The sequence below is a fragment of the Melanotaenia boesemani genome, chromosome 13 (genome assembly GCF_017639745.1).
Source record: "Melanotaenia boesemani isolate fMelBoe1 chromosome 13, fMelBoe1.pri, whole genome shotgun sequence".
Taxonomy (NCBI): Eukaryota; Metazoa; Chordata; class Actinopteri; order Atheriniformes; family Melanotaeniidae; genus Melanotaenia; species Melanotaenia boesemani.
Genome location: NC_055694.1, coordinates 7,376,451 through 7,514,256, shown reverse-complemented (window position 1 = coordinate 7,514,256; position 137,806 = coordinate 7,376,451). Strand labels below are relative to the sequence as shown.

The following is a 137,806-nucleotide window of genomic DNA, read 5'->3' as shown; positions in this document are numbered from 1 at the left end:
AAAACAAACTCAAAAGCCATCACACTACTTGACCACAGGGGGGGGTTGTCAGGGATAACAGCTTTTCTTCTTTTCACCAAACAAAACCCACATCCCTGAGTCAGAAAAACTCCATCTCATCGGATCACAAGATCGATCATCAAAAGCTTTCTCCTTCTTCCAGTTGAGCTTTTGCTCTGCTCAAGCTTTTGTGTCCTTTTCTGTGCAAATATGAGCCCTCACTGGTAGGTGTCCATGGAAGCCAGCTTCTTGTGTTAAATAAAAAAAACAGGACTGTGTAAAGATTGTGTTAGAAAACATCAGACAGCCCGCAGAAAAAGTTGTCCTTGGACAACATTGGACCCCCCCCCCCCCCCCCCCCCCCCCCAACAAGACAATGATCACAGAAACTGAAAACTTTGCAGAATACCACATTGATGAAGAGGGTGTTTCATAAATTCAAAGAGCTAGAGATCATCACACGTTGCTGGGACAAGACATGCAAAGCTTGTTAGCAGTGCTGCATTACTCAAACAAATATTCGCTGCAAAGCACAACCGGGCATGATTTTGAATTATTTTTGCCTATAAATAAGATGCAGCCGTAGTCTAGATATTTCCGGTGCACGTGCGCCCCCTGCCGCCTTCAATGTTGCACCACCTTAAACTTTCTGCTTCTGTCCAAGGTCCTGAAATATTTTCCAAACTTGGCATCTGTTTTATTCTCCTCGACTCTAACTTCTCAACAGTTTCCCCTTTCCTAAACTATGATATTACCGCAATGTGACTGACAGGCTCCCAGTTTCTCCTCCTCCACCTTCCCCACTTGAAAGATTTCCTCTGTCATCCTTTTAACCGGCTCAACTACTTTAATCCTGACGGCTGACCACCGCGGATATGTGCGCGCGTTTGTTTTAATAAACTCTTTCCCGTTATGTTCAAGCGTAGATAAAAGCATTTTTAGATCTTGTGTTCAGGGGAAGGAGATAGTCTCCCAGAAAGCGGATTTAATTGGATTTCCATGCGGTGAGCAGGATGGCCCGAAGCCTCTCAGCTGCACCGGCGCGCTGCATGTGGACGTGAAATGACCGGCTGCAGATGGTCATTTTTTATTTTTTATTCTAAAACAGTTCTTTTACGGGGGGAGCTGAATTTAAATCTGTGATCCTGTACGCATCACAGATTCTTTGAGGAGTTGATGGTGCTTTTTCTTAGGTGACTTCGTGGTGTCAAACTGCGAAAATGGACGCAAAGAAAGGTAATGTATCCAAGCTTCTGTTAGCACAGTAGTGCAGTAATAATATGCACATGTACATATTATTACTAATGTATAGTACAATACATTTTGACACCGTTGTCGCCTTACCTTAAAAGTAGACAACTGAATGTTTACCACCAAGCTTCAGTCATAATTAAAACATTATTTTTTAGGACAGACTGTTTCTCTTATTTGTGAATTTTTTTGTCCATTCAAAGTTGAGACTATTAAAGTGCCTTCAGGTATGTCTTTGTGCAGGGCCTTGTCAACAGGTGTTCATGGGCCTACTTTGGGATAGTGCTAGGCTAAGTGCCATGCTGCTCCCAATAAAGAACTAGGTCACATCTGGTCCTATAATGTGAGGCCTGCAGGACAGAATACCTGTCTATCCGCTCCTGTGTTGTGTTAGATAATATAATGTGGACTGATACAAGCAGCATGGCTTCAACTTCATGTGATGCAGCATTGAAACAAACAGAACAGGCCACACAGCTGTTTAAAGTTTGACACTGAGGCACACGCAGTTTCCACTGTTTGCACCCTAATCCAGATGAAACAAACACTTTGATTTTACATGGGGAATATCATTGCATGTGTTTTCTTTTTTGGACAGATGCTCCTCCCGGGGGCGATGCAGGCAAATCAGACACCCTCGGTTCAACTGGCTCAGCCAGGAAAAGGGGAGGGGGGGCCAAGAAGGCAATGCAGGCGAACAAGTCTGCCCTCAGGGCCCCCCGAGCACTTTGCTGCCTCACACTGAGCAACCCAATCCGCATGGCAGCGCTGGCTCTGGTGGAGTGGAAATATCCTTTTTTCCCCAGTCAATCATATGTGTTGGGACCTGCAGTGGTATGTTTATGTTACATGAGAAATTCTGCAAAAGCTGCAAACATGTGGCATGTAAATAAGAAACCGATGGTATGAAACTATTTATGCTGTGATGCGACTTTTCCTGAAGTCTGTTAGAGCCTTAACCAACATCTTCACGCCGTTCGATATTTTTATTCTACTTGCCATTTTTGCCAACTGTGTGGCCATGGGCGTCACAAAGCCGTACCCAGATGATGATTCCAACGCCACCAATCACCAACTTGTGAGTTTCACACAGAGGGAGCTTTAGTAGCCTAATTCGTCTCTTTTTCACATTTTGAAAATGGCAAAGCGACACATGATACTCCCATCTTGAAGTTACAGAAGATAACTTGGCTCAAACATAAGTTAAGGACATTTGCATGAAATTCTCAACAATGAACCATTATAAGCTGACAAACGGGAACTTTACACATGTTTTGTTGGCATAAAGTGAGCATAAAGCAACATAAGTTATGACACAGACACGACATAAAATGAAAACTTAAATCCAGGTCTTAAAGCAAATGCGAAGTCCTGATCAGTTTCTGCTTATTCCTTCATTTGTGTGATGGATTTATGAAGTCTTATGCACACTTGGCTTTAACATTATGTAGTCAATATAAAGGGCAAGAAAGAAGAAGAGTTTGCAGGAAGGTTTTACCAGAAGCAACAAGTTCGGAGCACACTGCTTTATATCAAGTGTCTTAATGAGTGCTTTGTCTTTGAGAGCATAAGAAGCTAAACACTTGTGACACCGTCGTCACGTGAAGTACGACTGAGCCTCGTTTATATTTTGTTTTTGCCTTTTGTTTCTAACGCTTGACACACTAAGAACTGGTTAGTCTGAGGCATCACTGAGATACAACATTACTAAATTGTTCTCTAAGCGTAAAAGATTTGGATTTTAATGGTTTGTGAGGAGGAATAACTGAGTGTTTGGGGTATTTTGCTGAGTCCTGGAACAATGAGTGAGATGTAGGTATTCTTGTGCTTGTTAATGGTGTTAGTGGAGAAAGGTTGTGCTGTGACCTCGGCTAGGTGAGCCTGTCAGGGATCATGATTTACTTAAACACCAACCATCTGCCTCATCTCTCTCCACCCTCTCTCTGAGCCTATCCTTGTTTAACTTTTCCCTGATTATTTTTCTCTTTAAATGACTTGATGGTCAAATTGAAATCAAATCATTCAGATAAAAATCAACCAGTCTGACTGATATATTGATAGTTTATTCATAGAAGTCATATTGTGAATGTGTTTAAATTGTTTGAAACAATCTTTTTGTGGTTTGTGTAATGTAAAGGTTGTTAAATATCAGACTGACTTCAAGTGAAAGTGGTCTTAAGGGTAGCAGATCTCTCTCACACACATACACACATGTGCATGCATGCATAGTCTTGCAGCAGGATGGATGTTAGTAGATCCCTTTATTGGATTTCACTGAAGAGGTAAGCTGACAGTCTGTTGCAGGGACTTCATAACTCTCATCATCATTATTGGATCAGGTTTTGACAAATGTTACTGAAATGGAGAAAATTAGTAAATTTGTGTTGAAGCAAATCATTGCCGGATTATTGAGTCAGCCTGAAGGAAAAGTCCAAGTGACAGTGATTAGCAGGATTAAGCAGAAGGTTTGAGAAACAGAATCTGGTGACAGGCTTATATGTTTTAGGCAGTAGGTTAAGAGGTTAGAAAGCCAGCGCCATTGTTATGCAAATGACCTTTTTAAAAAGTTGGATGCTATGTTTGATAAATAGCAATAATACTTTTTAAATGTCAACATTATATTCTAACAATAGCTTGACATTTTCTTTTGTTCTTTTTTTTTTTTTTTTTTTTTTAAGATGAACTCACTGACTGTAAAAAAGTTTATTCCAAAACTACCAAACTCTTCCTACATTAACTTTTCTTTTTTTCTCAGGAACAAGTTGAATATGTCTTCCTCGTCATCTTCACCGTTGAGACCTTCACAAAAATTCTCGCCTACGGTTTAGTCATGCACCCCAGCGCCTACATACGCAGCGGATGGAACTTGCTTGATTTCATTATCGTCATTGTCGGGTATTTTAGTGATTCACAAAGTTCCAATTTCCTTCTACAGATGTTCTGTTCTTGATAAAACATGAAGTGCAACGGCCATTTCTTCTCTGGGCAGGTTGTTCAGTGTGATGGCGGAGGGCGCGACGGATCATAAGCCAGGAGAGGCCCATCATGCTGCAGGGAAACCTGGAGGTCTGGATGTGAAAGCTCTCAGGGCTTTCAGGGTGCTGCGACCTCTTCGTCTTGTATCTGGAGTGCCAAGTGCGTGTTTGACCCTGTTTTTTTACTTCTCCACATGTACTGTAGATCCAGTAAGCGTGAAAAGTGTGTGTTTGCCCTATCAGGTCTGCAGATTGTATTGAACTCCATCATGAAAGCCATGGTCCCCCTTCTCCACATCGGTATGCTCGTCATGTTTGTTATCATAATCTACGCCATCATCGGCTTGGAGCTTTTCATCGGCAGGATGCACAAGACGTGTTACGACATGAGCACAGGTCTGCGCTCTCATCTGCTCACCTTGCATCATGTATTAACAGTCGTGTGGACTCAGTGGGTCTCCTGTTTCCTGCTGCAGGTCTCATGGTAGAGGATGATCCATCACCTTGTGCATTTGCTGGAAGTGGGCGTTTTTGTGTCACCAACGGGACTGAGTGCAGGGGCAAATGGGAGGGCCCCAATGGTGGGATCACAAACTTTGACAACATTTTCTTTGCCATGCTGACAGTTTTTCAGTGCATCACTATGGAGGGTTGGACAGATGTGCTCTACTGGGTACAAAAATGTTTCTGGATTCTCCAAAAATGTCATCACTGTGTTTTTTTGCTGTCTGATAATACTTACCTATCTCTAATTTCTCTCTGACTTTCTGCACAGATGAATGATGCCATTGGTTTTGAGATGCCATGGATTTACTTTGTTTCTTTAGTCATTTTTGGATCATTTTTTATCATCAATCTTGTATTGGGTGTGTTGAGCGGGTGAGTAGTCGCTTCATTTCTTAGATTTACTGACTTATGAAAGCCAAAGAAAACTCTTAAAACTGAATCTATACATATGCTTTAAAGTTTTTGCATGTCTTTATGTGCGCAGAGAGTTCTCTAAAGAAAGAGAAAAGGCTGTGGCACGTGGTGAGCTGCAGAAAGCGCAGGAGAGCAAACAAATGGAGGAGGACATGATCGGCTACATGGACTGGCTCATAGAAGCAGAGGATGTGGACGAAGAAGGAAATAAACGTTAGTTAAATGCATGTCAACAGTCTCACATCCAAACAGGCTGCCTTTGCGTTTATAAGTAACCTGCCTCTGTACATCTTTGAAGGTGCTGCAATCGCAAAGAAAAAGATGATGAAAAAGTTTGGCTGGTACAAGCACAGCGAGGATGGAGGAGGTATTTCAGCTGTCAGAGTCACTGCTGCTATATTTATTTTGTTTACTGCTGTCTTACAACTGGTTGTTATGCATGTGTTTTTAACAGAGTCCGACTCTGATGATGATATTGCATACCTTGATGATGACAATGGCTTCTGTGCTTCCCTCATGTAAGGCAACAGGGAACATTGTTGGCATTATTACCATGCAAGAAGAGTTTGTTTAACTATGTTAAAATATTTCTCTCCCATTTTTTTTTTGTTTCTTTTAGGGCAAAGATGATGGCCAATAGCTTCTGGTGAGATTTGTGACTCAACAGAAATTCTTTTTAAATGTTAAAACATTGGAGAGCATCACTTTTTATGGAACTGGTTTATTAGTTGTATCATCCATAACATGTGATTGCATCAGATGTTTATCACCTTTGACCAACCAGGATGGGTTAAATAATGGGTTAAATGTTATATTATGTTAGATAAATAACAGAATGCCTTCATTTTCTCATAACATATTATATTAATAGAAATTTGTATAGTGTTGACGTATAATGCAGAATTGACTAAAGTCAACATTTTTCAGATGACAGCGCTGAGCTGATTGATGTAATTTTAGGAAAATACTGAGGACTTTTTCTGTTTTATTAATGTACATCAAAACCATTCCTTTTTTCCATAAAAATAGAAAAATTTGCTAATTTAGTCTGTAAAGATTGTAAAACTATGAATGAACACATTTGGGCTCCTTGATTTAAGAGACACCTGAGAAACATCACCAGGCCAAAGTGAGATTTAAAAAGCCATTTTTCCTTTTTCCTAAATTCAAACGGTACAGTACACAGAGTATGACATAGACCCACTACAGTACGGCATATGCACGATAAATAAATAGGATAGAAGTGCATTTAAAATACTTTTAAAACACAGAATGGGACTTTATTGCCAAGTAAGTTTGCACATACAAGGAATGTGTCTTGGGTGGTGGTGCACAAACAACAAAAACAGAACACTGCAAACATATAAATATAAAAAATTTAAAATGATGGGTAATACAGACAATAACTAAAAGAAAGTAGAAATAATGACAAGAGGCAGCTGGGTAATATTGTACATGAACTTTGAAAGGAGATGACTCCATGATTCTCCACTAAAGTGCATTACAGTATGGAATGTAGATATCACAGTTAAATCCTTGAAAACATACTAAGAATGTCTCACTTTTGTTTTATTTCACAAACACATTCAAATGTTAAAGGGTTATGATTCTCATGGGAGTGCTAGAAGCACAGATTAACTCCTCTGGCTTAGAAGGCAGAAACGTGAAGGAGGACCCAGGGTGGGATAAACTCATTATTTAATTTGTTAGAGTAATGGATTAGAAAGAGTTAACAGGGTTGTGCAGAGAGAATCTAGTGTCTAAGAGAGAGGAGAAAGTTTCTAAAAGGGACATTTTAAAGCTGCTGATTGGTTTGGATTTAGCAGCTGATTGTTGGTCAGATCTCCTAATAAACAGCCAGAGAAGCCAACTATCTTAAAATAAATTAAATCTTAAATGAAGTGCATATTTCCAGGCATTCTTTATTTTACACTAATGTTAATTAAACAAATCATGGTGACACTGAAGCATTTTTAATGCTTCAAACCTGTACATTTACCTTTGATTCCAGATTTAAGTCTCTATTTCTGCTTTTCCTTCAGTGACCAGCTCTGCCAGCTCAATCATACTTTAAGAAAGAACTGCCGCATTGCAGTCAAGACAACAAACTTCTACTGGTTGGTGCTGCTGCTGGTGTTCCTCAACACTGTGGCGAGTGCCTCGGAGCATTATGGACAGCCCAAATGGCTCACAGAAATGCAAGGTAATAAATGACCAGCTTTAACCTTTTCTGATGTCCTGATTCTAAAGATCTTTGGATTGGAAGGAATCCAACGACTTCTCTTTCCCTCAGAGCGAGCAAATAAGATCCTACTGCTGCTGTTCACTCTGGAGATGCTGATGAAGATGTACGCCTTCGGTCTTCAGATCTATTTCATGGCGCTGTTCAACCGCTTTGATTGCTTTGTGGTGTGTGGTGGCATTCTGGAGACACTGCTCGTAGAAATGGACTTCATTCCGCCCATCGGCATCTCCGTGCTGCGCTGCATCCGACTGCTCAGGATATTCAAGATGACTCGGTGATTAGCAGCTCTACAAAGAACTCGCTCGCTTTGATCTAATTTCATTTCCTGGTGCGTCTTCATGCCCTCTCTTCATTTCCAGGCACTGGGCCGCCCTCTCTGATCTGGTCACGTCACTGCTCAACTCCATGAAAGCTATCTGCTCCCTTCTGCTCCTGCTTTTCCTCTTCCTCATCATCTTCGCTTTGCTGGGTATGCAGTTGTTCGGGGGCAAATTCAACTTTGATGAGACTCAGATGAAGAGAAGCACCTTTGACTCGTTTCCTCAGGCTCTGCTGACGTGTTTCCAGGTGAAACCGAACTAATGGCCTCACTACTTTTAACTGCCAGCGGTGCAGAGCACAAAGGCTTTGAGTCAAAGTTTGTCTAATTGTGTATTTTGTTCATTTCATTGAAGATCCTCACCGGAGAGGATTGGAACGCCGTCATGTATGATGGCATCATGGCATACGGAGGGCCGATCTTCCCTAACATGGTGGTGTGCATATACTTTGTCATCCTCTTTGTCTGTGGTAACTGTATCCTTTTCAGTGAATTGATCGACACCCATTTCAGCTTATTCCTGATCCACTTACAGTTTGAATATTTTACCCCAAAAGGAGCAAATCTGACTCCTTAATCTTGCAATCAGACATCCTGCTCAATGTCTTCTTGGCTATCGCTGTGGACAACTTGGCGGGGGGTGGTGGAAAGAAAAAAGTCGAGTAAGTTGTAGTGAGCAGCAGTAGCAGCACTTTTACAGCATTTCAAGCTTAAGATTAATGTTCAGATTTTTGTTTATCCAGAGAGAAAAAGGAGGAGGAAGAAGAATGGGATGAGGATGAAGAGAAGGAGGATGAGGATGCAGGGGTAAAGATTCACCAGAGCGTATTTCTGCGCTTTATTTTAAGTGGCATGAGCCTGAACAGATGATCTTTTGTCTGGAGTGTAGAATGAAGAGGATGACTGGCAGGAAAATGAGGAGCTGAGAGCCATCGAGGGACTAGAGGGTGAGTGGTAGACCTCCCGTGCGACAGGAGAAACTTCAGCCGACACATTAAAACTTGTTTGCTCTTTGTTGTAGGAGTTGCTCCGTTAAAGCCAGAATTTTCTGGGCCCAAAGAGAAGATTGTACCAATTCCCGATGGAAGTTCCTTCTTCATCCTCGGAAAGAAAAACTGGTAATTTAGTTTGAAGCATGTTACATATCAACTCAAGAAATGAGGACTTGTTATACTGACGCTCTGCATGTGGCTTCCTTCTCTTCATTTATCAGTTTGCGAGTCGCCTGTCACAACTTCATTCACCACCCCTACTTCACCAACTTCATCCTCATCTTCATCATCCTCAGTAGTATTTCACTGGCTGCTGAGGATCCCATCAAATCCCACTCATTCAGGAATATTGTGAGGCTCTTAAAAACAGACCATATATCGTAATTCTGTCTTCATGATCAGCTTAACTAAAATCTGATCTGACTTCTTCCTCAGGTTCTTGGATACGCAGATTATGTCTTCACTTCAGTTTTCACAGTGGAGATCGTACTGAAGGTAAGAGCTGTGGGAGAAGAAAACTTTGAATTCTGCACTAAAACAAAAGCATTTCTAACTCGTTACTTCACTCTTCCGTTCGCGTCTAGATGACTGTTTACGGAGCTTTTCTGCACACCGGCTCCTTCTGCAGGAACGCCTTCAACCTCCTCGACCTGCTGGTTGTCAGTGTGTCACTCACATCTTTTTTTCTACAGTGAGTAGATGCACAGATTTGATAAAGGAAAACATCATATTTGCTACTTTATTCCTTCTCTCTCCAAATCTTATCCATTTAGTTTTAATTTTAGTTTATTAAACAGGGATCATGTACCGCAGCTTTGTGCCAGATTTTAGCTCTGAGCTAATTTACATTTGAAGTCCTTGAAACACAGAAAAAAATACAGAGCACATATAAAGATTATAGTAAATGTAAAAAAAAATGACATTAGATAGTAAAGATACAGTAAAATAGTTCAGAAAATACAATTTAAGAAAAAAATAGTAGTAATAAAAGTACACTTGAGTTAATCCTGTTTAGCCTCCCAACATATCTCATACACACTTAGATATTTAACACACGTTTTATTTCTTTTTTTCTGGTAAATGGAAACACAACAAATGCTAAAATTAATGCAGACACAGTTTTTTTAACAAATGTTTTTTATTAAGTGTTAGTATATGTTTAGTTTTTTGTTTGCTGTGATATGTTTTAAATGAGAATGCTGATTGCCCTGTTGCTGTTTTTCTTCTGATTATTGTGAATTTTCCACTGGATGTTGATGGTGTTATTCTGCTCATCTAGACAGATATTAATTTAATAAACTTTTTAAGTTTAAGTTTTTAGGTGGTGGAGGTGCCGTATTATTGGTTTTCTTAAGAAAGAATAAGAGAAAAGAAAATGTAAATTTGCATATTTAATGTAACTTTTTAAGGTTAACATATTCTTGTTTGTTTAGTGCCTGTTTGTAGAGCAATTCCAGCCGTTTAATGGTTGTCTAGCTTGCCTGTGAGCAACACGACATACTAAATGATAAATGACAGAATCGTTGCATTCATGCTGATTTTGGCTGCTTCTGTCATCAGTTAGTTTCTTAGACACCTGAAGGTGGAAAAATTTTCATTTTAAACTCTGATAAAGCTTTTTATTATGGTTTTTGAAGCTGAACTTAGAATCTAAAATAACACCGAGGCATCTGAACTCATCTATATCAGTCATTCTTTCTCCCATTACAGCTGCAGTGGTATGGATCTGATAGAAGCGATTATGCCTGCTTGAGAAGAACATTGTTGCTGTTAATGTCAAACAAGAGTCACTGAACTGTTTAGCGGTTTTAAAGTGTAGTTTGTGGGTTTAATTGTTTTCTGAATCCTCTCCATTGCTACTTTCAGTTCAAGCGCGATCTCCGTGGTGAAGATTCTCCGAGTTCTTCGGGTTCTCAGGCCTCTTCGAGCCATTAACAGAGCCAAAGGTCTAAAGGTAAACGGCTCTGCTTCATCTAGATTTTTCATTTCCTGCTGTTTTTACTGTGGGATGGAAATAAAAACAAAATGCATCTATAATAGATTGAAAGTAGCACAAGATAATGAATAAAATGTTTTTTAAAAAAGGTTTGTTTAATCCTTTTTTTCTACATTTTTGCTCGTTTTGAATTTCTTAGCAAGATGTTTCAAAAAGTTCAGAGAAGGAAAAAAAAAAAAAAAAAAAACAGGTCAGAAACCTGATCACCTTCTAAACAGGGTGTTCAAAAGGCTTTTCAGAGGTTAGAATGGGGAGTCCAGACCAGTCCACCTCTGAAAGCATGTAGCGTGTTATAAAATAAAAATCACACTAAGGCTCAGGTTATTACGCAATCGATGTCCAATACAAAACTAGAATAGGAAAGTAATTTCCTTAAAAAACTACAGTGACTGGTGAGGTTATCAATAAATATAATTATTTTCAACATTTTGTATATGTTGTCCTGGTTCTATATGGAAATATCCTTATTTTTATAGAATTTTCTACCATTTTCTAGAATCCGTGCAGCATATCTTTTCTAATGTTATTTAAATCTTTCTGCTTGTGTGTATCCCCACAGAACGTGGTGCAGTGTGTGTTTGTGGCCATTCGCACCATCGGAAACATCTTGATTGTCACAACGCTCCTTCAGTTCATGTTTGCTTGTATCGGAGTGCAGCTTTTCAAGGTGCAGCTTTATGGCTTTCATGTCTTTGCTCTTGTGAAACAGACATTTATCCGGGAGGGTTGTTAATGGGAAAACATCTCCATCTTGGATCTTTTAGGGCCGATTCTTCAGCTGCACAGACGAAGCCAAGCACACTCCTTATGAGTGCAAGTCAGTTCATGCAGATTAAAATCTTGGACTGTGTGTTAATTTTGTTTTTGTTTCATTAAATCTATGAATGTTTCTGATTTAAGGGGAACGTTTGTGGTCTACAAAGACGGCGACATGAACCATCCCATGGTTAAAGAGCGGGTTTGGGAAAACAATGACTTCAACTTCGACAATGTGCTGATGGGCATGTTGGCGTTATTCACTGTGTCGACGTTTGAAGGCTGGCCACTGTGAGTAACATCTTCCTTTTCAATGCAAACTATGAGGTTAACTTAAACAGTTTTTTTACTAAATTATCAGCAATTCTTACGAGTCTGCTTCATCTGTCTGTATATTCTGACCTCCACTATTTACAAATAGCTGGTTTCATTTTCCAAATGGATCAGTAATTCCCTAAACGAGTGCGTTGCAGTTTATAGCATTATTAAGACAGGAGTGAAAAGTTCAGCCATTCAGGATTATTTTTATTTGTGGATTAGTGCACATTTTCTAGTGGTAGAGTTCTAGTGATAATGTATGAAACTGCCTCATAATGAGGAAAACTGAATTATATTATGTTGTGAGCAGGATTTCTACTGGAAATGAAGACAGTGTTCGGCTGTGTTGCACAGTATTTTCTGCCTTGTTGGCCCGCTTCACTGTTGGTCTTGTTTTTACATGATTTCTTCCCATCATGTAACAAATTTCTGAATTGATTCATTAAACCTAATACATTAAGTCATTTTCAAATTAATAAATAAAAAAGAAAATATAAGGAAACATTTTAATTTCTTTTCACATTTATTTATGTCTGTATATTTAATTAAGTATTTTTTCCATTAAATAGAAATTACTCTATTTTTCTTCTTTATACTGTATTTTTTCTGTATCTTTTTTATAATTTTTTCTTTATTCTTTTTGTCCCATACTCTTTTTCCTTTTGCTTTTTCTGTCTCTCATTGTCTTTGTTATTCCTATGTAGTCTTTGTCAGGTTTGTCCAACACATGAAAATAAATAAATAAATTTATCTAAAATAGGCATACAAAAATAAATGCAGAAACTATGTCCCAATAAAATTACCTAAATAAATAAAGGTTTAGAGATTAGATATACATAAATAAATAAAAAATATTAAATTTAAGATAAATGAATGTAATGATTCTTACACTGTACTAACATGTATTTATTTATGTTTATTTCATGATTTAGTTCCTCATGTTTTAGCAGATCTGTCATTTACTTTAATCATAGCTAAATTTTTCAGCTTCTATATAAATCACATTCTTCTATGTTTTCGTATTTCATCTGTAAAGGCTCTTGTATCGCGCGGTGGACGCCCACGCCATAAACCGAGGCCCCATTTACAACAACCGAGTAGAAATCTCCATATTTTTCATCATCTACATCATCATCATCGCCTTCTTCATGATGAACATCTTTGTGGGTTTCGTCATCATCACATTTCGAGAGCAAGGAGAGGCCGAGTTCAAAAACTGCGAACTCAACAAAAATCAGGTAAGTTATTGGAGACAAAGTAGATTCATGATTTTAGTTTTGGTTTCAGACTGAGCCCTGTTTTCCGTCTTTCCCCAGCGTCAGTGTGTGTATTACGCACTGAAAGCTCAACCCATCAAGATTTACATTCCCAAAAACCCATCCCAGCTCAAATTCTGGAGAATCATTAATTCCAGCCAGTTTGAGTATATCATGTTTGTGCTTATTCTGGGAAACACACTCACTCTGGCTGTTCAGGTACTACTCCTCTTAAATCTCTGGGTAGATAGAGAAATATTCAGCGTAATACACTGTTGTGGAGCCAGATTTTATATAATCTCTTTCAGCATTACGAGCAGTCCAAGCTGTTCACCTCCATCATGGACATCCTCAACATGATCTTCACTGTGGTTTTCACTATAGAGATGATTATCAAGCTGATGGCTTTGCGGGCTCATGTGAGATTTCACTCTGATAATCACACACACACACACACCACAGCTCCTCTACTGTGTGCTGATGACTTCATGTTTGCTTATTTCTTCTGTGCAGCACTATTTTATTGATCCTTGGAATTCATTTGATGCGTTGATTGTGGTGGGAAGCGTGTTGGACATCGCTGTGTCTGAGTTTAGTGTAAGTTTGTTCATGTTTTTTATTTTCAGAAGCAGAAGCTTCCATTAAGGAGACTGAAATGGAGGTTTTAACAATCAACTGATACAAAAATTAAACTATACCAACATGTCATATATGAAGAAACAAATTTAAAGTTACTTTTAATATTTAATTTTATTCGTTTATTTAACTGGTATACTGGAGGTTAATGAATATCAAAAACATGGAATATTGCAAAGAATGCTAATTTCCATTCATAGTGCCAAGTGCAGGTAAGAACATCTAATGAAACAAAACCATGCAAGTACGATAACAGTGAAATACAAAAAGACACACGATAGCGAAGAAAAGGAGTAAAAATAAAGAGAAAAGGGGCTGGGCACCGCAATAGAGAGATGTTTTGCACCATTTGCATGATCCATAAAATGTAAAAGTGTCAGACTACAAAAAATAACATACTGTCAATATTTAAGATAAGCCCTAAAAATTCATGAGTCATCTTTAAAAGAAGCTTATACGTTATTAAATAAAAAGAGCCACACTCCCTTTACTAAGGTAAAATGCTGCTTGTGTGCAGAGATGAACAAAACGTGCAGCATTTCTAGCTCACAAAAGAATATTTAATGCAAATTTTTGTAAAAGTGTCTGTATTTTAGATTTAACCTCAAACAGCGTGACATAAAATACATAATTAACTGAATAAGTGCAGTCTGAAAAATCCAAATCAAAAACAAAAGTACCAAGTGGACTTGTTGCAGGATTATTGGAATATCTTTTTAAATTATTTGGCACATGTCCTGCTCCTGAAGTGAAACCATTTGTTCTTAATAGCTTTTCAATTTTTTTCTCTTTCTGCTGCTAACCGCCTGAATTAATGATCCAGGGAGGAGGCGGCCACGGGGAGGTAAGAGATGAGCAGCAGCACTGATGGGTTTGATTGCCTTTAATGATTGAGATTTTTTTCAATTCCCTTTCCAATTGTCGTATTTTTTATAGTAGAGTTATTCTTCTCTGTTATATAATATCAGTCCATATTAACCTAGACATGTTTTCCTTCTAGGGTGGAGGGAAAGAAGAAAAAGGAAAAGTGTCCATCACGTTCTTCCGTCTATTCAGAGTGCTGAGGTTGGTGAAACTGCTCAGCAAAGGAGAGGGAATTCGAACTCTTCTCTGGACTTTTGTCAAGTCCCTGCAGGTCAGTGAATCCATCTGATGCAAAGTGTTGAATACAATGTTTTTATCGTGACAGTTTTCTAATAAACTGCAGTCTTTCATCTGCTCAGGCCTTGCCTTATGTCGGCCTCCTCATCGCCATGATCTTTTTCATCTATGCTGTGATCGGCATGCAGGTGAGTCTCAGTAACCACGGACCACCGAAGTCCTTTTTGTCTGTTAAATGTCTGTTAGCTACCCTAAGCTACTGTCAGAGTAATCATCTGGTTTAAACTCTGTTTCTGATCAAGTGCCCGTCTTTTTTTTTTTTCTTTTTTTTTTAGATGTTTGGGAAAGTGGCTGTTGATGACAACACACACATCAACAGAAACTGCAACTTCCAGACTTTTTTCATGGCAGTTCTGGTCCTCTTTAGGTGAGCAGTTTTACCCAAAAATAAACATATGAAATTTGTTTATTAGTCTGAGGCTCTAGTTAAACCACATCCAAGTAATTCCCAAATACTAAACGTCTTCCAGTCTGAAAGGGAAACAAAATGCAAACTTTGGCTTTCATGTGAGATTGAAAAGGTGCAGATATCTTTGTATAGGTAGAAGATAACTGCTCTGTCTTGTTGAAGGTGTGCCACAGGTGAGCAGTGGCAGGAGATCATGTTGGCGGCTCTGCCCGGCAGACGCTGCGACCCAGAAGCTGACATTGAGCCTGGCGAGGAGTTCACCTGTGGCAGCAATTTGGCCTACCTCTACTTCATCAGCTTCTTTATGCTCTGTGCTTACCTGGTGAGGATTAATTCGGATCTGCTCTCTTTTAATCACTCAGACAGTCTGTAGTAAACCATAAGTCCTCTTTACATTCCAACACCTAAATTTAGGTGTGGTTAATCCATTCAGACTTGTGTTTTACAGGCTGTTTTGTCAAACTGAATCAAAGGTAGATGAAAGTAGAGAGGATTGTGCTGCAACAGCAGTGTTCCTGAAGAATAAAGTTAAATTCATGGTCTTTAAAACCCCCATGCATGGATTTTATTAACCCGGAAATTATCTTTTAATGCCTCACAGCAAGAAGGTCGCCGGTTCGAATCTCGGCTGGGGGGAGGTTCGAACCTTGAGGGTGGTGGCCTTTCTGTGTGGAGTTTGCATGTTCTCCCCGTGTATGCGTGGGTTCTCTCCGGGTTCTCCGGCTTCCTCCCACCATCCAAAGACATGCATGTTAGGTTAATTGGACACTCTAAATTCTCCGTAGGAGTGAGTGTGTGTGTGAATGGTTGTTTGTCTCTATCTGTGTTGGCCCTGCGACAGACTGGTGACCTGTCCAGGGTGTACCCTGCCTCTCACCTGTTAAAATGCTGGGATAGGCTCCAGCTCACCCGCGACCCGAAATGGAATAAGCGGTCAAGATAATGGATGGATTATCTTTTAATTGCATTTATTTTTATTACAAGATATAAAGTGGTACAAATATTTTGGTCTAAGGGAAACTAGTACTATTTAAAGACAAAGTAAATGGGTCAAATGAAGGTGACTTTATGCCTAGAAAACTGGCCAACAGGCTCCAAGTAGAAGCCCAATACTTAATCTCATTGCTAGTGATGGGAAAGGAAGAAACATCTACATGTTTCTGGTAATGGACCATTGTCATATGATGAAGGGATGGAATTCAGAAGGAACATATATATATATATATATATATATATATATATATATATATTGTATATAAATTTCCGACAGCATCCCGGTTCATGTTCAGTCAGTCTGTGTGTGTGTCCTACATTTCTTGTGCGGTTTCTTCTCGTGTGGACAGCTGCCATCCATCACTCTGTGTGTGGTCTTTGACCCTCAGCAGAGCCACTGAAACCCAACTGGCAGCGAAAATAGAGCAGCAGACCTGCAACCTGCAGGGTGGCCTCTTATAAATATACTCACTCCTCTCTCACTGGCTAATGTATTCATTTTCTTGAGACTAATGTAACTACCTTTTCACCTTTTACATTTGTTTCAAAACACTGATATTACATTATTTTCCACTGCTGGAGTACTTCTGTACACTTTCTCATAAGAAATTCATAAGACCCAAAGATTTTGCATGTATGTGAAGTACATTTGTTTTCCACAAATCAAAGTAATTCCCTTTACTTTCAGATTATCAACTTGTTCATTGCTGTCATCATGGACAACTTTGAATATCTTACAAGAGACTGGACTGTGCTTGGCACTCACCACTTGGACGAGTTCAAGAGAGTTTGGTCTGACTATGACCCAGAGGCCACGTATGGCTTGTTTTTCTTTCATTCTCTTCTGGCTACTGTATATTAATCTTTTTCTGCCCTAACCGCCCCTCTCTTTACAGTTTCCAAAATGAATAAATCAGTCTCATCAGTTATGTGTTTGCATCTTGCAGCGGTCGCATTAAGCACATCGATGTGGTCACCATGTTACGCAGAATTCAGCCTCCTCTTGGTTTTGGAAAGCTATGCCCTCATCGTGTTGCTTGCAAAGTGAGTAAGCGAACTTTCAGTGATGCAGACTTGATTAAAGCAGCAGGAATAACCAGATCTGCCATTTTCTGCTTCATCCTGTCCTCTCAGAGGCTGGTTGCCATGAATGTCCCGCTGCACCCTGACGGGACAGTCACCTTCAATGCTACTCTATTTGCTCTTGTTCGAACCTCACTCAAAATCAAGACTGAAGGTTAGACTCAGAGGTTGAGACATTTGTATGATGCTCAGCTGTGAATGTGCTGTTTTCACTGACACGTCTGTTCCTTGTTTCTTCCGTCTCAGGCCCCATTGATCAGCAGAACGAAGAGCTGAAGATTATAATTAAGAAGCTCTGGAAACGCACCAAGCCTAAACTCATTGATGAAATAATACCGCCCCCTAGAGGTAAATCGCAAAATTGCCAAGCTTTTTGCTGTGAAGAAAAGTAAAGACTAAAGCAGTCTAAAGATTAAATAAAACGTGAATGGCAATAAAGAAAAATACCATTATTTATTTTAATAAACCTCATGAGGTTTGTTAACTAAATTTAAATATTTTGTTTTCCATCTGTCACACTTTTCCTTCTTCAGGTGATGAAGTGACTTGTGGAAAGGTTTATGCAAGTTTCTTAATTCAAGACTACTTTAAAAAGTTCCGCAAGAGGAAAGAGCGGGAGAGGAAATCTAAGAAGAAGGACAAGGCAGCTGCTCTGCAGGTGACTTTGGTTTATGTAGAATTAGATTTACAATAAAAAACAACATTAACAAATTTGAGACATTTTCACCTCACTGTAACATAGCAGTCACTCCATTAGGTGCTTGCTCTGCCACAAAGCTCACTTGAGCTCAGACTGGTTTCTTGGATAGCTAAATTTAGTTTAGTGTACTTAAACATATGGTCTCAATCCATAAGAGCAGCTTTTGGATGCAGTGAAAGAGAACGGCATCTTTAATGAGCTGCTCTCATTTCTAAAGCAGCAGGCTGATGACACCACGTCTCAGGAATGTTTTCCAGCACCTTGTTGACCTCACTATTCTGACCCACAATTCAGTGTCTGCAAATTAAAATATCAATGAAAATATGACATTGACCAAAACACATTTCCCCACCTTTACGTCAATATTGTTTTCAAAGGTTTTGGAAGCAACACAAAGCAAGAGGGAACTGACATAAGAAGGACTGATGGTGGATAAATACTATAGTGCTCCTCTTTCTCTTAATGACAAACTAACCAAACATTAAATGTAGGCTACTTTTTGTTATGTGAGAAATCCTGCTCTGGTCCACAGCCAAATCAATGGCTCAGAGCAGCATTAAAGCATGTTAATATAATCAACTTGGCTTTCCCCATATGGAGAACAATGACCTGCTCCAAGTCAGACTCCACACTGCATCTTTGATGTATAACATCCACAGGGATCTTTCACCAGAAAGTCCAGTAAGCATAAACCGAATATTTACAGCACTTCAGCACAAAAGATCCAAATTAGACAAACAAAACCAAAGTGTTTTTTTATTTATTTTGGCAACTCAATCAGTCCATCTTTTCTCATAAAGCACATTTATATACAAACAAATTGCAGCACGAAGGGCTTTACATTAAAAACATCATAACCCCCCCTGAACCCATAAAGCCCCCCAGAGTACAAACCCACATAAAAAAGTCACACATAAACACACTACACAACATATATGCACACACACAAACCCACACACATATATACATAATATGATGTTCTCCATAAGCTCTGTCTTAACCCTCACTCACCAAATTGGGGAAACTAAAGCACTGGAAATTTAAAGAAAACATGTTGAGCTGAAGTAAAAAGAATAAAAACAAAATAAAAAATAAGATAAAACAACTATCTTAGTTTCTTCTTAGACTTGGGACAGTAAGATGATGCAGGGATATTATGTTTCTTGTCATTTACATGTTGTAAAATCCTGTTTGCTGTTTCTGAGGCACTTTAAGAGTCACTCCACAAGAACGGAACAAATAGGACTTCGACATAATCTAACAACTAAAGCGTTAAAATTACAACCTCGTCATAATCTTTGACGGTTGAGTGTGATGGGGTTGAGATTTATGCTCAAAATGACCGCCGCTTGACTGACTGAATGCCAGAGAGCGAGCACATGACAGCATGCATAATTTTATAAATAATAGTTTGGTATCTTTTTTCCATGTAACAGTGTTGAATCATTGAGTCTGCACAGCACAATATCACAACAAAAATGACCAAAATATAATAAAAAAAAGGCACTCTGTCTCTACTGTCCTGTTGTCCAAAAGACTTCCTGATGTTCATGCTCATATAAATCACACCATTGCTTTTATGGGGGAGACGTTTGAGTAATGGCTACATGGTACAAAGCTAAATAATTATATTTCAATTAATAATTATCTATTCATTTTGAAAAAAAAAAACATTACTAGCAAAAAACAACAAATACATGTTTATGTTGATAAAACAATATATTAACTTTCTGGTAGTTTTGTTATTTTCCAAGTACACCTCCATTTAAGGTGTCAATGGATATGACAAAATAGGTGACATCAACTAAAAACCCAGTGTCAGTTCTCCAAAAAAGAAAAAAATTAATCAATATGTTTTACACTATTAAAGGAGCCATTTCAATGTATATATAAAGTGGATTAAATGTAGATTTTGGAGACCTAACAGATGAAATACAGCGAAAAAGGTCAGAGGAGTTTTCATGGAATCACAAATGTCTGGAACTAAATTTGTGTGTTTTATAGCAAGGGCTGCGCACGCTGCAGGACCTGGCTCCAGAGATGCGTCTGGCCATGGCCTGTGACCTGGAAGAAGAAGAGGCCACAGAGGGAGAGATGACAGGCGATGAGATATTCGACAGTGAACCAGGAACTTCGGTAAACACCACGCCCGCAAGCACACCGATGCCCCCTATCGACATGCTGGTGGAGCAGACGGCTGTGTTTATTGAACCAGAGCCTAAGATCACCAACGGGGGAGTGATCACCCAGCAAGTGATGGGCTTACAGGAGCACGAGAGACCGGGATCAGAGCTGGCTGGGATCAGCATTGTAACAGAGCAGCCTGAGAGATCTGAACCCCTGCCCATCAGGTACTGTGTTATCATCACATCTATATATTCTGAAGTTACAATAAGTTGAGGTTTTAAATGATTTGTTTTATTTCTCTTGTTACCAACAAATAGAATGGACTCCATCTGTGAAACGCCACTTCCTCCTCCCCCGGAAATATTAGTGGAAGAAGAAATTGTAGTTCAAGAAGCAGTCAGTGTCACTGCAGACGAATCAGCTGAGCAGTTTTACAGCAGTGAAGTCGATGCTGCAAGTCTTGCATCAGTAGACCCGTAAGAAAAAAGGAAACTTTTTAGGATAGAGTTGCAGCACACGCTGTAGTTAATTTAAAGGAAATATATGTATCAAAAAGCTGGATCCTACTGATTTATTTTGCTCTCTGTCTCCTCTATCTTGCAGATATGTATATCCAGACGCTACATCTCCTGTTCCAACTGAGACAGGCTACAATAGCCAGAGTTTGGACAGAACCAGCAGCATAGGAGAAATACCCTACGATGCTCATGATGCCAATGGCTTTGTTAGCAATGATTACACAGACAACAACATAAATGAAGAGAGTGTTACTGAAAGTCCCACTCCCTACACGACAAATGGATATAACAGTAATGGAGATGCAGGATACTATGACAACGGTAGCGTTATCAGTGCTAACGGTAATGGGAGCGCAATGAATGGCTGCAATGAAAATGGTAGCGCTGTCAGCGGTTACAACGAGAACGGTGGCACCCAGTTTGTCAGGAGACGGCTACTTCCTGCCATACCAAAAGGTGAGAAGCAAATACTGATGTGATTGCTACAGGATGATAACTAGTTACTTTTATAAATATAAAATGTTTTTAAAGTTATGAATTATGAGTCACATTTAAGCAAAAATTACCAACATTTATCTTTGGTGTGAACATGTGCTGGGTATGTTTTCAGTTTTTAGATTATTTATTGACCAAATAATTCATAAAATGTTTCACATTAACTCTAAAATGACACCAGGAAGGAATATATTTACTAATCTGTCCAAGACTTATTCTCAGATGGTCCTCATGTTATTTGAAATTCTTACAAATAATTTATTGATCAGGTTAAATTAAAATCCAAACATTCAGAGCGAGATTAGCAAAAAAACTAAAGCAACCAAGAGCCAAACTTTATTGAGTGACAGCTGCTTTGTCACGTCTTCAATCAGGCTACACATAAACAGCATCTTACCTTTGACCCACAACCCCTTTAGCAAGTTAATGTAGCCAAACTATGGCTAAATCTATTTGCACTCCGTCCATTTCTGTAACATCTAACTTTTAATTGTTTCAGGCCATAAGCCTGCCTTTAACTTCCAGTGTCTGAGGCCACAGAGCAGTGTGGACAACCTCCCCATCCCTGGAAACTATTATGGAAACACGTCTCCAACCAGATCCCGCCTGCAGGTAAAACAGTGTCAAACACACTCTAAATGTTTGCGTTTCTTGTCTTGCTTTCGCGGCCTTCATCTTTTGCTCTGCTCTGTTAGAACCAGCACAGCCTGGACTCGCGGCCAAGCAGCGTGTCTTCCATGTCCTCCACCTCCTGGGTGAACACGGGAGCAGCTGGCACCACTCCTCTCCCAGGAATAATTGCCCCCTCAGGACGCAGGGGCAAGCTCATCTACACTCCCATGATTCTGGTGGATGAAGCGACGGGTACCAGTCAGCCGCTGTGGAACGACGGCTCTGCTAGCCTTCCAGCAGGAAGGCGTCCCGGCTGGTACCCTGGTCAGACCAGGACCTTCACCAGTGTGAGGATGCCACCTTCAGTCAACCAAGGTTTTGTAAACAAAGGCAGCGCAGACAGCCTGGTCGAGTCGGTGAGTTATGTTATTATGGAACAGGAGATTTTTTTTAAGGAAATGTCTGATGATTTTGTTTACACCTGAGATCCACTTGCTGCCTCTCTTTTGTTCCCAATGAGTGTTCAAACTAAGCTGTTGCTCACTTTGGCAAAGGCCTAGGTTGTTGTAGCGCATTTGCTAACATTTGCTGTCTGACATCTTTGCTTTTGTGATTTATTTCTGCCAACAACAGATCCTAATCTCTGAGGGTCTCGGGGTCTATGCTAGAGACCCAAAGTTTGTGAACTTTGCCAAGCGGGAGATAGCCGAAGCCTGCCACATGAGCCTGGATGAGATGGAGAACGCTGCTGCCGACCTGATAGCGCGCGGAACCAGTCAGACACTTTCCCGCTTCGAGGACGAACTCGCCGACGAAATGAACTGCGTGATTTCTTACTGAGATAATAAAAGAAACAAAGACATTGATGTAGGAAGTCAATGAGCGAGAAAAAGGCTAATTTTCATGAAGTGCGTGTTCATACGATTGTGAAGAAGGGCAACCATCCTGCAAAGGAGATGTCTTATATACCTTCATTTTTGAATGCCAAATTACACGCACAAGAATTTTAAAAGCACATGTGACTCTCTCTGAAGTGTCTGATGAACATTTTGTGATTCAGAGAGGAGTCTCTGGGTGTGAAATCAAGCTAAATTTCTCAGCAACATGATGACAAAGAGCCATCTTTTTTCTGTTGTATTCTCATTCTGTGCCGTACTGGAATTGTCATCACTTTACACATCTGTGTGCTCAGTTCCAGTTAAGGCAAATAAACTGTAAATAAGAATATATTAAACTATCCTTAAATACAGATGATGAGATACAAAACAGCATTAGCTATTTTAGAGAAATATTTAAGTAAATTAAATATCCTCTAAGATGCAAACATGTAGCAAAAAATGTAAAATGTTTTTGACTCGAGACTGTTTTTGACTGAGTGGCTGTACAGAGTGTACAAATAAAGTCTGTTTTCTTAAATGTATGTTTAATTTAATAGTGATCAGTTTGTTCCGTGGAGTGAACTTCACCACAAAGGGGTTTTTGTGTAAATTTCTTCAAACGGATGTTTAAAACCACAGTAAAATATCCGTGAATTGCATAATCCGCAATTAATGGACCAGCAGATGGACGACATCTGTTTTCACTTCCCCTTTTAAAGAAAAGACGTGTGCAAAACAATAAGCTCCATGTGTCTATTGTTCTTTGTCGTAGTGGTGTGAGCTTGACTCTAAAATGTAGAATTTTATATTTCGTTTACCTAATTTATATTTTCAAGTTCATAGTAAAGTCCAGTCAGGTGAATCGAGCCAGTAATCAAAGATGCAGCTCTGGAAACGGAGGTACCTCCAGAAAAGGACAGAAAAGAAAAAAACTATGCTGAAAAAGCTTAACATTGTTGGGGAATATGAGTTCAAGGTGGCCAAAAGAAAGAAATGTAAAACTTCCCCAGCATCCAAGGACTTAGAGGTTTACATTTTTTAACAGTTTCTGCTTTTTTTAAATTAAGAACTAGTACCACTGAAGGTAAACCTGGCATCTATAAGCTCTTCTAGTTTACGAACCACAAAAGCTGAGATTGAAGTGCACTATTGGAAAAATAAAGCAAGTGAGGGATTTAAGCATAGCATTTGTATGATACACACTCAAGTTTTTACCATATAAGGTTCTCTGTCCTACAGACTGGATTCACACACGAACATGCATTCTATGCAAATGAGCATCCTATAGGCAAACTCTATGATTGGAGGATACAGGACTGAGGAATTTTCTTTGTTTAAACCCTATATAAGACAGAACGACACATCAGGTCTTTAGGTCTTCTTTCTGGTTTTGGGACCTCCAGATTTTTCTGCAGAAATCTGTTTTGATGTCTGAACTTTTGTAATAAACTTCTTTTTATTATTCAAGTCAGCATCCAGAGACGTTTTTGCCTGAAAGCCAACTTTTCCACATCTCCTGATCAAGATACATCACAAGGTTATTAATGGCCTTACATGTAAGGGAAAGGATTTTGAAGAGAAGCTAAGAACTGGAGGAATACGATCTTTCCTATCAGCTCCTCTCAGAGTTCTTTCTTCAGTCAAGTCTAACATAACTTTATTTATCCTTACAGGGTAATTCAGTTTGACAATCCTCAGTTCATACAGCATTGTGGATCAGCTGCAGGCTTTTCAGGCAGCTACATGGACACCTTAATAACAGGAAACTAAAATAGTTTGAGCCCAGAGGTAACAAATGCATGGACCAGTTTTACGGCATCAGCATGTTTCTGGTTTTGACAATGTCTGAAAATAACTTACTGTAAGGTCTGGAGCCCCAGGCAATGCTTTCCTGACTAAGATGTTGGGGTACTATTTTGGGGATTCAAATACATTAACTAATTTTGTTTGCAAACAAAAGTTGAAGTTACAAGTCATTCATGCCTTACTTCTTTGATTAATTTCCTTTCGTGTTATATACACAGATGTTATCTTTGTACTGTAGTAATAGACATTTCTGCACCTGTCAGCAAAAGAAATCATGAACACTGAGTGACACTTACTAATCAGTATGAGCATCTCCATAAAAGAAGATGTCATATCAGTTTGCTGCTCTTCCGCATTCAGGGGTATTTGCTGTTCCTAGGATTGCACTCTTCCGAACTAAGATGCCTGATGTTTCTCCAGGTAAAGAAAAGCTAACAGACGTGGGTATATTAGAACCAAAAACTATTTCTCAATACCTTGACATGTGTCAGCTGTCATCTTGGTCTTATGATGTCAAAATGTGAACACTATGATAAAGAAGACTGTTTAAATACAAACTATCATTGAACCATAATATTTGTAATTTCATTGTTTAGACAGAACAGCATATCGTGCATGAGAACTTAAACATTGAACAATTGTTTATGTGCATGCAAATGTTTAGAGAAATTTAAGTTCACCTGTAAATGTTATAGTGCATTTTACGTACATTCTGACATCATACAAACTGATGAATTCCTCTAACCTTTTGTGAGATATATAACAAGAGGTCCATGCAAGTAAATTTGCCATCAGATTTGTGGGACATGTGTTTAGAAGGGCTACTATTAAGTAAACTCTTCTATACTAGCAGACATAGAGGAGCAGAGAAAAGCTGTAGCACTAGCAATATTTTGTCTCCCATCTCAATGTGACAGATGTTCCTGCACCAATACTTTGCTTCCCAGCAACTACAGATGGCCTATGTTTGGTTATGAGCTGCACAGACTGCTTGAGGGAATGTGGTCTTCCCTCACATTGCAGTCAGTCTCACTACAAAATGTGTTTTTCTCGCATTCTGCACGTGTGTAGGGTAGATTTTGCCTGGAGGGCCCACTAAAAGGAAAAAAACATGTTTTTTTCAGAACGTACAACTAATGTCAGGTGACCGTGCTGCTTGTTAATGTCTCGCAGCAGCTCACGGACCTTCATCGACCTCTTTCTTTCCCTTCTGCATCGCTCCTTCTGTCTACTTAAGCGTGAACAGTTTCCATGCGCTCCTTTCTTTATCATAAGGCCCCCCCGGGCACTTTCTGCTCGCCTAGAACAAAGCAGCGCTGCGATTGGACAGACGGCTCAGCTCCTTTCCACTCCTCTCTACTCCAGTCCAGCGACTGTTTCTACGTCAACACGCTTCACACGTCCTCGCCCAGTTCGTGACGCAGCCCAGCTCTTCCTCCTGTGCGGCTTCCTCCCTTGGGCTGTTCCGGATTAGACGCCTCCCTCCCTCCGCCCCTCTGATCCTCTTATCAGCGAGTAAGCGGCCAAGATGGATGTTGTAAACCAGGTAAGGCTTTGGGGAGGAAATAATCTATTTAATAATGTTACCTTTGGTAGTTGCTGTTTCGTTTATCGCAAACCATTTTAATTTATTTACCGCTTTTAGTAAGGATACTATTTTTATTTTATTTATTTATTTTTACTAGAGATCCTCCGACCTCAGGATTTCATTGCAGCGCTTTCGACCATTTGCTATCGAAAAAATGAATTCTACCATTTTACAGAATGCTATAAAATCTGCTTTTTAATGGCGCGAGAATATAGATGGGCATTTTTCTTCTTCCACTGATGCTGCAGTCAATGTGACGGACAGGCCTGCTGACAGTCAGAATGTGTGGGATGTCCAGAGACTCTGCAGCAATGACATTTAGCACAGGAAGGAGACGATGTTACCTCCCGAGAGTCGCCTAATTGATTTAGATTGCTGTTGCTTAAATAACAAATTGAGAATCTAATTAATTTGCACGACCGCCGGTGCAGCCGCAGTAGGCCCGATTCACCGAGGGAAGGACGGTCTCCCGCATCCCTCACAGCTCATCTTCCAGATAGCTGAATGGTTTGTGACAAAGCCATCCAGGCTTTCCTGGGAAACAGGCGGGTATCAACCTGTCAGGCTGCACTGAACTTGTCAGCAGACGCGTCACCTGCTTAATATGGATATTTGGCAAGTTAAGTGTTATCTCCCCCCCCCCCCTAAAAAAGAAAAAAGAAAAAAAAAAAAGGGGGGGGGGGGGGGCTATGAGTTGCTCCGCGGCCTGAGAGAAAACCAGAAAAGCATCACTGCTTCAGAGTGCTGTGCGGCCATTTATTGATGCACACAGGGACACACCGCCTTCTTTGCAGTGTCGCATTCACCTGCGCACAAATGCATCCTCTTTTTGCCAATTAAAGAAGGATTCTACTGTATTTTTCCTCATAAATAAATTAAACGCCCGCTGTGGAGTGTGCACGCATGAGAGCAGAGAGACAGTTAATCAGCTTTGTCTAATTGTAATGCCGGTAGGAACTCTCTTACACAAACACACTCTACAGCCCATGAAGGCAGTATGAAAATGTCTCCTCTCTGCTCATACAGCATTTCTTTCCAGAGCTCACAAAGACGCGAGCTGAGGCTGTCGACTCACTTTTATTCACTGGCAAATTTCTGCTCCATAACAAACACCTGCAGGTGCTAGTTATAACATTTGGGCTATGACACTGAGGCCTAATTAAATGCATTTTTTTTTTCTATCAGGACCAGCATTTGACACTACTGAGTTTAGAATATGAGCAGAAATGTCAAAAAATTTCAGAGCTTATTTGTGATTTATTGTTTTGACAGCTGGTGGCCCAAGGGCAGTTCACCATAATCAAACAACCACTGGGATTTATAAAAGTTCTACAGTGGGTAAGTATTCTATTTTAACAATATTGTATGCAAACCGTGCATATATACATGAACATTTCATGTTTACAAGGCAAAAATATGGGAGTTTTTTTTTTTTTTTTGCTTTTCTTTTTATGTTGCAGTAAATAATGCTGTATACTGACAGTGTCACACAGAGGTCATAAAGCTGAGTGGTGCTGTGAGGGGTTTGCTATCACACATTTCCATTTTCCCCTGGAAGCTCCTCCTCCTGTATGGTTTGTGCAGGTGTGCCCAGATAATGGCTGATATTGATATTGAAGAGTCTGTTTTGATGACACTGCCCTCACAGGGCTGAACAATAAACACCAGTGGGGTGTATTACATCACTGGTGTAGTAACACCATGTCAGTCTGCTGAGCAATATAATAATGACCGTTTAATTCCTTTCCAGAAGATACAACCTCTGCATAAAGTACAGTTTTTTTGACAGATTTCTTTAAGATGCAGTCTTTACCACAAGAAGCCTGAAACACGAGGGAAGCCTAATTTTATAAATAGATAATTTTTTTTTCTTTTATTTAGCTTAAGTATTTATTTGTGCATACTAATATCCAAACATCTTAATAAGTGGTCTTGTTTATATTTATTTGTTCTTTTCTATGGAACATGGCCAATTTAAAACAATGAACCATGTTTTCAATCTGACAGTTAATCAGGAAATTATTATTTTTTCACCACTCTTAGTTCATTTTGCTGGATTATTAACCAAGCAAAAACATCATATCAGCATTATGCTGACTTCACCTTAACCGTCTGCAATTTTTTCTGAAGAGCATTTTTCCCACCCCTCCCCCCCAAAAAAAAACAAAAAAAAAAACAGGGGGTCAGAGAAGCCAAACATTTCAAAATTGGGTGAGGAAATAAAGGGGACAATTATTCCTGTTGCTGTTTCATGTACTGTAGATCTATCATAAGGGAACTGAAGTCAGTCATGTGATGCATTGTCTTCCTCAATATTTGTCCTCCCATCAGCAGCAGGGTACTCAGGGAGAGATGCTGCAGGGTTGACAGCAGTGCTGCTCTATTGCAGTTTTTTTTTCTTGCTTACAGCTGGGGCAGTGGTGGGAGTAGAAGTACTAAATACCCATGCAAGACCCACAGCTAAGTGAGAGTGCTATGTTATGTTTAATATATTTTTTCACCCCCTGAAACAATAAAAGGAGGGTTTAGAATTGAACAATCTTCCTAAGGAGGTCACCTTGGGATTTTAAAAACAGTTAGTTGCAGCCATGACATTTTTAGGTAGCTCTATTTTTGCTGAATATGAAATATTTACATGCAGGCATACAATACAGATTGATTTAGGGGCACAAAGAGATTTAACTGAGCAAGGGATACCCCATCTGTGGATGGGTCCCAATCATTTTTAGCCACGCCCCTCCTCTCAAGCCTAAAAACACCAGTAACACAATCCAGATGACAACGTTTGTGCCAAAGCTGTGTTGACAAAACTCCACACTCTAATAGGCTCTGCAGATATGCTGGAGAACAGTCAGAGGAATGAGTGTAGCACATAACTCTGTAGTCCTTCCCTGGAGCTGTGTGAGTATGCCAACACCTCATCACTGTCTCCCTGGGTCAGTGCAAGCCAACCACCAATCAGCAGGCCCGCTTGGGAGGCCAGGGCGCATGAATCATTTGTCAGAGGGTCTGCGTGCCTCAGCGTCAGGCTGGAGGAGGAGCTGCTGGAGCTGCTGCTCTTTATGGATTAATATGGGCATGCATCAGCTGCAACACAGGGTGTTTTTAAGAGGGAAAAAAAGGGAGCCAAACCCCAGAAGTATTTCTCCGATTCTTGAGCAGGAACTAGTGGAAACTGGCATTTATGAAAAAGATGCTTATGTGTTACAGAATTTATGCTTTCATGGAGTACAAGGAAAACAACAATGCAAAAATAGCAATGTCCAAAGGCGTGTTTAATCTGGAGATATGAGTCATCAGAAGTCATATAAGCAGGTTGAGGATCTCTGAACTCAGTAAATCTTGCAGAAGGCAGTTTATTTGCCCATCTCCCCAACTGACCCCACCCTCTCTCAGTCTCCAGGGAATTGTGCTGACAAAGCCCAAATTTGATGGATGTTGGAAGACATCAACTTCCCAAATACAGCTCAGATAGAGCTCAACCACAGAGGAGGCAAACTGCCTCCTGGCCCTCCTGCTGCACGATGCTGTGTTGGATTTAATCTGCATTCCAATTTCTGCTCTGACTCATTCTCAGCAATCATAAAAAGGCTGTTTGTGAGAACACAAAGTAACAGCCTTATTCACTTTGGTATAATCCCTTATGTATAATAAAGGTTGTTGGTTTTGTGGTGTCTCAGGGGGCTATTGCTGTTCCTCTGGTGAAGCCTAAATGCTGTGTTTATTTTTATCTATCTATCTATCTATCTATCTATCTATCTATCTATCTATCTATCTATCTATCTATCTATCTATCTATCTATCTATCTATCTATCTATCTATCTATCTATCTATCTATCTTATTTATTTTTATTTAATTATTTTGTTTTATTGTTTTTTTTTATACAAGTGCTTATCAATTTTACTGAACCAGAGAGATGGAGAAGAATTTAGACTGTGTTAGAACAGCAGCAGTAGACAGATTGTTTCAGTCAGAAAGTAAAGAACTGTGTACATTCTCAGCACAGAAGGGCTGACAACCATCCAGCATACCAGGAGGAGTAGAAACCAGCCTCTTTGCTGAGGATGGCACTGCCAGTAGTGTTACCATGGTACCTAACACTCTGCGTGCCACCATTTCTTTTCTCAGTCTTGCTGTCCCACACCTCCTCCCCCATCAATCCTCCTTCTACTTATCTATCACTGTAAAGGTTCAGATTTTATTTGCACCAAAGTGCCCCCCTGTTTGGATTCAGTCCATGTGGCAGACCTTGAGCTTTTATCTGAGCTAACAAAGCAGTTCCAGGGATGCCATAACCTCTATAGCTATAGACTGAAGTCTGCTCGAATGCAATGTTGCCTCAATATTCATTCATTCATTCTAGCATATTTTCTGTTTATTTGTGGCTAAGATACAACAGTGATGGTGTAAATAAGGAGAATTCCCAGCTTGAAGTTAACATGTAAAAAATTTGCATGTTAATTACTCATATTTAAAGAAGCAGCGTGATGATGTGACACCAAGTGATAAAGTTGCAACTATCTAAAGATTCCTCGCCTCTTTCCAAGCATATAGGAAATATTATCTTTAGAGCAAGCCTTTGTTTACGTGTTCTAGGAGGAAACTATCGTCATGACGATGAAATGATTAAAAAGTAATATAAGTCTCATTTTCAAATCATGCACAAAGAAACTTATTTTCATGCAATTCTATATTCGTGCAATTTTATTATATTTATTTCTGTAAACAGATGTTAAATAAGAAGAAATGGGAACATGCTGCTGCCTCATTTGATTAATCCTGTCAGCATGATTTAATATTCCCTTTACACTGTATTACTTTGTAGATGGAATCTGAGCTGTAGTGAGTGTTGTTTTACTCAGATAATCCAGAGGGAATTCTCATTTTCAGCAAAATGTCTTTCAGGGGGGGGGGGGGGGGGGGGGGGACAATTACAAGGCCTCTCACGATCCATTGTCTCAAATGGATATGAAATAATAAAACCAGGTCACTGGGATAACTGAAACCTTGAAATCAAAAACAGTTACCCCAGTTAAATTATTGCACTAAATAAACTGAGATGGATGTTATTTATCTTTAGAATAACATGCCACATTGCTTATTATGTTAAGTTTGTGCTTACGCTGCACTTTTCGCTCATGCTGTAGACATTGATTAAATGCACAGCTACTGCAGCATAATAGTCTGTATTTCTGTGGTTTTGTAAAGTAAAACATATAAGACATAGATATGTAAATTGGTTAATTTTCACAAATCCAGTAATATGAATCAACAGAATACAATAGTTCAAAATAGATTTCTTTTTCTGGAGTTCACAGTTGGCATTTTTTATTGTTTTGCTTCCAATATGTAATGACTGTTTGTGTAACTGTAGTCTTTCCTCCTTGTTATAGTAGGTACATAGTATGTGTAGTATACCTCCTTCATCCCAGTGATTAGCATTCATTATTAAAACCTGTTAATCAGCTTTTTTCACAAACATTAGGGCAGAGAAAGTGTTTGGGATGTTGTTGCTGCTCAAACGAAAATCAAAATCCTTCAAGAACAGAGAGGAATGATTAAAGTGATCACAACAATTCTTGCTTTAGGCATCCAAGTGCTAAAAGTCACTAAATAGTTTACAGTGTTTGTTGATGCCTTCAGTAGGTAGATAGTACTACAAGGTTAGAGTTAAGAGGGAAGTGACGTGTCGTGTGTGAGCACAAATCAGCTCACATGCTGAGTGTGTGTATGTGTGTTTCTTTACAGTAGCTTGTAGCTGAGTATTTGGTGACAGATGGTAGAACACCTCAGCCAGATTAATAGCTGGATTGTCCATCCAATCGGATCTAGCCTGCAGTGTTGGCAGGGTGTGGTAAAAATAGTCTGACTCGTCTAATCTGCTGTGTGTGTTTGTTTGTGAGGAATTGTGTATCTTTTTTTTTTTTTTTTACCCATTTATGAGTATTTGTGTAGTTTATGGGACTATAGGTGGGTGCTGACTGTGCTGTGTTCACATAAAGGTAACCTTTGAATGAATGTACAATCACTATTGCACCAGAAAATGCACAACTGAAGAAAACTTATATCTAATGGTAGCCATGGCAACAAGTGCAGCCTTTCCTCTAGCCAGTTGGTAGCACTGCACTGATTTACACTCTGCATGAATTTATTAGCAGCTTGCCAAAATTGGTGGATCATGATCAGCCTGCCTGAGACACTGCAGGTAGTGAAGAGTATCTGCAACATACAGTACCTGAAGGTCCTTGTTTACATTTTTACATCAATCTCAGTGCAATGAATTATTACCACGTGTGAGCCCAACAGACAAGAAAGTGTGACAAACAGATTTTGTTCTGTACATTTTTTTTCCAGAGTATGTTCTGGATGTGTCAAAGGTCACTGAGATAAGTTGTTGAATTCACCTTTGTTTTTCTTTTTTTTCCCCCCTCCCACAGATCTTTGCAATCTTCGCCTTCTCAACATGTGGCAGCTACTCGGGCATGTTCAAGCTGAGCGTGGAGTGTAAAAACCGATCATACAGTGATCTAGGCATAGAAGTAGAATTTGAATATCCGTTCAGGTATTTTTTATGTTCTTGCATTTGCATTTCAATAAATTACCCAGGCTCTACTTTTAATGCCACTTAAGTGCATATGCATAAGGTCTACAGTTTTTTCCCAGGATTTCCTGGAATTTTATTACTCATATCCACCTATTATGCCAGCAAATGAGAATGAGGTAATTCTTTTAAAATGATAGATTATATAGTCATAGAAAGTCTGTTATCTAAATGTAAAATAAAGATTTTTGATATATAAAATCAGGACTTATAGTCTACTTCTTGATGCAATAATTTAATAACCCTTAGCTTATCTAAGAGATTGCTGTGGGCTGCTAGCAAAAGACGTAAACAAGAATTAGCTTGAATTAGCTTCAAAATTTGTTCATGACATTAATTTTAAAAATTTCCAAACAAGCGTAAACACTGCATAAGTGTTAAAATGTAAAATTAACCTTGTGGTGCTGGTAAGTTTGTTTTGTTAGCAATGAACAATACTAACAAGACTAAAACAAAAAACAAACAGCTTGCTAACAACAAGCTGTTACCATATCCAGCATTTATGCTAAGCTATGCTAGCATCTCCTCAATGTAGCTTTGTCATTTGCACACAGTTGAAAGTGTGATTGAAAATTCATTTTCTTCAGGAAGACGTTTGAAAATATCAAGATAGTAATTTTGAAATATTTCTTATAATTTCTCACAATCTTATTCTATTGGAATATGGAATAGGGATAATTGCTCAAAAAAACCTATTGCTAGGACACTAGTAAAAATCTGCTCACTTGAAAATGTTATTTATCCAAACAACATATTTTTAAATAATTTTTATTATCAAAAGCCAAAAATGGTACATTTTAAAAACTGGAATAAAGAAATTTTGCATAGCCCCATGATGAAAATGAACACAGCAGTACATCACAATCTGCCTATTTTCACAGCTTCTCTTTCTCCTCTTCATGTCCATACTCAGGCTCCATCAGGTTTACTTTGATGCCCCCACCTGTAAGGAAGAGAAACGGGACCGTCTGTTCCTGATCGGGGACTACTCCTCTTCAGCTGAGTTCTTCGTCACCATCGGGGTATTTTCCTTCCTCTACTCCATGGCAGCCCTCTCTGTGTACTGTTTCATCCTGGAGAAGTACCGCGAAAACAACAAGGGGGCCCAGATTGTGAGTTTGTTTGTCTTTCACACTTGTTTTACAACTTTGTAATTGTTAAATCAATGATGTGTGCTTGGTAAAGAAAAATAAATTAGGTGTGTTGCTGATCCCCAGGACTTCGGTGTGACGGCAGTGTTTGCCTTCATGTGGCTTGTGTCTTCGTGTGCTTGGGCTAAAGGCCTATCAGATGTGAAAACAGCCACTGATCCAGAAGAGGTAATCTCTCTCATCCCAGCCTGTGAAGAGCGAGAAAATCTCTGCCGTGAGATCTATGACCCCAAGGTGTCCGGCCTCAACACCTCTGTGGTAAGTCCCAAACATCTGACTGAGTTAAACTACACAAAGTCAATGCAGAAAGCAAATTATTAACAGCAGACATGTATTTCCTTTCTGCCACACAGGCTTTTGGCTTCATCAACCTGATCCTGTGGATTGGAAACCTGTGGTTCGTCTTCAAAGAGACCGGCTGGTTGGCTGCATTCGGTGGAACATATGTCCCATCACAGGAGAAGCAGCCTGCTCCTGATTCCTTCGGTCAAGGAGGCTACGGACAGCAGGACCCCTATGCCGGCTCCCAGGGTGGGTACCAGCCCGACTACGGCCAGCAGGGAGGCTACAATGAGGACGGAGGTTACAACCAGGGCTATGAGCAGCAGCCCACCTCCTACTCTAATCAAATGTGAGCCTTCCCAGCCAAACTACAGCTGCAGGATGGTGAGTACTTTTCATGAGCACATGAAATAACATGAAACAACCTCAGAGGAAATTAAATTAATTAATCTGATTTTTACAAGTACAAATTTAAAGTAAAAAATCATTGTGGCATCACTCTTATCTCAATACTTTGCAGGCTGTCTCTCTTACAGGGAATTATGAGTTGAAGTTCAACTGCTTTGCAAATGATGATGATGATGATGATGATTATTATTATTATTATTATTATTATTATTTTTATTAATATTATTATTATTATTATTATTATTATTATTATAAGGATCATTATTACCACCTCAGCTACAAATTTTCACATTTGTTTAAATGGGGTGAACTTCTGGTGTCTGACACATGTCTATCTTCACCCAAACATCATACTTCTTAGTCTGCAGTCTTGTAGGCTGTATCCTGAGTTTTTTAGATAAATGCATCCTAGTCAGAACAGTATTCAGCATGTTGCCAAAGGACACGTTAACCAAGGAAACAGAGAAATAACCACTGATCTTCCAATTGGCAGACGACTGCTTTTCCTCCTGAGTTCATGCCAACAGCAGTGGCTGTAATTGTTCCTTTTTTCCAAACAGGCCAAAAGAAGATCAGTCAAATGTGACTGAAGGGGAATCAAAGGAACAAATTTTAAGGCTTTGCCAGTATGAGTTTGTCAAATCCAGATGGTATTGCCCATAATTTTTTTAGCCATCTTTTTTAAATAACTAGAGTCAGATATTTAAGGCAAGGCAAGTTTATTTGTATAGCACATTTCATGTACAAGACAATTTAAGGTGCTTTGCATAAAACATTAAAGCATTACAGGGGGGTTGCAGCAAGCATTTAAAAGTACATTAAAAAACAAACTTTAAAAAGAAATAAAAGGAATTAAATAAAAACAGAAAAACATTAAGTTGGTGGAGATGCAATGGATGGTTGAATGGATGGTTGGTGGATGATCATTTTAAACTCTTGTTTTCTGATAAGCAGTTCTAATCTCTAGCGATGCCTGTCTTCTTCAGAAACAATGTCTACAGTGCTGCAGTAGTTTTTCATTCAAACATCACGTGTTTATGCAACAAAGGTGAGAGGCGTATGACGTAGCTGAAGGGATGGATGAATAGTATGCAGTTTGTACTACAGCTCCCAGTGAGCGCTTTGATCTCATCCCGTTACAACCACCAACTCTCTTTGCTCTACCCTCAGAAGTCTTAAAACTATGCTGAAAGAGCTTTTTGATGTTGTGCTCGAAGGCTGTAGTATACTCTGACTGCTAAAACTGCACCCAGCCCTGTGAGATTCAGAATATGAATACCCACAACCCAAAGTAACATGGGTTCGCTACACCCCTACCTTGTTTTGCACTTAATTATCTTTCTATATGTCCTCTTTGTTGATAGTTATAAAAATATGCCATAAAGAATTCTCTGAACATTGATCAGCTTTTTACATAATTAATTTTTAAACCTAATTATTATTATTTAATTATTTATTTTTTTATCTAATACTCATCTCACTGGTTTTAAGTAGGATGGTGCCCAGCAGGTAAAACAGAGTTCAATATAGCAGTTAGCCAATCAAATGTCAATATTTCACTTCTGCAATCACTATTAAAAGACTTGTATTGTAGATTAGAACTTGTCTGGTTATTATAAAAGTAAAACACACTTGTCGCAGCTCTGTTGTTTACATGTAAATACCATGTAGATATTGAATTGGCTGCTGCTGTTAAATGCAGCAGTGAATCAGACATAACCGCAGCTTACTGGCTATTTCTTTGAGTTTGTTACATGTAATTAGATCATGTGTCTTTCACAGAAACAATATATTTATACAATGTGACGTATAAAATAAACACTATGCAGGTTGACTGTATAGTAAAATATAGTTGATATTTAGATTTTTTTTTCATCTCCTGGTAGTTGGGTTACTTATGCATTTAATTTTTCACTTTTTAGAACAATAAAAAGAAATGTACAGTAGCTTTGTATCTACGGCAGAAAAGGAGGTAATTCTATACTTGAATGTTTAGTGGCCTATGTTAGAAATCTGTATTTACAACATTGCTATTTCCTGTAATTGACCCATATTGATGTAATGTAACATGCGAGTGTACCTGTGTTTATGTTAAGATGTTCTGTAAGCTCACTGATAAAATTAATCTCATCAAATGTTTGCTGTTTATTTTATATTTCCCTTTCTGCCTCTTTTTCTGTTTTTCCTCTCAGGGTGAGCTTGTGATTCTGGAGCGCAGTTCTTGACCACCACCTGCGTTTTCCTCGCTCCTCTGTTTGTCTGTTTGTGTATCTGTGATTCGACAGGTGGAGGGAAGGGGGGAGGGAGGGAGAGAGGGAGGGAGGGAGGGTGCACTCTTTGGGCTGGGGAAGGGATGACCACCGGTGGAGCAGGATGCTGGGGCGGGGTATGGGGCGGTGTGGGGTCTTCGCTGTAACATGATGTTTATTCTCGTGATGTATTTAACTGTAGAAGACAACGGGGGATTGTCTGTTTGGTAATACGAGAAAAACTTGAATACAAATACCAAAACATTCGTCGATGAAGATTTAAAAGAAATCTTGTAATGGAAAAGACTTACATTTATGAGGAAAAAGAAATTGTAGTAATATTTAACTTGGGAGAATGTATTTGTCTGTGCTGTGTAAATATCAACATGCTGATATATATGATTATATGTACACAGTTGAATAATTGTGCACTCCATATTAGTTGTTATACAACAAATGTTGAGCACAGAGTTATTCAATTGCATTTACTTTAGTTCTGTTTAGGAGCTCACTTAGTTGAACCCCTCAGTTCCCCTTAAACACAGTCATGTTTTTATTTACTCAGAATACAAACATATTTTTTTTTTCTTTTCTTAAAATCTCCTTAGTTTGATTTTTATTTTTTAATATGGTCAAAATTATTGATAAGACTTAATCAGGGTAATGGTTGCTGAAAATGCAAGTGTTGAAAAGAAAAGAGAAGATATTTATCTGTATAAAAAGTGAGCAAAGAAAGAGATTTATGGTAATGTAGTAGTTGAAGTTGGTTCTTAGCATGTTGTTTCAACTATGTTTTTATATGTATATATATTTTTTTTTTCCATCACACATCACGGTCAAGAGTGGATGAATTCTTGTGGATATTTTAAATCCCGACATCTAAGATCCAAAATTGTGTAGGGACAAGAAAATTTAGTGAGCATCTCATATTTGCTGTGCTGTTCCAGAATCTGCTATAGTGCTGTCAGTATGGAAATCGTGACTTGGGCAGTGAACAAGAGTTTTAGCAACGTGTGTTTGTTTATTCGTTTGGATTTGTGTAATGGCATCCAACCATTTTCGTCGATGAACTTCGTCCTGTTTTCGGTCGCCTTTTATGTGGTCCAGAGAGTTGTAAGACAGAGTTATATAGTTTTTTAACTGGTGTTTCTATTACACTGCAATCAGTGACATACATACTCACATTTACATATAAAATAAACAAGAATAAAGTTTATTAGATTTCAAAGTGCTTGGTTATGCCACATATTGTAATGAGGCAGTTTGAAAACTATGCCTCCATATATACACACACACACAATTAATCCTCCTGCATCTTCAGTCTTTGCTTATCTCTCCTTTTTCTGATAGCAAGCCAATTTACTGCATGCAACCTACTCTATACCCAAAAACATTCATGATCATATATGAGAAGCTGAGGCTCAAAGCTGCAGATAAGTGCAAATATACATTTGATACATCATAGCGATTACTGCACTGCACATACTTAACAGCAGCTCTCTTATATTCTACGCAAAGCACAAAGTGAGTGCTGCAATAATTACTTTTATTAAGATATAAATACACTAGTATGGCTGCCAATTCTCTGTTTGGTTATTCAAGAGCATGTTTGCCAAATGGTAAGAAAAGTGTTTTGATTGGGTAGTTCTGCTTCCACATTTCTCATCAGAGTGGGTTGTTATTCATGTCCAGTATATCATTGTCCATTGTACAGACACTTATTTGTTTAAAAAATCAGGGTTATTTGATTCAGGCAGTGTAGAGGCTACTGGCTTTCTCTCTTCCTCTAGTCCCACCACCTCTGTTTTTCTCTCTGTCTTTCTTTCACTTGTAGCTCTTATAAATATGCTGAAATGAAATATACTCTGTTGTTAGTGGTGAATGATGTCTTGTGATACTCTCTAAGCCTTTGGATAGTGCTGTGTTTATTGTGTATGATGTATTCATATTAGTATTTATGATAATGATAAGTGAGAGAGAAAAAAAATATCCAAGACTCTCCAGAATTCTGCTGTATTCTTATTATATGGGATCCATGTGAAACAAAATTAAATAAACTTGAAATTATTCTGTTGAAGGTTAAAATGTCTTTTTTTCTATTCATATTAGCTAAGCATCCTTTTAATTAACCTGATTACTTCATTTCAGATTGAAATGAATTTATTAACACAAGACTGTTGATATATAAATAATATACTATGTTAATATAGTTTTTTTGGATCGATATTTCCATAATTTCTCAGTAACTGTCCTCCTCTCAACCTGTCCAACCCAATGGAGCGTTTGCTTGAAGGCCAAAATGACCTATAGCCATGGATATGTGCCCTCTAGTGGCCATAATAGCAACTACATGTCAGTTTGAAAATGGCATGCATGGATGTAACAGTCCAGTTGTATGAGGAGAGTATTGCAGCTCTAACCATGATCATTTTATTGAGTGGTAGCTTAGTGGTTACAGAGGTGGGCTTGGGTCTGGGTTCAAACCCCCGGGCTGCCAACAAATGTGAACCACTGTGAAAAATGGCAGCCTACAGCTCCTACTGTAGCTAGTGATGGGTTAAAAGCAAAGGGCTAATTTTGATGTGTTTCATAAGACATATACTGACAAAATAAATATTTAATTTCATTTTCTAACCTCAAACAGATGAGGTTGTTGCCTAAACCCAAACAGGAAGTGACTAAATTTCTTTGCAGCCTTATGTGTTTAAATGTTATCAAGGTAACAAGAGGTTACAGACGTGTTGTGAAAAGGATTTTGGCCCTGACATGATGTTTTTATGTCGATCCTAGTTTGGATTTTCAAACATTTCACAGAAGTGGAAAAAAACTGTTGCCATGTTAGCTTTAAATATGTTTTTATGCTATTTTTTTTAACCCAAATTATTGAAAATGTCGTGTGAGACACAATCAGATCCTCTTTCTGCATCTTTGTAAGGATTTTGTGGCCTCTTAAAAAAAAAAAAAAAAAAAAAAAACACTTCATAATGACATCTTTTCTGAGGTAGAAATGCTCGTACAAGTTTATTTCCCTCTTACATGGTCATTTCTACCAGAGGAATCATGTCACAGTTCTCAATAGCTGAAGAGGTAATCCAAATGAAAAGTGATCTCATTTTCCTTGTACGGCATTGTTTATTAGTGGAAAACAAACACTGACCAGTCCTTCAGCTGGTGGTGAAATAAAGCAGGTGCTGGGTTGGAAGAACACTGGACAAGGACAGTTAAAGCAGCTCAGGTGGATTTTAGAAGAACTTGATAATACATCAGAAAGTAAGTAATAGCAAACTCTCACAAGAAAAACAGATGTTTCAAAGTCAATTTAAGGAATAATAATAATAATAATAATAATGGTGATGATGATGATGATGATGATGATGATGATGATGATGATGATGCATTAAAATTCAAATGAACTTTAAAATACACACACATGTGCTGCTGATTTAATAGTCATGTAATATTACTTTATGGATAAAGTATTATTCCATAAAGTCAAGTATCTCATTATACTTGATTTCTTTTTATTCTTTTAAGTGAATTTCACATCATATTAATACCATTAACATTTATCCATTTATTTATATTTCTGAACACCTGGGTGCCTTTTAATTTGTAAATATAAACAGCTAAAGAAAAGACAGCAGATGGTACATCGGGTTAAACAGATAACTAAGTCATTCTTGAATACTGAACACATACATATTCCAGTAACAGTCTCCAGTAGTAGCCTATATGAGTCACATCTGCTTCAGATTACTCAAGAGCAATTATTAATAACAATATATTGGACTAAGTGTAGATGAGGTATAAGGAAAGTAAAACAGTAAAAGTCTTTATAGTAATGCAGCATTACTGCATAAAACTTTACTCTCACTGGCTCTAAGACCCAAACCAAGACCCAAATTTATTTTTGCTGCACAGCTAGTACATGGTTTCATCTTTTAAAGTTCTTCACTATTTCCACACTTCCAAACTTTTGGGGACAAGTTTTAAACATTTGGCTTAGAAATGATCAGATGAATGTAGATGTGACAATGCTGACAAGAAAACACTCACAGTTCCTCATGAAACAAATGTAATTCATACACAGATGTAATCTTCCTACATTATTTAGTTTGTCCATCCCCAAATGTGAACAGAATTATTCATTCATTCATTCATTCATTCATTCATTCATTCATTCATTCATTCATTCATTCATTCATTCATTCATGTGATTATTATATGAGTATATATGAGTGATTACCATATGGTTTCTGTCTCTGAGGAGGTCGCTGATCACGACGCTTCTCTCCAACCAGTGGTTCCTGTCTCAGAGGGGTTCGGACGCGACACTCCTCTCCAGCCGGTGGTTCCAGTTTCCGAGGAGGTCGTTGAACATGACGCTCCTCTCCGACCAGTGGTTTCTGTCTCCGAGGACGTCGGGGAGCACGAAGTTCCTCTCTAGCCTGGGACGCCAGTCTCCGGAGGGGTCTCCAGGCCCTGGCTCTTTCCCTGTCTGAGCGACCTCCTGGTCGTCCTTCGGAACTAATATCATGTGCCTATCTTCCAGTGCTCCAGTCAGAGCGTCTCCCTTTTGCTCAGCCTGCAGAGATCAGGCCTGCCCTTCTGCCAGAGATCCAGCCCGTGCAGTCCTCTGTCAGTCTGCCGGAGATCCAGCCTGCTTGCCTTCCAGCTCGACCTCCAGGGATCAGGTCCAGGTCAGCTCGTGTTCCGGGTCCTCCTTCCATGACCTGGCCCAAGTCTGCTCGTCCTCCTGGTCACCCTGTGGGTCGTCCTCCAGAGACCCGGTCCAGGGCTGCTCGTCCTCCAGGTCCTCCGTCCATGACCCAGTCCAGGCCTGCTCACCCTCTGGGTCATCCTTCAAAAATCTGGTCCAGGTCTGCTCGTCCTCCAGGCCCTCCGTCCATGACCCAGTTCAGGCCTGCTCGTCCTCCACAGACCCGTTCCCGGTCTGCTTACCCTCCTGGTCGTCCTCCAGATGTCCATCCCCGGTCTGCTCAACCTCCTTGGGTCCGGCCCCAGCCTGCTCGTCCACTGGGTCGTCCTCCAGAGATCCGGTTCCTGTCGCCGCGGCTTTCTGCCGTCTCTCTGGGCCGTCTGGAATCTGGCCCTTAGAGGGGGGGCTCTGTCAGGGACCTCAGCCTCCTGCAGTCTCCTGCAGTTCCCTGATCTACCACAGTTGGTCCTGATCAGTTCATCTGCATCAGGACCTATTGGTTTCACCTGTTCCACAAGATATATAAGGAGGCTTCCTGCCCTTAGTGATTGTGGGATCTTAACCAATGCTCACAATGGACTCACCCCATTTCTGATCCAGAGCCTTATCTCCATAACCGGCTCATTCAGGTCTGTCTTTCAACTGACCTTTGAATATATGTGTATTCCAATAAAGAGGGGTTAAGCTGCCTACATCTCAGTGGAGTCTTGCTTTACAACACCACTCACATAATGTTAGAGAAAGGTTTTTGTATGAAGCATTATAATGTACATGTACAACTATCAATGTGTAAGTATTTGTTGTATAACATGCTGTTCTCTAACAAGGTGATTAACCACCATTAGTCAACCACGAAATATTCTGGTTTAATGACAGCTTGTATTAAACAGTCTACTTTATCATACAACACCTGACGCATGACAAGTTATTACGATACTGATATCTTATGTTGTGGTACACCCACCTCTGTTGTCAGCTTTTATTTCAATAAATAGTTTGAAATAAATAAATTTCCACTGAATGATTCTATGTACATGCCCCACATTCATGCTATGAAATCAGTGTAGCGTGAACTTTTTACATTTCCAGTGAAGTCTACTAGCGTTTTGTGAGTAATGTATTAATGCATAACATTGCTACAAGAAGATGTAATGGATTGCTGATCTAATTAATTTTTAACTAATGCTTGATTGATCTTAACAAATGAACCCAGGAAGAATTTCTGCTGTTGTGGTTGCAGCTAATTGTGATTTTAAAACTTATTTTTAAAATTTTAAAAAGTTACACCAAAAGAAAAGCAGACTGATACCAAATGAAGAGTAACCTGGGAACTGTAAGAGTCGGTTCTTCTAGAGGAGCCGGTCCAAAAGAACTAATCTTTGAACTAATGTGGACCTTCCGTCACTAAACGCGGTGTGGGAAGGGTTAGATTAGTATATTCATCTGTTTTTATTTATTTTTTATTTTAAAAAGTGATTAAAAAAATAACAAACATATCAGTCATTAGCCTAATGGGGTTTTTTATGGCTAAAAGGCATGGCATTATTATTAAATGAGTACAACATATTAAATGACATTTAACCCCCATAATTAGAAACAATGAATTCCACGCAGAAAGTGTCTATGCAGCCAATAACTGCCTTATATGATGTTGCTATGTTTTTCTCTGGTGTCAACAGGGGTTCCCCTTGAGGAAAGTCAAAGCCAACGCCCCGTCGGCTACACATTCACCCCTTCCCTCCTCAAACACACAGCTGACTATTTCACCAAGACCTCTCGCGGAGGAACAAGTGATTCATTCGCGTAAAAAGTGACGCGGAAGAAGTTCCTCCCCATCTCTTCTAACTTAAATAGAGCATTTGTCAACCGTGGATATTTGTTCAAACGCTGTTTGTCTCTTTCGGACTAGTCTCCAATTTCAGTAGTATTTCTTTCTTTCTTTTGCTTCCTTTTTCTTTACAATGGCTGATACAACTGGGACCAGCCCTGCGGCTAACTGCCTGGAGAAACTGAAAAGTTACGCGAAGACCCCGAAAGGTTTCATCCTCGCAGCAGAAATAGTAAGTTTACTGTCCCGATAAGGAAACGTTAGTTTAAGCTTCCGTTCTGCTCCTTTTTCTTTACAAAGCTTCCTGCCTGCAGCTTATGAATATTTCATAGTTTAAGTGAGTTAATGTATCGTTATTGACGGGAGATCATGGACTCTTTAAGTCCGTTTTGTGGTAAAAGTGCTCCGGTCTCTTCTCACGTTTTGAAAGTAGCCTTTTAGTGGAATGACAGGCATGTGGTTTGGGGGGGGGGGGGGGGGGTCATGAGCAAAGGTTAACGTTTTCCACCAGTCACTGTTTTCTCATTTGGCACCAAAGAGCCAAATGCTGAGTGTTAATGAAAAATAACAAATAAAAAATAATCCACTCAGCCTAGTGTCTGTTGTCAGGCTTCGCCATTTGCACTTAAAGCTGCACTATTTGTAGGCAGAATAATGTGAAGAGAAAATGTCATTCATATCATATTTCTGACTGAATGAAGGCCCGTTAACGGTATCTCCCCCACACGTTCTGTCTTGCACATGTGGCTTTAGGCACCCACATAGGGAAGTAGACACATTAGAGCAAAACCAGCATGCCTTATTAATAAAATTGTAGTCTGGGCAACGTACAGATTCTTCCTGTCTGGGAAGAGTTTTGTATATTGTTCTTGATCACTATTTTCATAGGTTTGCATTTCCCAGTAGCGTGTGTTCTAATACACAGGAGACACTATGATCCTCATGTTTTGCATAGGTTCTGCGGTTTCAGTGGCTATAAGCATCACAACTAAATACAGTATTGCACTTTAATACTATACTATAATATACTATAATTATAGTTTGACTGTTTACATTATGTGCATAGCTGTCTCTTTTACTCTTTTTACTTTGCAGGTCTGTTATCTTGGTGCCTTTACTTTGTATGATAGCTGTGACATATTGCACCTCATAAACTCCACTGTGAGCAATGATGCCATTTATTTAATAAATATATTTTTACCGTGGGGTTTCACGTTCAGATAATGATTAAAAATAACTTATCCTGTTATTTTGTATTATAAAAGCTTCCCATTAGGCACATGCATTATGATACTACATCATACCTGCTAGGTTAATACTGTAAATTATTACTTCAACTTCTAAACGTGAGGAATGAACTCTGTATTTGATGAAAAAAAACTCAGATCTCATAACTTAAGCTCATTTTGAAGCAGGCTCTCAGATCTTGGTGGTCAATGGTCCACTGTAAAGGCTTCTTTTTTTTCTTTTTTTTTTTCCTGTGGTAATGGAAATTCCAGACTGGTGTGAAGTTTAGTCCTGGGAACAAAGAATGCACAAAATGCTTAGCACACATTTCTAGCTTGCCATTCAATGATAAACTTTAGGCTTAACTTGGTATCTGTGATACTTTGCTATTTCCTCTGCTGCTCACAGCTTCTCTGGAATCTGATAAAACTCTGAAGGGAGTAATCTGTGATGGTGGATGTCTGAAATAGCTTAGAAAGCAGTTGGACAGCTGTGGGAGCGAAACAGGAAGGCACATGTCATTACTGCTTATTATGTTGATTTCCAGTTAAATAGGAAATGGGTGTTTAACCCTAGCAGACAGGATTACTAAAGTCTCACAGCTGATAAACAAAAATTCTTAATGACTGAATAATATTTTATGTATTTGTACTAACATAAACATGACTATTTTGGAGCTTGTATCAAGTCTTTATACAGAGTGACACACCCATGTATGATTTTCAAGTGGTACAGTCAGTCAAGTAGTGATAAGTGTGGATGAGTCATGCACTTTGCAATCAGAAGTATGAGGATGTAACAGTGACTCGTTTAGCTGGAAGCTTGTTTTTTAATTTGCTTTCTCAAACATTTTGAAGAAACAGGATAAACGTTGTGTAATGAGTAAACATGCAAAAGACGATTAACTAAAAATCTGCTTTCCACATCACTCAACACACATTATTTCCGTTTTTAAAAAATGGAGGAGTGGTAGGGAAAGAAAAAGAAAGAAACGCCCCCAAAAGTGTGTGACTTCCTTAGCAACTGTTGCTGTTTGGTGTGTCTCTGCACTACGGATTGTTGCGCTTATTTGGCTCTCATGTTGCTGCTGACTATAATTAACCAACCCTTACTGACAATTTCCCTTCTGTCGGTTTAAAAAAGCAGCTCATGACATTGATGAGAAAAGATCCTGGCTGAAATCTTTTAAAGCTGCCACCCTCCATCACTACAAACAGATCCAGTACTGTGTGGTGAAACATAAAGGTGTCAACATCTCAGTACTTTTTTTGTTCAGAGGGATTCTTGTCTAGTGGGTGTTTCTCTGTGTGGCTGCGTTTTCAGTAGCTGCTGCTCTGGGTGCAGCCGGCTGCGGCCTGAATAGTGCTGCTGTTGTGTTTGACTTTGGCCTCGGCCTCTTCACTGCTCTACAGAGGCAGTCTGTGCCAGTCTCGAGAACACACGTACTACTGATGCATCTGCCTCGCTGGCTGGCTGTGGGTTGCATGGGAGGGAGGGGTGGCTGTGACAGATGTAGGGCTGGTGTCAAGTCTGTTAAGTCGTGTGTGTATCGTGTAAGCTGCAGTGATTTGACACTGTCTACGGAGTGGTATGTGTCTGAAAATAAAATGGAGTATTGTGCATTATATGCTTTTTATTAGACACAAATCAGAGTCAGATTTATTTAGTAATCATAAAAAAAATGCTGCAGGATGTCAGATTGTAGTAAATACATACTTTGGAATTTAGTTAAATAAAATGGGGGATTTGCTGTTAGAAATGCCAGAATATATTAACTATATTTTCAGTATTGCAGGAAAGTATGAATTTTTGTCTCTTTGTTACCTCACAACAAGCCGTTTATATCTACAGAGAGCAGGGAATGTCATCCTCACAGCTCATGATGTTGCACATCTAAGTTTTCACAGCAACCCAAAACTGATGAACTAAACATTGTTTCTGAAGTAATATATTTGCAATTTTAGTGGCCATTGTGGTTTGTCTTGTAAACTCTTAAGACCCATTTGTGCTATACTCTAAAGACGGATATAGAGGCTTTCGTCTGTCTTCTGAATCCTTTATGTGCCTCATTTGGTTCGTTATCAGAGAGCTTGCAGATGTGTAGCTTGACATAGCAAACAGGGCAGTACCACTGGAAACCGTGGGGGCAGTGTGCAGCAGTAACGCTGACATGTGAACAGCAAAAACAAAGAAAAGAAGAAGAAGAAAAGCTGCAACTGCTCAGACCACCATAGTCTACCTCGCTGCCTCTTTTTATGTCTGTTTCTGAGAAGGCGCCATTATCATAACCTCCTCCACCGCTGCCATCTTTGTTGGTGTCTGAAAAAGATGGCAGAACCTGTGAAGGTGAACTGTGAACGCTGCAGTGCCCTCTAGTGGATGTATTGCCTAACAACCATGCCAGTGTAAATTGTAATAATAATAGATTAGATTTATATAACGCTTTTCAAGGCACCCAAAGTGCTTTACATCGTATCCATTGTTCATTCACTCCTCATTCATACTTGGTGCAGACTGATGGAAATGTGGCAACTGATCCGCTCCAACATTCATTCACATTCAAGATCTTTATTGTCATTATGCAAGCACAACAACATTTTTAGGAGTCTCTCACCTAAAGCACACATAAATAAGAAAAGAGAAATGTAACAAGCACACATAAGTAAAAATAAAGATATGAAATACATAAAAGATAGAGGAACACCTCCATATTTACAGTAAATGCTGTGTCTGAGCCTTTTTGTGTTTGTTTTAATGTTCCTGGGTGGGTGGGGTTAGCTGCAATGCGTCTGGCCCTCTTCTGGACTCGGACAGTGTGGATGGGATCCAGATCTGATAGACGGCAGCCCACAATCCCCTGGGCTGTCCTTACCACCTGGGCTAAGTTCCTCTTGTCCTGTGCAGCTGCCATACCACACCGTCACACTGAGACACTGGATGCTTTCAGTGGCGACTCTGTAAAAGTTCACTAGCAGCTGAGAAGAGAGTCCTGTCCTCTTCACCTTCCTGAGAAAGAAGAGCCGTTGTTGGGCTTCTTCACCAGGTGTGAAGTGTTCACAGTCCAGGAGAGGTCAGAGGAAATGTGGATACCCCGGAACTTATACTAGACACAAGGAGGGTGAAGTGTCTTGTCCAAGGACACAACAACATCGCTGACCTTCTGATTATGAGGACAGTGATGTTTGAAATGGACGAAAAGGTAGCATAATTAGATCTTTAGAAGGAAACTGTTTGATGAGGGATGTTTACTTGGTTGCAAAATGCATTTTTGCCACTAGATGTCACTATTTACTACTTGGTGCTCCTTCAGTACACAGATGTTACAAGAGGTGACGTGATTACAAAGATTCAACATTTTCTGTCACATACTCATACAGTGTTTACAGAATCTCAGAGGCTTCAGAGGCTCTCCTTTTATAAAGTGGCCATGTGTCTCACTGTCCTTAGGTAAGGCACTGTAACCTCACATTTCCACCTGATGTGCTCATGGTCAATGTCTGAAATATGTGATGTATACAGACTAAATTACTTCTGAATATATAATGTTTATATATAGAAGAAGAAACACTGTAATACATGAATAAGTGAATAAGGAAAATGCAACACAAGGGTGGTTCATTATATCAGTGCTGATTGGGTCGCGGGGGCAGCTGGTTTGGAAGGGAACACCAGACTTCCCTCTCCCAAGTGACATTCTCCAGCTTCTCCTTGGGGGATACCAAAGTGTTCCCAAGCCAGAAGGGATGCATAATCTCTCAAGCACATCCTGGGTGTCCCTCCGGGTCTTGTCCCAGTTGGTTGTGCTTAGAAAATCTCTGTAGTTAGGCTTGATCAGATGTCCATACCACCTCAGCTGACCCCTTTCCATGAGCAGCAGCTTTTCTCCCAGCTGCATAACAGGCTGAGCCCGGCCGACCTCTGAAAGAAACTCATTTCAGCTCTAAATTATGAGAATTGGATAAAAGCAAAGAGGGTCCAGTCGGGCCCCTGGGATGATGTTTTGGCAGCTTTGACAATGACTTAGAAAACATTAAGTTTATTTTTTAATTAGAAGTTATTGCCATTTCTAATTTTCCCACTGGAGGTCATCATTTTTATGTTTAAATATAATACATTTCCAAGGCAGGGCAACAACTTGTTTAACCTTTTATCTGACATCCTAATTAATTGCTTTCACTTCAGTTTGTGGGACGAGGTGAGTTAGTTCAGGTGGATTACTACAATATAATATGTGTAATATGTGTAAGAAAAATAGACTATATTTTTTATTAAAATAAAAAATATTAAGTTTAGTCCAAAGCAGTGATGTACAATCTCGGAAAAAAGAATCAGAAGAAATAATAAAATATCATGTCTCAGAGTAAATGAGATGGTATAGCTTTAAGAGATTGTATGACTGTGAATTAGTCCAACTTTCTATGCCTTTCACTGTTGGTGGTCATGTGATTTGCCCTGGTTGTGGGAAAACTTCCACCCACACAGTTTGACAGCAGCAACAAAAGCCATATTATAAATGACTGATAGTGAGCCGTATGCCGCCCAAGCTTATGATTCCTCCACACTGGCTGCATTTCACTGGACTGAGAAGAATGCAATCTGACTTTATTTTCCAAATATGGAATATTCTGAGAGAACATGTGATAAATTTAAGCTGAAAGCAGAATATATGGTAAATATATATAAACTGACTGAGAGAGCGCATTATAATCCATTCAGTTGCTGCACTCAGAGTGTTTTAGGTGGATTAATTATTTTTCTTAGTAGAAATGTTGACTTGAAACAAGTCAAGTGCCTGAATAAACATAATGATGGCTTTGTTGGAGCGATTTACTGTCTGACTGGCTTTGATGGTTCAATAGACACAGATTATTGTCTGTTACCACGTGATGGTTTGGCTGGTCTTGTGTCAGGAAAGCTGCTGTATATGGTTTAGATAATGTAATCCAAAATGAAGTTTGTAGAGTTGTTTAATTTGGGCAGCAGTTGTTAGTTTCCAGGTAAAAATGTTTAGATTTCTGGGATATCAGACATCCTCTGTGTTCTTTGTTTCAACTCTTCTCATGTCTCTCACAGATCCTCAGTTTAATCGTCCTCATCTGCTATGCTGCATCTTATTACGGAGGCTACTCTGCCGTTGCCATCGTCCAGATGGTCTTCGCCATAGTCTTCTTTGTCATCTATATGATGGAGTTGGACAAGCAGTTCCGAGTGGTCCACTGGGTCTGGAGTGTGAGTCTGCGCACACACGAAAGCACGGCGATGCATTTGTGTACCCCTGATGCTTCATCTTCTGCTCCTTTCTTCTGTGCAGGATTTTTTCCGTGCTGTAATCGGCGCTGCCCTTTACATCATCACTTCGCTGATTTGTGTCATCGGAGGAGCTGGAGACGGAGCGCGTATCGCAGGCGGGGTCAGTTCAAACACAGCTCTTAACATCAGCTCTTTCGGAAACTGCATCCTAATTCAAGTTTTGTTTATTTTTGATCACTCTTAACTACTATCACATAACAGCTTTCTACATCAGATGTGCAGAGTAGTTACAGAGATCAGAACCAAAGTTTTTTTTTGTTTACTATGAAACACACTGAGACTCTCTAAGTATTGAGTAGGCTAATATAAGAATTAGATCATATCTGATGTTTCCTTCTTCTTCAGGTCTTGAGCAAACTGTAGGTCTTTAGCTGTAATTTGTTGTTGTTTTTTTTTTTTTTTTTTAAGCCTTATGTCAACAATCTGGTCCAAAAAATAGTCTGCATTCAGACTGGTATTTTAGTTTGAAATATTCATAGCCTTAAAAAGGATTTGCTAGGGGTTACTGCACCTTGGAAATGTAGAAAACAGAAAGGAGCAGCATCTAAATGCATGGACTGTCTGAGGCAGGAGGAAGGAAGGGAGGATATTATGCAAATACAAAATCTTACCCAAAAGAAAAAGACCAAAGTGTCTCATATCTGTTTAAATTTTGTCACCAGTGATTTGTTTTTACTTGAGGGGAAGATGACATCGCACTTTCCTAAAACCACACACACAAGCCGGCTTGATTTCTTCAGTTGTTAGCAAGGAAACCTGAAAACACAGACACAAAGAATGACATTTGGCAGGAAAGTTTTAAAAGCAAATGCTCAAATCACAAACTACATTTACTGTTTTGAATTCTGATATGTCGTGGATTTTTCAAGATAATTGGTAAATTTGCAAAGATTTCATATTTTGTTTTGGAGAACATATTAATGCTTACTTTTGTCAGGGTTTTTGAAATAAATATGTTTTTCCCTACATTTTCCATTTTTCTCATGTCTGCAGGTCTGTGTTGCAAAGTTCTGCAGTCAACATTTTTAACTATGTAAGAAAAAAAAGCATCATTGTGATTCTTTTTCTTTTTTTTTTTTTTTTTGAAGGTGTTTGGTTTGATTGCTGGTTTGCTGTTTGCATATGACACTTACACCACCTACCTGCAATTAAAGAGTAGTAGACAGGAAACGGCAGCTTCCACCGGTGAGAGCAACGCATTTACAACTCTAATCTGCTGTAATTTAAAATTTGGCCTTTTTATCCAAATCATTCATTCCTTTTACTTTTCTTACAGATGGCAGAGTTTAAGCACGGCACTCCCTGCAAGAATGCAGCAGGAGTACAAAAAGAGGACATCAGTTCACACGTTAATAAAAGAGGGGGTCAATGAGGACGATGGACAGTAAAAAATGAGCAAGTGACAGTTTGATCATTGCAACTGTATGGCATGAACAAATTAGATGAATGTTAGGGCCGTGTCTGAGAGGTGCATGACGTAACCAAAGTGAGTGGTTCTGTAAATCTGTATCTGCATGTGTTTTTATCCCAGCCTCCATACACCACTGACTAAAAAAGGGAACTCTGTCGATAACAGGTGATGTAAGACTTTGGTTGATGTCGTTGAGCAGCTTGTCTTGAACACTTGTCTACTGTTAATGGACTGCTGTAGTAAATAGATACTGTCTTATTTGGACTTTGGAGTAAGTGACACAAAAAATTGGTGCTTTAGTCATTATTTAACGTCGTAGTAATGCCCTTCTTGACTTTTGTTATTAGTGTTTTTAGCAAGATTGCTTCGCTTTCATTCTCTCTTATTTAATCACAGCTATTCCTGTTACAGGGCTTTAAAGTCTCATCTAAATCACCAGTTTTTCCTTTATCTTACTCTTTTCTTTTTTTCTTTAATGCTTTTCAATTCCTGAATCTTAAATATTTGAGGTGGTCTGTTGTTATTTATCTACAATTTTCTTACTGAGGTCAATGGAGTGTCATTTTGACCCTCCGGTGGTCATTAACCACATGAATTACTGTGTCATCCCCCACTTTACCCGTCTCCCTGTTTCTTGCTCAAGTTATAATTTTTTTTTACATGTGTAACACTTTTTAAGGTGCAGAATTTTATTTTCTATTGATATTTTGTACTGCTCAGTAATAAAGTCCAGGTGTGGTTTTATGTATTTGTTCTGTTTTGACAAGGCAGAAGATAATTTTTTTTGTTTTTTTTTTAAGAAAAGAAGGTGAAATTCAATGAAGAACAATTGAAGAATGACAACACCATGTTCTAAAGTTCTTTCTTCAGCCCTTTTTGTCATGATTGTTATGTATTTTCTAACTTGCTTTACAAGAAACTGCAACTTGTCATTTTATAAGTCAGATCTGACTTTCTTGGAAATAAAGCAGTTGTTAAAACAAGTATTTGTATTTGTAGCTTGTATTGTACATTCTTTTTTTTGTTTTTGTGTTTTTGCATCATTCTGATGTTAAAAAAATTATATATTTTTTTACGAGTGACAGATTTGGTCTTTAATTTGTCTTCTATTTTATTGCCACTAGATGGAAGCAGTCTGCAACTCTGGAATAATAAATTGCCATGGGGGACTTTTATATGTGCCTCTGGGACAGTTACTGTGCAAAATCATTTATCCACAAAGCATATATATATATATTTATATATATATATATATATATTTATATATATATAAATTTGAATGTATTAATCATGATTAATCGTAATTTGTGACTATAACCGAAATGTGCCCGTTTTTACCCGTATCAACAGAAAGAGCCAATGCTACAAATATTTAGTGTTAACTGGTCCCTTGGGTAAACTTCAGATGTCCAAGGGTCAGTAAATGCAGCATGTAATATACTTCTTTATGTTGTTCTGCATCATCTCTATCATGCTCTAGATCACGATGCAGAATATATTATCATCTCACCAACCGTGTCCATGGTGATATCGGTCATAAAACCACCAGATGTGACGACTAAAGTTAAACAGACAATATTAATGAACAAACTGATTAAACTAGGCATCTGGCTAAACACATATTTTTCTTTTTATTATTTAAGTGTAAGTCTTTGTGCCGCAGTCATAAAAGTCCTACAGCAGCATCACACTAAAGTAAACAACTGCTGATAAAATAAATCATTGGCTGTTTGTTTTATAAGTTTTTCTTCACTTTTTTAGATTTGATGATCACTTTAGTTGTAATAATCAGTTCAATATTTCATAAAATCTAAACCTAAAAAAATTCCCATTTGTGCCCAACATTTCCTGATCAGTGCTCCTGCCTGGCCCCCCATCAAATCTTTTCTAGACCCTCCCCTGCATAGCTGAAGTATAAATCCTGTCTGCCATCAGCCAGCTACTGTGTTAGAGAAGGTCATGCAAAAGATAATACATGAACCACTCGTTTCCTTCTTCTCAGCCGAACAATAAACAACCACAACAAAAGAGAAAAGCCAATCAGCTTAATCACCGACTGATTCAAGGAGCAACATGAGAGAAGAGGGTAGAAGCAGCTGCTGCACAAACACTGAGGTGAGGAGAGAGCCACTAGAGTAGACACGTTTTTGCAAAACAAAAAAATGCTGGAAAAGTGCAGGTGTGGAACCCTCTCACCGGGAAAAGAGTGAATGTTACAACACCCTCATTCTCCATGGGGGTGACGTACAAGGGTTGCTCCATTAATGTTGTGTTTATTCTCAAATTCATCCATAGAGCCAGCTGGCTCATCTTTTCCATCTTGCCTTTCCACGTCCCACCATCATAACGTCATAATCATAAGAGATGGGGCTTTTCATACCTTATTGTGCGTTCATTAACTGCATTAAAAATATTAACACAATTAATTGCATAAATTAGTTATTGCTGTTAATGAGCTAATTTTGACAGCCCTAAAATACACACACACACACACACACACACATATATATAAATATATATTAAACACAATTCCAGCAAGGGCCATGGTTTATGTAGTGCAGCATTCATCTGCCTTCTTTTATCTAATCAGATTTAGGTTTTTTCCCTTTGCAGTGTATGGATTCTACTCTTACTTCTCATTCTGAGATTACATTGTTTTTATGAAAATCCTGTCCTTTATTTAGTGCTCTGCACTGCCACTGCCTTTCAGTCATAATAAGGACTCATGTTATTTTAAAGCTTTGCAGTGGAATGATAATCCCTTGTTTGGGGTCATGCCAGCTGCTATTAAACTGCTTTCTGGGGTCATTGGAGTGTAATAATACTTTCCCCTCAAACACACCTGTTTGCATATTTCTATGTCTCAAATATGTCCTTTGTTTGTTTGTATTTTTTTTTTAATCTAATGATTAAAAATGATTTTTAATTCTCTAAATGTTCAGACAGTTATAGAGTAATTGCGGCATAAATCGAAATGCATTGTTAGGATTTAGAAAAGTTTTATTTGCATATAGTACATTCTTTTTTTTGTTTGTTTTAGGAGAGGTAAATGTAGAATTTTGTCAAGTTAGCACAAACTAGCATTTAAGTGGAGGCAGTGTGATGGTGTGGTGCAGCATCTCTCTCACTGAAAAAACAGGGCTAATCATCACTGGAGATGTGGAGATAAGATTCTACAACCAGCTGCAATCCCATATCTATAAATAGAATCCTACAAGATGACAACGCTCACCCCCGCAGATGTTAGTTTATCAGAGACCACCTTCAGAATTTGGGAGTGGAGAGTCTCAAATCTAATGAACCCTTGTATGGTCAGTTTGGGCATACAGTTGGTGCCAAAGTGACCAACAAAACCACAGTGGTTGAGTTGAAACAAATGCTGGTTTAAGTAATCCCACAGCAGTGTGTGACCAGCATGAGGAGCAGGTGCAAGATTGTTTTAGCTATTAGTTAAATTACCAGTATGTTTTATTTCTTCAGACTTTAGTCATCCAGCCCAATAAAGACAAAAATAAATAAATAAATAAAATAAAATAAAATAAAATAAAATAAAATAAAATAAAATAAAATAAATAAAATATTGCAGATTCGGTGCATTTTTATGGGCACAGCTCACTTTTTCCAACTCTGCTACTCATCCCACAAATGCATTTTCCTTATCATGTATTTCCTCACCAAGCACAGATTCCCTTCCTTTTTGTGCTATGTTAGACTTATTTGTAAATTTCGTGTATTTAGTGTCCTGCTTTGAGCCATTTCAAACATGTAGTCAATTACATGTTTTATTTTGAAAATCAGACGGAAGTCCTGTTTCTAGTCAGTTATGCTAGCTTTCCTGTTAGGATCCGATGCCAAAGTCGTAAGCCAAGACGAAATGAAGAGTCCGGGGCAGTCCGCTGGGAGTAGCATGTAATTCAGCACAGATTGTGCTTCTGGTACTTTTCAGACCTTAATGTTTGTCCTCTTCTTTGGTTTAGTCGGCAACTGTTTTTCTTTTAACCTTCCGTCGACATCATGTTCCTGCGCGGGTCTAAAAAGCGACGGTCGAACCGCTCGGTAAGTGTTGTTTTTTTTTTTTTTTTTTTTTTGCCTTCTATTTATTCCTCCTTTCTCAAGTTTTTTAACTTTTTGGGGACCATATTCATATAACACAAAGTGTACGTTTGGGCATCTTTTAATATATATTTTAGAGTGTCCTTACTTCACTATAAAAGTAGACAGGACATTAACTTGTTTTGAAGTCCAAAAGCGGTCTAAGCGGAACTTCGTCCCACCTTCACCTGGCTTTTGTTTGGCCAGTTGCTTTTTTACTGATAAAAACAGGCGCATTTCCCCACTAGTTAGGGTAAATATGCAGTTTTATCACAGCGTGTCCCAGAAGTCAGGCATTCTTTCTTTCTTGAGTCATGTCGGGCGCTCCAGGTACAGTCAGGAGGGGAGAAACTACGTCATTTATTTGTACCTGAGCAGGTCGGTATGGCGGTTCATGTTTATTTCTTTTGTCAGACTCCCATTGTAATGTGAACAAATCGGGCCTAAAATTGTTTTTCATAGTTGAGATTTTGCTTCAAACACAGCCTACATTGTCAGCTTGTTGAGTAGGTGACGGCTGTGTGTCAACAAACATCTGGTTCTGCAGAACAGCTGGAATATTTCCTATACTTGCAGTTTGCAATGTGCCTGATGTGTAAAATCAACACACTTAGTGTAGAAGCCAGATCATTAACTCTTTCAAAACTTCTTTAGCTTTGTTGAAGCTGTTGAATCATTAGCATTTATTATAGTTTGCATAAAGTTTTAACAATATTCCTAAATCTATTTGCTTGTTCAAATTACATGCTAAAAAGTACACTAAAGCATTGATTAATAATATTATTATTGAATATATATTCATAGCATCACATTGGCACTAAATTTCATACTTCAAAAGACTCCAATATATGTAGTGTCTTATTAATTTTATTAATTCATTAATTAATTAATTAATTAATGACATCCTCCATATCTTGACCTGATTACTCTCTACTTTTCTTTATGTTGAATATGAGATGAAAATGGAAAAAAAAGGTGTAATTAATACTAACTGGAATTATGCAGGTAAAGATATTCTCATATGAATAAAGAGAGTCTACCCATATACCTGTGCATCACAGAAGAGCTTAATAACTGTAGTGTTTTCATAATTTTGAATAAGGGAACATAATTTTACAGTCTGATCTGCATGAAGATACATTGTTGACCCAAGTTTTCTAGCAGTTTTAAGAGAGTCTGACAAGTCATCTGCTACTGAAACATGAATTTATGTTGCTTTAAAAAAAAAAAAAGCTGCCAAGGTCTCTGGGTCTGGTATGGCACTCTGCACTCCCAGTACAGCTATTCATAACAGTTTCTTTTTTGCCACATTGATGTTTACACCTGAACTTTAAGATCATCAAGCCAAAATATCTACTGTGAAAAACATCTTCTATTGCTTAAAGTCTACACTGTGTTTTGTCTGAGAGACTCCACTTACTCTACACCACAGACACAGATAAATCTCCTTTTGACCCTCAGAATGATAACTTTACGTAATGAACTAAAATATTGTTTTTTAAGTTGACCTCAGCTGCAGGAAGCATTAGTGCATAAACCATGAGAGAGAAGGAGGTGAGGAGAAGGCTGGAAGGCAAGCGGTGTGTTTGATCCTGCCTAGTGAAGGGAGGTGTACTCAGCATGCCAAGGCAGCAAAGTCCCCCAGCCCGTGACCTCTTCTGATCATTTTTAATCCATTCATCAGCACAACTTTGACAACCAAACTCAGTCATTTCTTTCAGGGGGTCATGAGCCTTTTAAGTGAGCTCCTTCCTTACCTGAGGAGTTCCACACACTTACTATGGGTCAACTTGCACCATTCTGGTGTATTATTTATCCCTTGTTGCTATAGTATTGTAAGTAATCCCTGGCTTGGCCTTTGCTGTTGCATGCACATGTAAGATAAAAAGCAGGAAGCCTTTCAGCATGTCTGTCACCTGGTTACAGCGTTACCAGGTAGCAAGATGGAGCTCAAGCAAACCGCCATGTGATCAAATCTTATATCCACTTAAAACAAAAGAGTTGATATCAAAAGTCTGGCTAAACATGGTCTAAGTGTGAGCATGTGAACTGAACTGATCTTGAAGTGTGGGGAAAATATTATTTACTTTACCCACACTTTGTTTAGAGGAAACTTCCGACACCACTCCCATCACATCCTTACACAAAGGAAAGCCTCCTTCTTTAGACACAGACTTGACACATTATCTTTTATGATAAACTAAATTACAACATATGAAACCCTTGAGGCTTTTTCTGGCTTTTAGTACACTACAGTCAGGACAAGGAAATGTATAATAAACCTGCAGTGCTTTTTGTCATTGACTTGTCAGTTCTGTTATTAACCCTTAAAACTCCAATCCATTTTTTTTATATTTTTGATCCATCTGTTTGTTTTTGTTGTTGTTTTTGTTAATATGTAAAAAACACATAGAAACTCAACTCCTTTAAAGCAGTCAACATACATACAATAATATACAATATACTTTTTTTTAGGACAGCATCGGTGTGAGATTATGAGTGCTAAAATTATGCTAAAAGTGAAAATGAATGTGCTGAAATTAACGTACCAATTGATATATCACCATAGAGGCCAACCAAAAAAAACAAAAACAAGACAGAATTTATTACTTGTAGTATTTAGTTGAAATAACAACCAGACCAACTGTGACCAGGTCTTTTCTCATCTACATATCGTTGTTAAGTCTTGGCTTTCAGGAGAAAAAAATATTGGAATTAAAACATCACACAACAGAAACTATTTACATATTTAAACTTCTTCCTAAATGTGGTTTTTCCTATTGAAAATTTACCTACTATCCTCACAAAATCAGCTCCAGCTCGGCTAGTTTTTGGCACCAGTGAGCATCAAAACAACCTTTTGACTTTATTCCAAACAGAGAACCATTATGTTTGTTCTTTTCAGACAGACATAACATTCTTGTTGCTAGTTGATCTATGGCTGCCCTGATTAGACACTACTGCCAATTTAAACTCTCTGATTGGTGCAAAGTTTGACAGAAAGTGTCCATCACAATTTATGCATCAAAATAAAGGTCTCTTAGCATCATAGTAGTAACATTGATAATTGTTTTCCGACTTTTGCATTTGATTTTTACAAAAATGTGAAAAGTAATTGTGTTATCATGGATCACTCGTTGTGTACTTAACATAAAGAGTCTGTAGAAAAGTTTGAAGGCTTAACGATAACAATAGGGAGACCCATAGACATGTATGTTTTTCCATCTGGTTTCTGTTTACATCTTGTAATCACCTTCAGTGTTACGTTGTACCAAGCTGACACGGTTTAATAGTTCATAGTTTTGACTATAAATATTAACTTAAATGGATAGAGCGTGGCTGTTTCAGAGATGTGCAAAAACACTTTAAACTATCCAGGATGTTCAGTTGTTTCGTAGTAGGCTTCATCAGTTAACTAAATATTTCATGGTGATTTATAGCTTTTTCTCAGAATTTCTAAACCCTAATCTTTACTACGTCACGACTGAAACCATGCTTAATTCTTGATTACTATCTGTCCTTAAGTGAGTGATCAGACGTGTCATGATGTTGACCCTTTTATCTGTTTAATATCACACTGTGTTAGAATTAGACCAAACCATTAGCTTCATTCAGCTTTGTTTTTGGGAACACTTCCATCTCATCAACCGGAGGGGTAGAGACACAGTTGGCTAACATGCTGCTATAGAGAAATAATATAAGGTGAATGCGAGATTCCTTAAACCACGCCCTATATTATTTCTCTATAATATAAGATGTGAGCAGAATCCCTTTAACTTACAGCAAAGCCTTAACCTCTTCATCACAAGAACCCCATTTTACAGGGGCAGCATGAGATCAGAAGGACAGATAATCTTTGCATGTAGGATACCAGAATCACGGGGAGAAGAAGAGATTAGTCTTCTTGCTACTGAAACATCTTTTTTTCCCTACAATCCTCAGAAGGTGAGAAGTGCCATTTTATTATGTTCCCACAGTAATTTGGCTTTTACAGAATTTCCACAGGAGTACAAAACTGTTTAATGCAAAGACAACAAGTTCTCAGCAACAGTTACAGAGGTCAAACAGTCAGAACATCTTTTTTTAGATTTCACAAGTGCTTTTTCAACCCTTCAGAATTGTTTAGTCGAGGTAAAGTATTTTCTTTTTACTGTACCAGCATGAAATGTAGTAATACAGTCATGCATCGCTTAAATCAGGTCAAAAAGTCTCTTAAGAAAAAGAAGAGGATAATAAGGCATGAAGCTGTAATCAGTTCAGGTCGGGTACAGTTTCCAAAAGTGTCCTTATCCTGCAGCTATTTTCTTTTCATAATATTCAGGAGTATAGTTGTCTACCTGTGTTGAATGTACAGACTTTTTGTAATGTGTGCCTCCCAGCACCATGTCAGTGTGACAACGTAGGAACTTGTTGCTGAGAAACTAACAACTGAAAAGCCCAGTCATCCAGAAATCATCTCTATGCTTCATTTAACCCATATTGTCACCGTTCATACCTGGCTGAGAGGTGATTAATGAAGCAGCATGGAATAAGACTGATCTCAGCTTGTGTCTGTTAACATGACAGACTGTGACGCATTAGAAGTATCAGCTAAACATGACTTTAGACTTGTATATATGTTACTTATCAATGCAAATAACCAAACATATTCACATTGGACGTGACGCAACTTCAAACAGAATCACTTCTAATTTAAAAAAACACAGAAAATGAAACAATATAAACTACCTGCTGTTTCAAAGTTCAAAAACAAAATGCTTTTATTTCTGCAACAACTCTTGAATATGACTGTAAACAGTGCTGCCAGTCAGGGTAATGCATATTAAAATCTGCTGGGGAAACAGGCTTGACATGAATGTTGATAGTTTAGTGGTTAGAATGATTGAGGGGGGGAGTAAAATGAACAGGTATGCACAGGCACTCTGTGTATTGCATATCTTGATTTTATTGCTTTGCTTGTTAAAGCCAGATTTGTGCAGTTTCATGTACAATTTGTTCATGCATTTAAAAGTCAGCTTTAAGTTAGATTTTATCAAGTCTTGCCACCACATAACTGTGTGGGCTTTTGGTTAGCACGTTAGGTTTTTTTTAAAGTTCCTTCACGAAAAAAAAAAGTGAAAACCCATTGGATTAATATACAGATAAAGTCCCACCAAAAGGAAACAAATACAGATCACACTGTTTGGTTGTAGTTTGTTTAACAATGTGTTCTCACAGCTAGCGCTGATAGAATAGAAAGTAGAAACAGAACGAATACATGGAGAGGGAAAGGGTGCAGCTCTCATCCTGTCTGCTTCCTTCCTCCCATCTCTAAAAAGAGGCCTGCGTCTGCAGTATGTAGCCTGCACACACACAATCACGCAAGGCTGCAGGAGTAGACGTGAGATGTGAGTTGGTTGTTTTAGTGCTAAGCTGCAGAGTTGCCCTTGGCGAAGTCTAAAGCACCGCTCAGCACTTTTGGCAAAAAGCCTTTTTGACATTTTTACATGTATTACCTCAGAAGGCTCAGTGTAGCTCTGTGGCTGAAGTGCTCTTATAGAAACAGGTGAACTTAAATCAGTTCAATATAAGTTGCAAGATGTAGCTCTTGGTCTTCAGTGAAAGTTGACAATTCATATATAAAACTATTCTTGTTAACCACACAGAAAACTGCTGTGTAAATAAAATTAATCCACTCCAGCATTATGCAGGCTTATAATTCCTTTTAGTTTAATGAAGGGATACTTATCAGCCTACTTTACTACTGACATTATGTAGTTTATAGTTTCCCACACTACACCTCATGATGTAGATGTTTCTTTGACCACATCTCACAAAAAAGAAAAATGCATTAACCTTTGTTCAAACCCAAGTGTCATTTGCCAAAAGATACAAATGGTACTCCAATCAGGAAATGTCGTGAGCCGAAATGACTTCATGTTGTGTTTTCAGCAGGAGGAAGAGGACCCAGACAGAGGCCAGCCCTGCATGCGCTGTGGAGACCAGTGCCCCGGCTTCCGTGTCCATGGCTGGAGGTATAAACCCAAGGGCTCTTAAACACTGTTAGCGCTGCCTGGGAACTATGCAGGAAATGTTTGTTTCATGCTGCATATTTATCTTCACCTTGAGTCACAGATTCTCCTGCTGCTTTCTAGATCTTACACAACTGCTGACAACAAATCTTAAAAACCATTATTACTGAAAAACCAGCTGTATAGAGAACTAGATGTCACAGAGGCTTTGACTAAGTTGGTTTTGTGTCATTGCATGTAACAAATAGCCAATAAGCAGCATTTTTTCATATTGAAAAGCAGCTCTGATTTTGTGTGATTGATTAGAGTTTGTCTTTTGAGGACAGTTTTAAGAAGGACAGCAACATTTCTCTATAGATAGAAATCGGCTTAGCTGTGATCTGTGTACATGATCGGTACGGATATACATTAGCGGACAACCCACATGACGCATGACCCTCTGCTCCACACGATACTTCATAGAGCAGATCATCCCAACTGACTGTTGTCATAAAGAATTAGGGTTATACATGAATGCCATTAAGCCTTGAGATCCACAACAACAGCTGCTGCAGTTTGTTTGTGTAAACATTATCTACATGTAGAAATGAATCACAGCAGAGCAGCAGGATTACCAGTAGTCATCCTGCCACGTGTGTAGAATCTGCCACATCAGAGCTGCAACAGTTTCAACTACATCAGCCAGTGCAGTATTTATCATTTATCATTTATCATTTATCGTGCTGAAAATGGGATTCTATTGTGCATCTGCTCAGCAGGAGCCCTTTTAAGAAGAGCAAACACTTGCTTTTTGGACCAAAGCACTAAATGGTTATCTCATTCACAAGTCAAGCTTTGGCCCAAATCAAGATGAATGTTTTTGTAGGCAACTACAGTGTGAGTTGAGAGCTAATTGTTAGTGCAATGACTTTTAGTTCCTGCCATGTAACTATTGTAGCTACTTGTTTAGCTACACCTAACTAACAACCGTCTTCATACGTGAATCTGTTTTTTGATTGTTGTCTCGTGAGGACCCCTTTCCCTCTTTTCTTTAGTCTTTCAACGTAAATCTCTTTAGCACAATCCTGTCAATCGTGTTAATAAGATCAGGCAGGGGCGGTTTACCCTCTCATGTAATGTAGGGAGATATGAAGATGGTTTATTTATCGTCATAAAGCTCCGTTTCAATCCCAGATGCATTACTGAAACCAGTCATGGCTTTGTGATGCACAGAAGAAAATAAAAAACACAGAAACATGTCGTTTAATCATCTTCTCATGCACTTTTTTCCAATTATTTTTCCCCGGTTCAAGCCAACACAAAAGCTTAGAAGTTAGGATATAATCTAAAACACGTGCTGTGCTCGACCTCCAACCGCTCATTGATCTGTTTACAGTATATTTAATCTTTGTAGGATTAACATAATGTGCTTTTTTTGTTTGCATTTTTTTCATTATGCATATGGCCGCCAGACAGAAATGACTTTAGAAAAGATGACAAAGATCCATGTCTTGTTTAGACATTTCAAGTCTCTTAACCGATCGAGACAAATGACCGAGATGAAAGTGATTAAATGATTGAGATTTATAGGGGTCAGTCTTTCAGACCCCAGAGTCTGATTCAAAGTGCATCCTTTTTAATTTCCCATTGAGACTCATGCCTTTGCTGAAGGGAAAGATCAACCAAGCAACCACAGGCTCAGCTGGTGATGCTAGCTGAGAGGGAAGTGATCCATCTTCATCCATGAGCTTTTCCAGGCAGATCTTAAACTGGGGAGGGAGGCAGATGGTGCTTCCTCTGCCCAGCAGCAAGTGAATTGAGTTATTTCTGACCCACAGGTCCCCACCACGTTTCAAAAGTGTTCAAAGTCACCACTGCTATTAGTCTGGGTAACCGTGTGGCAACTACTCAGCCATTTTCTAGTGGCAGAGAGTTACGAGACGAGGCCCATCTGTTTCTTGGTCTCAGATTTGATAGTTCACTTTCCCTTCCTACTACAGTTAGCTTTAGTTATAGATTATGATACAGAGGGTTATCAAATGGCTGCTACACTGGCTGTCCCATCGATTTAATGTATAATGCAATAAAAATGCCCAATACGTAGTTTAGATTGGCAGTTTTAAAATAATTGTCATTGTGCTTTCACTGTTGCTAAAAGTCCTTTTCATTATTGATAAATCTGGCAATTATCCTTTTGATGAATTTTATCACTAATTTGGGAAAGAAAGTGGTTAAAACTAATCCTAAGATGGCATTCATGTGATTTCACCAATACTCCAAAACTAAAAGATGTGTAATTCACAACACAGCAAGTCAAAGAAAAACAGAAGTTTCTTTTAAAGTCGGTGTGTTTTCTAGTCTTTACTGAGCGGCCAGATCTGTCGTGACTTTACAGAGATTGAACGTCACGCTGCTTGGTTGGATTTTGTTGTCACGTTTGGCCATCTTGATCACGTAGTGTGACAAATTTGACAGCAAAGCATTGCTCACAGACCCAAAATCTGCCCCTCTTATTCATGTTAATAATGGCGTTAAAGCAACAATCATCCATCTGTTATGAGTCAGTTACAGCAGTTTGGCCACAGGCGGATCGACAGCATGTGTGCAGCCTTGGTGATTGTCACCAGGACATTTTTTTATCCTCAAGATTAATAATTTCCCTTCTGGGGATTAATAAAGTATTCTTTATTTTATTATAAGTGCAGTTGCTAGTAAATTGTGAGTCTTATTAGAAATGTATACAAACTTCTGCTGCGTGTGTACTTGACCTTATATATTGACTAAGTTTGTGAGCACTTAAAAATCTTTGTGTATTTTGGGTTGTGTTCAGTGCGATGAAGCCTTTTGTTTGCGCCCCCATGCAGGGTGGAGGAGGGTGGGAGTCAAAGCTGGTGGGGACGTTAAAAAGAGCTGCTCAGACAGAGAAATTATCACATGGAAAGGAGCTGCCACAGAATATCCTCCTCTTACTGTCAGCCAGCATGTTAGGGAATAGAAACCTACTGGATGCAGATCTTTACAGTTTCAGAGGAACACTGGTCTGGATGGGACAACGACGTGCTAACTGGGATTGATATAGCATGAGTATTGCAAAAGGTAATGAAGAAACCATTTTTTCATACTGATTGTCAGGGTTAGAGATAGAAACAGTCGTTAGGCAAGGCAAGTGTATTTGTACAGCACAATTCAACACAACAAAAAACATTAGATAAAAACATGATCAAGTTTAAAAATTCAACCTTGAAAGAAACGGCAGAGAGCAGGTGGGTCGTTAACTGGGATTTAAATATCTGAGGCAAATCTGAGGCTTTCTGGGAGTTTGTTCAGACATGTGGAGCATAGAAGCTGAATGCAGCTTCTCCATAGATAGATAGATAGATGGATAGATGGATAGATAGATACTTGATTCTATTACTTTAGATGTTAATTGCTATATTTGCTATGTACATCAAGAACTATCTGTATGGACTATGTATGCTTTCAGAGATATGCTTTTTTGCTGTTTTTATTCATACACCCATTGGAAGACAATAATTATGCTTTATTATCTTTGGTTTATCTTTATGATCATTTAGTCAGTAAATGCAAAGACATGCAAATATGTCCCACAATAACAGTGATGCTGCACCAGCAGGGTCAGTAACAACCATCAAAACAAATTTGGAGGCAGATTGTGGATGCCTGTCTAAACAGCATCTGCCATGCCTCCTGTTAGTAACACACATGGTTGGTGGTGTATCCAGTACTTCACTATTACTTTCTGTTTTTCTGAGTAACTCTATTATTTAACCCAGTCCCCTGTGTATTCTCCCAATCTGATTAAAGGAAACTACACACTACTTCCTTTTGTTATTTTAAGTCAGACACAGCAGGCCTTTTTAGAATAAAGCTGCTTCTGAAAGTTGCTATTTCTTTATTTATGTTGTTTCACGCAGGTTTATTTATTCATGCCCTGTATATTTCCTGGTCATCTTTGCCAGTCAAATGTGAATTAGTCTGGAAAGTTTGTTTTAGCTTTCAAGATCAGATCATTCTTCTAAATACACCTGGATTAAGTAATAGCCTTTCCCTGTGTAGCATTTCCAAAACCATCTCAATTTTGATGAATGTTATGATTGGTGTGTGGGCAGGCAAAATAATAATAATAATAATAATAATAATAATAATTATAATAAAAATCCATAAAATGACAGGCGATCTGGTGAACTCTGCCAGAGCAAAAGAAACATGAGTTCTCAAATTAAAAATTTGAGAGCTCAAATTTCTTCTTGGGCAATGAAAGCATACTTTATATACTTTCCCTTTTTTGGAGCTTCTAATTCATTTTTGACAAATCACAAATAAACATGGTTCATATCCAGATGGAAAAGAGACGAGCTGCATTACACCACAGGCCACTGACTCGACAGTTTAACAGGATAAGGCTCATCACAGCAGGTTCTGAGTAAATCGCAGCTCCACAAGACTGTTCTAAAATGTGCTGCTTGTTGGTGCACACAAATTAATGAATATGTTTTAAAAATGTCTCTTTCTGGTAGCTACACAGTATGTTACAGTGGATTGCCTCTTGCAGTTGTTGATTTGCATTTTTGTCACACCTACTTTCATTTCTGTATGTGGAGGCTGTGGTGGTGGTGCGGCATCAGTGGGGTAACCGCCATATGAGATGAGTATCTGCCATCTGTCCCATCATGCCAGGTCTCTGACTGTGTCTTTATACCCACATACGTGGGCTTTGCGTTCTTGCCTCCCCTTTTGTTAACACAGGCTCATACAGACAAACAGCTGGGACCAGATTTGTGCCAACATGACTTGAACATGACAAAAACTGGCTTGCTCTGTTTCTTACTATTTACATAGGATCTACCGGCTTGGCAATTATGGGCATTCCTATGCAAAACGTAGCAGTATATACTGTCCTCAGCTTGGGAAAAGCTGCTGGAATCCCATAATAGCATCTCTTATCTTTGTTTTGCCAACAATTAACTTAGGATGTGTAAAGAGAAAGGAATACATTTACACTGATATCTAGTTATTACCAGTGGTCACTAACATTTTAAAGATTTATTAGAAGAGTGGGGCTCTGTAATTTAACAGGGTTGTCTGTGTGAGAGTGTTCAAGCTTTTTGGTTGTATGGGGGGTTGGGTGCAGGAATAAAGCAGCTTTATGCCTTATGAACTTGAGCCACAAGTACCAGCTGGCAAGCTGTTATGCAATCAGAATGGAGATGTACACATGAAGTAAATACTGCATATGGTCACATTGTCACACCCAGTCAAAATACGTGACGCCCACACCTCCCTTTCAGCCTGGGGCATTTTGTTCTGACTCCACCAGTGCCACAGACAGCTACACCCACCTCCAGATTGAATGCGATAAAGAATCTGAGGACAAGACATTTGTAATACGAGGCAGGGGGAGATTATTGCTCCCATCTTCACCTCCCTCTCTTAACTGTGCTGGATTGACAGGCAGGCTTATGTCAGTGACCTCATTTCCTGCTTGTTTGGTGGAGATGTGCTGGTCCTGATGCAGATCCTGTTGGCATGAAGAGGCCATGAATTGATCTGAGTTTATCTCTGATCCGGAGATTGATTTTTCTGTTTGTTTCTGTGTGTTTCTAATCATGTTGTGACAACAGTTGTATTAATACTGACTGCAGGAAATAATTTGTGGGATTGTTTCTGATGGAATGTCTCTGGCAAAGGGTGTTTGTAAATTATATGGTTAAAGTCACAGTGAATGACATGTGGATGTGATTATAAAGGAGTGTTATTACTTAAAGGGCTCTTTAAAGGTTTGTTTCAGCAGCTGACAGTCCTGCTTTATCTTAAAGAAGGTCTCTTTGTCCTTTTATTTTTATTTTATGTGTGTATTTCTGCTATCAAACAGTACAGGAAAACAGAAATACAACTTAGTCTATATGGTACTTGAAGCACCTAAAGAAGCCACATGCAATATTAAATGAAAAGTCTGACATTTGATTACTCTTTGCTTGTGTTGTAAATCAGACAGAAAGTCCCCAGGGATAACGCTTAAAACTCTCTCTCTCTCTGCCTCCACAGGAAGATCTGCATACACTGCAAGTGTGTACGGGAGGAGCATGCAGTGCGTTCTGTGCCGGGGCAGCTGGAAAAGATGATGACAAAGCTGGTGTCAGACTTCCAGAGACACTCTATCTCTGACGATGACTCGGGATGCGCCTCCGAGGAGTACGCATGGGTCCCACCTGGGCTCAAGCCTGAACAGGTAACAACAAGGGCAAAGAGCAGATGCAGAGTCAAGACATAAATTAATACTACACAGGCATGAAGGATGCTCTCTTTCACTTGGACATGTTCATACATGAACAATTCGATACATTCACATTTTGTTTTATGTCAGCAGTTGAGTGAATTGCTCTGTAATTGGATAAATTGCTGCCTGTCTCTTATTTCTGCTTTAATTTTCTTCTTTTATAGGTATACCAGTATTTTAGCTGCTTACCAGAAGACAGGGTGCCTTACGTGAACAGTCCAGGGGAGAGATACAGAATCAAACAGCTGCTGCACCAACTCCCAGCCCACGACAGTGAGGTAACATGAGAATTAAATGGCATATCAATTCTTCAATAAAATAAGAATCATTTGCAGACTTTATGTAAATTACATGCTATAATTAAGTCTGTTATTATTTTGTAAGCTTATAATAATGCTTTTGTTTTTATTTTTTTTATTTTCTGCAGCCCCAGTACTGTAACTCTCTGGACGAGGAGGAGAAAAAGGAGTTGCGTCTGTTCAGTCAGCAGAGGAAAAGAGAAAATTTGGGCAGAGGTGTCGTCAGACTCTTCCCAGTAACCATAACTGGAGCCATCTGCCAGCAGGTGTAGAAAGAATTTTTATTATACCTGAATGAAAATACAACAGATTCCATCATGAGACCAATATAAAGTTCACAAATCTTTCTCTTTAACGATGTGAAAACCTCTCAATGTAGGCAAAGGTTAATTTGCTGTGCATGTAAGCACAGGTATCGCTCAGGGGCCACGGCACTCTGAGATTTAATAATCACAGACACAGAGCTTGAAGTATTCCCCATTTGTTAAAGGATATACTACCTAACTTCCTTCCTTCTCTACCACACCCCCTCCCAAACACATCTATTTTTCCAGTGTGCCAGACAGATCAGTGGTGGGGATATAGCTGTGTTTGCCAGTCGGGCAGGACACAGCAGCTGCTGGCACCCTCAGTGTTTCCAGTGTGCATCCTGCAATGAGCTGCTGGTCGATCTGATTTACTTTTACCAGGATGGACAAATATACTGTGGCCGGCACCACGCTGAGAGGCTCAAGCCCCGCTGCCAGGCCTGCGATGAGGTGACTGTGTCCAGAAAGTCTCCATGTGTGTGCAGCAGTTCTTCATAGTAAAATGTTCTGGGAGTCAGAAAATAGAGACTCGTTGCAAGAGCCCAGTTCAGATTTTAAAATAAAAATTTCATATCTTGCAGAAAAAGAATAAAGGCAGGAACCACTGTAAATCTCTTGTGTAAAAGACTGATAATGTTTGTAGGAGAATACTTTATTTATATATCCCCAATTTAATCATAGATGTATTTTGGTATTTCTTCTAATCGCTGCATATTATTTGTGTTTTTTTAATGTTAGTCTCTTTCTGTTTTGAATAGCCTCTCTCTCTGACTTAAGGGATTAGTTGAGATAGTTTACTAATGGATATGCCAGTACTGACCTACAGGAGTTCTTTAGACCCAGACGGGGCTTAGCTACTAACAGAAGAGCACCAGTGGCATCCCTTTCTCTAATTTGTTCACTAAGTTATCAGGATTCTGTAGCTTTTTACGATTGTGATTTCTGTATGACATAACTTCTCTGACTCTTTCCTTTTAACTCTCATTTCCAGATTATTCTAGCAGATGAATGTACAGAGGCAGAAGGAAGATACTGGCACATGAAGCACTTCTGCTGTTTTGAGTGTGAGGCTGCACTGGGTGGCCAGCGTTACATCATGAGAGAAAGTCGACCGTACTGCTGCTCCTGCTATGAATCCCTGTATGCCGAGTACTGTGATACCTGCGGAGAACACATAGGTACTGAGTTAAATGTAAAACTCATTTACTGTTTTTCACTAAATCTCTTTTCCGTTAGGTCATACAGGAAGATATTTTTCAGTATTTTGTAGACAAGAAGCCCAATTTCACAAATCATAAAAACTTCTTTTCTATGCTTGTAGACCAGATAATCTTTTTTTTCTCTCTCTCTCGTTACAGTTAACACAGATATAAACAACTACTTATACTTAAACCTGCAGTCAGCTCAGAATTTCCTATTAACTAAACATACATGTCTTCTTTCTGTAGGAGGGAGCCCACGCAGGGAGTGCATGCAAACACCTGGTCAATGTTTAAACTAGGGAATGCTATTGCTAACCACTTCACAAGCATACCACCTAAATCTCAGTCCTATTATCTTAATCCTGATTACCTAAATCTCAGTCTTTTCTTTTTGTTTGTTTTTGTAATGAAGCAGTCCCTTAACAATTTCTGTCATTTTGTTGGAATAGCTTTGGTCCAGCTTGCCTTCAGTACCCGGCAGCCATAGGCCAGGCCTTGTTGTGTGGTGTTTGCATTGTCTCCTTGTGTATGCAAGGGTTCTCTCTGGGTGCTCTGACTTCCTCCCGTGATCCAAAGACTTGCGTCTTAGATTAATTGGTCACTCTAAATTCTCCCAAAAAGTAAGTGTGAGAGTGAGTGGTTGTTTGTCTCTCTGTGATGGGCCTGTGAAGTACTGGTGACCTCTTCAGGGCATACACTGCCTCTCGCCTACTAGCTGCTGGGACAGGCTTTTTAAGAATCTATAGTTACCCCTATTGTTCCTGCAGTAAGTTGTTTGGGCATTTTATAGTGGCCTTTGGTAGCTTTGGGCCCAAGACAATGCCGACCTCTGCCTGATGGTGAAGTCCACCTCTGATACTACTATACATGTACACACGAGTGTAGAGTTGCAGTGACTGATGTACAGTGCCTTGCGAAAGTATTCGGCCCCCTTGAACCTTGCAACCTTTCGCCACATTTCAGGCTTCAAACATAAAGATATAAACTTTAAATTTTTAGTCAAGAATCAACAACAAGTGGGACACAATCGTGAAGTGGAACGAAATTTATTGGATAATTTAAACTTTTATAACAAATAAAAAACTGAAAAGTGGGGCGTGCAATATTATTCAGCCCCCTTGCATTAATACTTTGTAGCGCCACCTTTTGCTCCAATTACAGCTGCAAGTCGCTTGGGGTATGTTTCTATCAGTTTTGCACATCGAGAGACTGAAATTCTTGCCCATTCTTCCTTGCAAAACAGCTCGAGCTCAGTGAGGTTGGATGGAGAGCGTTTGTGAACAGCAGTCTTCAGCTCTATCCACAGATTCTCGATTGGATTCAGGTCTGGACTTTGACTTGGCCATTCTAACACCTGGATACGTTTCTTTGTGAACCATTCCATTGTAGATTTGGCTTTATGTTTTGGATCATTGTCCTGTTGGAAGATAAATCTCCGTCCCAGTCTCAGGTCTTGTGCAGACTCCAACAGGTTTTCTTCCAGAATGGTCCTGTATTTGGCTCCATCCATCTTCCCGTCAATTTTAACCAACCTCCCTGTCCCTGCTGAAGAAAAGCAGGCCCAAACCATGATGCTGCCATGAATTTTTAGTCAAGAATCAACAACAAGTGGGACACAATCGTGAAGTGGAACGAAATTTATTGGATAATTTAAACCTTTTCAACAAATAAAAAACTGAAAAGTGGGGCGTGCAGTATTATTCGGCCCTTTTACTTTCAGTGCAGCAAACTCACTCCAGAAGTTCAGTGAGGATCTCTGAATGATCCAATGTTGTCCTAAATGACTGATGATGATAAATAGAATCCACCTGTGTGTAATCAAGTCTCCGTATAAATGCACCTGCTCTGTGATAGTCTCAGGGTTCTGTTTAAATCGCAGAGAGCATCATGAAGACCAAGGAACACACCAGGCAGGTCCGAGATACTGTTGTGGGGAAGTTTAAAGCCGGATTTGGATACAAAAAGATTTCCCAAGCTTTAAACATCTCAAGGAGCACTGTGCAAGCAATCATATTGAAATGGAAGGAGTATCAGACCACTGCAAATCTACCAAGACCCGGCCGTCCCTCCAAACTTTCGTCTCAAACAAGGAGAAAACTGATCAGAGATGCAGCCAAGAGGTCCATGATCACTCTGGAGGAACTGCAGAGATCTACAGCTGAGGTAGGAGAGTCTGTCCATAGGACAACAATCAGTCGTACACTGCACAAATCTGGCCTTTATGGAAGAGTGGCAAGAAGAAAGCCATTTCTCAAAGATATCCATAAAAAGTCTCGTTTAAAGTTTGCCACAAGCCACCTGGGAGACGCACCAAACATGTGGAAGAAGGTGCTCTGGTCAGATGAAACCAAAATCGAACTTTTTGGCCACAATGCAAAACGATATGTTTGGTGTAAAAGCAACACAGCTCATCACCCTGAACATACCATCCCCACTGTCAAACATGGTGGTGGCAGCATCATGGTTTGGGCCAGCTTTTCTTCAGCAGGGACAGGGAGGTTGGTTAAAATTGACGGGAAGATGGATGGAGCCAAATACAGGACCATTCTGGAAGAAAACCTGTTGGAGTCTGCACAAGACCTGAGACTGGGACGGAGATTTATCTTCCAACAGGACAATGATCCAAAACATAAAGCCAAATCTACAATGGAATGGTTCACAAAGAAACGTATCCAGGTGTTAGAATGGCCAAGTCAAAGTCCAGACCTGAATCCAATCGAGAATCTGTGGATAGAGCTGAAGACTGCTGTTCACAAACGCTCTCCATCCAACCTCACTGAGCTCGAGCTGTTTTGCAAGGAAGAATGGGCAAGAATTTCAGTCTCTCGATGTGCAAAACTGATAGAAACATACCCCAAGCGACTTGCAGCTGTAATTGGAGCAAAAGGTGGCGCTACAAAGTATTAATGCAAGGGGGCCGAATAATATTGCACGCCCCACTTTTCAGTTTTTTATTTGTTATAAAAGTTTAAATTATCCAATAAATTTCGTTCCACTTCACGATTGTGTCCCACTTGTTGTTGATTCTTGACTAAAAATTTAAAGTTTATATCTTTATGTTTGAAGCCTGAAATGTGGCGAAAGGTTGCAAGGTTCAAGGGGGCCGAATACTTTTGCAAGGCACTGTATATACGTAGAGCATACACACAATACACACACTAAGTAAAATATTTCTGCACCTGGCACAGATATGGATAATCACAAGAATATTTCCTCTTAGGCATCGACCAGGGCCAGATGACATATGAGGGTCAGCACTGGCACGCCGTGGAGTCGTGTTTCTGCTGCGCTCGCTGTCAGCTGCCGCTGCTAGGACGCCCCTTCCTCCCACGCGGGGGTCTCATCTTCTGCTCCAGATCCTGCTCACTCGGTGAAGACCCCAATAACTCGGATTCCTGTGACTCAGCACTGCAGAGCAAATCGCTTCATGATAATCGACAACTGGACACAGCAGAGAGACATCATCTACAGTGTGGTTCTCCACTGCAGTCACTAGAGGGCATCAACCCCACTGTAACTTCTGCAAAAGACTGCATCCACTCTGCAGTGGACAACAGAGGTGAGTATGAGAAGTTTAAATATGACATGTTGCCTGGGTCCCAATGAGTTTATATTTATGGTATTGTGTTTTATTCCTTCCACTGCATTTTATTGACCTGCTTCTATAGGTGTCCACTGCACTGCTCCAGTTCAGAATGGCGTTCCTTTACCCAGTGGTCTTCCTCATCCGAGAGGCTCCTACTCACCTCTGCCCCACATTCATCTAGGAAATGGCTTAGGTCCGTCTTGGCCCAGTGATGTTCCACATTACAGTTTACTGCCAAGGGACTGTGGTGTCAAACCTCCAGGCAGTGGTTTTCAGTTCCAAGGAGTGCTAAATGGAAATACTGGAATAACTGGTTGGAACTCAAGAGGAACCTCAACTGATAAAGACTGTAGGAACTGGGTTGAAAAGACAAATCAAGCTATGCAAGGTAGCAGAAATAAATTATATTAATGATATATAACTCTAAAGATGAAATGTTGTTTTCTAACTACATTGTGTTTTCCAATTATTCTCTCCTTAGTGTTTCCACCTCAGAAAAACTCCCATATCAACCAGTTCATTTCATCTGACTCACCTCCCCTCTCATCAAGCAACTCCCCCATCCTGCCTCCCCCTCTGCCCATTAAGTCTCGTGACTTGATGCCCCAGGATTCGCCCCCTCCGGCCCTTCCTCAACCAGAAGACCAACCCTGTGGTTCTCCATCCCTGCTGACTCGCAGTGGCACAGCTAGAGTTAGTTTCAGAGAACCAATTAGTAGCAGCTACTCTGTTGAAGAGGATGAAGATGAGAATGAGGAGGAGCTGACACAAGAGGGTGAGGAAAACCAGCAGGATGAAGATGAGGAGGACGACGAGGGAGGCTTTGGAAGCAGGTTGCATCTGCAGAAAGGCATCCCACCACAGATGGATTTGCTGGGTAAGACGACACTTTCAGGATGTTGAATGTTAACTGATTTAAATCGTTTCTGGATTTCTCACGATTTCTTTTATCCAATCAGATGGCTCTTCTTACCAGCAACGCAATCTGAGGCGAGGATGGGGTCGCTGCCGCATCCCGTCAGACGCTGTTCTTCACCCAGGTTCAGAGAGGCGCTCCCGGAGCACACAACCTGACCGACCCCACCTGGACACCCTGGACTGGAGAGGCGAGAAAGAAAGAGATGGCCGGGGCTCCTCCAACGCCTCCTCACTGACCCTCCAGCCAGGAAAGTACAAACATGACGACTGCTGCTCGACCTGCTCATCATCCTCAGACTCAGAGGAGGAAGGTTTCTTCCTGGGAGAACGCATTCCTCTGCCACCACAACTTCGTAAGCAGCAGCCCGAGAAGAGCCAAGACAGAGAGGCAGAAGAGGGGAAGGAGATGCAGAGAGACTTTGGACTGAGAGGCAGCATAAGACGGAGAAGAGCTCTCAGTCAGAGTTCAAGAGACAAAGACAAAAACTGCTCTATATCCTAACCAACAACTACTGGCAACAAAACACTGCATATTACTTTCTTTTCAATTATGGTGCAAAAGAACAAGTAATGACCGTTATTACTCTGGTGTTTATCAGGCTTGGTGATGGTGACGTGGTCTTTGATCTGACAGGTGTAGACTTTTACAAACTTGAACCACAGCTGTAGTTCCTGACACACAAAGGGAAGTAGAGTAGTCTCAAAGAAGTCATTACCTCATGTTTATGGTATTGGCTGTTTGACTCTGAGGTATTACAGAGTAGAAAATGGTGAATCATGCAGTTAGGAGTGAATGAGGGGTTATCTGTTATTAAGACCTGTGTTGCAGTTGATTCAAACTGGTTGTACTGCTGCGGTGAAATGTTAATGCTCTTTCACATTACACATGGTTTACATATGCAAATCTGCAGCTGCATATTTGAGATGAGGCCAGTCACAAAGACAAGCTTTCACTATACAAAATATGACGAATAAGTCCCATAATTTAGACAGACTACAGTCCACCACTGTGCAAAGCTGTTGAATGTGTTGTGAATTTTATTGTTTGATCAAAACTTGTCAAACTAAAAAAAAAAAAAAACTGTGACAGATCAAACACTATTTTCAAAACTCTTTACCTTTCTTTAAAAAGTTTTTACTCCAGAAAAATTTGATTGACATTAAATTTATTTTACTGGAAAACTACAACCATGGCTATATGAACAAAAAATACTTTTTCCCCTCTGTTGTAAACTCCATTATGTTATTGCACTTTAGAAAAAAATCCTCTGCTTCTTATTACTTTCTGTGACCAGTCAACAGTATCAAAGTGGCCATTTTAAAGATTTCAGCCTGTTGATTTAGCAACACCTAACTGGTGCTAACCTCTGCATGGCCAACGTTCAGTAGTTAGTGCTCACTGACAAACGCAACTTATTATTGTCAAAAAAATGTCTCTGTTTTATGTTCAAGATGAAGAGACCACAGCAGGAAATGTTCAGTTCAGATTATTAAGAACAAATTTTCATATGGCAGTGTTCCAGGAATTCCATGTATCTGTGATCATAAGTGCAATCTTCAAGTGGCTGTTAGGTTTTACATTTATGGATATTAAATGGCCAGAAAATATGGGTTTCAGTACTTTAACAAAAGGTGATTTGTGTCAATTTCTGATGTTGGTAGTTTAAAAAAACAAATACTGTAAACTCTGTAGCCTGTGATCACATGACTTTAAGGTCATCTGTTTTTATGTACATTGTGTGGGTTACTGTACTTTGTTTTTTTATTTGGGGTATAAGAAATATGTTATGATGTTCTTATGTGTCTTTGATTGTATGATTTTACATTCATATATATATATATATATATATATATATATATTAAAGAAAGAAATAATGAGAGTAAATTTATTTGACACATTCATCTAATTATGTGCATTTTTTTCACACATCATTAGTATTTTGAATAGCAGAAACTGGACACATGGAGTGTAATTTCACAGCAGTGATGGGATTTACCACCAGGTTTTAGCTTTCCAGAGAGAAGAGTCATTGAAACAAGTGAATTATTTCATGATTGAAACAAGAGCAGAGACTGTATACCTCTGCTTGGGCTGAAAATAAATAATCAAAATCATCATCAGCAGTTAATCCTTTCTAAGTTGAGCTACAGCAATTTTTAAAGTAACAAACTGCCTTCTGCATAACCTCCTCGTCGGAGGTAGTATTAATAAGCTATATAAGTCAGAGGCCAATATAGGTAATAATTAGCTCGAGTCCAAACACAATACCAAAAGTAAGCTGCCATATTATATTATTTTTAGAGACACGCTTTTTAATAGAGTACACTGGTTAATTTGGTACTTTTTTTTTGTTGTGGTAAAAGTTTAAAATACTTCCTCCACTTCGTTTTGCGAGAATCATAAAATATCAGTCACGTGATCAGAGAGCTGCATTTGTTTTCCTGCAGGAGACTGATTGGCCCAATCAGCCGGAGTGGGCGGGGCCAGGAGCAGTACACATGAGTTGTCAAACAGGTTTGTCTTGCGCTGCTAAGAGGTCTCAAACACGTTCATGCGGGAGAGAGTCGTCGTGTTTTCGCTTTACTTTAACAAAAACTCCAGCAGGGCCCCAGGAGCTAATTTAAAAATTTCCAGGTGAGTGTCCTGAAGAAAAAACAAGCAAGAAAGCTCTTAAAGCTAAGTCAATTAAAGGAGGCTTGAGCTTGTCAAGGCAAGACTTACTGCGTAGGCCTCAAAGCTACTGAACCTGAGGACAGTTGTTTACCTACCCTTTGTGTTTTTTACTTCCTGCTTTGTTCCATGATTGCCATTTATACTCGGCATAAGAACATGCCAGCACTTGACTTAGGAACATTAAATTAGTGGCTCTATTTTTGTTTGTCTGAGCCACCTCCTGACATTCGTCTTTGACGTGTGACCTATCAGCTTGCTGTCTTTTATATATCGTGGTGCTGCTTCTTGCTAGTAAAGGGAGATCGCTTTGCTTTTGAATGGCCTCGAGACTTGTAAGCAGGAAAGATTGGGGGGGGGGGGGGGGGGGGGGGGTTAGAGAAAAGTTTCATATCTCTGTCAAGAGGAGTTTGTCCCGGCTCAGACTGGAATGGCAAATATTTAAAGAATTTGACTGGCAGATGCAGACTGTTCAAGCGCCATACATTAAACACACACGTTGGATTTTTATTAGACACAGGAGTACAGAAAGAGTTTTTGACCTTCACCACTTAGAGGCTTATCAGTGTGATAAGTTGAGCTTTATGTTTTGCTTTAATTTGTCCCACAGAGACTTTAGGTTCCACTAAATCCTGGTAACCTGCTGCTTTATTTAAAGATGAAGAGTCATTGTTCCCATAGCAGCTGTTCGTGTGTGTGATCTGCTCTGTATTGCCTCCAGACAATGGGTTGTTGACAGCTGTCCTGATGCACCTCCCCATCACCCCTCACACACACACACACACACACACATTTCCACCACTCTTTTCCCAGGCCTTCTACCAACTGAAAATGAAGTGTCAGTTTTATTGTGTGTTTGTCTGCGGAAAGATGGATGACTGCTAGTAATTGTTCAGATCCGACTTGTGCCGGCAGCCAATGAACTTGGTAGTCGGACGTGGCTGCTGGAGAGTGATTGGCTGGAGTTGTAAATAAGTGGTTTTATGGGGGTGGAGCAGGGGCATTCAACTAAAATCTAAAGAGGTCCAGTTAGAGAAAAACTTTTGGAGCCAAGGTGTCCGGGAGATGATAATAATGACTATTCTGTGCACACACAGACTTTTACAGTCAGTAAAAGTCAGTCTGTTGTTGACTATTCTCTTATCTCTTCCAACTGTACCCATCCCCATTAGGTGGTGTATTGCCCAGAGCGCGACAGATGTATCAACTATGTAATATCATAAAATTAATAGCTTGAGGTCATAGCGATGCAACGCCTTCCTTGAATTAATGAAGAACATGATACAAAAACAAAAGGATGAGAATGATGGACATCCAGTAGATTGTGTTATTTCTACTTGCATGTGGCTGTAAACAAAACAAAAAAATTACATATTGAAACTTGGTGCTTTTGCCAAGCTGCACAAGAAAAATTGATTCTTATGAGAAATCAACAGACTGCAGCATGTCAAGCTCCACCCTTTATGATCAGATTGGTAAGATTAAGACCCCATTGGAGGGGTCCTAAAAAGTGGGACGGTGCAAATTGAATATTCTGGTACCCTTGCCAGTTTTTCCTTGTGGAAAGCCAAAGAAATGCTTCCTGACCTACACTGTACCGAAGTGAACCTGTTGGTGGAAACAAGGCTGAGTTGTTTGCACATTCAGATAAACTATAGTAAAAATAGTGGCACAAATATGGCAGCTGCCATATATGTGGACTCCTGGCAACTAAATAGAAATGGCTCAGTAAAGTGATTGGATACTAATAGATACACAGGTTTTAATTAAATATTTCTGTCATTGACATTTGATTTTGTTAAATGCAGCACACTTAAGTTCTTTATTGAGCATCCCATTTCTGCCCTGCTGATTAACGTGTCTGTGGCCCACAGGAAGTCTCAAGGAGCTTGAATTCGGCTGAGATGCTGAGGTTACATCTGTTCAAAATGGCCTGAAGATGATGACAAGCCAGCCGTACGCAGGCAACAATACATGATAACGCTAAGGAAAATACTGTGAAGAAGATGTGGGCAAGTACAGGTATAATTTTAAGTGACAAAATGCCTGTGGGGACGCTCCAACACCCAGTGAAGCAACCAATGAGAGCTGCTGTAATAGTTACACCGCCACGCTTGCGTCCTAAGGGCCCGGTGGGCCCAGATTTTTACCAGAGAAGACCAAGAGAAGCAGCCAGACCAAAGCAGAGTGCTGTGGAGAGACTGGAGGCAGACAAGGCTAAATATGTGAAGAGTCAAGTGGCTCTTTCCAAACAACAGCCAGTCAGACCGCCTGAGGTGCGGAAGCCTCCTGAGGTGCGGAAGCCTCCTGAGGTGCGGAAACCTCCTGAGGCGTGGAAACCTCCTGAGGTGCGGAAGCCTCCTGAGGTGCGGAAGCCTCCTGAGGTTCGGAAGCCTCTACTCAACCCCAACACACCACTGCGCCCCACCAGAAAAGCCCCCACACAAACAAAGGTGAAGCAGGAGGAAGTCCAGCTCGACTTGGAGCATCTGAGCAACCTCATTAGTGATGTTCCAGATGGACCACAGTCCAGTACATCTACAGGGTCGGAGGACAGTAAAGCACACAACCCCCCCTGCAAAATTCCTGCAGGTGCACTAAAAATAAAGGAAAAACCATGTCCACCTCCACGTCCTGACTGGTCCAGTCTAGCTAAAGTGAGATTAAAAGCATCTGGACCTGCTAAGGTAGAGAGTCCTGGTACTCTTGGGGCTCCAGCTGCAGGGACCGTACGCAGAGTGGACGTCATGCCCCAGGCTGGCCCTGTGAGGACAGCCTGCAGACCACCTCAGTACATGCGGCAGCCCCTCCAACCCGTACCTTTACATTCCCAGTTTCTGCTCCACCCAGGTGCTTCAAAGCTGCGGGACTTCCACCCCAGAACAACACCAGGTTCCTCTCCTCTGAAACCACTTGTTGCCTCATCAAAACCTGACAACCTGCCCTCCCCTCATTCCGAGACCCCGGCACCTGCTCCACCACCACCCCCGAACCTTCCTGCTATCCCTCCACCTTCACCAGCAATCACACGTTTGTCCTCTTCCAGCTCCAGGAAGCGGCCCTCCTTGACCCGGTCCAAGTCTGACATGAGTGACCGGTACTCTCGCGCTGGGACTGAGCTGGAGCGCTTCTTTAACCTGTGCGGCTTGGACCCCGCAGATTTGCAGGAGCTGACCGGTTCCAGCTCCGACATCGTGTCCCTTGCTCGTTTTCGCAGCGTCAGCGCTCCAGGGTCCGAGTGTGGAGGTTCTGGCAGAGAAGATGGAGATGATGAAGAGGATGAAGATGCCGGCAGAGTTGCAGATCGCGTTCCTTACGGTGTTTCCGTCATAGAGAAAAATGCACGAGTGATTAAATGGCTTTATGGTCTGCGGCAGGCCAAGGACAACCCAACTAAAAGCACCAATTTGTAGAAACTTTAGTTCAAAAGTGAAATTTTCAACTTCTTTTCTTTTGAAAATGAACGTGGATAATGCCCAGACTTAAGGGTTCCCTTTATTAGACCGAAGTATGGAGGATAATTTTTTTTTTTGAAGTAATAAAGTCTGTTTTTTAAATTTTTCTTTGTTTTTACAGAGTCAGAAAATTGGAAATTAAATTGTTTAAGTCTTTTGCATTTTTTTTGTAAGTCTGATGGTTTGGGCTGTTTGCCGTCTCGCTTTGAAGTAACTTTTGTGGTCAACACATTCTGATGTAAATAAGTGGCATTAAAGCTAAATATGGTGCAAGCATCTCGTTTGGTCCTCTGTATCATCTGTTTTAGAGTATCACACCATTTTAGAAGAAATAATTTTTGTGGGCCTTTTGAGACACAGTTAAATGACAGTTAAATGATTTTTAAATGACTTTCCAAGTTAATAGCAACCACTAAAGACCTTGGAGAGCTTTTTCTGTCTCTGCAGCACTTGAAGAGCAAAGAGAACAGCTGCTTCACCTGTCACTATCTGAACAGTTTCTAATTTTTGCTAGCTAACCTGGACCTGATAATTCAAATTTTATGCATGTGGAAGAAATTATCAATATGTAGGTTTGCTTATGCAGTTACATCTTTCATGTCAGAAATGTGATTTTTATCTAGAAATTCAAATGATAAAAATGACCTAATGGGTTCATACTCTATAATTACTCCTTTCTTTGTCCTAATATGAGAAAAAAGTGAAGCTTCATTTGATGGAGGAAAGTTTCACAGGTTTTCCACAAGAGGTCAGAGCAGTCTATTACTGATGTACTTCATCCTGCAGCACATGCATAGCTGCAGTTTCTTCTTAATGGTTTAAAATCTGCTTTATTTAGGTTTTAGGGAAGAGAAACAACTGAGTCTGTGGAGAAATTGCGCCCTTAAATTTGAAATTCAAAGCATTTCTTAGCTTTATTTTACACATTTAGACATATTTTGATTCTTTTAAAACATGTGCACAGTGATTCTAGTATTCTGCATCTTACATTATGTGCCTATATGGTAATTTTCTTTTCATTAAACAGATGAACAGCCAGTCACATGAGTGTAAAGTGAGCAGGTGGATTGCATCATGATACTTCACTTTCAAACACAAAAGAGTTGCTCAACCAGATTCAGACAAGAAAAACTCTGCTGTTGCCCACAGTGATTCATACATTACCTTTTCTGCTGTGAGACGATGAGTTGTTTAGAGAACTTTACAAATCAACTTCAAACATTAAGAAATTTCTTCTCAGAGCAAACTGAGGGGTCGTGCACTGATGATCAGCAGGTGGTAAGAAAATATCTGATCTTATATGTTCTTGTCCAAAAGATTTGGTCGGCACTATAGTTAAAACTAATATGTTTCTCTGACGTTCCTACTCCGCAGCCATTTTATTGTGGGTTTTCTAAATGCAGTGATAGAAATAGAAGCTTCTTCACAAACATACCAATGTGTAAAAAAACTAACTCAAACAGCAAAATGAGAAGCAACACAGCAAGAATTCAATTCTGCAGTCATTTATGTCATAATATACAGAATAACCACATTAGCTGTATCTTTATATGGATCTCGATCTGATTGTATCTTTTATATAGATTATAGATTTCGTCGCCTTTTTGAAGATTATTTAGAGGAAGAAGGACAATTAGAAATTTTATTTATCTTGTACTGTTTTTTTTTTTTTTTGTAAGCAATGTTTCAGCTTTTCCAGTAAAAAACAAAACAAAAACAACCTTTTTTATTTCCATTTTTTGGACAAACATCTCTCCGTACACATGACCTGATGTTGGACATGCAGTCTGCAGTAGTTCTGCTCCACCAACAGACTGAAACAAGAGAAACTGACAGAAATCTTCAAATTCACGCTGTCATTTAATGCTCCGCTTCTCTCTTAGCAATAAGTCGTATACTTAAAGTTTATTTCATTAAGTATACTTGAGTATAAGTATAGCAAGTATACTACAGACCATGTACTTGTAGTGTACTAGAAAGTGTACTAACTTAATACTTCTTCGGACTAAATTGGAACATTTTAAATTTATAAAAGTATATTTTAAGTATATTTTATAAGATCATTTTAAGTTTACAAAAGTACACTTCCAAGTATACAACATTTTAGTTTATTGAAGTACACTTTAAGGATACTTTTATGAACTTAGAACTACTAAAACAAAACTTTTAGGAACATAAAAAATGCAATTGAGCACACAAACTATTTACTGTGAACTTTTAAACTCCAGCACTATATGATCCTGAACATGTAAGTTTATAACAGAGGTAATACCTCAGCGCAAACCGTAGTAAAAAACATTTTTATTCTGTTAAATGTAAGCATGAGTCAATGACTTGACCTTTTCCTGCACTTGGATCAAGATATATTAGTATTAGTACTTTATGACAGTAAGAAGTAAAATGTATACTTAAGTACTTAGTACTTAAGTACAAGTATAAGCTTTAGTATGAAAGTATTGTAGTATTAATGTACTTAGTCTCAGACTTTATACTTTTCAGGATAAGCTAAGTATACTTCAATATACTATTCCTAGGTATACAGTATAAAACGGTACAAAACATTGTACATAAAAAGTAAACTTACTGTCTCAGTTTGAGTATAAAATAAGTATATTCGTAGTACACCTGAATAAACTACTTTTAGCTAAGGGCTCCCTCTTTCTCCTGTTCTCCTAAATCCAAAAATGATTAGAAGATGCAACTCAGCTGTCAGACTGAGTGCAATTTAGAGGAGAAACCAGCTTTTTCCCCTGACTCTGCAGAGGTCAGGGGGGATTCCTTTGGCCAGAAAGGTGTGCTATGCTGTGGGTGGGGTCCCGTATCAGATGACCACAGCAGCGATAAACATTTCCCTGCAGATTTTTCTTCTGGATGTTGTGCAGGTAAAAATTCCCAACATTATGTTTACACTTTGAAGATTAAGTATGTCAGCCTGAATGTGGGTACAATATCTTCACAGATGGAGGCCTCCTATGTGTCCATGATTTTATTTGTGAGTCGGGCCTGGGATGCTGTGACCGACCCAGTGGTTGGATACCTGGTGAGCCGCAGTAGCTGGACACCCATCGGCAAACTCACTCCATGGTCGGTCGGTCTAGCTGCACGATTTAATCCCATCTTTGAATCCATTCATCCTGTGCTGAATTTTAATAAAAGCCATCACTGTTTCTCTGACAGGCCGCTTTTTTCCAGTCCGTTCTGCATCTTGTTGTATGTGCTGCTGTGGTTTGTGCCAACTGGCTTGATGCCAGAGGCCGCCTATGTGCTATGGTTCCTCGTGGCGACCTGCCTCTTTGAGACACTTATGAGTGTAAGTGTCTCAAAACGCATTTTAACAGTTTAAAATAGTTATCAAGTATTTGTATTTAAGCCCTTGTTCTGTACTTGAGTATTTAACCTTCCACAGCTTCGGTATCAAAAGTATTAGCAATATGTCAAACCCTGGTTGTGACTGTGTGATAAATTTAGTTTCATGTTTCTATAAAAATTATTTCTGTGCAGACACTTTTAGAAATAAATAGTAAACATTTCTCTCTAAACTAATGTCTGATGAAAAGTAAGAAAATAAAGCTGAACTGATTGAAAGTGCTTTTAATTTGCAAGAGAGAAGTCACACAAACCAGTTGTTCACACAACTCTGTGTAGGAGTGAGCTCAGTTTTTTACCCTTACACTGCGTGTTGAGCAGATGAAACATTTGGAAACAGAATGTTAGATGAGCACAAAATAGTAAAATCATTAATAAACTCATAAATTTGTCATCACAAGAACCCCAAAAAGTATAGAAACAAAAGTCCTATGCTTGGACCCCTGATAATGAGTCAGATTTACTACAGCTTTCATACTATAACTACATTTTGTTGCTATTGTTTATGTATTTAAACTTACATATAATTTCTAATGCAACACTTATTGGAATTTGTATTGAACAGCATTGGTCTGAATCCTATAACCAATGCTTGTTTTGCTCCCTTTTATAAGAGTTATGCAGACAATTCTTCAGAAAAAAGCAGCATTTTGTTTTTTAGTTGCTTAAATTTCACATTTCCAGCTAATTTTATTTACAAAAGTTTGTTACTATGCAAGATTCTTGTTATCAGATAATTTTTCATTGAGGGTGTTAGGGGTAAAAATGTTGCTCTTTACATTTTAAAAAGTACACCATCAGAAAAAGAAGGGGTTAAGTAGGAGTACGACTGGATCTCAAGGTAACTAATTGGGCCGATTTGAGAGATAGTTTGTGTTGGAAAATAAACAAAAGAAAGAAAAGTTCAAATAAGTTTTACTCCTAGATGAAGGCTTTACAGTTCTGGCTTCTGGCTAAGTTATTAGAAAGTGACTGAAACTAGTATATTAAGTGTTTAAAGTACATTTTTTATATACAAATTATCTTGAGAAAGGAAGACAAAGTGATTGGAAGTAAAAGGTTTTTTTATGGTTCTTACACCAGTTGACATCTATCCTCAGTCCTTTGCTTTATAGTCTTCATGTTCTTTTGAGTTGCCATGGTGACATCATTTTATTTTCGTGTTTGTGTATGTGCTGCCATTCTGGTCCAAGCTGAGTCACCATGGCTACTCAGTTTCACACATCCCATATTCTCTCACCTCTTCTTCCCTCATCTGCAAACAGTGCTATAACGTTCCTTACTTATCACTGAGCATGTTCCTGGGGGGGCATCAGAGGGACAGAGACTCCACCACCGCCTACAGTAAGACTAACCAGCCTCACCCACCACCTCACCTCTCAGAACCGTTTGTGACGGTTCTAAACAAAATGCAGATTTTTCTGTGTTTCTGTTCTGCTTTTCCTTTGCTCAGGAATGAGTGTGGAGATGGTGGCGATGCTGCTGGCTTCAGTGATTCAGGGACAAGTCGTGTCTGTGTACAACACAGAAAAGCAGGAGGCCTGTGAGCAGCTGGACCAGGTCTATCAAACACCTCAGAGCACATCTGCACCTCAAACTGCCTCCCTACAGGAAACGGTACCTACTGCAGGAAAGCAAAAACGAAAACTCGAACCCAGATACGGCTCATGTTTCTGATGCAGCCAAGCAGCTTTGTGCTGGCATTGTACTCTGAGAGATCTGTTCACCCTGTAATTTACTGTTCTTGGCCTGACGTGGGCATTATTGTCTGTTCATCTGTTGTATGTTTATGTTCCTACTCATTTTGCTCATATTGTGGGGACAAAAGCCGATTTAAATGACCACATTGTGGATTTATGGATGTGCAATACAAAATATTAAAGGAATACTAAAATAATTGTAAAAAATGTGTCTACAATTACAATTAGCATCAGAACTATTGTCACCTGAACCACAACCACCCCATTTGTTTAATTTATTTTTGTGTTTTTGAAAGATAAAATACTTTTTTTTGACAAATCAGTTTAATTTTGCGTATTAATCTAATTAATTTTTTGATAATTTGCATCCCCAATTTCCAAAAACTTAGAATGCTGTGTAAAATGTAAATTAAAACAGAAATCAATGATTTACAAATCTCATAAATTCATATTTTTTTCCCAGCTGAACATAAACAACATACCAGAGGTTAAGACTGAGACATTTTACCATTTAGTGGAAAATATGAGCTAATTTTGAATTACTGGACGAGAGAAACACATTTCAAAAAGGTTGGAACAGGGTGATGTGTCTTTGTAGCATCGCTTTTCTTTTAACATGTGTCTGTAAACAGACTTTATGCACTTTTTTAGCATTGATGGAGCCCTCATAGATGTGAAAGCTGCCTATATCATAGGCAGTAATGCAACCCGTACCTTCAGACATGCAGGCTTCTGAGCTGTCCACTGATAACAAGCTACACGGTCCCACTCCTCTGCAGGACATGACATCCATGGTTTCCAAAAAGAATTTAAAATTATTATTAATCTGGCCACAGAGCAGTTTTCCACTTTGCCTCAGACCATTTTAAATGAACTTTGATTTATGGATTTCACTGCGATCTGTGTTTACAGACAGTGATTCCTGCAAGTCTTCCTGAGCCCAAGCAGTGATTTGCACTAAAGAATCATGTCTGTGTTAATGCAGCACTGGCCCGTGCGCACAGTGATTCCTCCTGATTCTCTGAACCTTTTAAGTTAAACATTTTTAAAATCTTTTAAGCTCTGAAATACTCTTTTTCTTCTTTTGTTGTCCCTGCACTTTTTTGAGAAGCTGTGCTGCCATCAAATTCAAACTAAGTCAAATTTTTCCATGAAATAATAAAATGTCTCAGTTTTATCATCTGAAATGTTAGTTTTGTTCTGAAATAAAATACAAGTTTATGATATTTTCTAATCATTGCATTGTTATTATTCTTTTTAGGGTTGTGTTCTATTGCCCTGTTTTTTTTTCCAAAGGCCAGGTTTCAGGCCAGTTATGCTGTCGTGGGAAGTAATGCTGTGAATTCAAAATGATAAAGTATAAAATGAAACCAAAACCCACACTCGTGTTAATTATAATGCCTTAATTTAAAAAATTAACAACTTGATGCAGTTAAAGAGCAAGGTAACAAAAGTTTTACCTTTTGACTCGTGTTTTAAAGCGTCTCGAGTTTGTAGACAGTTTAACATGCTTTATTTATTAGTTACAGCACCATGTCTGCATTTCACTCCCCAGCAAAAAGCTTTCCTGACCTCAGCTCTGGTCATGGCTGCCTTGTTTTTCCTCTGCAGTCTGGTTCTTTTCTTTGGAGTGAGGGAGCAGCAGGGTGAGTCACTCTGACACAGCAGCCTTCAAACACTTTTAAGTAAAACATACAGTCATGGGAAAAGAACATGCACCCTCAGTTTCCCACAACGGTGGGAGAGACTTAGAACATCAAACAGAAGACAAACACTCCAAGTTACTGCTGCTAAAGCTGCTTCTACAAACTTCTGAGTCACGGGGTGTACTTTGTTTTTGTATTTTAGCTAAGTTATTGTTAAAAAAGTAATGACACAGTGTAATATGTCGTTGTTATCCATCTGAGGATGTATTTACCTGATTTTAGTAGTTGGTAAAGATCTTTTGAATTATATTATGTCCTTGTGTCTTAAAACCTGAAAGACAAAAAGGTATTTATTTATTTTAAGTTACTCTACTCTGCTGTTCTCCTGCTTAGATTATGATAGGACTTAATGAATCGTCATAATATTTAACCTGAAACAAAGTCATTCCTTTATTTATATTTTTGTTTTTCCCCCAGTCCCTCTCTCCTCTGATGAGAAAATACGACCATCCTGTCGGAGCTCCATAAAGATGCTGATGTGTCACGTCCCTTATCAACGGCTTGTGCTTGGCTTTGTGTTCAGTGTACTTGCGTTTCAGGTACGATCTGAGCTAGGCATGGTTTTGATGTATTAATCAAAGTATTTTTGCAAATTAAACATGTCATTGGACATTAATGGACATCCATTCAGACATCCAATTCACTGCCACTCACTGAAAAATAAATATAAATATTAAAAAATTTAATATATACATATATTGTAATTACCAAGTTTACCTCGGTGGTAAACAGGACAAGAAAATGATACAGCTATAATTTTATAGAATATTTATATTATATAAATATGACTTCATATTTCATAGAGTAAATAAGTATACTAAAAAAAAAATAGTCAAATAAGATTAAAAATAAAGAAAAGGACTGTACATGTTTGTATAGGTAAATTATATGTGAAAACAGTGTGCACTGTTTCTTGATAATTCATGCATCATAGGGTTAATGTGTGTCGTTTCCGAACTCATGCATGGATTTAATAATATTTATTTTGCTTCTCTTCCCCGTCTGTTTGATCTTAGATGTCCTTGGGTAACTTTGCACTGTTTTGCAGTCATGCAGCTGGGCTAGGAGCCCAGTTCCAGCTTCTCCTGCTGGTCCTGCTGGTAAAATGCAACTAAAAACTAATCTGTCACATAGAGGATTATTTATGCTGTTTGTCAGATTTTTATAACAGAATTTTTAATAGTATTTTAAATAAAAAAGATATTAATATTTCCACAGGTCTCTGCTTCCATTGCGGTTCCTTTTTGGCAAATAGTTCTCCTGAAAATAGGAAAGAAGAACACAGTTTTCATCGGATTATCAGTGAGAAATTAGCAGTTCCTGTTATTTTAAATTAAATGTGTTTTTTCCACATTGTGAATATTTCTCTCACCTGTGAGACCTCTTCGTGTCTCTGTCAGCTCTTCATCCCAGCAGTATTGGTAGTTGCCTGTGTCCCCAGTAACCTGCCAGTCTTCATGACCATGTGCATTCTGATGGGATTCAGCGTGGCAACCATGTTTTTGCTGCCCTGGTGAGTCCGTCAATCCAGCCTGGACACAAAGTCTGCAAGTGGGACACATGAATATTAGACAACAATATGTATTTTGACTGTTCTAAACTGTTCATTAAGCCAGCCATAATCTGTCTGCTTACACTGTATTTGCTACAGGTCAATGCTCCCAGATGTAATTGATGACTTTGCTGTGAAACACTCCTCCTGTAAAGACCTGGAGCCTCTGTTTTTCTCTGGTTATGCCTTCTGTAGTAAGCTGGCCGGAGGGCTTTCAGCTGGACTGTCAACCATGACATTGCAGTGAGTAAGGCCTCCGTCCAGGCGCTTCATGAGTTTGTTATGTGTGTGCATCACTTGCTATTTCACATTCTGTTCACTGCTTATCTGCAGGATTGTGGGCTACAAGGCAAGTGCATGTAACCATGGTGATGGAGTGGTGACAGCTCTGATTGTGCTGTTCTCACCAGTTCCCATCACACTTCTGCTGACAGGGATGGTGTTTTTTTTCACCTATCCAATTAATGAGAGGCAAGGCTTAGAGCTCCAAGATCATCAACTCCAGTAAGAGGCTTTTTGCTATTCTTTTTTTTTTTTCTTCTTCTTTTTCCTTTCAACAGATCAAGCCATGAACTGTACTAAGTACTTCAATTCTGAAGCAGCCTGATGCTTTATAAAAATCTCTCTATATTTCAATTTGAAAACAGCAGCATGAAAGGGGATTTTTTTTGTAGTTCTGTTCAGATGATGTGTTGAGAAGAAGCTGCAAGAAAAAAAAAGGAAAAAACTACATAATTCTTTTTTTGCAGAGAGAGCACATTTCTCTGTTCTTATAAAGGATGTAGAGACCTTAGCTTACCACTGTGCCATGATTTAAAACACTATTATTTATTAATGCCTAAACAGAGTCTGGATCAAGCACAAAGTGATGCTAAATCTGTTTCTCAGAATGTAAATTGTTGGAGAAAGCAGTGAAGCATTGAGCTGTTGAACACAGTTGTTGATTTTGGGGGACACCATATTAGCCACACCATATCAACCTTTATCAGTCAATCAAACTTTATTTATAGAGCACTTTTTACACATAGAAATGCAACTTAAAGTGTAATGAAATATCCTTTCCCATCAAGTCCTCCAGGCTGTAAACCCACGAGTCACAAATATACATGACATATTCACACACACATACATAAAACACACACATACACCCCCATGTACATGAAATGATGTCTCAGTAGCGCTGACTTATCTCTCACCAACTGCATCAGGGAAACTAAGACACTGGAAGTTTAAATTACAGATGTTAAGATGATTTAAAAATAATGAAAACAAACACAATTAAATTAAATTAAATTAAATTAAATTAAATTAAATTAAATTAAATTAAATTAAATTATTCATATAAAAATAAATTAATTTCAGCTCAGTATTTTTTGGGTCTGGCTTTAAAGACTTAAGCTGAGGTTATAACACTGATGATCCTCTTCAAATAATTGAAAATCCAAACAAATAATTCAAGATTTTCTTTTTGACATTTATTTACTTTTTTCTGAATTAGTTTGATAAGACTAACAATACTAATCTGACCAGAAGAGTCAGTATCAAAAAAACATTTTTGGTGTAACTTCTGGTTAAAGCTTTACCTGAAAATAGCACAAAGTTCTCAGATCAGAAAATTAAATAGAAATGTGACTTTTTTTTAAAAAAAAATTTGTACACTCATTTTTAATTTGACGTCATTGGAATGTTATTTTTTAGTATCATTTGAGCTAAATCTTTTGCATATTTAAAATAAGAATATCAATGGTAAATCTTATTCTCATTTTTCATCTAGCCCAGAATCAACATCATCATCACCATCATCACCATCACCTGACTCAAAAGACCACACAAAGCTACAAACAATCTCACAGAAGCCTTGTGTTGGTGCAACATCAACATCACATCCGAACACAGAGACTAAGACGTTGTACAAGTCTGGTTTCTCACCATGTTGGTACCATGTTGGCACCAAGTTATCCACCTGCTCAAATGTATCAAACAGCCCTTTTGGAAAAAGCACAAGGTCTACATCACATGTTCCATTTCATAAACAGATACTTGAAACTAAAAAGCACAAAGGAGATGATGAACTGGTTGGCAGTTTTCCTGGGAGTAATCCTGACTCTTTCTCTAGCAGGTCATATGTAAAATCCAAGGTGACATGGGTGTAGCTGATTCTGCCTTATGAAATATCACTGAGTTGCAGAAAGAGTTTATTTCTATTTCTTCTATATTAATATGAAGTGAAGACATTTATAAGCATGGGTTCCTATGACTTTACATCTGATTCTGATTGATTAAGAAACAGATTGCATGTATCTATATGGTATTTAATAAATATTAGATGGTAAATGGTCTGTGTTTATATAGTGGTTTTACTGTACCTGGGATGATACCCAAAGCTCTTTGGGTTCCTCTGTTTTTGTTCTTTTCTTAGCTTGCAGCCACTTGGATTATGAAGAATACATATATATATATATATATATATATATATATATATATATATATATATATATATATATATATATATATATATATATATATATATATATATATATATACATAGCCTATATACAGAACAGCAGCAAGGACAGAGCATCTCTTCAGGATATACATTTGAAAGAGACTTGTGCAGCTGGTTCAAAGTTGGCCTTAAGGGTGGTCTGCCACAGTGTCATTGAGTTTGCAATGAAGGCTCTTAGAGTGTTGTCATAGGCTTTCTGGTAGTCAGTCCAGGCAGTGCACAGTGCAGTGAGAGAGACACTGACTCACTGATCCGCACCACCAGGATCTACAGCAGGGACATCGGAATGTCATACGGACTGGATGAATGTGGCCAGATGGTAACAAAGAGAAAGAAGGTAGTCCATACAGAGGGCATTGCACTCCCAGAGGGCAGAATAGCAGATGTTGAGAAGAACTATAAGTACCTTGGCATACCCCAAGCACATGGCAACCACAAAGGAGCCACAATGAAAGCTGTCACAGCCAAATAGCTGCACGAGAAAGGCAAGTCCTGAGAAGTCAGCTCAATGGCAAGAACAAGATCTGAGCAATTAACAGCTATGCCCTGCCAGTGATCAGATACCTAGCTGGGATAATAAGCTGGCGAAAGGAGGAGGTTCAGACCACAGATGTTAAAACACGGAAGCTGTTTATCATGCTTGAAGGGTTCCACCCCAAATCCAGAGGCTATACGCTAAGGGAAAAGAGGGAGGCCAAGGACTAGTTTGCATCAGGGCCACTATCCAAGATGAAACATCCAAGCTCCATGAATACATCAGGAAGGTAGCCCCAAGGGATGAAGCACTGTGTGAATGTCTCAGATGGAGAATGAAATGGAGGAACCATCATGGGAGGACATACCCCTGCATGGGATGTACCACCGTAGGATAGCTGAAGTGGCGGATATGAACAAGTCCTACAAATGGCTAGAGAGGGCTGGACTGAAAAACAGCACAGAAACACTAATCATGGCAGCACAGCAGCAAGCCTTGAGTACCAGGGTAATCGAGCCCAGATCTACCACACCAGACACGACCTCAGGCGCAAGCTGTCCAAAAAGGAACCTGGAACAATCCAGCACCTCACGGTAGGGCACAAGATACTGGCAGGCAAAGAATACATAATACGTCATAACAAAGTAGCCGGCATAGTGTACAGAAACATCTGTGCAGAATATGGACTGGAGACCCCTAGGTCACAATGGGAAACACCTCCCAACGTGGTGGTTGAATGAGAGGGCTAAGATCCTGTGGGACTTTCAGATACAGACCAACAAAATAGTGGTGGCCAACCAGCTGGACACTGTATTCATGAAAAAGCAGCAAAGGAAAGCTGCAGTGCTTGATGTAGCCGTCCCCAACAAGGAAATATCAGGAAAAAGGATCACAAGCAACTGGAGAAATACCAAGAACTCAAAGAAGAGCTGGAGAAAGCCTGGAAGGCGAAGGCAACAGTAGTACCAGTGGTCATCGGACAACTGGGGGCCGTGTCCCCCACACTGGAGAAGTGGCTCCAACACACACCTGGAGAAACATCCGACATCTCCATCCAGAAGAGTGCAGTCCTAGGAACAGCTAAGATACTCCCAGGACTCTGGTAGAAGACCCGAGCTTGAGATGAACAGCCAACCAGCCCACATAGGGGAGATGGGAGGTTGGGTGAAGGAAGAGGATATAGATATATGTACATAACATTACAGTTATTACAATTATCATGTTGGAAGAAAGAAAATAACCATGAATGCATTTTTTGTTGTTGGTTTGTGTTCCAATCAGTCCTGGCTCCCCATTCCAGAAGCCCCTTAATCCCTTGAATGTTGGAATTTAAAACAACTTAGTTTTCCTGGTTTCACTCACTCAGATATGCATAAGATTTGGTCACATTTTCAGGAGTAGAATTTTTATTTTATTTTATTTTTATTTATTTTATTTTATTTCATCCATGCCCACCCACTCGTCAGCAGGCCGCCCCTTCCTCTTCCTTCCGCTCCCAACATTGTCGGGTGGTCGACAGGAAGGATACTGTAGAGCGAAAATGGGAGTAGAAATTGAGACAATAACTCCGGGAGATGGTGAGAATAATTGAGTAATTTATTAGTAGTTTCTTTTATAATTTTATTACATGACTGCATAGTTCTGCTTTAAACCATGGTTCCTTTATTTTCTCCCTTTTTTTCTTTTTTCTCAGGACGAACATTCCCTAAGAAGGGGCAGCGCGTCGTGGTGCACTATGTGGGTGAGTGGGAAGGCAACTAAAAAAGACGCAGTGTTTTTTCTTCATTTTAGGCACCAGTGAGCTATGTATGTTACTGTCGTGCATTAAAGGTAGTTTGTTTTTTTTTCTGGAAGATATTGGCCTATTTAAAGTATTTTGTTGCAGCTAATAACGGCTGGTTATTCATAGCTGACTGTCTTGGCTAGCATTGCAGCTATCACCGATACCCTGTGTAACAAATAGCTCGTTGTGTCTCATGGCTAACATCTGCTAAGATTATGCTAAAGTCGGGCGTTTGTTCGCTTTCTTATGTCAAGTACTCAATTACTTGCGTGGACATTGGTTATCTTCTTTGGAGGGACAGAGAAATGGTTGAGCTAACGGTATCGTAGCTGCTGTCAGCCCCCGGGCTAAGCGGTCCCATGATGCTAGCCGGCTAATGCTAGCTCTTCGTGAGTGTTTGAGTGCAGTCTGGCTCATAACTCTACGTCTCTCCAAGTAATTTATCGAGTTTTACATTTAGAGGGCTCATATCAGTTCATCATTCTTGACTTTGTGTGTGTGTGTGTGTGTGTGCGCGTGTGCGCGCGCATGCGTGTGTGTTTTAGGAACACTTGCTGATGGGAAAGTGTTCGACTCTTCGAGGTCCAGGGGGAAGCCATTTAAGTTCAAGATTGGGCACCAGGAGGTTATCCGTGGTTGGGAGGAAGGAGTAGCTCAGGTGAGGAAGACCTCTTTGTTCATGAAACATCCTTCACGAAATATTGTTGTAATAAAGCAAAACACAGCCATAATTTTAATGTAAGACTTTCGTATTTAACCACAATATTTTTAGCCTGATGAACATGGTGAAATGACTGGGACTACAGTTGCTTCAACTAAAGGTGTTTAAACATACCTCATACCTAATGCCTTTCTTTTAGTGTTGTCTCAGCCAAGGTTTTGAGCAAGATGAGTCAAAGTAGTGATATGAAAACCCTACTGACTATTTGGTTTACAAATGCTTGCTCCTGGTTTACATATGTGTGCATGATTCAGAGATAAAAGACACAGTTCTTCCATTTGTAGACACATTGCATGGCCATGTGCATAAATTATGAATCCAATAGCACACTTATGAATTGTCAGTGTGGCTCTTTCATTCCCTTTTGAGCAGGAAGAAGCTCTGTATTGTACAGTTATTCATATCTGTCTGGGGGGAAAAAGGTCTTGCACAGTTACATGAAGCACTGAACACTATACACACCTGGAGAAGTTTAATGTGCTGGTTTGGTGTTGGCATAGCAGATCCTCCTTACTTCAAGAGGAAACTGACTGCAGCAGAAAGTAAGAGGAGAGTTGAGCTTTAACGGAAAATGGAAAAATGGCATAAGCATAAAAAGAGCATCTTAGAGAGGCTGAGACGTTTCTAAGAAAGATGGGAAGCATCCATCATTCACTGAAAATCTGAATAATCAAATAATTGAGCAATTTATTAAAATAAATGCATCTTAGCATACATTTTGAAACTGTTTGGGTTGCATCTTTTACAGTACACAGCATTATTAAAAGCCATGAGTCACTTCTGTATGTAGTGAAACAACAGACAAGAATTTTTGTTTAGTTGAATTCAGTTTCAGATGTAGTGTATCAGCTGTATCCATCTCATCCACAGATGAGCGTGGGCCAGCGGGCAAAGCTTATATGCTCACCAGACTATGCCTATGGCAGCAAAGGTCACCCAGGGATTATCCCACCAAATGCCACTCTCACCTTTGATGTGGAGCTGCTCGGGTTGGAAGCCTGAAACTTGTGCACTCAACTTTAATTCCACTCAAATTTTCAGGGTAAGTAGTTGTTAAGCAGCATAATCTTATGTGTCTTTTATAGTGTGTATTGGGAAGTATGAATATTGGTGAGGAACTACATCCAGCTGCTGGATAGTGCAATAAATTGTTAAAGATTCAGATTGTCATACACACAAGATTTTATTTTGAACATTCACAGGGTTCCTGGGGGGTCTTAAAAGTCCTGAATTTACAAATATATATTTACAAATACAAAGTCCTTAAATTAGACAGTTTTGTCCTTAAGTTTTATATGGTAGGTCTGAAATTATGTCGGCCTAAATTTGTACGCATTGTTTGCGTTAAAATGTGTCGGGGAAATGTCCGAACTGCAAAGTGACGGAAGTGAAGTAATTTTCTCTCATTCCAATCTGACCATTATATTGAAATTAGGAACCAATTATGGCTGACTTTACAGGGAAAAATGATTTAGCCCAACACACACAAAGCTTTTATTTTTGTGTGAAAGTAGTCTGCCTGACAGTGACTTGAGAATTAAGTGGATTCGATGAGTAAAATGGGAAAGTAAAATGTGAAAACTGCTGGACAAAGGGTCATTTTCTGCCTGGTTGACACCGGTGGAGAACCTATTCAAAGCTTGGTGCAAGAAGACATTAAACTGAGAATGATGAGGACCGAGGCTTTGGAGTCGCTTTAGCAATCAGCGAAGCATATTGCCGCCTTAAAAGCGAAAAGGCAAACTTATACCTGGGCTGTCAGGTATATGTACCTCGCAGACATCATCTGGCCGTGTGACAATTTCAGCAGCAACATCGACTAAAGTCGACCTCCACACGACGTTTTGCTGTACCCCAACCCTGAGAGCCGAAGTACTGTGGACATTAAACACCGTTACCAAACACATGTTGAACAAGACCAACGACAGAGTTGCAGAACATAGCCCAGTCTGACTTAGCAGTTCATATTAAGACCAATTTAATCTCTCGAGTGAAGAACGGACCCTTCGTCGAATGAAAACCAAGCAGTTGGATGTCCACGTTTGTTCCTGGGATGAGGGACGGGTTCATTCACTGTAGCTGAGGTCTTTTGGGACACTCGACAGCACAGGACTTGCTGGCCAATATCAAAGTAACTAATCTATTTTTATATGATTTACTATTTTTGTATTATTATTATTATTATTGTTGGCGCTGCTTAATAACATACAGGCTTAATAACCTGAATGTCAACAACCTTAAAATCAGTACTACTGAATTATTTATTCATGAACTCTGGTACAGGTAACATGTCCATTACAGCATTACTGTGTTAACATGACACATGTGGGAATGACTAAATCATTTAAAGATCATATGAAAGCTTGCTGTGAAGTCACGTCGCAAATTCCAAACTTCATCGCTGACAAACTTTCCGTAAATGACTGAAATGTGGTGGAAAAAACTCTGGACAGAAAAAAGTTACTTTTTAAATGTCCTGATTAAACTGTTTTATTACATACATATTCTTAAAGTTCATATCTCAGAAAACACGACGACGTTAAGAACAGTGAATCCATTTTAAGCCGTAAAATGACTTAGAAGTGAAAACAATGACTGTAGATTCAGCCTGTTCAGCCGTGCGCGCTCCCTCGATGTGCACGGCTTTATCAACGTAACTCCGCAGTGAGAGGAATACTCCGGTTGCTCCTTGATGGAGAGCGAGTGTTTCACCACCTGGCAGAGTAAAAACCTTTGTGTGCGATTTTCAGGTGGTAGATGACTGCATGCGGTGCTGACGGACGTCTGCTCACCTGTGTGCGCACTGGTCTGTGTGTGGTCGCATCACGCCAAACTCCAAAAGCACGACACAGAGAGCAGCTGACATACTTCAGACAGTTTTGTTGTATTAAAATGACTCAGTATAAACCTTCTATCTAGACTGAGACTATAGATAAAACGCTGTGTAGTTTTCAACATCAGCTCAGTCAAGTCCATAATTCCAGTAAATTATCAGTCAGCTGCTGCTTGTCGCTGCCTGACTTCTACTAGCTGTGCTTGAATTGATAAAAAGCACTTTGAATTACTTTGTGTTGTAAGGTGCTATACACATTTTTCATTCAGTTTAAGTGAAGCATTGCACCTTACACACACACCCAGGTCATTGTAATAATCAGTCACTGCTGATGTAAATATATGCATTTTCTTAAATTCTAGGAGTCATTGATTTTTGCCAATGTAGCAGTGAGATGGGCATTAAATTCTGTTTCAAGGTGTCTTAAAAAGTCTTAAATTTAACTTGTAAAAACCTGTAGGAACCCTGATTCAGATGGCTGCAAGATGGCTCCCCGTGCACGCGTGGGTTCTCTCCGGTTACTCCGGCTTCCTCCCACCCTTCAAACACTTGCACGTTAGCTTAATTGGTCACTCTAAGTTTTCCCTAGGGGTGAGTGTGAGTGGTTGTGTGTCTCTTTGTTGGCTCTGTGATGGACTGGCGACCTTTCCAGGGTGTACCCTTCCGCTCTCCTGCTAATTGCTGGGATAGGCGCTAGCTTCCCCGCAACCCTGAATTGGACTAGCCAAGCCAACTTTATTTATAAAAGCAGTTTACGACAGCAGCCACTGAACAAAGTGCTGAACATAAAATAACTAAAAACAATAAAGCACTAAATAATAAAAGACAATAAAATCAGTAAAACAGAATCAATACAAAATAAAAATAATAAAAGCAAACTCATACTGGGTGGAAAAGAAGGGATTTAAAACTGGACAGTGATGAAGCCTGTCTGACCTGCAGCTCTGGTCTAAACGGACTAAGCAGGATAGAAAATAGACATTCAGATGCATTTTCTTCATGCATGAACAATAAACGTCTAAATAATTGAATAAGTGGCCTGGTCAGTGTGGAAGATGAATTCAGTAGCCTCTCATTTTCACACATGTACAGTGATTAAATGTAGCTTGTGGAATTTAATCATATATTTATTTTTTTCTTTTTTGTCATTGCAGGTCAACTCCTATCTCGGGAGCATGGAGGAAAAATGTTCAGATGATTCCTGCTCTTGATTCCTGCATAGGACCTACGTTTATAGCGACACTAGTTCATTCTCTGGTCCATTCAGATATAAGATGAATTGCATCACTTGCTTTAAAACTTTCATTTGTTATAGTAAACCTAGGTTTCCTTACAGTAATAAGTCATAGGCCATCCTATCATATATATTTTGTCATTATTCTGCTATGTATTTTTATGATTTATTTTATTTTTTTGTTGACTTATGAATTGACTATTCGATCTCAAAATTAGCTGCTAGCAGGACCGTGTTTTTAGTTACGTGTCATAAGTACTGAATCAGTCTCATTCCTGTGGCTCTGAGGCCTTTACAGTGATATTGTATTGATTGCGGGTAATGAATTGTATCGAGTGAAAATAATAATAAATCAACACAATATATTTCTATGAAAAACCTTTGTGATACTTGCTAGTGGGGTAATTTAGAAAAAATGTGAACATGCAGAAAGTAATGTTCCCAGGGATAAACAAATCAAGCACATTAATGCCATGAATAGCCTACAGCAATTATTATTTTCTTTTTATTATTTTAACTGCAGAATCGTTTTTAATCATGAGTATTGGTTATTTTTTTTACAACTGACCAAAATCTTGAAGTTTCAGGGAAATAACATTTGGTCTCTTGTTAAGTTGCTCCCCATAACCCCCTTACTTGTATTTTACTGCTTAGCTTTTCCTGATACGTCAAGTATTATTTAATGGTATTACAGCACACTTACAATAAAAAGGAGGAATAAAAACAAGCATCGTTTATTCTCCATTAAGAAACATGTTTTTTTTCTATTTTAAGTTTCTTGTGACATTACAGGTAACTGGTGTGGAAATGACGTTGAGAAATTAAAAATTTAGAATTGCATCTGTGAATGTTTATGAGCAAAAGTTCAAGACAGCAGTGTGTTGGTTTAACCATATATAAAACATTTTACATTGAAATCTGCCTCATTGATTATACTTTATTAAAAGATTCCTGAGAGCGAAAACATTGCTTCTTTTTACTTAAAGTTGCTGCAACTGAGACGTCTCGGCTGACACTGAAAGTCCACCTGTGTTACCGTTAACTGAAAGCAGCTCACACTGACACAAATGACTTGAGTGTGGATCTTTACTTACAGCTTTTCACACATTTTGACCTTATATGAAACAAAATGGCGGTTCTCTTCACAGAACTGCTCATCTTCCCTTTGAATTCATTCTTGTGCATCACAAACTTGTATGTTTTTAGTCTTAAAACACAAATTTCTGCAAATTTAGCAGAGAAGTTGTTGAAATATTTATGTATTGTATACATGACATAACTGCATTTTAGTACTCAGAAAGTCTGTTACGCGCTCACATTTTCTACCATTTTCAGATGCAAAAATGAAGCTTTCTGCCTCTTAAAAACCAAAATCAGTCTTGTTTCCTGTTGGCATGATTTGTGTGTGTGTGTGTTTTTTTTATATATCCATTATGTGAATAAACCTGTCATAACTCAAGCTCAGCTGCATGTTTTTGCTATTTTTTATTTATGAATACATTGTATGGAGGAAATTTCCTATAAAACAATTTACTGGCAAAAAATATCAATGATCTGTCCATTCTGCTCCTGAGTACTAGATTATAAACACATGCTCTGCTTTGCAGAAGGTAAAAATGCTTTCAGACATATGCCGTATTTTCATGGGTGAACTGAAGTGCAAACCCACTATGCTTGGGATTATTAAACCAGATAAGTGCAGTCTTTATTTTTTGTCTGCAAGGTGTTGTTGACTTCCAAGTAATGACATTGACTTGTATTTCATGTAAACTTGTGGGGAGTGCAGGTTTAAAAAAAAAAAAAAAAAAACTCAGATCATTACTCTTTTAAACAAATATAAACTATCATTTTGCCCTGAAGGCTGCTGATTCACGCATATCTTGGGGATCTTTTTAAATGCAAGACAACCCAACAAACTCAGGGGTTTCATGCAAATTGCAATAAAGAGAAAACTATCCTGTAAGAAGCAGCAGAGCGTGTATTTAAGAAATGAGTCTTACAACTAATTCTTTGTATCCTAAGGCAATGCATTATCACAGAATCACAAGGACATTATTTAAAATCTAAAAATCTTCAAAGAACTCCAGCTGACCAGGGCTGACTTAGTTGTGATGCCATGTCAGCTTCATGCCTGCGGAGGATTGGCGTCTTCAAAGGGGGCTGAAAGTGTCAGATTGGAGTTGTTCCGTTCATGCTGGTGGGTCTGCGCCCCCTTCCTGCACCCTGGCGTCGAAGTGAGTGGAGGGCGACGGCACAGCAGCCTCTCAGCAGAGACCCGATGTGATACACAGGCATGACTTCCTGTGGCGCCCCTCTGCACAGCCACGCCATGGTTGGGACCACAGGCATTGCCAGAGCCAGAAGATCTACAAGGAAATATCGGCTCCAGTGGCACAGTTCAGGGGGATGTCTGTCCTCATTTGCCCCTTCAGTTTCTTCTGTATTATTCTCATCTTTGTTCAGTGGAATAGCTCCCTGGTTTACTGGAAGTGGATGTATAGACTGGGGTTGGCAGGTGAGGGGCTCTGCTGACACATTTGCTGCAACCCCAGGTTTATCAGGTAGTAGTAACTCTGCACTGTAAATGTGCTCTGGAGGGGACAGAAGTGGTAAAGATGTTGAAACCAGCTGTGGCTCAGAGGGGGTGACATCTGCTGTGGCTAAAGAAATGACACTCAGCTCCTCAGCACCACTCTCCTCACATAGCCAGGTCATGGTGGGGCTGCAGGCCTGGGAACGGACCTCTGGTTTCTTCTCTGCTGCAGGAACAGGGATGGGGTTAGTATGAGTGGTGGGCACAGCAGCAGGTGTGGATGTTACCGAAGGCTCCTCTTGAGGTAAGTGTAGGAACAGGTGATGATGGGGAAGGTACGTGTGTCCACTGCACCTGCAGCTGCTATTAAGAGCATGACATGAGTGTGAGATTGGCAGCACAGCCCCCCCACTACACAACCTTTCATAGGTGGAGCGTGGAACAGCTGGGGGCCCTCGAAGGTGGTGGCCCTGCTGTGGCAGCTGCTCTGACAGGAGCGCTGCCTCCAGGAGCAGGTGGGTTTGCGCAGCCGGGCGAGATGCTCCGCTCGGATCAGGAGCATTTGAGCTGCGTTCCAACTGAAGAGCCTCGCTGCTCAGCCGGGTGTAGGTGGCACCACGACTTAAAGTGCTGGCTGGGGAACATCCACAAGAGCGTGACTTTCCCCCTGGCCGTGCTCCCTGCAGCTCCCTGTATGGCTTGTGGTCATGGTGGTCTTGTTCACGGACGGCCAGGTTGGACCTCACAGACTCAACCACCTCCTGGAGATGCTGGATCTCCTTACGAGCCTCCTTTAAGGCTAGCTGGGCCTCCACGCGGTGGCACTCCTCCTCTATCCAGTCTTCTTGCATCTTGTACATCTGCGTCCTCAACTCATCTATTTCACAGTCCCTGAGAAAGTAGAAAGAATAACCAAATAAACTGATTCTGCTGAGTCACGTTTACTTTTCTGGCTAAAGCATTAATTATTGTGACAAGGAGTGAAGTAGTGAAGGGGAAAAGAGGCTCACCTGTGTTGTAGCCGTTCCACATTTTCCCTCAGCCGGGCTCGCAGGTGGCGTATACACACCTCCTTCTGCTGCAGGGGTGTAAGGTACTGCTCCGGGGCAGGGGGCTTGATGCCATGGTTATCGCTGCAGGCTGTGTGCTTTGCTTGACGCCTGAATCATCATAAGTGCAAGTAAAGATATTTTACATAAAAGGCTTTGTGTAAATCCTGTGTGATAAGAAGTTTAAATCTTTGTAATCAGGATTTTTTAATCAAGTGATAATTTAACTCAGACTTTTATATATTGTTTTGTATTTATCAATTTTGTGATTTTTTTAAAAGATATGTCTTGTTTTTAATTTATTCTAATCTTATAATCTTTTTGTCAGTTTGGACTGCTGGTGCTGCTATAAACCATTGTTTCAAGTTCTGATGACTGATTGTTTATATGATATATGGATGTGGCTACAAATGAATTACCCTTTTTGGGATCAATAAAGCTGTTTTGAATCTTGAGTGGTAGTGAACGGTGCAAAGCCCTCATTAGCTGATGTCTGCACACCTGCTGAAGCTGTCAGCTTGTGGTGACGTAGCACTGTGTTAATTCAACCCTCCAGTTACCTTGGAGGATACTTGTGGATTTAAAAGCAAAGCATTAAAATTGAGGCTTTTTAAAAAATATCATTTCAGAGTATAAGAGGAGCACAGATGAGAAACTGAGACGCTGCTCAGTTTTATGTATAGCTGCTGGTTTTTCAGACTGTGGAGCCCATCCAACCTTAAAGTCTTATGAGGAGATTACTAAGCAAAAAATATGCTGGTGATGCCATTTTTGATAAAATGTGTTTTAAAATATTTGGTACCTCATTTTCATACTGCTGAAAGAACAGTAGGTCTTACCTGGGGGTGCTAGGATATGTCCGGGCCGTGGGGCTGCCCTCAGGAGCCCTCATCCGACCAGGGTAGGTGTGGGTGCTTGATGTGTCACTGTGGGAATATCGCCCACTGCCACCACTAGTTCCCACAGAACGCCTTGTAAGGAGATGAAATTAAGCTCATAAGTGAGACTGTATTTGGTTTGATAAACAAAAAAAAAGGAGCTGTACCTGCGCTGATTCGAAGAGGGCTTTCGACTTGGAGTGAGTGACATTGACATGAAAGGCGATGTCCAAGCTCTCCACTGCTGTTTCTAAAGCGGCACACCAGGAGCCCTGATGGCTAGGCTGTAATAATCATTACAGACAACAAAAACAGCTGTTTGAAACAAGCCAGTAAGTATGCAGCTATCACAGTCAGAATCAGCCCTGCATGAATCTGTGAATCTGAAGAGATTTGTTTTTCTTTAAGATAATCTCTTGTGTATGCATCCTCATAGACCAGCGACAAAAGTCTGACATAGTCCTCATGAAAAATTGTCTCGGCTAGAAACATATAAAGCCTTCTTTTCTGTGCTGGCACAAAGAGGACAAGTGAGTTCACTGTTGGTGCAGCTGCTCTGTCTGAGCTGTGTCCTCCTTATCTGCAGAGCAGCACATACACATGACTCCACCTCACACTGACTGCCGGGACAAAGACACAGAGGCGACCTGACATTTGGTAGCTAATAGGGACATTTTTTATCTGCCTGTCAAAACTGCTAACTCGTACATGCCGGTCACATACAGCACACAAATAACTCACAGTTCACAGTTATGTTGATCTTAAATATAAAAATATTTACTGTGGCAGGCAAAACTGATTTTTTTTTTTGTTTTTTAAGTAAAATGTCTGTATATTTTATACACATTTGGCATTTTTAACAAATCCTCTCTCAAAATCAGTTTAAAATACAACAACTTCTGATTATTTGTCCATTAGGTATAGAAGAGCCAACCAAAACATTGTTAGGATGATCCATACTTTAAAAATCTTTAAATTGCACAATAATTAACATTTTTGAAGTGTATTACATTTTGTGTGTCCAAAAGGGTGAGACCTTTAGCCAGCTCCGAGGAGGATCCTGCTCTCTGACCCTGAATGTTCAAGGTTGGACATGCAAAAATAACATTTCACAGTATACAATATCCACTCTCCAGCCACTTTATTAGGTCCACCTTGCTAGTTGGACCCATTTTTGCCTTCAGAACTGTCTTAATTCTCAGTGTCATAAATTCAACAAGGTGTTGGAAACATTCCTCAGAGATTTTGCTCCATATTGACATGACAGCATCACACAGTTGCTGCAGTTTTCTCAACTCCACATCCATCTCCCATTTCACCACATCCAAAGCTGCTCAGCTGGATTGAGATCTGGTGACTGTGGAGGCCTTTGGAGTCCAGTGAACTCACTGTGGTGTTCTAGAAAGCAGTTGGAGATGATCTGAGCTTCGTGACATGGTGCATTATCCTGCTGGAAGTAGCCATCAGAAGATGCTACACTGTGGTCATAAAGGGATGAACATGGTCAGCAACAATACTCAGGTAAGCTGTGGAACGATACTCAGTTGGTACTAAGGGACCCAAAGTGTGTCAGTAACATGTCCACCACACCATTACACCACCAGCAGTCTGAAACATTGATACCAGGGTGTCATGTCAGGCAGCTGTAGCTCAGGTGGAAGAGCAGTCATCTGCCAACTGGAAGGTTGGTAGATTTATTCCTGGAGTCTACCCATTCTTCTCTGACCCTCTGACATCAACAAGGTATTTTAGTCCAAAAAACTGCTGCTCACCGGAAATTTCAGACTATTCTCTGTCAACCCTAGAGATAATCGTGCGTGAAACTCCCAGTAGACCAGCAGTTTCTGAAATACTCAGACTAACAACCATGCCATGTACAAAGTCTCTTAAATCCTCTTTCTTCTTTATTCTGATGCTCAGTTTAAACTTTAGCAAGTCGTTTTGAGCATGTCTACATGACTAAATATAATGAGTTGCTGATATTATTTTAACAAGAAGTTGAACAGATTTACCTGATAAGGCAGCCAGTAAGTATATATATTAGACATCCTCTTTCAAATGTAACCCCAAACCAGAAACAGAAGAAATAAGGGGATTCTCAAATTTTGATTCATATTTTATTTCTGACAGTTTGAACCTCCAATATTTAATGTTTTCTGATCAGCTTGATTTTATTTATTAGTATTCATCAACTTTGGGATTAAAAAAAAGAGGAAAGAAGAAGTTAGGGCAGTAAGTCTTTAACCACATTATATTGTTGTTATTTTCCAAACAACACTTAGAAGGATGATCTGGAATTGAGGACACATAAGAGTGTTATTTTGTCCCACTACTTTGATGTGAGCACCAGGATGGGGTTGCTGTCAGAAAATGTTCATTCTAAAATTATCCAGACTTTCTTAATTCAGCATAAATTTGCCAGATCAGTATTCATAACCTCATTTTCCTCAATCAGGCCTTCAGAATGTTTACAGTATGTGTTCTTGGTGAAAAATGCATGTCTCAGGAGCAGAAAGCAGAATATACTGCTCTAAAATCTCATGTTTGTATCTGTATTAATTCGGCCATTACAGAAGTGGAAATTAATTTAGCTACAGACACAGGTGCAACCCCTGTCCTGCTGCTGGTAACAGTCTGGGTGGTATTAGAAGTATAGTGTCCATTTCTTTCAAGAAAGGTCTAAAATGGTGGTTGGATTAACTGCAACACACATTTCAACTGTGTGATGGCTGGAAGAGAAGTTGACACAGCCTCCGGACTAGAGTAACACAGGGTTTTATTTTTTGTGCTCTGTATTTAAGTGACATTTGTGAAAACAGCTCTGTGCTGAACAAAGTTGTTTTTTCCACAGTAATCCCTTGTTCTTGTGATTATATCAGTTATTGATGAATGATCGTTTTTGATGCTGAGGTATCTGAGTGATCAGACATAGCAGGTGTCAGGCAATTTGGACTGTGTTGCAGGCTTTCAAGACAAAAATGAATGCATAACCAATTAAATGATGGGAAAAAAACATGCAATTAAATAGCAGACAAAGAAAACATCAACATATTTACAATGTTGCCTTATTTTATCCCAATTTTCTACTTAGGGGTTTTACTATTGTCATTTTATGCTAACAAAAATAAATTAGCCTTTGTCCATATTTGCATACAAATATCAAGAATTTGCAGTTCTGTTTTGTGGTTTACAAAGATAAAAATGGTAGTGAGAAAAAAGCCCACCCTTTCTCATCTTATGTGGACTAATAAACTTTTTACTGTCACTCACAGTTAAGTCTGAATGCTGTAAAGAGTCTGTATGAGTTTGTATTTCATTTAAAAGTAAACTTAAGAGTTAAAACCCTGAAAAGGACTTGATGCCACAATTACCTAAATGACTACTAGTGTTCATCTCAGTCTTATCTAACAGCATAAATCCAAGCTGAGGACAAAATGTTCTCATCTCTCTTCACAAGACCCTGCAGCTCAGTAGAGCCTCCTTAACCTGCTAATCGATAAATATCCTTGTGGCGCCTGCAGACACAACAAACCTGTCGCTCTGCTTATAAAGAATCATTCCCTTAACGAACCGGAAGCGTCTCACTCCGTCCTACTTTTCATTTCTAGGACGCTGGAAAAGCAGGAAGATCTCACCTCCCTTTCTCTCCCGCCTGCCTGCGCAACAAGTGGCAAGTGCTGGTGAGAAATACGCAATCATGTTACGTAAGTGTGAGAACCAGTGGATGCTGTGGAGGCGAATGTGATCATCACACAGTAGGCGGATGAAACTGAACTCAAGAGCTGCAGATGACGCCAGAATGTTTTAGAATAAACGTTCGTGTCCCTCAGCTATTACAGCATCAAAATCATGCGATTTCCCCACATCTGTCGCCTAGAGTCAGAAAGTCTCTGAGTTCACTGGTCCTGAAACAGTACGGACAACACCTCTTAAGATTAAAGTCGAACAGAAAATAGAAAGAAACCCCGTCCCAACTGTGTCCCACATACAGTTAGAAACAACCAGATTCTAACATCTATCCGCTACAGGCGCGTGTACCTGACACAATCTGCACATGAAACCGTACCGTTTCCGCAGGTGGAAACTGTGCATCATGGAAGAGCTTCGGTTTCTGCCTGACTTGATGGTCCCCGGTGGCAGCAGGAAGAAAAGGTGCTGGCGGTGCTGATGAGAGTCCATCCTGCAGCCGTGAAGCCCCCAGATGAAATGAGGCAACTGCGTCTGCTGCATCGCTGCTTCTTAAAGTGACAGCAGGGAATCATAATGCCTCATTTGCAGGAATCAGTAGTGATGTTACTGCCTCACAAGATGACAGTAGTTTTTAAGGCAGACCAGTTCAGCACCCAGACTCTTCTCCACTGAAGCCAGGCTGTTGAGATGGCTGCAGTATGTGGTTTAGTGTTGTCTTCCAGAAATATTAAAAGTTTTCCCAAAAAGATACTATAAGTACTAATACAACACCATACCATCAGAGATGCAGACTTATCTACTGTCCACTGATAACAAGCTGGATGCTCCCTCTCCTCTTTAGTCTGCAGGACATGATATTCATGGTTTCCAAACAGAATTTCAAATTTTAAATAATCTGACTACAGAACAGTTTTCCACTTTGCCTCCGAGCATTGTAAATATGTTTTGGTCCAGAGAAGACTGCAGCATCTTTGGGTTGTGTTTACATATGGCTTCTTCTCTGCATGATAGAGCTTCAACCCGCAATTATGGTTTATTACAGTGTTGTGTTCACAGACAGCTATTTCTGGACATGTTCCTGAGCCCATGCAGTCTTTTCCAGTAGAGAATCAGGCCTGTTCTTAATGCATCACTCAAGGTTCCTAAGATCACGTGCATCCAGTTTTGACCTTCAACATTGTGCATACAGAGATTCCTCTCTGAATCTTTTGATATTACACGCTGTAGATGGTGGGATCTTCAAAGTCAAATTTATGACCAGGAACAATTTTCTGAAAATGCTCCACAATTTTCAGATGCAGATTGAATCACTGTCCATCTTTACATCTGAGAGGCTCTGCCTCTCTGAAATGCTCCTTTTATTCCCAGATATAGTCAGTTTACTGAGCCAGATTAGGTGGCTCAGGCATCTGGTTAGGATGCCTCCCTGTCAAGGTGTTCTGGGAACGTCCTACTGGAAGGAGACCCCAGGAAAGTCCCAGGACACGCTGGAGGAAATACATCTCTCAGCTGGTCTGGGAACACCTTAGCGTTCCTCCTGATGAGCTGGTAAAAGTGGCTGGGGAGAGGGAAGTCTGGGCTCCCCTGCTTTGGAAGCTGCTCCCACGTCCTGACCCCAGATAAGTGGCAAGAAAATGGATGGATGTTACTGATCTGTTATCAATAAACCTTATTGTCAAATGCTCCTTCTGTTGATTTTGATTTGTGCCAATTGCTTTTCCAGCCTTTTGTTGCCCCTGTTCCATCTTTATTGAGATAAGTTGCTGCCATCAAATTCATAATAAGTCAGTTTTCCATGAAATGGTAAAATGTCAGTTTCAACATCTGATATGTTCTTTATGCTCTATTGGGAATAAAATATGGGTTTATGGGATTTGCAAATAATAGAAAACTTATTTACATTTTACAAAGCGTTCAAACTTTTTGGGAACTGGGTTGTATATACAATAATTATACCAAAATTAATATATTATTACATTTATTTTGATAAAAATCCACAATGACATACATAAGTTATTTAAACCCCCAGAAAAAGCACACAACCAGCTTAAACACCAAAGTCTCAACACTATTAATATAACCCTCCAAAAATTAGTGTTAAACAAAAATGTTAGATTTGAAGTTCTCTGTAGTCAATCCTGTGCCTTTTATGAAAAGTAGTCATCTCTCAATATGATGCAAAGTTGTTTGAGAAGACAATATCCTGGCCTGCACCTAATGTGAGCAGCAGAACCTGCACAAAAAAGATCAAGTGCAAAATTCTGCATAATTAGGCGGTAGAGGTAAAGTGTGGCAATGCGCAGGTGCAACTAAGTTTCGGGGTTTAGGTAGGGGACACAACTCCTTTCAAATCTGAATAGGTTCCCAGGATGTGTTATTTGAACAGTGTGTCTCAAACGTGAGCAACAAAAATACAACCCTTCTAAAACATGTGCTTATAATAAATTGTCAATTTGGTGTTTCACACTCACAAAAAAAAAAAAAAAAAGAAAAAAAAAAAAGAAACACGAAACAGAAATTCAAGCGACACCTGGGGTGGAACGGGTCTCACAGTGAGGTGACTTATAAGATCTTGTGCTTGTAACATACAGAAAAGAAACGGGTGTAAAACAAACTAGGCATGCAGGAATGTGAAGTCCAAACAGAAGTGATGCATGAATCTAGATGCTGTAAATATATAATAACAATTAAAAGAATAAATAAACACAAAGATTGTGCAGATTAAAATATTTAGAGTTGTGAAACATCTGAGGCAAGGTACGTAAAAACAGTCTAGCAAAGAGCTTTCAAAGTGTCCTCTATCCTCTTGAAGGGAAAAGAAATGGCCAAGGACATACAAAGTTGTTTTTTGAAGCCCAGAAACCAACTCATGCATGAGGAAGATCCATCAGAACCAGGACTGCGAACCACTGATGAACCCAAGAGGGAACTTTACAAAGCTAACATGTTTCATTAATTGCAGAAATTGGGTCCAGGTGTGACAATGATGTCCTCATAGGGAGCACTCTGATGGAGGTCAATGTGCTGCTGTTTTTTTAGGACCAGAAGGCAGATGAAGGTGGTTGCGGCCTTGGCACGGGTGGCTCCATCACATAGTGCCCCCAGGCTAAATGTGGCTTCACTGGTGCTTCGGCTCTGAAAGAAATGTGGACACATATTTTGCAGCATCACGTCTGATCTTTTCTCTTCATATTTAAATCCATGACTATAGATTTTAAAAAGCTAATGCAGATGGTTACACAAACATACACAGACTTGACAAAGGCATTGTTCTGACTTCACATAAATGAAGACTTTTTTTTTTTTTTTAAACCTTACTTTGAGAACATTCAGAAGCTTCTGCGCTCGCCTGGTTATCCTCCTTTCTTCAAAGTCCTGGCTATCCAGCATAGACTGCAGGTTGGAAAAGCAACATATTTCAGCCAGTGATGCTGGGCCCACTGCCAAGGCAGCACAAGAAATTATCACCTGCCATCTGTTACGTGCTGACAGAATAAAACCTGCCGGCTGTACCGGCCATTTTCACACAATCTTCCCTCATCATTTCACTTTCAATCCTAAGAAAGTTGGCAGAAAGTGGAAGCAGACGGAGAAAATCTTTATTTGTAGCTGTGTGAGCTCATGAGCACCTGAGTGTGAAGGGAAGTGGACTGTGTGTCCTGTGTGTCCTGCACCGGGCAAGATGGATGGACAAACATGGAGTCCTCTGATGGAAGATCTGGATGAGTGCACTCTGACCCGTTTTCATCCTGATAGACACACAGTGCAAAAAAAGAGGTAAAAACAAACTAATAAAGATTTTTTTTAAATAAGAGGCCTCCAGTTAACCTGACGTGTAATACGTACTTGTGCAAACTGTGAATTAGTCTCACAGTTGTTGTTCATGTGGTCAAGAGCTGTCAGCTCGGCGTTGTGTGTCGTTTCAGAATCGAATGACAAATGAATGCTGTTGATGTTTGAGGAGAGGGCGCTCAGATCCCTGTGTGCTGTGACATAATGAGGCAGAGCAAAACCCATGTGATACAATAAAAAAGCAATCAGAGACATAACTTTCTCACTTCTTAACTACCTTCTTGCCTCTCTTGACGAAGTGCCTCTATCTCCTCATTCACACTATAATATCTCACCTGGAAGATTTTTTTAGCAAAGATCTGCAAAGGCAACATTTAAAGACATAATACTCACTATTGGTGATTTAGTTTTAGTTTTACATGCCAAAAAAGTGAAGCAGGCATTTACCTCTTTTATTTGTGGATTCACTACGGTGGAACATGGCTGTGAAAAGAGTTTGTCAACACCTCCGCTTTCCTTCCACTGCATGAGCGGCACCGTCGGTGGGGCCATGTCCAAAGGAGCAACCAGGTCTGAATAATCTGAAAGCTGCTCTTTGATGAAATCGTTGCTTAGCTCTTTAGTTCGGTCCACCACCAGCTTGCGTCTCCTCTTTCCAATCTTCTTTTCTGAGTTTGCTAAAAATAAAAAGCAGAGGCTAAAATGAAATGTGGTTTTCTGTAAGATCCTACGCATGTGTGGCACAAAATGGACTTCTTCTGTGCTCAATATGGAGATCTCTATGCAACGAAAGATGTACCAGACTTCCTATTATTTAATTTAAAGTACTCCTTAGGTAGCACTACAGTAAAGATAAACTTCTCAAACTGCTACCAAGTCCCTTGAAGCGCACATGTTCTAAATAGTCTAAACTACTGGCGATCTTTTTTTCTAAATCTATTTCTGACATTCTAGGTATATCTATTAGTCCTTCTCCACAAATAGCTAATTTTCGAATGTATTCTGATAAACTACGTCCATACAGGACAATGTTATAGCATTTGCATCTAGTCATTGTGTTGTGCTGTAAATAATTGTGTTGTGGCTAACAGAACTATTACTATTTTTTATTATTCACCTGACACTGATCTTGTCAGCTTTGCACCTAATATACAGACATGTAGTAATAATTTTATAAAACCCTTCTCTTTGTAAATTTGACTGCTTTAAAGTGTGTATTTATTTACTCATTCTTTACAGATTATTATTGAAACTGATTTAGTTGTACTAACACCCCTCCCACCTTTTTTTTTGGGGGGGGGAAATTATTCCCAAGTGTCAGGCTCTGTTGTGAAATCGCCTCGGGATGGGCGGGGAGGGGGGTCTAAAACGTTAAATGCAACTGTCTTCAGATGTCTTGTATACTGAAACTGTAAATCAATAAAGTTATTGGGGAATTATAGAACCAAAGTTTGAATTTTTGCATACGAGTGATGGTCACAGGCTCCAGGGCAAAGGCAACCTCCTCATCCGCGAGCAGAGTGGTCTCATTTAGAGAGGGGGTCTGTGCCTGAACAGGATCTCTACTGTCAGCATCTGTAAAACAGGGTAGAGTCAAAGAAAACCACGACCATTAAGAGATGGAGGTAAAGATAAGAGAACTATGATGCATTGAAAAATAGCTTTACCTATTTGATGCTGATCAATTAATGTAGAGCTCTCTTGGTTTTGAGGCTCTTCTAGGATGAAATCCATGAGCTCAGCATGATCACTGGGGTTTGTCAGAAAATCTAGAGTAAAAAGATCAGAAAGCATTAGTTTAAGTACATTTTCATGAAAACAATTAGGCAAAAACCACCACCACTGCAACCACTGCCATAAAAAACGACACGGCTTATTAAAAAATATATTTTAACATTTGATTGTAATCTGTAGAAAAACAGGATTTTTGACAACTGCAGGAATTATTAGTTTAATTTATTGTTACTGTAGAATAATAGGAAAGCTGACCACTCTATTTCAGAGGTTATTTATTCTTTTGTGTCACATTTTAGAAGACGGAATCCTAAGCAGCTGCAATTAACTGCTGAAAACCGGTAACTTCCAGTTCAATCTCTGTTGTTTTATGGCTTACAAGAACAGACAGTGCAGCTTAATCTTGACTTATATGAAGTAAATCTTACAAATATGCATCACTGCTGATTAATTTGGAAAAAATGAAGGTGTTTTTCCACATTTAACAAGAGGGCTGAGCAAGTGGTCTTGTTTAGGTAAACCAGACTATGATCCAACTTTTCTGTGTAAATTGTGCTCTTTATGATAAAAAAATGTGGCAAAAAGGGGTAAATTAAATAAATTCTACAGTCTACCAAGAAGATCGTATTCTCTGTCTTCATCTCCAAAGGTGTCTCCAGTTTCTGCAAAGCTCTTGAAACTCCGGTCCAGCAGTGCATCTGGCTGGCCAAGTGACTCATCTGCTAGTCATCAGCAGAGATGAGAGGGTTGGGAAAAAAAGAATTCATTTTTAGATCTCAGCTGTCTGTTCATAAAATGCTACATCAAATTAGGGATTAAGAACGTGTGAAAACAACTGGGTCCTCACCGATGTCTGTGAAGCTCAAAAAGTCCTTTCCAAAATCCTCTCTCAGAGTGATTTCCTCTAAACGACTCTGGTTTAGGGAAAAGTGGTCCACAACATCTATTTCACTGGTGTCCCAGCATGAGGACAACAGAGTGTGGGTTCAGAGTGCTCATTCATTAGGTTTCAATAAATAATTGGTATTCAAAGGACAACATTCATGCTCAAACCATTAAAAAATCTATAATTTGAATAATTAAAACAGAAAATCTGTCTTATGTTTTCAAATATGACCAATTACATAACTGTTGACCCCCCCAGCCCCCCTTATCACCACCACCACCACCACTATTTATTAATTTCCTATCTAACTGTGGCGTTAAGAATATGAATGACAGACTGGGATGTGTTGGACAGGAGAAGAATAGAGCACCTGGGATGTGGCAGCTGGGTATCAAAGGTTGTGAAATCTTCATTCAAAGTAATAGCTTTAATTGTGGCTTCAAGCCCATCCACTGGCATATCTGTCTGACCTGGTAAAAAAAAGAAGAAACAGTGCAAATAATAGAAGAAAAAACAATGAGAACAAAAAAAACAGTATTTTAATTTTTTTTAAGAGGAAATATTTTGAAACAGGTTAAAAAAAAGGAGCAAAGACAAAAATTTGAGGCATTATACCGTACTTATAGGTATGAAAAGTAATTCCTCTGCTCATTAATAAACTTAAGCTGAAGTATTGCTATTAATGTCCATCCCCCTCTGGCTGTAATCATCATTAAGGCCAATTACTATCTGACTTACATAAAAAGTTGTCTGATAAATTTTCCCTTCAGAAATATTATAATTGTTTTTTTTGTTGTTGTTTTAAAGACTTGTTTCTTTTTTTGTTTCTGCATCACAAAATACAACCTCCAAAATTACCACAGGGCTAAATAAGCACTTCTCTAAAGCAGTCTCAATAAAACCTAAATAAATCTGCCAAATGAGTCAAGTCTAGCTTCATGAGCATGTATCTGTGTGGATGTAAATTGAAGTATGATGTATTATATATACCAAAAACACAATTTTTGCAAATTGCAAAGCCACCTTCTCAGCATATGTATTGAAACCAAAAATATTTCATATTAAATATTTTATACTAAAATGATATCTAATGTCCCAAAAGTAACCAATCTACCACAACTACGAACAGAGCAAACACGACCAAAGCAAACAGGTTGTTTACCTGGCCTGAATGCCATTTTAATTCTGACCAGGGCATCATTGCAGTCTGCAAGGAGATACTTTGCTTTTCTGGAGTAGATCCTGACCACACCAAGGAGTAGATGACTAGAAGTCCGCAAACCAATGTTAATCTACAAAGACCACACAGTCACATCTCAAACAACGCTGTCAACGAACAATGTGAGGTTTTAGTAATGAGTTTTATAAAAGTTTACCTTTGGGGAAATTATGTCTCTGATGGTTGTTTCCAAGTTGCATTCAAATATGTGGGCCTTGGTGAGCTTCCTCTCCCAATGCGCTGCCAACCAGATTTTAGCCAAAGAGCCCCGATGGGATGTAAAATGTTGGACATAGAACACCATGTTGGTAAGGTAGGTGTCACCTATGAGAAAAAAAAAGAAAAAAAAAAAAAAAAAAAGAGAGAGAGAGAAGAGTTTATTTTACTAATCTTAACAATGTTAACTGGCGAAACATTAAACTACCTGAGAATGCTAAGTTATTTTTTATTTTTTTTCAGTGCAGCTAGTGCTAATTATACCTACGCAACTATGACTTCTAGGTCAAAGTCAGCTAATGTTAGCGGTGGCTGCATAGCTAGTTGCCTCGGTTGACGGGCCAAAACATTATGGGTGAGTAATCTTTGATACATTCAAAAAGTTTGATGAAAGCAAAAATAGTTATTTAAATTAATTTCACACAAGAAGAGAGCTCCTCCAACATCAGCGGAATAGCATACCTTATCTTCTTTAATTTCACCGCGTTTTGACAACCGCTGTTGCCAACTCCTCAGTAAGAAAGGTAACTATTGGCTATCCTAAAAGTTCCTAAATGACGTCATCGTCAATTAGCATAATCATCCTTGTGCTTATAGCTGTAATGGATGCTACCGTGCAGAGGGATGTCGTGGGATAGGCAAAAATAGTTTAGAAAACTATTTTTAGAAAAATAAAATAAGATAAAAATAAAAAATAAACAAATAATTGATCAATATTTTCTTTGTATTTTATTATTTTTTTAATCAGTTGTAGCTGTTTTTTATTAGGAGTTTGGAACATGTCACAACACTTTTAACTTTTTAAATATTTTTGTTCACACTCTTCATTAATAGACATTACCACCCGACGGTAAGTCAGCGTGGGATCATCCAGCAGCAGCTTTGTACGTTTCATTTTCAGCCTGGTGATAAAACCGGTGATCATTTTCAGCTCTGAATGCAGCTGGGAGCTGCAGCTGATGCTGGTGAGGACCAAGCCTCTTCTGAGTGCTTTTGGACAGGGGAGGGGTCTGCCCATCACCCAGTCATAATTGAGAAGAATAAACTACTTTCAATCACGTCAGTCTCCAAAAGTCTAAAAGAAAAAGTCACTAGATTTTGTCGCTAGTTGCTTTATTGATAAGAAAACATAATAATAATAATAAAAATATAATAATAATAATAATAAAATAGGGCCATTGTGAATCTTCTGTTTCCCTCCACAGTCTGAAAAGAGGAATTGTTGGCTGTTGTCAAAAGCCAATCTCTGCTGACTTCAACAAGGACGCCTGGTGAAACTGGAAAACGCAAACACCTTCTCTCATCTATTTTTTTTCTGTGGTAATAAATAAACTGTATCCATGTGAATATAACAACAACAACAACTGTAGGAGCCATATGTCAGATTATTTATTTTCCTATATAACTTATGTGTGCACACGCATGGTGGCATCACCGGTGACTGTGGGAGGCACTGTGGGTGTGTTATCGTCATTAATGGTTATGCTCACCTGTGTCGGTTTTGGGCCTGGAGCATGGGGGCAGGGCGAGCTTGAGGAGAAATTTTCTATTAACCGTCACAGTCATTGTCTATACTATCAACTTAATCTAAATGCCCTGTTTTATATATCCTTACACATCTGGAACAGCATTAATGGAAGTAAGTGTCTGCTTTTTAACATTGTGATATGGATAAAGAAAAATAAAACATTGTGACAAGTGCACTGGTTTTACGTGACGCGTCTTTGATATAAAGCCTCATCTCTTAGCCTGCCGCGGCGTTTGGGTTAAATTTGAAGTTGGTAAACAACAACAACAACAACAACAGAATTGGGGCATTATGAAAGGCAACAAGACTGCATGCGCACAGCCTGTTGTTTTGTTCAGTGTCTTTAGGTGTGTGTGGTCTCATGATGTCATTTAGCTATGATTATTGTGAAGAGTTTATTTATTTGATACTGATATAGCTTAATAGTAATAGCTAGCTAAAAATAAAAAAATAGCTAAAAATTAAAGGTCATAGCCCCCAGAAGCAGGGTATAATTACAGTTATCACAATTCTAAATTCTGTGATCTATTATGTGAATCTATTTTTAAAAGCTTTTTATTGTAAACCCATAATTAAATGAAAAGTGGAGCTGAGAAAATGAAAAAGAGGATGAGAAAGAATTGTTTGAACCACTAATGCTGTCAAAGACAGTCAAACATTCATTTGTGCACACACACACACACACACACACACACACACACACACACACACACACACACACACACACACACACACACACAAAGAAGCTACAGCCTCTTCATGCTCTTGATTATCATAGCTGAATAAACCCAAGTCAGACTGTGTTCTTAATAGTGTAATCGTGGCCACTAATTTTAACAGAGGATATGTATTTAATTACCCAGAAGAAGCACCACTGCATTGTGAAATTTAGAGATTAACCTTCCAGGACGTTATTTAAGAGCATTTTTTGAATGGTGCCACCCAGTGTCACACAGCAAGATTTAACTTAATCTAACTAACTGTGTACTTAAACCTTGTAGTTGTTCTGTGTGTTTGTTACCACTAGAGGGCATCATAACATTAGTATGAAAAAACTTGGGTCATGCCCTCACAGTTTGACAAACATCACTTTTTGTTGATGTTCGTAAATATGGAAACACAGTGAAAACCTATGAGTTATGGGCAGTAAACTCTTGCACAGCAAAGCAACGACCTTGTAACTCTTAAAATCACGTTCGGACTATTTCACACAGCTGTGAAGCAGCACCCAGGAACTCTTTCCATTCCTAAATTAGAACATGCAGTTAGAAATCAAACATATAAGACTGAAATGAAAATAAACCCCTACAGATTATTAATTTATTGGTTAAATAAATTATAAATTGTCATCTTATTCTTAGAATCTACTAAATTTCCTGTTAGTGACAAGACTGGAGCTTGTGTTGCCCCATGCCCAAAAGATTAATTAAAGGAGAGTTTAATTACAAAGGTTTGTGGTAACGCTTTTGCCATAATCATGCTCACATATATTACAAGTGTATGTAAGAATCCAACCACAGCAATTTGTCCATCACCTCTCATAAGTATATTTTTCTTTATGCAGGAATACATTGCATTATATACAGGGTGTAATGGCTATTCTTTGATTTCTAGTAGCTCCATATGCTTCTTAATATAACCACTTCTAAAAATGAATGGACGGTAGACTGTTTTACGCGTTGGACAACTAGACGTCGTCGCACACGGTAAAACGACCGTGTTGCTCCGCCGTCCATCTTTATTGAAAAGAAAAAACACCGGCCCTTCTTCTACAGTTCAAGTGCATACAATGATATTGTACCCTCTAGCGTTCACACATGGTAACATCAATGTAATGTAATGACTATGAATTACTTCATTACTTTTAACCTCATTAATACTCTATGAATTAAACAAATATTCAAATGAAATATACTTTTATCCAAATAATCATTAACTTATAATATGCCTCAAAAAATGGCGCTTACATTCCGGCCCCTAATTGTTACTGCTGGAGCATAACAATTACACTCTTAACAAAAAGCGACATTTAAAGTCATTTTATAAACCAAAACATGCATCTCTTATTACACATTTTTATGGCTTCAAACAAAAATACATTACTCATCCATTTCAAGCAAAAGACACAATTTGTCTACTGGTCTTTCCAAAACACTACTTTTAGTCTTAACTAAGACCCTTCTTACAAGACCTTTAGCATCACAGATGGTTTTTTCAACTTTTGCCATTAACCATGAACCTCTGGGAGCACTGTCGTCTACTATAAGAACAACATCTCCTGGTTTCAGATTTCTTTTCACATTTAACCATTTTTGTCTCTCTTGTAAAAGTGGTAGATACTCTTTGGACCAACGTTTCCAAAAAATATCTGACAAGTACTGGACCTGTCGCCATCTCCTTTTTGAGTACAAGTCCTCTTTTTGAAACAGTCCAGGTGGCAACATTGGTTGTCTTTTCATAAGAAGCAAATGATTAGGCGTTAGTGCCTCTATATCACCTACATCATTAGACACTCTGGTAATAGGACGATCATTGACAATAGACTCCACTTCACAAAACAAAGTGTGGAGACGCTCATCATCAAGAGTCTGTTGTCTGAGTAACTGTGTCAGAATCTTTCTAACAGAACGTATCTGTCTTTCCCAAATCCCACCGAAGTGAGATCCTGCAGGTGGATTGAATATCCATGTGACACCTTTTTGAAGAAGTGAGTCTGAGATTTTAGACTGATTCCAATTTTTGATTGCTTCACGCATTTCTTTCTCCGCCCCCACTAGATTCGTACCATTATCTGACCTCATAACAGAAACTTGGCCCCTCCTAGCTACAAACCTTCTAAAAGCGTTAATGCAAGTGTCTGTTTCAAGTGAATGAGCAACCTCTATGTGTATAGCTCTTGTGGTAAGACATGTAAACAAAACACCATAGCGTTTGACATAACCACGACCACATTTAATCTCGAAAGGTCCAAAATAGTCTATTCCAACATTAGTGAAAGGGGGGTTGTCCGGAACCAAGCGATCCTGTGGCAAACTTGCCATTCTCTGTTCACCAGGTTTGCCTGACAACATTCTGCATTGAACACATTTTGACAGTATTTTCCTCAGAGCTGAATCTGCTTTGGGAATCCAGTATTTCTCCCTTAGTTTTGACAACATAAAGTTTCTTCCACTATGTCCTGTTTGCTTGTGAATGTGTCTGAGAATCAGAATAGACACATGGTGGTTTTGATGAAGTATGACTGGATGTTTCACATTGAATGGTAAAGCTGACTTATGTAACCTGCCACCTACTCTTAAGACCCCATTGTCCAGCACAGGATCTAGCTTTACAATATGGCTGGTTCTTTTGATCTTTCCTCCTTTTTGTAAAGTTAAAATCTCATCTCCAAACGTTTGACTTTGACTAAACTTAATGATCTCTGTTTCTGCATTCTCTAGCTCTTCAACTGTTAGATGAGACTCATTTTTAGTTACAGTCTTTTGCATGTTTGTGTCGACTTGTGACAAAGTGTTTCTCTCATGACACAGCTTCTGAAGCAACTGTTTAAACCTCAACATCCAGGCGACAGCCCTTTTTAACTTGTGCCAATCTGAGTAATATGAAATAAACTTGACAAGAGGATTTGTTTGTGTGCTAACAACATTCACACTCATCACCTTTACTTCTGCATCATTATGTATGTCCATTGAGTGTATTGGAGAGACAGGCCAATGTTTAACATCTTTAGATAGAAAGTCTGGTCCTTTAATCCAGCATTTACTTGCAATGAACTCGCCTGCCTTCATTCCCCTAGATGCACTGTCAGCAGGATTTAACTCTGTGTTTACATACTTCCACTGACTAGGATTGGAATGGTCTCTGATAAGCGATACTCTATTCGCAACAAAAGTCTTAAATCTGGCACTGTCATTGGCGATGTATCGCAACACTGTGGTACTGTCAGTCCAGAACATGGATTTTTCAAGTGGCATTTTTAGCTCATTTGTCATTAGTTTGTCCATTTTTACTGCTACAGCAGCCGCTGTTAGCTCTAATCTGGGAATAGTAGTTTGTTTCAAGGGTGATACTCTTGACTTGCCTATTACAAACGAACAGTGGACTTTACCTTTCTCATTAGTGACTCTAAGGTAAGTAACCACACCGTAACCTTTTTCACTCGCGTCCGCGAAGTGATGCAGTTGTGCTGATGTTACAGCTCCAAAACTTTCTGGTTTGAAACACCTATCAACTGTGAATCCTTGTAATTTCATAAAGTCCGAAAGCCACACCAGTGACTTCCGAGTCAAGTCTACAGGAATGTCCTCGTCCCAAGAGAATTTCTTCCCACACAGCTCCTGCAAGATCGTTTTAGCTGGCAGAATAACTGGGGACAAAAAACCTAAGGGGTCATATATTGAACTCACGAATGACAAAATGCCCCTTCTCGTTTGTATCATTGGTTTTGCATTGATTTTGATTTTGAAAGAGTCTGTCTCAATGCACCAGTTAACTCCTAAGACTCGTTCATCTGGTAGTGTATCATGACACAGATCTAGTGCTTTAATCTCTGATGCTCTTTCTGTTTCAGGGATGGAGGCTAGAACAGCTCTGCTATTACTGTTCCACTTGGTAAGACGGAAACCTCCACTAGCACACAGCTCTGTTAATTCTTTAACCATGGTGCAAGCCTCACTTTCATTTGACACTGACAAGAGACAATCGTCTACATAGAAATTGTCAAGTACTGCACTAACTGCCATAGGTGCCACTTCAACTGCGGCATCCTCTGCTGTTCTCTTTAACGCATAGTTCGCGCAACTAGGTGAGGATGTTGCCCCGAACAAATGTACAGTCATCTTGAACTCTTGCAATGGTTTGCTCAAATCGCCTTCAGGCCACCAGAGGAAGCGCAACAGATCAGTGTCTTCTGGTGGTACCTGAACCTGGTGATACATAGCCTCTATGTCTGACATTAAGGCAACGTGGTCATGTCTAAAACGAGTCAACACTCCGACTAGTGTGTTAGTTAAGTCAGGACCTTGTAAAAGTTCTGCGTTCAGTGACTTGCCCTGATAAGATGCTGCACAATCAAAAACTACACGGAGTTTTCTTTTCTGCGGGTGGTACACACCGTGATGGGGTATGTACCATACTCTCCCGTCGTTACGATCAAGCTGTTCTTGAGGAACAGGTACTGCGTAGCCTTTGTTCAGTAGGTCAGACATGAATGCATTGTACTCATTGTGAAAGTCTCTATTTTTAAGCAGCTTTCTTTTGAGGTTTTCTGCTCTTTGCAAAACTAGAGTACGATTGTTAGGTAGTGTGACTGACTTATTTCTAAGTGGTAGGCCTATGCTATGATGCCCATCAGCCTTTTTAACAGTCTCTTTGACAGAGTTCATGAACTGAATATCCTCTCGCGACATCTCATGCCGCTCTTCACATGCCCTTTCTGGAAAGTCATGATTAAACTGCTGCAGACACATTGTTTCTACTTCTGACATTGAGATGCGATTTACAGAAGCACTTTGCTCATTTTCAAAGTCTTTTCCTTTCAGTGGTCCATTGATGACCCAGCCAAGGATCGTGCGGACAGCATAAGGACCATTGTCTACACTATGGATAATTTCCCATGGCTCCATTGCCTTGTGAGCATTTGACCCTATCAAAAGTCCAACCTCTGCATCTATTTCAGGAAGCTCTACTCCATGCAGGTATGGCCACTTTTCTAAATCTCTTTGCACAGGAATGCTATCTTTCGTCACTGGAATGTCTCTATGCGTGTAAGCATCAGGTAAGTCTACATAGACATTTTCTTTCACACCACAAACTTCTAAGCCTGAAACTAAGTAACTTGGCTCTAACTTTTTCTGACCCATTGTGCGGAGAAGAATCTGAGTTTTCTTGCCTTCTGTGCCAAGCTGTCTCATTAGTTTCTCAGAGCAAAATGTTGCTTCGCTACCATTGTCCAAAAACGCATAAGTCTTGACTGTTTTGTTGTTTTTCTTTAGCTTAACATGAACTGGGACAATAGCCAAGACACAACTGTTATTACCGGCCCCGGTAGCACCACAAGTTCCGCCTGTAATAGGGATAGGGCTGGGGACTTCAGTATCAGCATTTTCGATGTCATTGTTAGCTTTGTGTTCTACTGTTTCATCCTCTGCCTTAGCATAATGAAGCATGCTTGGATGTCTTTTAGGACAGTAGTCACATTGGATTCGTTTCTTACAGTCTTTACTTAAATGTCCCTGATTTAGGCATGAAAAACATAGTCCTTTTCCCTTAAGGAACTCTACTCTCTCTTTGTGAGGCAGTTTTCTGATTTTTTGACATTCAGCTAGTGTGTGGCCTTTCTCACAATATGTGCAAGGTCTTTTAAATGCTTCAATAGTTTGGCGTAAGTTGCCTTTATTGCTATCTGGCAACCTTTCCTTTGTGGCAAGGGCTACGCTGGTAGCAAATGCACTGCCCTTTGGTCTAAATGGTTTGTTCGTTTTCAAGTATTGCTTGCCTTTGTCATTAGCATCTTTAATATCCCCAAATAACGGATCTGATGCTATCTTAGCTTGTCTGTTCAGGAATCTAACCAAATCTGAAAATCTAGCTCTCCTGCCAGATGTTTCCTGAATATCAAAAGCAGACACTCTCCACATTTCTCTCATCCTATGAGGTAGCTTGGAAACCATAACTCTTAGATTGGTGGGGTTGTCTAACTCCTCAAGTTGGTTAATGTCCTGCATAGCATTGTTACAACCAGTGAGAAACAAGGAGTAACTGTGAAGGGCTTTGGCATCATCTGCCTTTACCTGAGGCCAATTAACGGCTCTGTTCAGGTAAGCTGTCGCTATCTTTATCTCATTGCCATAGTGATACTGCAAAAGTTTCATTGCCTCTTTGTATCCCTGCTGAGGGCTCATGTGTTGGCAACTTCTGACTAAGTCTCTCGGTTCACCACGAGTAAACTGCTCAAGATAGTATATTCGGTCACTGTCGTTGTCAGTTTTATCACTGATGGTGTGTTCAAAGGCTCTAAGAAAGAGTTTGAACTCTAAAGGATCACCACTAAAGATGGGAACATCTCTCTGCGGTAAATTTGAGAGTCTTTGCTGCTTAACTAACAACTCAGTGATGTCATTTTGTTTCAGCATTACTTCACACAGATTAACACTAGTGTCACTTTCCACTTGTTGGGTAGGGTTCTCTTGTTTAACATTTAGCTGTGGTCTGGTAATGATTTGAGTGTTTAACTGTTCATTAGTTACAACTAGGGGCAAACTGGGTTGCTGGTAACTACTGAATGTGGTAGGTTCACGATGAGTCGTACTCGTATTCTCACATTGTTCGTACTCACACTCTTCCAATACCTTTATTTTTGCTGTAGAAGCAGCAATGGCCGTCTCGATTTCAAGCTGCTCCTTCTTTGCCTTTAGCTTTAGCTCTTCCATTTCCAAAGCTTGTTTTGCTTTCAGTGATGCTGCCTTAGCAAGTAAAGCAGCTCTTTCCGCTTGTTCCTTGTGGCGTACTGATGATGTGGATGAAGCCTTGGATCTGGCCGAGCAGCTGCTGATCCTTCCCTCGGAGATGCAGGAACTCGGTGGCCTTTTCTTCGGTGCAGTTGCTATCGACACGCTGTCGTCTGGACCCACGTCGTCCTGTTGCTGCTGCCTGGTAGACATCGACGCAATGTCGTCTGGACCTACGTCGTCCTGTTGCTGTTGTCTCGCTGAAATGGTCCATTTCTCAACATCGACCATAAAATTGCTGAAATGTTCCCTTTTAGGCAGGAACCAATATGTTTGATCAGCTTCTTTCTCATCTGGTGACAACAGTCGCAGCACATCTTCATTTGCTTTATCAAAGTCATTCAAAAGTTTAGAGCACTCATTTAAATGGTCATCAACAGTGTCTGGATCTTCATTGTCTTTCATTAAAGCATTTATTTTGTTCGTTTTTGCAGTCAGTTGAGAAAGTTTAGTTCTTCTTACATTCATTTGTCTGTGCAAGTGCTCTTCCAGTCCTTTTTCAGTGTACTTTGGTGCCCTCTTGTGACCATCGCCGGTACTGCAGGTGTTTTCCTTCTGCCTGGTCTCTAGCGTCTCGTCATCCGCCATCTTGCTTTATGTTACGCCGAAATATTCAACAAAAGCTCTAATAAAGTAGTCTATGACACAAAGCGTGCATTGCTTTCTACTTGAGTGCCATCTGGCGAAGACTACAACTTCCTGGCTGTCTTATATTTCTTCTTTTGGCTTATTTTCGCTAGTTACCATGCTGCAGTCCTTTCTCCATTGAAGTTCCATGGCGAAGGGCTCCTTCTCTTGCTGAGCGAGGTCGTTTTACTTAATGTAATGGCTATTCTTTGATTTCTAGTAGCTCCATATGCTTCTTAATATAACCACTTCTAAAAATGAATGGACGGTAGACTGTTTTACGCGTTGGACAACTAGACGTCGTCGCACACGGTAAAACGACCGTGTTGCTCCGCCGTCCATCTTTATTGAAAAGAAAAAACACCGGCCCTTCTTCTACAGTTCAAGTGCATACAATGATATTGTACCCTCTAGCGTTCACACATGGTAACATCAATGTAATGTAATGACTATGAATTACTTCATTACTTTTAACCTCATTAATACTCTATGAATTAAACAAATATTCAAATGAAATATACTTTTATCCAAATAATCATTAACTTATAATATGCCTCAAAAAATGGCGCTTACACAGGGCATTATATGCATCATGCTTATTCCATGTAATAGTATATTGCATCTGTGTGTAAATACTTCTATAAAAACAGCACAATGAAAGACAAACACTACTTATAGTGGTCTTTTTGTCTAAAAAAAAAAAAGGCCTGTAATCCAAAGATAATTACTGTTAATGATAAAACTGAATACGTTCTTGCAGTTGAGAAAATAAAATTGTTGATTTTTACAAACAATTAATTATTGTAACTCAAGTTTTTACAGTTTACAAAGCCATTTTTGGATAATTATATTATTCTAATTATTGTAGGAATATGCAGGATGTCAAGATGAACCCCTCAGAGATGACAATGGACTTCTCATCTTGGAGGTGAAGTAAAGAGGCTTAATCCTAAAGGTATTCCCGAATTTCTCTTCTCTCTCTCTTGTGTTTACTTCTGCTTTTGTGTTGTGTTTACATACACACACATAAGAATTCCTATTGTCCTTTAAGGCAGTGATCTCAGGCCGAGAAACAAACACGCCAAAAAAATATTTGTGTTTTGTGTTGAGTGGGTGCCCGGGGTTATGCAGCTGCACAAGAACACTTGGTATGTCAAGTCACCGTCTGAATTTCAACAGACACACAGTCATAGTAAGCTTTAGGGAAACTGAGGGGAGGAGAGTTATTGTAGTATGGAAGAATAGGATTTAAGAAAATCGCATGAGGATAGGAGAATGTTCACTGCAATGATTTTTGTGTCCAAAGTGATTCTTGAATTGGACTCTGTGCACATTACACACTATCTGCAGTGGGTTTAATGGTGTAAACTACATTTAATCACATTTTACAGAACATCCACATCAGTTTCTAGCAGATCCTATAAAATAAACTTGTAATTTTTATGTCCACTTTAATAAAAAAAATGTTTTTAGTAGGTTCGGCTTATAAGTTCTAAGAAATGTCCAGCCACCATGTGCTGCTACATCGACCCACTCTGCCAGTTTCTCTAAACGTAATGTGCTGTATCAGTTATTTTTCTTTTAATTCTTCTCAGGCTATATCTCACTGCTTCTCTATTTTGGTTGCCAGTGAAAAAGCTTATCCCCCAGACTTTTTCTTTCTTCTTCTTCTTCTTTAAACTTCGGGGAAAATAAATTGCTTTGCATCTAAGTTGATCCTTTCTGCATATTTGCTTGTGCTCCCTGCTGGCATAGGAGTTTACATTTTTATTCAATTCAAGCTCAGCTCAAGTCCAGCAGAAGCAGATCTCTTCAGGAGATAAACTGCAAAGCTATACATACTAATGTCTTATTTTACTGAGAGTCTTAATGGTGTTTTTTCAGCTCCCTAAAAGAGTGACAACCCAAGATATTTATGCATATTATTAATAAAGTGTTTTCCTTGTCAGTGAATGGGCAAGAACTTTTGTATGCAGAAAAAATTAGATTTTTTAGTAGATTTTTTATTTAAATACAGACAAACTTGCGCTTTAATACATAAATATTTGAAAGTCAATTAAATGTATGGTTTGCTTAAAAACATAGCCTATTTTAGAGGACAAGCTGTAGTTACTAGCATTTTTTTCTGTTGCAGTGTCTTTTCAATTATTTTTAACTTAAAAAGTAAATTTGTTTCAGTCTCAAGAAGTGGAGCAAACCAACTGAGGAATTTAAAACAGAGACCACAAAGTGCCTCCTTCATAGGAAATTAGATTGGAAGTGAATCGGAACCTGCTGGGCTCTCAAGTTAATGAACAGTTTTCAAAGCAACACTTAGCATTAGTCACAGAGGTCTCAAATATTAACTTATTTTCACAGGAAATAACAGATTATACTCAACAGTTTTAACAGTTACTCTTCCTAAATTTTCCCTCATATGTAAGTTGAATTTCTCCTTAGTTTTTGTTTATGAAGATAAAATGAAAGAACGGTAAACAACTTTGTGTGTGTGTGTGTGTGTATAAGGATCTCAACCATTCCTGCTGAAATTTTTCATGTCTTTATTTAATAAGGCTTACAGCAATTGTGTTTTAATATTATTAAATACATTTAGATTTTTTAACTTTTATTTTGCATGCACATGAAGCTGCACAGCACAGGTGCAAATTAAAAACATAATGAACAGAAATAAATATATGAAAATGTTGTGTATTTTGTGGAAAATTATATTTTCTGTACCAAAATGCTGGATCAGAAATTATTATTGCCAGTTGATTTTTTTTTTTCTGACGGCTATTCATATTACTTAGCAAGAAAAAAGTGTGAGAAAGTGGGCACTGACGTGTGAGCTAGTTTATACTCAAATAAAGCTTCAATGAGGGAAGCCATCTCTGTAAGTGAGGACTTTCTGCCATTGTATGGACTTAGGAAATCTTGTTCTTCACACTAAAAAAACTAAACAAAACTGCAGAGCATTCCTGGGTTCTTTGTCTTAAATTACTCGGTGTCACTCCTGTTGTTAAGTAATAACTTCCAGAGATGTAATCATACAACCATCAAGGGTTGAACACAGTAGGTCTGAAGAGGAAGGAGGCCCTCATCAACCAATATGAAAGGAATCCTCTAAAGAAACAGACTGCAGACAAGAGTAGAGCCTCATCAAGTACTGACCTCTTCACCAAATCTCTTTCTACTGTCACGTCCTCAGATACCCATGTAGGTTTGAAGTAGATACTGCAAGTTGGTTGCTTCCCTCTTACCAGAAAACAGCAGTAGACAATTTGATTTTATGTCTCTGTTACAATCCATCCCTGTCGTGACAAGGACAACACGTATATACAGATGTTCAAGCCATCAGAGGATGATTAATTTTGGTTGAGGGCCACCTTTTTTTTAAACATGCAGCAGCTACACATGTCCACATTATTATTATTTTTTTATTTTTATTTTTGACAGATGAGATATGAAACATAGTCCATTCCTTATTTGCACACTGAGATATGCATTTTCCGGATTAACCCTGGCCCAGCAGGAGCTCTCCTGTCTCATTTTCTGTTCCTTCAGAATCCATTTAAATGTCTGCATATTATTATAAAACAGGCAAAAAGTTGCACAGAAGTAGACATCAAGACTTGTAAAAATGTCTGTGACAAATCCTCTCAGGGGAAGTGAGCCCAGTAAAGATTTTTCTACAATTAAAGACATTTAATTCTTTTAGTCTTTCCATCAAAAGTCCTTGCAAGCCTCTGTTTGGAGTTGTCAAGCTGTTGAGTCTTTGTGAAACATACTGCTTGGTGCAGCTTTTTTTTGTTGTCTGGTTGTTTCTCTGTCTTTTTGAGCATGTGTCATCTCTCATTTACTTCATGAAAAAGGGAGGTTGTACCATTAGATAAAATCTGGTTGCGTTTTGGATGTGAGCTGGCTAACTGTCACCTCCGTGTAGACAGATCCTGTCAGGATGCAGGCAGTCTTTTGGGGCCTGGTCCCGTGACACAATGCTGTGTTCTCAGTGCAGTTAAGGCATGCCCCGTAACTCTCCTGCTGTCCATTTGAGAATCTTGTGGAGGCACTCGTGTCCTTGTTGCGCTGCGAAGTGGATCCGAAACGTTCCTGTGGCTGCGGGCTTCCCCTCATCATCTGTCGTAACATAGACGTGTCTCTGTATAAGCACTCCCGAAAGTTGGGCTTGCACAGCAGGTAGACCATAGGGTTGTAGACGGTGGAAGATTTGGCTAACACGGCAGCTAGGGCGAACACAGTGGGTGGGACCTGTGTGGCATCTCCAAAAGCGGCCCACATGGCCACCACAGCATAAGGAGTCCAGGCACCCAGGAAGCCAATACACACTGCAACTGACAGCTGTGGAGAAGAAGCAATCACATAACACAAGAAAACACTCATACATGGGTTCACAAACAGCAAAGACATGCAAAATACTCACTTAGTGTCATGCAAGTATCAAAAGTAAATAGTTTAAGTGGAATCAGCTACTCATTTGGATATCCTCTGAATAATTTATTGCCTCATATCCATCTCAATTCCAGTCTACTGCAAAACCTGAAGTCAGCGTTGCTGAGGTGGCACTGTCATATCCTCTGACCTTCACAATGAGAGCGTGTGCATTGGTGGTCTTGGTCTGTGGTGACACATGCTGCTGGACGGCCTGACGTGACCCCCGCACGGTCAGCAGAATGAAAGCGTAGGAAAGGAAGATGATGGTGCAGGGCAGTGCGTAGCAAAAGACAAAAAGGCAGATAATGTAAGACAAAGCTAAAAGCTCGTGGTTGGGTGCATGCCAGTCAATGCAGCAGGCTGTGCCGTAAGGTTCAGCACTGTAATGACCCCACTGTGCTAAGGGCCCCACTGCAAACACAGATGCGTAGCACCACACTCCAGCCACCAGGAGGCGAGCATGTGAAGAGGAGAACTTGTTACCTGAGAGGGGAGATAGAAAAAGATGCTTTGCAGTTATTCCTTCTGGTCAGCTTTGTGATAAACTCTAGAGATAACATGATGGTGCTTATCATGTTATCAGCCCCTCACCATAGGTTGGGAGGCAGACTTTAAGGCAGCACACTAAAGAGAGGGCTGTGAGGTTTGTCAAGCTGCAGAGACCAAATAAGACTCCACACATGCCATAGAGCTGGCAAGTGATTTCTCCAAACAGCCACCTGCACACACAGACAAGGAGGGGGACATAACTTGCAGTAACTGTTTTCCAGTCTGCTGATCATAGATTAATCAACTTTATTGGGCATAACAGGGATCTAAATGACAAATTAGTCATAAAAATTGTTGCCCGTTACTATCAGTGATTACCAGTTCAAGCCAACCTTCACTGCAATAAGAAATAAACTTGATCCCAGGATGAGGCAAAAGTGACATAACGAGATACCTGTGCAAAAAAGCTGAGGGTATGGCCAGTGGAAATAAAGCGAGTGTCATCCCAAGGTCGCTGATGGAGAGATTGATGATGAAGAACTCAGCTGGTTTCAGGGTTGATCGCTTGTGATAGGCAACAAGTAGCAGAACACAATTGCCAACGAGGGACAGTATACCTGTGGAAAAATAAATAAATAAATGTTTAAGTCAGGCAAGAGGTGTACAAAGCAAAAGATCATCACAGCAGAGGTTGGCTTGTTGTGTGAACTCACAGAACACAGTGTAGAGTGAACCCATGAGGATGTCCTGCTCCTTGGAGATGGTGGAGACAAACAAAGAGGATACATCTGAAGCATTTCCCATCTGAAACAGTTCCACAAACACATGAGGTAGTTGATTAAATAGAGTTTGCTGAAACTCAAAGTACCAAAAACTACATAATGAACATTTAAATTTTAATCTGCATTTGCTGCATGATATCTCCAGCTCACAGGATGCAGTGTGAAAACACAACAAAAGAAAAGCTTGTCTTTGAATAATAATAAATAAAAAGAATAATCGTCTTGAAAATATGAGGACCTGTTTGTATTAAATCCATATATAGTGCAAAGGGTTATGAATGAAAAGAATCACATTGTGCTCTTCAACATTTACAAAAGGCTCTTTAGAGGCTGAGAACTAAACAGATACAAGTCAGCAAAGCTGCATTCATATTTCCTGAGAAAAGTTGGTGGAAATACAGTTACTGTCACAAGATGCAAGGACTCATGTGTCTTCACATTGCTAATAACACATTTATCGATCAAATCATAAACAAAGGACCAAAAATATTCATTTTGCCAAACAGAAAACTCACAAGTGCTCAAGCATTTGAGAGAGCTAATAAATGAACCTAATTCATTGTTAGAGGAATCTTAATAGCATCAGTTGAAGCATGTCTGAGGCACTCATGCTCTTTGTTATGAGCCAGACTCCAACTCCAGCCAATCAGCATCCCTTTGACTGTTTTCAAAGTTGATGTTTTCTATTCAGAGCATCACTTTGCTTGATAAGAGAATGAAAAATAAAATGGAAACCAATAAGGAAAGCACAGTGCTGCGACCAGTGTGGATAGATTTACTTTGAGGTCTTCTAGAAATTATATTGAGGCATCATTGGCCCTCAAGAACTTTGGCAATCACAAAGGTAATGAATGAAACTTCACTATTATGTAAGTCAGCACATCAGTCGCTGATGACATGTCCAGTCAGTGTGAGAGGAGAAGACTCAGCAGGGCAGGTATTTCTGTACACTTGATTTCAAATGAACATACAAATGAACATACAAATGCTAAGCCCTAGGAGGTTAAATAACCCAGCCAGTGTCAGAGATGGGTGGTCCAGCTTTTCCTCGCATTTCATTAGCAATTCACTGGTTTGCATGAAAACATGTTAGACATTTAAGAAAATAAATGTAAAACATTTCAAAAAGGACAAAAACAGTGTAGTTCTGAGCTGCGGAGTTTTAGGTTGCTATACAGGTTTTCACTCCTGGGTTTCTCAGGGCGGATCTGAAATCTGGGCTTCATGATGGGACTATTTAAGGAGGGCAAAAGTTGGCTCTACCCCCCCGACACTGTGATAATATGACAGGTCCACTACTATGCATTTAACCTCGGACCAACCTACGCTGTCATCTAGCTGTGATTCTGGAAAGTAACTAGCTAAGTGTTCTGTCTTCATCCCAGAAAAATGCACCTTCAGCACCTTGGTGTCAGAATCAGAAGCAGAAGTTTTACAGCCTTTTAAATTACTGGAGTAATATTGGAAGGCAGCAGCCTGGTTTTTAACAAGTACAACAAGAAAACAAGAAACAAGAGCACATTACTCCAGTTCTAGCGACTCTTTACTGGCTTCCTGTGCACCTGCGAATTAATTTTAAAATTCTTTTTATTTGTTTTTAAATCTCTTGATACCCAGGCCCCTTCTTATTTGTCTGATCTGTTGCAGCCTTCTTGCTCCCTCATGTCAGCGGATCAGACACTGTTTGTAGTTCCAGGGCATCAAAGGAAACTTAGAGATTTTTCTGTTTTGGATCCAAAGCTATGGACTGAGCTTCCTCAGCACATCAGACAGGCTCCCTCCATTGCTGTTTTAAATCTCATTTAAAAACACACTTTTATTCTTCGGCCTTTAACCTTGAGTGATGCTGTCAGTAGCTATTTAATTACTGGTGTTTCTCTTTTGCATGTTTTAGTTGTTTTTATTTCTTTTTTATTTCTGCTTTAAGAGTGTCTCTGTGTCTGTTTCATTTTTATAAAATAGTTTCAAATGTTTGTCTAGGGTTTTAATTTTTTATTGTGTGATCCTATTTTGATCTTATTTGATGTTTTATTTCTATTTTACTTTACATCATTTTGGTCAGCCACATTGTTGTTTTTAAAGTGCTTAATAAATAATGATGGTATGGTATGGCAAGACCATAAATTAATAATTTTTAGATAATAAAAAACAGTAACTCATTACAACATTTCCCTTCAGGCATGAATACAAAATTTGTAATGAAATTAATTAAATTGCTGTACTATTACTAGTACCTGGATTTTGTTAAGCATTTGTTTTATGTTAAAATTATTTACTAAATTTTAAAGCCAGCACCAGTGTGGGAACATTTTTGTTTTAAACCAAATGGAAAGGGAGAGTCCAGCAACTGGACAAATTTGAAGGATTTGACAGTGATTGTCAGCAGTTCAACAAGCAAACAAACTTCTAGGGTGGTTGTTTTTGGGACTTTTTATGCCTGTACTCATGGAAACACATACATTTCCCGAAGAGCCAAACCATGTTTTTTAACTCTGAGTGTTGTAACAGGAGTAACTACAATCAGTGGACATTTAAGGAATTACTTTTGTCTGAGCCATAATGTCACAGACTCAATGATCATTAGTGGTGGTTATAAAATTTGCCGAGAAACCTTCATCCATCTGAGTAATGAGATTACTTTGATACATACATCCACCTAAACAAGTTTTGGCATTGGGACTTGCTGACAGCATTGACCTGACCTCGCAGGTACCCAGAGATCAATTAGACAGAACATCTGCAGGAGAACTGGAGCTTCTATCACTAAAGTGGAAATGCTGGGAACACAACAGCCCAATGAGAGTTAGCCAAAAAGGCTCCTGATTAAATTTCTGACCATGAGAAGGAAGATACAGTACTTGAGGAAGCCAAGAACTGAGCAACATCGTATACACTCACTGATCTTACTATTATGTACACCTGTTCAGTTGCTTGTTAACACAAATATCCAATCAGCCAATCTCACACGGCAGAAACTCAGCACATTTATTCATGTAGACATGGTGAATACGACTTGCTGAAGTTCAAACTGAGCATCAGAATGAGGAAGAAAGGGGATTACTGTAACATTCAGAAGATAGGCTCAGAATTTGGTGGAAACAACATGACAGCATCCATCCTGCCCTGTATAATGGTGAGGGGAACATTTACCTGCCACACTACATGCCACTTAGTACCAATTCAAGGTCAAGGTCAAACTTATTAATATAGCACATTTCCCACAACTTATGCTACCCAAAGTGCTTTATAATCTAAAATCCAGTGAAATAGATGGAATACATGACAGTGGTGCAATAAAACAATAAAAACAATGCAATATGAAATAATTAAAACAAGACTAAAAACAATAAAACAAACAAAAGTATATCATATACTCACATCAGGGCTGCCTGTGCCTTTTAAAAGTTTGCTGTTAATGTGCTTTTATTCTTTAGCCTTTCCTGACGTGCAGTAGTTGACCTGGTGTGTTTATGTTCATATTTCTCTGAATGTTTTACATATGTTGTGTGTGCCTTTGGGTAATTTTATTGTGCAGTGCTCTGGCCAACAGGTTCACGTTTTTAGATGAAAAGTTGACTGCCTGAAAGCCAGTCTATACAAGTGCTTGTTCAGGAGTGATTTAAACGATCCCCTGTTTGTGCTTTTTCTAATATTTAGGGCAGGCCATTCCAGAGTCTGGGACCTGCTACAGAAAAGGATCTATCCCCTCGAGGTTTTAGTTTCATTCTTGGAGTGGATAAAATCATTTGAGAACTGGAACTCATGGTTCTTGCTGGACAATTGATAGACAGCAGCTCAGAAAGATAAGGAGCTAGGCCATTAAGTGACTTGAAAATGAAAAAGTCAAACTTTAAATAAGTCATGAATCCCGGCCCACTGTCCTGCAGACCTTCAATGTTTCCCTGCTGCAACACACCTGGCCCAAATTAATTAATAAATTCAGTTCTGAAGGAGTCTAACATGGTACTAGCAAAGTGTACCTAATAAAATGGCCGGTGATTGTAAATACCATCCAACATAATGATGGCAGCATCTGCTTATGGGGATTTGCCTCCACTAGATGAACTGATAATATATTCAAGATGCAGGGAAATAACAGAGAGAGTAAATATCCTGAGGGAAAAACCTTCTTCAAAGTGTTTAGGATGCTTTGTCTGGCTGAGACAAAGTTTTACATTTCAACTTGACAACAACCTGAGGCATTGCTAAGAAATCTGTAGAGTGGTTCTGGGAAAACTGAAGACATCCCAAAGAGACTCATGTCTCTTGTGACATGAAAATGGCTGTGCTGTTATGTTCTCCATCCCAGTTGGATGAGCCTAAATGTTTATTTCTAAAAAAATGAAAGAATCTTCCAAAGGAAAGTTTTTTAGTTTGAAAGCTTATAGGATCGTTTCCAAGAATAAACAAGGGTGCTATGCTACCAAAAGATGCTTTAATCAAGCACTATGTGAATACTTTTTTGTTTTTTTTAAGGATTTTTGTGCTCTAGTGGACTTTATTCGACAGTAGCTTGATAGGAAAGATGATCAGAGAGAGTGGAGATCTGCAGCCTGATGAGACATGTAGTACATGTTGAGCTACATTACCCCAGTACTCTGAATACTTATGAAAATCAGACATTTCAGTCTTTTTTATGAATAAATTGATAAAAAAAAGTCTTAAAACTCTTATAGCTTTGGTTGAGAATTGTACGTAACGAGATCTGGTCTTGTTTTGGTGTTAGTTCTGGATAAAATTTAGGTTTTAATAAAAAAAAAAGTAATTATTGATATATGATAGGCTGTATTATGCTTTCAGTGGCTTTCTTTTCCCTGCTGTGGCAGACCACCACTGCTGAACAAAGATGTTTTGCCTAATGCAAGCCTCTGAAGAGAAACTGTAATGCTTGAATGATTTATCTTGCATTAAATTAATTGTTCAGGTCTGGCTTTGCAGATGCGTCTCTCTCGTGAGCTGGTCTTAAAGCTTTGGCACCTCCACCACACCTGAGTGAGCAGCATTTGATTAGATTTTTAGAACCCCTGTAATTGTATTTAAATTATATGATCCTGTTTAGATGTCTCTCACAAGCAAGAACACAGACTGGCAGTATGTTTGACAGCACTGTACTGATATTAACAGAACAACTTCTCTGTGTGTGACTATGATCATTAAACCACTAAAAGCAACACAAACTTCAGCAATTTCAGTTTGAAAGTGAGAGGAGAGGCATCAGAGAGACCCAAGGAAAGCTTAACCAGCTGAAATGTGCCTTTGGTCTGCAGGGACAGATTTTGTGAATGGCTAAGCTTTGATGGTGTCGCTGTGATGTCTCTAAGTGTGTCTGCAATAGCTCTTCTGCTCAGCTCTGATTAATTGCACTCCTTTGAAAAAGGGACAGGAAGTATAACCTTGAGATGGTGTCTTGGGACATAAACCATGTATCGCCTGCTGACCTAGCTTATGTACCCATCATTTAGTTTTTGATTCACATTTACATCCTACCCTCCCTGCCCTGACCCAACAGATACATGTAATTTACAGAGGAAAAGATTTAGAATCGTCTATCTGCAGTTTACTGCCGTTGTCAGAGTGACAACTAATCTACTGTACAAGTTTGCGACAAGTTTCCCTGCTGCATGTCATCAAAACTGTGACATTTGGGATGGCACTGAAAATAGGACTGTCACTCATAACTATTAAATGTCTGTAGTCAGCGGAGATGAGTAGCCATTTAAAGGCTGACAGGCATATCAGGGAGCGCAAGCACAACAGCTAGAGGCCACATGCATGAGAAGCAATGTCACAGCGTCTACATGCTTTTCAGAGACTAGGAGCCAGTTTTCAATCTTTGACTTATGTTTAAACCTGTCGCTTAATTTGATTCGTAAATTTAAAACTCAAATACAGCCACCTGATCCAATTCATTATGACCAGCCAAATATTTTATTACTTTCATGGCTGTGAAATAATGGTGAAAACAGTGTGGTAGGGGAAAAAAGCACCCCTCACTGATTAAAGCCTTTCTGTGCTGTGCACTTATGCATTTGTCATGTAGAATGTTTGTGATTTGGGATGTACGGTGTCACATTGCATCTTGTATGCTCGGCTTGATCGGCCTGTCGTGGCCCTTGAGCATTTACATTTGTGGATTCACAGCTGCAGTAGATGTTTTTTCCCTTATTTATGATTTCCATTTAAAAGTCATGCCAGAGAGAAAGGTTGTGCGACTGGCATCCTTTTATGTATGCAACATGGTGATACTTCTGTCACTTTTAATAATGTTTGCTTATTCCCCCTTGTATTGAGTTTGTTCAGTTTTTGCCTAGCTCCAACAAATCTCACTTTACAGCCACTTTTTATTCTTCTGTTCGATATAGATTTCCATATGGATGTTTTTTTTTATTATTATTTATTTTTAAATCAGGTATTTTGTCAATTAGTTTTTTACTCTTAAAAACACCTGGCTAACAAATGTGACATTTTCCTGTGAAAATGAGTAAAATATTCAACAGATTTGTATCTCTTGGATCAGCAAACCACTGCAGCCCCAGTCCATATTTCTTTGTGTCAACTATTTGTATTAAATAATAATCCTTTAGGCCTGTGGTTTACGGCATTGTGCTATATTTAAAGGCAAACCATCACAGCAACATATATGACACACTGTAAGCCAAATCCCCCGGGAAGGGGAGGCTGTCGAGACCTTTGAGAGATTGACAGTGACAAATGGATGCTGTTGCGGGACAATATTTACACTCAAGTTTTCACAGAACAACACAGTGGATGGAGGAAGGTAACTCCTTTTAACATCTGCAAGCATGCAGGGACTGTACTTATATAATGACTGGAGGGTGATGTGTGAAGAGTTTAGGAAGATGAATATGATACAAAACTAATGGAGGGAGCTAAATCTCCACTCAGGATTTTTTACCATGCACCTTTAGTTTGTATGAATTATATGAATTTAACCACTAACAGATTTATTGACAATGTGAAGTCAGTAATGTAAGATAATGATTTAAAGCAGGGACAAACACAAAAATGAGCATCTACAGATCGCAGCACAGCTCCAGAACTGACATGTTGATGCTTTTGCCTCTCTTTTAAGTCCACACTAATGAGAAGCATCTTCTGCTTCCCTCCATAACACAAACATAGTATTACATAACCTCAGTCTGACGAGGATAAATCAAACATACTGAGAAAACGTCTTTCAGCATTCTGACTCAATTTTTACTTTTGTTAAAATGAAGTTGTATCCAACAGAAACCCACACTCTGTCATTCTTTGTCAACACATATTGATTTTTTGTTCGGAAGCTGGAGTAAGAGCTCACAAACAAAAGGATCTCACATGGGTTTGTTCAGGCAACAGCAACATTTGGCTTTTGTATGCTGGCAAGCATCCTAAAAATGGATGTGCAGCAAGCTGGCTGAGAGCAGGTTGTGATGACTTTCACTTGGACCAAAAGATAGAAAAGAAAAAGCAGTCGTTTGTCACACAGAGGGATAATCAGAGGATCTCATCACTAATCCTGCCAGAGAACCCACAAGACATCTTTGAGGTCTAAACCTTCATCTAATCATCAGCATGACAGGCAGAACAATCGGTTTCCAGTTCCTTAATATATGTGGACCTTGACTGAATGCCCTTCAGGAAATACTCTTAACAAAGTCATGTTATCGTGGTAGAAGGGGAAATGAAGTCAAGGGAAATAATAAGACCTTTGCTCAGAAAATGAGAGAAATAATGAATATTTTTGCCATTTTAATATATTTATATCACTAATAATTGTTAGCAACCATTACGATTAACATATGCAATATCGCAATGGGATATCAAACATCATCAACAGCCCCCCTTTGTTTTTGTTATTATAAAATGTAATTACTCTGAAAAGAGACACCACACAACTGTGCTGCTTACCTTCCAGGGAGGAAAGGCTTGTCCTCATTTAAACTCATGGAGGCCAGGTGGAGAGCCAGACACAGAGGAGAGGAGCTTGGTCAGCCACTGAGAGGGAGACAGAGAGGAGGGAGAGAAAGAAAAGGGGGGAGGAAATCACTGGACCTGTTTCAGGCTCACACCAAAGAATCCGTTTAAGGTATCCTCCTCCTCCCCCGCGCAGACACACACGCTCATGCAAGCAGCCAGGTGGACGAGCGCTCGCTCCGTCAGACAGCATGTGCGCTCATCATCCTTGTGGACATTCACCGAGCGTGCTGATGTTCAACGAAAAGAGCACAGTGACGAGAGAGAGGCCAGAGAGGGAGGAAGAGGGGGAGAGAGAGGGATCAACATAATACTGGAAAGATCTGAGTGTCACTGATGACTCAAAGTACCAACCCCCACCCCTCTCGGATCCCCTCTATATACTGTCGCTACCACTACTTTCCGGGTGTGCCTATCCCTTGGACTTTTAATTATTTTCATTTTTATAGGTCATTCTGCTTCATTAAGTGTGAGCAAAGGTTGCCTGTGAAATGTGTTAGAAGTGAGTTTCCTCAAATACATCTCCACAACAAACACATCTGCTTATT

The 137,806-nt window shown here is 39.4% G+C and overlaps 11 protein-coding genes across 19 annotated transcripts; 7 read left to right on the top strand and 4 right to left on the bottom strand.

The window, feature by feature from the left end:
* Positions 1-1,024: 1,024 nt before the first annotated feature.
* Positions 1,025-23,621, top strand: cacna1fa (calcium channel, voltage-dependent, L type, alpha 1F subunit a). Its single transcript, XM_042003776.1, has 47 exons — positions 1,025-1,236; positions 1,850-2,039; positions 2,224-2,329; positions 4,007-4,146; positions 4,241-4,386; positions 4,470-4,622; positions 4,703-4,899; positions 5,002-5,105; positions 5,218-5,360; positions 5,446-5,514; positions 5,602-5,665; positions 5,767-5,793; positions 7,190-7,350; positions 7,441-7,666; positions 7,752-7,959; positions 8,067-8,187; positions 8,301-8,373; positions 8,455-8,518; positions 8,601-8,658; positions 8,733-8,829; positions 8,925-9,054; positions 9,139-9,198; positions 9,288-9,394; positions 10,570-10,657; positions 11,259-11,366; positions 11,464-11,516; positions 11,600-11,746; positions 12,810-13,011; positions 13,090-13,248; positions 13,338-13,448; positions 13,543-13,626; positions 14,489-14,509; positions 14,666-14,800; positions 14,889-14,954; positions 15,102-15,193; positions 15,398-15,557; positions 16,917-17,044; positions 17,176-17,272; positions 17,363-17,465; positions 17,558-17,659; positions 17,845-17,969; positions 20,016-20,362; positions 20,456-20,614; positions 20,742-21,112; positions 21,651-21,763; positions 21,847-22,179; positions 22,397-23,621. The coding sequence occupies exons 1-47, from the start codon at positions 1,221-1,223 to the stop codon at positions 22,601-22,603; spliced, it is 6,171 nt and encodes a 2,056-aa protein (XP_041859710.1). The 5' UTR covers positions 1,025-1,220; the 3' UTR covers positions 22,604-23,621.
* A 2,285-nt stretch (positions 23,622-25,906) lies between these two features.
* sypb (synaptophysin b) lies at positions 25,907-36,777 on the top strand. Its single transcript, XM_042003777.1, has 7 exons — positions 25,907-25,993; positions 27,308-27,373; positions 32,475-32,599; positions 33,552-33,750; positions 33,856-34,047; positions 34,143-34,455; positions 36,672-36,777. Exons 1-6 carry the CDS (start codon positions 25,976-25,978, stop codon positions 34,422-34,424), a joined length of 882 nt encoding a protein of 293 aa, XP_041859711.1. The 5' UTR covers positions 25,907-25,975; the 3' UTR covers positions 34,425-34,455; positions 36,672-36,777.
* A 6,420-nt stretch (positions 36,778-43,197) lies between these two features.
* plp2b (proteolipid protein 2b) lies at positions 43,198-52,207 on the top strand. Its single transcript, XM_042005037.1, has 5 exons — positions 43,198-43,508; positions 49,577-49,732; positions 49,815-49,913; positions 50,902-50,998; positions 51,090-52,207. The coding sequence occupies exons 1-5, from the start codon at positions 43,410-43,412 to the stop codon at positions 51,101-51,103; spliced, it is 465 nt and encodes a 154-aa protein (XP_041860971.1). The 5' UTR covers positions 43,198-43,409; the 3' UTR covers positions 51,104-52,207.
* A 2,864-nt stretch (positions 52,208-55,071) lies between these two features.
* Positions 55,072-75,027, top strand: prickle3 (prickle homolog 3). 4 transcript variants are annotated; one of them, XM_042004264.1, is made up of 11 exons: positions 55,105-55,280; positions 61,248-61,330; positions 67,373-67,556; positions 67,769-67,882; positions 68,032-68,169; positions 68,458-68,661; positions 69,203-69,389; positions 72,634-72,972; positions 73,082-73,387; positions 73,481-73,876; positions 73,959-75,027. In XM_042004264.1, the coding sequence occupies exons 1-11, from the start codon at positions 55,239-55,241 to the stop codon at positions 74,417-74,419; spliced, it is 2,454 nt and encodes an 817-aa protein (XP_041860198.1). In that variant the 5' UTR covers positions 55,105-55,238; the 3' UTR covers positions 74,420-75,027. The 4 variants fall into 4 exon arrangements, with proteins under 4 accessions (XP_041860199.1, XP_041860198.1, XP_041860200.1 ...); XM_042004266.1 differs by having other exon boundaries at positions 55,114-55,133; XM_042004265.1 differs by lacking the exon at positions 61,248-61,330 and having other exon boundaries at positions 55,072-55,280.
* Positions 75,028-76,402: 1,375 nt separating this feature from the next.
* On the top strand, positions 76,403-80,319 carry fam110a (family with sequence similarity 110 member A). Of its 2 annotated transcripts, XM_042002935.1 has the most exons (3): positions 76,403-76,552; positions 78,463-78,878; positions 78,927-80,319. In XM_042002935.1, exons 2-3 carry the CDS (start codon positions 78,595-78,597, stop codon positions 79,999-80,001), a joined length of 1,359 nt encoding a protein of 452 aa, XP_041858869.1. In that variant the 5' UTR covers positions 76,403-76,552; positions 78,463-78,594; the 3' UTR covers positions 80,002-80,319. The 2 variants fall into 2 exon arrangements, with proteins under 2 accessions (XP_041858869.1, XP_041858868.1); XM_042002934.1 differs by having other exon boundaries at positions 78,463-80,319.
* Positions 80,320-82,425: 2,106 nt separating this feature from the next.
* On the top strand, positions 82,426-90,604 carry mfsd2al2 (major facilitator superfamily domain containing 2a-like 2). The gene is made up of 14 exons (XM_042004226.1): positions 82,426-82,431; positions 82,806-82,925; positions 83,003-83,127; positions 83,221-83,353; positions 84,675-84,753; positions 84,863-85,026; positions 86,665-86,755; positions 87,233-87,354; positions 87,832-87,915; positions 88,034-88,117; positions 88,216-88,328; positions 88,467-88,610; positions 88,701-88,871; positions 90,142-90,604. Exons 1-14 carry the CDS (start codon positions 82,426-82,428, stop codon positions 90,518-90,520), a joined length of 1,815 nt encoding a protein of 604 aa, XP_041860160.1. The 3' UTR covers positions 90,521-90,604.
* A 2,269-nt stretch (positions 90,605-92,873) lies between these two features.
* On the top strand, positions 92,874-99,378 carry fkbp1aa (FKBP prolyl isomerase 1Aa). Its single transcript, XM_042002937.1, has 5 exons — positions 92,874-92,925; positions 93,042-93,089; positions 93,677-93,789; positions 94,723-94,894; positions 97,840-99,378. The coding sequence occupies exons 1-4, from the start codon at positions 92,889-92,891 to the stop codon at positions 94,852-94,854; spliced, it is 330 nt and encodes a 109-aa protein (XP_041858871.1). The 5' UTR covers positions 92,874-92,888; the 3' UTR covers positions 94,855-94,894; positions 97,840-99,378.
* A 411-nt stretch (positions 99,379-99,789) lies between these two features.
* LOC121651070 (syntaphilin) lies at positions 99,790-106,716 on the bottom strand. Its single transcript, XM_042002933.1, has 5 exons — positions 106,446-106,716; positions 102,547-102,663; positions 102,341-102,472; positions 101,463-101,612; positions 99,790-101,343 (listed from the first exon to the last, which is right to left on the bottom strand). The coding sequence occupies exons 2-5, from the start codon at positions 102,594-102,596 to the stop codon at positions 100,089-100,091; spliced, it is 1,587 nt and encodes a 528-aa protein (XP_041858867.1). The 5' UTR covers positions 102,597-102,663; positions 106,446-106,716; the 3' UTR covers positions 99,790-100,088.
* Positions 106,717-108,030: 1,314 nt separating this feature from the next.
* Positions 108,031-122,906, bottom strand: rad21l1 (RAD21 cohesin complex component like 1). 5 transcript variants are annotated; one of them, XM_042002929.1, is made up of 14 exons: positions 122,794-122,906; positions 113,858-114,024; positions 113,644-113,773; positions 112,852-112,951; positions 112,443-112,546; positions 112,210-112,317; positions 111,529-111,630; positions 111,329-111,436; positions 110,309-110,538; positions 110,139-110,220; positions 109,916-110,055; positions 109,699-109,818; positions 109,388-109,462; positions 108,031-109,204 (listed from the first exon to the last, which is right to left on the bottom strand). In XM_042002929.1, exons 2-14 carry the CDS (start codon positions 114,002-114,004, stop codon positions 109,022-109,024), a joined length of 1,629 nt encoding a protein of 542 aa, XP_041858863.1. In that variant the 5' UTR covers positions 114,005-114,024; positions 122,794-122,906; the 3' UTR covers positions 108,031-109,021. The 5 variants fall into 5 exon arrangements, with proteins under 5 accessions (XP_041858863.1, XP_041858861.1, XP_041858865.1 ...); XM_042002927.1 differs by lacking the exon at positions 122,794-122,906 and adding an exon at positions 114,379-114,452; XM_042002931.1 differs by lacking the exon at positions 122,794-122,906 and adding an exon at positions 114,379-114,452 and having other exon boundaries at positions 112,210-112,314.
* Positions 117,120-123,540, bottom strand: LOC121651068. The gene is made up of 2 exons (XM_042002926.1): positions 123,136-123,540; positions 117,120-123,081 (listed from the first exon to the last, which is right to left on the bottom strand). The coding sequence occupies exons 1-2, from the start codon at positions 123,538-123,540 to the stop codon at positions 117,544-117,546; spliced, it is 5,943 nt and encodes a 1,980-aa protein (XP_041858860.1). The 3' UTR covers positions 117,120-117,543.
* A 2,627-nt stretch (positions 123,541-126,167) lies between these two features.
* On the bottom strand, positions 126,168-137,457 carry opn7d (opsin 7, group member d). Its single transcript, XM_042002936.1, has 6 exons — positions 137,193-137,457; positions 129,213-129,303; positions 128,954-129,116; positions 128,602-128,729; positions 128,159-128,493; positions 126,168-127,917 (listed from the first exon to the last, which is right to left on the bottom strand). Exons 2-6 carry the CDS (start codon positions 129,301-129,303, stop codon positions 127,444-127,446), a joined length of 1,191 nt encoding a protein of 396 aa, XP_041858870.1. The 5' UTR covers positions 137,193-137,457; the 3' UTR covers positions 126,168-127,443.
* Between the last annotated feature and the right edge of the window lie 349 nt (positions 137,458-137,806).

Excerpts from the sequence above, each read along its gene's own strand:
- cacna1fa (XM_042003776.1), top strand. Across the intron at positions 4,387-4,469 it reads TCTTGTATCTGGAGTGCCAA|GTCTGCAGATTGTATTGAAC; the intron begins GTGCGTGTTTGA and ends TTGCCCTATCAG. Across the intron at positions 13,012-13,089 it reads GCGAACTCAACAAAAATCAG|CGTCAGTGTGTGTATTACGC; the intron begins GTAAGTTATTGG and ends GTCTTTCCCCAG.
- sypb (XM_042003777.1), top strand. Across the intron at positions 27,374-32,474 it reads TTATAAAAGTTCTACAGTGG|ATCTTTGCAATCTTCGCCTT; the intron begins GTAAGTATTCTA and ends CCCCTCCCACAG. Across the intron at positions 34,048-34,142 it reads CCGGCCTCAACACCTCTGTG|GCTTTTGGCTTCATCAACCT; the intron begins GTAAGTCCCAAA and ends TCTGCCACACAG.
- plp2b (XM_042005037.1), top strand. The coding sequence starts at position 43,410 with ATGGCTGATACAACTGGGACCAGCCCTGCGGCTAACTGCCTGGAGAAA. Across the intron at positions 49,733-49,814 it reads TGGTCCACTGGGTCTGGAGT|GATTTTTTCCGTGCTGTAAT; the intron begins GTGAGTCTGCGC and ends TCTTCTGTGCAG. Across the intron at positions 49,914-50,901 it reads GAGCGCGTATCGCAGGCGGG|GTGTTTGGTTTGATTGCTGG; the intron begins GTCAGTTCAAAC and ends TTTTTTTTGAAG.
- prickle3 (XM_042004264.1), top strand. The coding sequence starts at position 55,239 with ATGTTCCTGCGCGGGTCTAAAAAGCGACGGTCGAACCGCTCG. Across the intron at positions 67,883-68,031 it reads TCCCAGCCCACGACAGTGAG|CCCCAGTACTGTAACTCTCT; the intron begins GTAACATGAGAA and ends TATTTTCTGCAG. Across the intron at positions 73,388-73,480 it reads GACAAATCAAGCTATGCAAG|TGTTTCCACCTCAGAAAAAC; the intron begins GTAGCAGAAATA and ends TTCTCTCCTTAG.
- fam110a (XM_042002934.1), top strand. The coding sequence starts at position 78,595 with ATGTGGGCAAGTACAGGTATAATTTTAAGTGACAAAATGCCTGTGGGG.
- mfsd2al2 (XM_042004226.1), top strand. Across the intron at positions 82,926-83,002 it reads TTCTTCTGGATGTTGTGCAG|ATGGAGGCCTCCTATGTGTC; the intron begins GTAAAAATTCCC and ends ATATCTTCACAG. Across the intron at positions 88,329-88,466 it reads ACCATGTTTTTGCTGCCCTG|GTCAATGCTCCCAGATGTAA; the intron begins GTGAGTCCGTCA and ends TATTTGCTACAG.
- fkbp1aa (XM_042002937.1), top strand. The coding sequence starts at position 92,889 with ATGGGAGTAGAAATTGAGACAATAACTCCGGGAGATG. Across the intron at positions 92,926-93,041 it reads GACAATAACTCCGGGAGATG|GACGAACATTCCCTAAGAAG; the intron begins GTGAGAATAATT and ends CTTTTTTCTCAG. Across the intron at positions 93,790-94,722 it reads GGGAGGAAGGAGTAGCTCAG|ATGAGCGTGGGCCAGCGGGC; the intron begins GTGAGGAAGACC and ends TCTCATCCACAG.
- LOC121651070 (XM_042002933.1), bottom strand. The coding sequence starts at position 102,596 with ATGTCAATGTCACTCACTCCAAGTCGAAAGCCCTCTTCGAATCAGCGC. Across the intron at positions 102,473-102,546 it reads CCCTCTTCGAATCAGCGCAG|GCGTTCTGTGGGAACTAGTG; the intron begins GTACAGCTCCTT and ends TCTCCTTACAAG. Across the intron at positions 101,613-102,340 it reads ACATATCCTAGCACCCCCAG|GCGTCAAGCAAAGCACACAG; the intron begins GTAAGACCTACT and ends ATGATGATTCAG.
- rad21l1 (XM_042002929.1), bottom strand. The coding sequence starts at position 114,004 with ATGGTGTTCTATGTCCAACATTTTACATCCCATCGGGGCTCTTTGGCT. Across the intron at positions 112,547-112,851 it reads ACCCAGCTGCCACATCCCAG|TGAAATAGATGTTGTGGACC; the intron begins GTGCTCTATTCT and ends CTGGGACACCAG. Across the intron at positions 110,056-110,138 it reads TCGTCAAGAGAGGCAAGAAG|CACACAGGGATCTGAGCGCC; the intron begins GTAGTTAAGAAG and ends ATTATGTCACAG.
- LOC121651068 (XM_042002926.1), bottom strand. The coding sequence starts at position 123,540 with ATGGCGGATGACGAGACGCTAGAGACCAGGCAGAAGGAAAACACCTGC. Across the intron at positions 123,082-123,135 it reads CAGCGAGACAACAGCAACAG|GACGACGTGGGTCCAGACGA; the intron begins GACGACGTAGGT and ends CAGCAGCAACAG.
- opn7d (XM_042002936.1), bottom strand. The coding sequence starts at position 129,303 with ATGGGAAATGCTTCAGATGTATCCTCTTTGTTTGTCTCCACCATCTCC. Across the intron at positions 128,730-128,953 it reads CCCTCAGCTTTTTTGCACAG|GTGGCTGTTTGGAGAAATCA; the intron begins GTATCTCGTTAT and ends CTGTGTGTGCAG. Across the intron at positions 128,494-128,601 it reads AGTCTGCCTCCCAACCTATG|GTAACAAGTTCTCCTCTTCA; the intron begins GTGAGGGGCTGA and ends CTCCCCTCTCAG.